General features: G+C 35.2%; 1 protein-coding gene and 1 pseudogene across 1 annotated transcript; one reads left to right on the forward strand and one right to left on the reverse strand.

Annotated features, from left to right (window-relative positions):
• LOC129085240 (asparagine synthetase [glutamine-hydrolyzing]-like) overlaps nt 1-112 on the reverse strand; it is a 1189-nt pseudogene extending 1077 nt beyond the window's left edge.
• Nucleotides 113-52215: 52103 nt separating this feature from the next.
• TACR3 (tachykinin receptor 3) lies at nt 52216-118873 on the forward strand. The gene is made up of 5 exons (XM_054591829.1): nt 52216-52763; nt 72843-73031; nt 75278-75428; nt 116842-117038; nt 118561-118873. Exons 1-5 carry the CDS (start codon nt 52216-52218, stop codon nt 118871-118873), a joined length of 1398 nt encoding a protein of 465 aa, XP_054447804.1.
• The last annotated feature ends 25306 nt before the right edge of the window (nt 118874-144179 follow it).

A 144179-nucleotide genomic window follows, 5' to 3' on the forward strand; every position in this document is an offset into this window, starting at 1 on the left:
GCACATTCTCAAAGCGAAATGCATCTGAACCCCTGTGTGCAATTTTCATATCACTCAGACACTGAACTGAAAGGCAGTCATCGCTTCCAAAGAGGGCCCAAATGCCACACATGGTGCGATGGAACTCTGGGCGCTCAGGCGCGAGCAGGGAGGGTGCGCTGGATGGCGGCAGAGCGGTGAGGCGGGCTGCGGGCTGCGGGCGGGCAGAGTGAATTTTTAGTTTATCGAAACTCATTTTATGGCTCCAAACATAGTCCAACTTAAAAAGGGTCTGTAGCACTGGCCAGTGTGGATCAGTTGGTTGGAGCATCTTCCCGTGTAAACCAAAGGGTCACAGATTTAATTCCAGTCAGGACACATGCCTAAATGGCCAGTTCAGTCCTCTGTCAGATGCTCGCCCGAGAAAAATCCCAGGTCCCAGCGGATACGAGACACAACCCCTCAGTGTTTCTCTTGCTCACTTTCTCCCTCTCTTCCCCTCTCTCTAAAATCAATAAGCATGTCCTCTGGTGAGGATAAAAAAAAAAAAGACAAGACTGCTTTCCTTCATTGTATGTACAAATAAATCTGTGCATTATAAAAAAAAGGTTCTGTACACATTGGAAAAGAAATGTAAGAATGTGTATTCTGATGTTATTGATGAAATGTTCTATCAATGTGATTGTCAATTTTATTGACAGTGTTATTTAAGTCTTCCATACTCTTACCGATTTTCTGTCTACATGCTATATCAATTATTGAAAGAAAGATGTTGAAGTATTTAACTAGAATTGTCTATCAGTATATTTCACCCTGGAAGTCTGTAAGTTTCTGCTTCATTTAACTTCAAGTTCTATTATTATGTCATAAGTGTTTAGGATTATTATCTCTTCACTATTATTTTGAAATGATCTAGTTTTATCTCTGGTCACAGTCTTTGTTCTAAAATCTACTTTTTCTGATATTAATATAGAAAGTTGTGCCAACTTTCTGTCGATTATTTTAGTACAGCATAACTTTTTCCCATCATTTTACTTTTAACTTGTGTCTCCTATTTAAAATAAAATTTGTAGAAAAGGAAAAAGAAGTCATGGATATGGACAGCAGTGTGGTGATTGCCGGGGGCAGGGGGTGGGATAAGAGGACTAAATGGTAATGGAAAAACTACAATAAAGATTAAATTTTTTAAAAGAAAGAATAATAAAATAAGATTTGTAAGTAGCATATACTTGGGTCTTGATTTTTCATCCTGACAGTTTATCCCTTTGAATTGTGTTGCTTATTTATATTTAACATAATTATTGATATTGTTGTGTTAAAATTTGCAATGTTGTTTTATTTTTATCCCATGTTTACTTTGTTTACACTTTTTCCTGCCCACTTTTGAAATTAAGCATTTTATTCATTTTTATCTCTCCTGTTAGCTAATTAGTTATAACTGTTTATTGTTATTTTGATGGTTGAAATACAGATTATACTATGCGCCTTTAAATAATCTAAATACTGTTTTATGTGGTATCATTTAAGGACCTGAAAATAATGTGTTTTTTTCTTTCTTCCAGCCTTTATGCTACTATTAACATTTATTTTATTTTTTTCATGTTTTATTTTTCTGGAGGGTAGATGTAGACAATTGTGAAAATCCTTTTCTATACAGCAAAATCCTGGAAAAAGAGAAATAACCTTACTACACAATTATCTTTAACAGAAATTACTGAATTGCTAAATAGTGTTGAGCTTAACCAATTTGTAATATCCTTTTCTCTTATTAGTTACCTTTATGATGGAAAGGATATATATTTCTTATAGTAAGAAAGTGCTTATTTGACTTTCCTGGCTCTTTTCCTACCATGAAAATTTTGTCTCTCTGCTGGAGGCTCCCAATTAAATGTCAGTTTTTGCAGCATTGGCTTTTCCTTGGAATATAGACAGAGAAGTTCTTGAACTCTATACCATTTATTCTTTTTTCACTTCCTGATGAAGTCTTCCTTTCACAAGTAGAGAAGTGCTACATCTGAATTGTCCATATCAACATAAAAGAAAAATACATTTTGATTCAGTCAGTTCATTCAAATGCCTATTTTAATGGAGAAACAAATGCAATATGCTATTCATTAGATATGCGTTTTATATAAGAATATTGGCAAAAGCATAAATTTCTGCCTTGACAAAACAAACTTTTGATTACCATTTTGATATGGTTCTTTTCCTTAAATTTTCCTGCAAAATATTTAATATATATTACAAACTTGAATTACAAGATATCACAAAACAGTATAATTTCCTGTGAAATTATTAATTCATTGAACAGAAATTCTTTAATGAAACTTATTAAACTCATCCCATGAGAAAAGATGCTTTCTCCCTCAAAGATTTATTATGCTAATATAAACATAATCCATTGATAATAACTTTTTATTAAACTCCCTATTTTCTATAGGAAGGAAAAAACTTTCTTGATAGTCTATCAAGATAGATAATAAAACAAAGGTTATCTCATTCATTAAGGCTATTTTTCCTTCAAAGTTGAGTTATTATTCCTAAGATTTAGAAAGCATAAATGCATTTTTCAAGTTCACAAATGCAAATAGCAGAACTTAAGTTCACATAAAGTGTTAAAATCCAAAGCTTCAAGCACTTGCCCTTACTACATGTTTCCATATTTTATAGCATGTTTTATATGCATATAATTATTAAAATAATAAAAACTGGTTTCTATCAAAATGTGTATTTCTTAATTTAAATTCACCCATACCGCACTAATAAGGCATTACAGAGGAAATGTAACTAAATGAAATGAGTCAAGTGCCATAACCATATATAGTCTGTTATCTTTTGTTTTTGAAAGAATATATTACTGTAAAAAAAGTAAATAAATTCTTACATATCTCATTTAATAAGAATCATTATGGGGGTTTTTTCCTACACACTCATTTGGTAGATCTGAGACCTTACATATGCTTGGTCTTGAACAACAGAGCATAGCTTGATGGCAAGACAAGAATGATGACTGCTCTCATTTTGAAGTCATGATCTTAAATCTCCAAAGGACTTTTAATATTGCCTAGTAAAGATTACTCCCCTACTCTTCTGAAATAATGTTTCATTTCCTCTTTCCCCAGGACTAAAACATCTACTCCAGTCTTCTCTCTAATCCAATTATTGTAATTTTAATAAGAAAATTGAAACAATCAAAAGAGAACTTCTATCAATTCCCATCCCTGCATCTACCCACCTGCCAGGATTTGTTAACTATACTGTAATTGACTTCTCTCCTGTTATTTTATTTCTATCAAAGGCCAACCTCTCACTTATGTACTAGATTTTATTCTCATTTTCCAAATCAAAGGCATTTCGTCAGCATTTCTACATTCTGTCTCTTGTCTGTCTAAAAGTTCTCTATTTATTGGATCATACACATTAACATATAATCATGCTCATATTTTACCCATAGTAAAAAGTTTCTTGCCCCATTTCCTCTCTCACCATCACTTCACTTCTTTGCTCCCCTTAGTAGAGTAACATTCTTTGTAAGAATTGCTTATGTTCCACCACCAATTCTGCTTTTCCACATAAATTTAAGTTTATGTTTTGCTCATATCATTACATTGAGTCTCTTATCAAGTATAGTGTGTTTATATTGTGTCAAATTAGTTAGGGTGAAACTACCTACCTGCATGGTTATGAGTTACAGGGCACGAGAGACAGCTTATTCAAGATTTGGAAAATGCAAATAGAATAGCAGACATATTTGTTTTATACAGTAGAAAGGCTAGAGCAAGGCATGAGGCACTTTGATAATTAAAATGCATGCTGTCAACTACCTGCTTGTTCACTATGGTAGATTTCTTGAAGCAATTCCAGTTCCCTCTGAATCTTCCTTCAGTCTCTCGGATTCCATGGTCAAGTATCTGTTTAATGCTGTGAGGTGTCAGCTTCTCTCATAGTACACCTATAGCATTAACATTGGAGGCTAGAACCAAGAGAGGCAGCATAAGGTTCAGTTAACCTTAATGAGTTCTACTTAGATTTGTAGGTTCTCATTTGAACTTTTTTTCTCAGTTTCACATTCATCCTCTCACAACTGCCTGCCCATTCAGCTACCATAAGGATAAATTCCTATATAAAGCTATTTATTTATGTGCAGTCTATCTATCTATATAGCTAGCTAGCTATCTTTTATCTATCTATATTAATATATGATATATTTATAGATCTGCATATAAGTATCATCTATCTGTTTTTTCTTGTGTTTTATTCTTTTGTTTATTTTTCTCTCTTTTTTATTGTTAGCTTTATTTATTTCTGTTGAAATTATTCAGGTAACATTGGTTATAAAATGACATTCGCTTCAGGTGTATAATTCTATAATACATCATCGTCTGTATATGGTGTTTTCACCATCCCATCTTTTGTATCAACAGCATATGACTTAGTTTATTAATTCTTCTTCCTTTATGCACATTGTATGGCATCTAGAAAACTGCAATATTTATGACTTTGTACTGGTTACTCTCAGTTACATTTAATAATTTCCCTTTTCTCCTTGTAATCTTAATGTTAGAATGCCTCCAAATGCAATTCTTGCATAGTTTCTCTATTTATAGTCACTCCCTTTGGCATACTCATTCCCAAAATCTTAAATATAATCTATACATGCTTAACACCCTCAAATTTATAGGTCTAAACTTTTTTTCCCTCCCTTACTTAGACTCTAATATTCAAAGGATTATTTGTGATCTACACTTAGATGTCTAAAATGCACCTCAAAAGCAATTCTCCTAAAACTAAACTACTGATCTAAGTTCTTCAAGCCCACTCCCCAGAATGTTCCCCCATCACTAAATGATGATTTGGTAACTTTGATTGTACTGATCCAAAACTTGACATCATCTTTCACTTCTCTCTTAATATAACACTGCACATATATTCAAATAGGAATTCCTGTTGCTCTACATGTTATGTCCAGAGTTTGACCACTTATCACCAACCTGTTCCTCTGCTACCACTCTGGCTGAAGCCACTACCATGATGCACCTGGCCTGCTGGGGAACACTCTGACTACTCATCCTGATCCCATCCTTGTCATCCTGTAGCCCGTTGTCAACAGAGCAGCTGGAGTTGTTGAGAAATATGACAGATCATGTAATTTCCCTGATGCAATCCCTTATCCATCCAAACTCCAGAAAATGGAAAATGAGTTAATTTTATTCCTAATACTCCATAAGAGATACAGATTATGCTTATAGAAATCACAAAATTTCCATCTAGTTTTATATAAAATAAAATCTTTGCTTTTTGTAAAATAGAGAAAATAAATAGAAAGGTATAAGGAAGCAGTTTTAGCATATTACATACTTATATACTTCTTAGTTCATTTGTTACACCTGTATTTTTTCCCAAAAATGTATACGGTTTTAAAGATGAAATACTCCAAAATGACATCTATTAAGGTTTAAATATTTAAAAGAGTGAGCAAATGAAGAGGCATAAGTATCTCCCAAATGAGATATAAAACTGTATAACATAAAAATTTAGGTAAATCTTTTAAATAAGTGGCTCACAGATTTGTCTCTTAATCTTTTTCAAGTTAAAAGAAATGAGAAAGTTTATCATAAGTCACAGAGTCCAAAACATAGACTCTGAATAAAAGAAGAGGAAGAGTAAAAGGAGGAGGAAGAAAAAGAGCAAGAATAGGAACAGGAGAAGCATTAAGTGACAATGAACAGTGATCTCTGAGAGATGGAAAACAAAAGAGAGGAGCTTTAACACTGACCCTTTGCTCTGCCTGGAGAAAGTTTCCAGGCCATGGTGGAAGAAGGGAGAGCACAGGCAATGTTTAGCAATCTCCCTAACCTGAGGAGACAGAACTAAAGCCTGGGAAGCCAAAGTGGGTAGAGTTTCCAGGTACAAGAGAGAAATACACGGAGATAAAACTCTAGCAATCTGCACAGTGTCACCATAAATTAATCACCTAAGAACAGATACATGCATATGAAAAAGTAGAAAAATTACCCCTAGAATAAACATACCTTTAGTTCTACCTAACAAAATTTATAGTGAAGAGTCAAAAGAATCAAACTCTTTTTGAGTAACCTTGCTATATCCCAAGACAAAGCTCTAACAATACTTATAAAAATTAAAAATATTCAGCACCCAACAAAGTAAAGTTCAGAATGTGTAGCATCCAATAAAAATAACCAGGGATGTAATGAAGAAGGAAAATACAACCCATAGGAAAATTTAATATAACAATTACTCAAGTGACAGTAACAATAATAAAGCAGTAATGAATGGATTCCATATATTAAAGACCTAAAGGAAAATTTTAATATATTACATGGAGGCCTGAAAGATATAAAACAAGACCTGAATCAAACTTCTAGAAATGAAAATTATAGTGAGTGGGTCAGATAAGGGGACATCAACTTTAGCAAGGAGTAAGCCTGGTTTAGGATTCCCAACTGAAATAACCAAAAAGAAAAGAAAAAAAATAAGTGAAATAATTGTTTTCAAGACACTGGACATCAGGAAAAATATAGGGATAAAATAAGGTGAGTACTACAATTGTCCCAACCTCCTGCCTTGGGAGAGTTTGCAGGCAGAGGGGAAGGAGAGAATAAAGTGGAGCTAAGTGGTCTCCCTGACTGGAGTAGATAGAGCTGAGGGCTTGGAATGACCAAGGGAAGAGAGTTTCACTGAAGCAATACCCTGCTGGATATGCACAGTACCTCCTAGAAAAATCCACATTCAAAATCACTATTGGGGAGTGCACCCAGCATTTATAAAGGGACAGGAATAGTGAATGTCTGCTTCCATAAACCAGACTTGAAAACCTCATTATTGAGCAGAGTCCTCAGAAGGGTGAGTTTTGCTTTAGGAGTGGGAAGAAAGCTATCCCAGATTAAAAATTCCTTTGGTTCAATAGATAAGGTAATTGAAGCATTATTGAAAAGAATAAATTATTTTCTATTTCTTCCCCCCAAAAGCTCAAAAACTGTAGAAATGCAAAATTATCCACAACCAGAAAGGCTAAAATCCACAATGTTAATATCCAATCAAAAATTATCAGATATTCAATATTAGCAGGAACATAGAACCCCAAGTGAGAAAAATCAGGCCAATAAACTTAGTACCAACACTAAGATAAGAATTAGCAGATAAGGACATTTAAAAGATATTATTACTGCATTCTATAGGTATAAAAAGCCAGAGAAGAAATTAAACATTTAAAATATATTCTTGGAAAATTGTTTTTAAAGTTCTAGATCAAAGTACTGAAGATAAAACTAAATGTCTGAGACTTAAAAATATACTATATAGGATTAAGGACAGATTAAATATTGCTGAAAAATAGTTAACTTGAAGACAGAACATAGAAAATATATAAAATGATGCACACAGAGAAACAAAATTTCTAATAAACGAACAACTTCTAGAGGCCTGACATATGTGTAATTGGAATTCCTAAAAGGGAGAAAAGAGGAAATAGAAACAAATTTGAAGAAATAATGACCAAAAACTTACCAAATTTAATGAAACTATAATCCTACAGATCCAAGGAGCTTCGTGAACCCCAATCACTCTCTCTCTCTCTCTCTCTCTCTCTCTCTCTCACACACACACACACACACACAATAAAAAATTCCAAGGCATACAGTAATCATTTCTCAAAATAGGGGTAAAGAAAAAATATTTAAAACAGCCAGGGAAAAAATAAACATTAGGTAAAGAGGAACAAAGATAAAGCAAGAGTAGAATTCCCATAAAACATGTGTTAAGCAAGAATATTTTGGCAACATCTTTAAAGCACTGGAAAAAAAAATCTGTCTTCCAAAAGAAAAAGAAAATAAAGAACTTTTCAGCTATACAAAGGCTGAAAGAATTCATCACAGCAGACTCAGACTGCCATAAATGTTAAAGGGAGTCCTACAGGCAGAAATAAAATGTGGATCCACGCAATGGAATGAAGAGTATTGGGAAGAGTAACAACATGAATACAGTAAAGATATTGACTGTTTAAACCAAAACAATTGCAAAGGTGTTCTGGTGTTTATAGAAATATGTAGAAGATGGCGAAACAGTGCAAAAATCTGAAGACAGGAAATAGAAAGTTTTAACTTTTTCTTAATAAATCTGAAGTAGTATAATATCACTTGATGATTAATATGATAAATTAAGATGTATATTATAAACTCTAAAGCACTAAGCTAAACTATAAAAATGTATACTGCACCATACAACCACTTAAATAACAAAACATATACATCCAGCACTCTAAAAACATATGGGAAAAAATAGCAAAATGATAGATTTATAACCATATCAATAATCACTTTAAAAGGTAATTAGTTTAAGCACTCCAATTAAAAATCTGTTGTCAAAATAAATAAAATGGCATAATCCAATGATATGCTATTTTAAATATAGTCTTTTATTGAAAGAGGGAATAGAAAAACAGTAAGAAAAATCAATAAACCTAAAATATAGTTATCAAAAGAGCAACAAAATGGAAAATCCTTTAGATAGACTATGAAGAAAAAGACTCAAATTTTCAAAGTCAAAATGTAAGAGAAGACATTGTTACCACTTTTCATAAACAGAAAATATTATAAGGGAAGACTATGAACAACTGTATACGTTCAATAAAATTAGATAACTGAGGTGAAATGGGCAACTTTCTAAAAAGAAATAACCTCAGAAGTACTAAACCATCTAAATAGAACAATACAAATAAAGAGAATGAATTACCAATTTAAAAAACTGATTCATAAGGTTGAGTCCAAATCTAAATTATTTTACTGGTGAATTCTACTAAATACTTAATTAAGAATTAGTGGCAATTATTGAAAAACTCTTCCAGAAAACATAATAATAGGATGCATTTAACAATTCATTTGATGAGGCCAATATTACCCTGAAGCCAAAACTAAATAAACAAAAATAAAACCATAAAATGACAGAACAATTCCATGAATATAGACACAAAAGTTCTCTACAAAATTCCAACAAAAACAAATTCAGCAACATATAAAATGGATAATAAAACATAGCTAGTGAGATTTTTCCCAGAAATGTGAGGTTGATTTTACTTTTTTTTTTAATTAATTATTTTTTCAAATACATTTGTTTCTGCCTACCCCCCCGCCACTTTCCCTTGCCCTCTCCCTCCCTCCCTCCCTCTCTCCCTCCCTCCCTCCCTCCCTCCCTCCCTCAACTTGATTTTACTTTTGACCGCTAGAACTATACTGTGATTAAATTTGTGTTGCCTTTAAGCTACTCTGTAGGAAAATAACACAGGTTCTCAATGTTATTTTGGATGAAGTTATTGGGGTACATAAACATAGCCATGATCATTATAGTTGAATCAATAGTGCTTTTTAATTTAATAATAGATTTGAGAATTATTTTGTTACTAAGTTTATATTTCACTGGCTGTGTGGCTCAGTGGCTTGGATTGTCATTTTGTGCACGAAAAGGTTGCTGGTTCTATTACAAGTCAGGGTGCTGCCTGGGTTGCAGGTTTAGTCCTGTGGGAGGACGTGCAGGAGGCAACCAATTGAAGGTTTCTCTCTTCCATCAATGTTTCTCCCTCTCTCTCTAAAAATCAATGGAAACATGTGCTCAAGTGAGGATTAAAGAAAGAAAGATAATTTATCTTAATGGCTGCATATTCATTTTTTGTATGGAAGAAAGATGTTTAATAGTCTAGTTCAGAGTATTACTGTTATAAATATTGTAATGAATATTATCACATGCTCATGTTTTTTATGGAATTTCTGATAATTTCCTTGTAGTAAACTCTTAAAACTATAATTATTGGATTAATAAAAGTACCATTTCAGGCTTTTTTTTTTCATGCCTGCCTGAAATGCAGATAAATTGCCCATTATGGAACCATCGTCTCTCAATTCTTGGATGTATTCAGAAAATTCACACAGATTTGTCAGGCCTGACCTTCTTTTCATGAACTATGCTATGACTGGCCATTTCTAAATTAAATACTGCTGAGGAGCCTCTCCCCAACTGGGGCTTTGGATATCTTCCCCCACCCTGCCTTAAACAACAACTCTTCCATTGCTAAGGAAGCTGCCAGCATGCAAGGACTTTGACCAGCTTTGACTCACTGTCCTCCACTCTGCAAGTGACCCTGCCTGTCAGGCCAGCCCCAAGCCTTGAGGTCAGCCTAGGGCTCAGACTTTTTATATGATGCCCATGTTAACACTACCAAGAGTCATAGGGAGAGGGCCAATATTCCCTTTTTTATGATAAGAGCATCTTTCTTTTTCCCCCAATTGTGTAAGTAGTAAATAATTGTCATCACTGTTATACTTTACATTTACCAGATTATTAGTGATAAAATTTTAATATAGAAGAAAAGTTGTCATTTGTTTAAATTTTAAAATGTTTGCTTACTCTTTCTATAAATCAAATAGTCAATCTCTCATAGAGCCCTTGTTACATCAATTATATCTGTGTTCATGTTGAAGAGAACTAATGACAAGTCCCTAACTTTATAAGGTTTCTGATCTCACTGTGAATCACAAACCAGTTATCATTTAATAAACAACCATTTCTAGGTCCTATAATGAAATAATTTTATATGTATTTTTTCTTGAAACCTTATAGCAATATCATGAAATTATTATCTGTTTTATAAATGACAAAATCAAGATTCACAGAGTTTAAAAGTAAGATTTATACCATTTACCTGATATTTACAGTACTGTATTAGGGACAGAAATCACTTTAACAGGGTAAATATAAATAATATTTATAAATATAAATAAACTTTGGTGTAATATAAACATCACTGATTGATAGTGTAGGGAATGTAATAAACTTGTATTCGAGCTTATTTGACTAATATTTGATCTTTTCCTAACTCTGTCATTGTATAAGTCATCTTTTTTCCTAAGTCTCATTTTTTTCTTTTTTAAAAAAGGGGGAATTAATAAGACATTACAATTTGGCCTTGATTATATATTATGCACATTAAGTTCTAAAACAGAGCTACTCCTTTATTCATATTCTGAACAATAAACTATAAAAGAGCAGGCATTTTTGTTTATATTGCTGAAGATTTTATCCGCTCTGCCTAGGATACTGCCTGTCAAATAGTAGACATCCTCGATATTTATTACAATTTCCCTTCTTTTGGTTATTACTCAGTATTAGAATAGTTTCATAAATATCCATTAAAATCTATTTATTTATATGCTTTTTATTTTATCCTTCATATGATTCATAGTATTCTTAATAGATAGAAATATTTCCCAGCTTCAATGATGAATCATAACTGAGAGAGGAACAAATTGTGGAAATTGTGTACTAATATGTGATTCATGATGGTCCATGTTGCTTCTACATTTAAAAAATGTTTTTATGTATCTGTGATCCTTTGAAAATGTCATAAAGCTTTCCATGTGTAGTTACTTGACCTAGTAAGAATACAGGTACATTTAAAATAATGAAAATAAATATCATTTGTGATAATAAACCATAAATCAATGAACATTTATTTTAGCTCATTTCCTTTCAGATTTATTTGGCTGGAATTGTAGAGTGGTTGAACCAAAAAATACGGGGAGGGGAAAAGTAAGTTTACAGTTGTGAATGTGCAAAACACAGAGTTTATATTTGTATTATTATTTATTAATTATTCTATTATTTTCCATACAAACAACTGTAAAACTTCTTTGGCCTTACCCTGTGTGGTAAAACTCCTTAAACGTCTTTATCCTTCCCTGGCTCTGTTATAAGGTTAACAGAGCTTAAACTCATTTCTCAGTCTTTTTTAAACCTAAGATTATCTTTACACAAGGAAAGATCCAAAGAGAAGGCTATTACTTTCATGATAAAAATATACAGACACTATGGGAAGTACCCTGATTTTTTTTTCTTTTCTTCTCCTTTCTTTCTTCTTTTCTTTCTTTCTTTCTTTCTTTTTTTTTGTGGCACTAGCACTTTTTTTGTTTTCAATGATAGTAAGAAGTCTATAAGCTGTAGCAATCACTTTGGTACTGAATAGAGATCATCAATAGTGGCAGAGACTAACAAAAGAGATAATCTAGGTCTCCCCTGGAATTAGCAAACAGAGGGAATCCATTAGCAAGTATCCACCTCTAAACATCTCTCATGTAAAAATATAACAAGAACTATTGTTTGGGGCTTTCTGTGAGGTGAAGCCATATTCTTAACTGATAAACTGGAATTTCCTGACAAGCAAAGAGTATAATACTTACTATTTATTCTTAGAATTACCATATTTAAATTTTTTAGATGAATAGCACTTTTAATAGGGGAAATGAAGTCAGAAAGAGTTAATAGTCAGAGAGAAACTGTCAAATGCAGAGAAGTTTGGACAAAGTCGGCTTAGTCTTTGTTCTTTAAACTCTCATAGTAATATAACCTTATATTGGTCTAATTCTTCAGGTAGGTAAAGTGTCTCATACATCAATATATCATTTCATATAATCATTAAAAAACCCTGTTAGAGTAAGTATTTTTATTTCACTTTTTTAATAGATGAGAAAATACTAGGCTTTTAAATTCAAGCTGGTCAAATAAAGAAGAAAATTTTCCTTTTGCTTTTCTGATTCCACAAACCTAAAATTATAGAAATGCAAGGAACAGACTCACCCAAAATGTTAAGATCAAATAGCATTCTAAAAAACAATACTATAATGTTTCATTTAAAGACATAATAAGAGTCACATATTTGTAGAGATTTCTTATGTTTTTCTATGGACAAATTTGATATTTTAAATATATTATTTCCTTCAGAAACAGTCTATGAATTCAAAATAATCCCAAACAAGTTCTGAAAGGATTCCTCATGAAACTTGAAAATTAATTCTAAAGTTTAGGAAAAGTTTTTCAAGAACAGCAAATTTAAAAATTAAGAATAACAGAGCAGCGAAGGAACGAAGAGGCTATGACAAACATATATATGTGAGTTTTTTTAAATATTTTATTTATTTAGTTTTACAGAGGGGTCAGGGAAGGAGAAAGAGAGAGAAAGAAACATCAGTGTGTGGGTCCCTCTCATGCGCCCCCTACTTGGGGACCTGGCCCACAGCTCCGGCATTTGCCCTAACTGAGGATTGAACCAGCAACCCTTTCGTTCACAGGCTCACACTCCATCCATCGAGCTACACCAGCCAGGGCACATGTGGTTTTTATATAGAACTACAAACAGAATTAATGGATCAGAATGATGAACACAGATACAAATTTTTGTTAATGAAAGAACTTAATATAAGAGAAATGGGGTATTTATTTTAATGTGGATAAAAATTGACACTGTTTCACAAATGATTATGGGGCAAATAGCTGTTCACCTAGGAAAACAATATTAGATCTTAAACTATCATATTTTAGACAGGTTACAAATGCACATTAAACACAGACACACACACACACACACACACACACACACACACACACATAAAAGCATTCAAGAAAAAAAAAGCCTCAAAGCAGAAATGTTTTTCCAAGGATAAAATTCAACATTAATCTTCATTAAAAAGAAGATTGTCAAATTTGGCTAATATTTGGCTAATAATAAAACTGTCTTTATAACAAATATAGCACAAAGTTAATGGACAAATGAGCACTTGGGAAAATATTTGCAACATAAATATTTATATTTTAGAAATTGTGATATGTATAAATTAAATTATAAATGCCTAAATACCTAAATTTATAAACATCTATAGATAAATACATAAAAGTTATGAGTCAGGCAATTAATAGTATAAGAAATATAAATGGCTAATAGAAGATAAAAATTTCAACTTTACTATTTATCAAGAAAATACAAATTTAAAATCACTACAAAGACACTACAAAGAAAAAATATTATAGGACAATATCCCTGATGAACATAGATGCAAAAATTCTCAACAAATATTAACAGACTGGCTTCAGCAATATATTAATAAGATCATACATCATGATTAGCTATGATTTATTCCTGGGATGCAAAGTTGGTACAATATCCACAAGTAAGTTAGCATGATAAAACATAAAAAAAAAAAAGGATAAAAACCACATGATCATATCAATAGATGAAGAAAACACATTTAATAAAATCCAGTACTCATTTATGATTTTAAAAACTCTCAGCAAAGTGGGAACAGAAGAAATATACCTCAACGTAAAAAAGGCCATGTATGACAAACCTAGAGGTGACATTTTGCTCAATGGGGAAAAGCAAGAAGCATTCCCCTTAAGATCAGGAACAAGACAAAGATGTGCACCCCCACCACTCTCATTCAACATTGTACTGAAAGTCCTAGTGACAGCTCTCAGAACAATAGAAAGAAATAAAAGGCACTCAAATTGGAAAGAAAAAAATAAAGCTTTCATTATTTGTAAGTGACAATACTGTATATAGATAACCCTAAGGATTTTGCCAAAAAACTACTAGAACTGATAAATAAAATTAGTAAAGTAGCAGGACACAAACTTAACATTCAGAAATTGGTGGCATTTTTATATATCAATAATGAGCTATCAGAAAGAGAAACCAAGAAAATAATCTCCATTCTCATTTACAGTAGCATCTAAATAAATAAATAAATAAAATTCCTAGGAATAAATTCAACCAAAAAGGTAAAAGACCTGAAGTCAGAAAACTATATGGCACTAATTAGAGGAATCAAGGAAGATGTAAATAAATGGTAGCTTGTACTGTGTTCATGGATAGGAAGAATAAACATCACTAAAAATACCCACACTCCCTAAAGCAATCTACATATTCAATGCAATCCCTGTCAAAATACCAATGGAATATGTTGCTGAAGTAGAACAAATAGTCCAGAAATTTATATGGAACCACAATAAAAGCCCAGATAGCATCAGAAATATCGAGAAAGAAAAACAAAGTTGGAGTTCAAATGCCTTCTGATCTCAAACTATTCTAACAAAGCCATAGTAATCAAACGGCATAGTACTGGCATAAAAACAGATGTATAGATCAATGGAACAGAATAGCGAGCCCAGAAATACATCCATGACTATTTGGTCAGTTAATGTTTGACAAATGAGGCAAGAACATACAATGGGATAAAGACAGCCTATTCAATAAGTAATGTTGAGAGTACTGGACAGATATATTCAAAATAATAAAACAAGGCCTCCTTATATAAGAATAAATTCAAAATGGATTAAAGACTTAAATATAAAACTCAAAATCATAAAAATCCTAGAAGAAAACACAGGCAGTAAAATCTCTGACATTTCTCTTAGCAATATTTTTTCTGATATATTACCTCAGGAAAGGAAACAAAAGAAAAAATAAACAAAGGGGATCACATAAAAAAAAAACTTTGCACAAAAAAGGAAGCCACCCAAAAAACAAAGGGACAACCTACTAAATGGGATAACATATTCACTAATGATACATTAGATAGGGATTAATATCTAACATTTTGAAAGAACTAGGACTTCTGGCCAAGATGGAGGCATAGGTAGATACATTTTGCCTCCTTACAAAACCAAAAGAAGGATAACAACAAATTTAAAACAAAAAATAACCAGAACTGCCAGAGAATTGAACTGTATGGAAGTCCAACAACCAAAGAACTAAAGAAGGAACATTCATCCAGATGGTAGGAGGGGCAGAGACAGGCAACTGGGCAGAGGACTCAGGGCAAGGTGGCGGCTGGCAGACCAGGTAGTTTCACATTTGCTTTGGGATAAACCAGAGGAAAAGCTGGGGAGCAAGACAGACTGCACAACCCAACATGGAAAAGAAAGGAAAAGAAAGCCTCCAAACCTCTGGCTGTAAACACATGTGGGGGTTGCAGCGGCAGGAGAAACTCCCAGCCTCACAGGAGAGTTCTTTGGACAGACCCACAGGGTCCTAGACTGTACACAAACCCACCCACCTGGGAATCAGCACTAGAAGGGCCCAATTTGCCTTTAGGTAGTGGGGGAGGTAACTGAAAGCCAGCTGAGAGCCAAACAAGTGGCTTTGTTCCTTGTCAGACCCCTCCCCTGCAGAGAGAGTCACAATACAGTGACCTGGGTTTCCCCGCCCTGGCAAATACCTAAGGCTCCTCCTCTTCCAACATAACAGGCATACTAAGACAAAGAAATATAGCCCAAATGAAAGAAAAGACCAAAGCTCCAAAAATAGAACTAAGTAATGAACAGATAACCAACCTCTCAGATGCACAGTTCAAAACACTCGTAATCTGGCTGCTCACTGAATTGGTTGAGTATGGTTGCAAAATGGAGGAAAAAGTGAGGGCTATACAAAGTGAAATTAAAAAAATATGCAGGGAACCAATAGTAAAGGGAAGAAAGCTGGGACTCAAATCAATGATTGGGAGCAGAAGGAAGGGATAAACATTCAACCAGAACAGAAAGAAGAAACAAGAATTCAAAAAAATGAGAAGAGGGTTAGGATCCTCTGGGAAAACTTTACACATTCCAACATCCAAATCTTAGGGTGCCAGAAGGAGAAGAGGAAGACCAAGAAATTGAAAACCTATTTGAAAAAATAATGAAGAACTTCTTCAATCTGACCAAGGAAATAGACTTCCAGGAGATCCAGGAAGCTCACAGAGTCCCAAAGAAGTTGGACCCAAGGAAGCACATACCAAGCCACATCATAATTAAGTTACCCAAGATTAAAGGTAAGGAGGGAATCTTAAAAGCAGCAAGAGAAAAGGAGGAAAGGAGACAAACGAGCTCCCATGACTATCAGCTGATTTCTCAAAAGAAACCTTGCAGGTAAGAAGGGGCTGGCAAGAAGCATTCAAAGTCATGAAAAACAAGGACCTACAACCTAGATTACTCTATCCAGCAAAGCTATCATTTAGAATGGAAGAGCCGATAAAGTGCTTCCCAGGTAAGGTAAAGTTAAAGGAGTTCATCATCACCAAGCCCTTATTATATGAAATGTTAAAGGGACGTATCTAAGAGAAAGATCAAAAACTATGAACAGTAAAACATAGGGGAGAGGGAAGAATGAGGGGAAAGATACAGGAAATAAACAGCATAAATAGTAGGTACAAAATAGGCAGTGGGAGGTTAAGAATAGTACAGGAATGGAGAGGCCAAAGAACTTACATGGACATGAACTAAAGGGACGGGGCAGCGGGGAATCCTGGGGGCTGGGGCGGTGCAGGGTGGAGGGGAATAAAGGGGAAAAATGTGATAAATGTAAGAGCATAACCAATAAAATATATATTAAAAAATAATAAATAAAAAAAATTTTTTTGACCCATGGACCGGGACAACAGAGTGGGAATTGACTGTGAGAGCGGTGGGGCAGGGTGGGACACCACTGTATCCCAAGTATATAGACTAGTGCCTTACACATAGTTAGAGTTGTGTTACTTAAATCAATAGATGAGTTTTACCCCTACTAGAGTATGCTTATAAAGATATCATACAGACTTTACAAGTAAGGATACTGAACCTAGAGAAGACTATACTTGGTAAAATGGAGAAGCCCTGTAACAGAACCCAGAACTATGTCACTTCAAAGGGTATGTGGTGTGGCACAACATTTGGTGAACTTACTCATCTTTAGAGACGTGAATCACCTGTGGGCTTTTGTAAAAATATACAAGGTGTGTCCATAAAGTATCCAGTCATGTAATATGAAAAACAGAGACATTTATTGAAGAAGATTTAAGAAATATTGTACATAGGACAATAATGCCTCAGTCCCCTTCAAAGTAGGCACCTCGGGACCTCACACAGTTCTCCCAATTGCCATCAGCTGACCTGTTGTATTTTCCTAAATCTCATTGATGGTCTGAAATCTCTTCCCTTCAAAAGGTGATTTTAGTTTTGGGAAAAGCAAGAAGTCTGGGGCACCAAATCTTGGTTGTAGGGGGGCTGAGTCATCTGGGTGATTTGATGTTTCACAAAAAAACTGCATGAGACAGGCTGCATGAGTGGGCACATTGTTGTGATAAGCTGCCAATCACCAGTTCCCCACAGTTGTGGCCTGCTGAATCATCTGAATAGATTCCACAGAGTAATGTTCAAGCTTAATGCAAAATTGAGGCAGATTAATTGCTCTACTGGCTCAGCCGTTTCGAATGTGCTGGCCACACAGTACACATGCTCACTCAATGGCATCTACTGTCCCCACTGACTAGTACAGTGAAGTCATCATTGTTCATGCGTGTGCATTCTAGTCCACCTTCCTTGGCTGCCAGGTTATATCAACATCCTGCAAACCATTCCTCTTATATTAATAATGGCTGGATTTTTCTGGACAGACCTTGTACATACCTGAGCTTCATCCAGAAAATGTTGATATATAAAACCTTAGGTCTTTACTCCTATCTTTACAATGAAGAAAACATTGGGAAAACTGAAAATCAATGACTTAGTTTAGTCTAATCAGATAATTGAGGTCATAGGAAAATTGCCACTCCAAAAGCTGGAGAGAGAGGTGCATCTAGAGAGATGCAGCAACTAAGATTTGTTTACCTGGAGTAGACGTGTATAGAACCATAAAGCTGAAGAAACAGATGGTAATTTTGATGAATTTCTGGAAACTGAAGATGGAGTATATAGGGTACTTGGAGGTGGTCTGGCTCCCTCACCTAGATGCATGGGTAACTGGAGGGAGCAGCTCCTCACAACCTTGAAGGAGTCTGATAAAGCAGTTTTCCCACAGCCTTGAGCCCGGGTCTTACAGCCTTGAGCACCAGGTAAGACAAACTGCCCTGTAGCCTTGAGTAGGATCGCATGTGCAGCTCTTGACAGTTACTTTACCCTCTGGCCTGTAGCCTGCTTTGTTTGGGGCTAGTATTTATGGGATAGGAGCTTTGGATGAGGTAGGGAGTCGGGGTGCTGACTCGGACACGGGTTTGTGGCCTGTGTGACTCCCTCCACATGGGCTTGTGGTCTGTGCAGTGCAGACACAGGCTTTGTGGCCTGTGTGATTTCTCCGGACCCAGCCTTGTGCCTGTGTGATTCTCATGAATAAAGGCATGTCAAGCATCCCCAAGGCTCCATGCATCTTCTTCCATCTACCCAAGCCCAGAGCAGACCTATGCGGCCTAGAGAGGCTGCAACACAGAGTATCATGAGAGTAGGGATATAGCCTTAGAGGAACTCACACTTTCATGGGCTTTCCCGCCAAAGAACCATACCAGGTGTTTACTGTGAAGACCAGGGAAGATCCCCCTGTGGCTCTGCCAGGGTGAGAGGAAGAGTGTCCATTGGAAATCATTCCTAAAGCCTTTTTCAAACAAAGACTGACTCTCTAGAGGAAAGAAGCTTGCCTGACCACAATTCTGAAAGCCTGTCTCACTCAGCTTGGTGAAAGGGATTCCTGCCCCTACAGACCTTCCTATCTTCCTGGCTCACTTACAGGGGAAAACTGAAGCACACAGGGCTTTAAGGATATAAATCACAAATGCTGCAGACAGAGAAGAGGATAAGGGACAAGGTAAAAGTAAAGGAGTTATAAACTGAAGAAAGATCGTGAACTTTTGTGAAAGCCACAGTCTGAGGCAAAGTCCCACTAAAAAACTGAGATTTAATCAAAAGATCATAGAAAGTTTTCCCTGTCCCACAGTGTACCATCACAGCAAATGGGCTCTAGTATCATCATAGTGATTATAACCAAAAGAGTTGCAAAGCACAAGCACTCTCTGAAAGAATACATAGAGACACCTCTAGGACAAGGAGAAAGACATAAGCAAGGACAATAAAGAAATTTGAAGCCTGTAGTACTTAGAGCTACGAAAAACACTAAACACAGTCCAACTTCAATATGGGTGAACATAAACCCTCACACTAAAATTTTCCTTTGCCCAATACAACATGTACAGCTCTCAACAAACAATCACAAAATATGCAAAAAGGCAAAAATAAACAGGTGGAAAAGACAACACAACTATCTGAACCAGATTCGGTATGAAACACATGTTGGAGCTATGAAAAAAAGAAATACGAAAGAATTTTGATTAATATGTTAGGGGCATGTGATAAAGTCCCCTTGACCATCTTCAGCCTCAATGATTCACTAGAAGGCCTGACAGGCAAAATTCAAGAGGAAATACAAACATGCTTTCAGGTATACTACCCCATGGAGTCACACAAACATGATATGTGAGAGCATGTGCCTGTATTGCCAGCCAGGGAATCTCACCTGAGCCTTAATATCTAGGGTATTTATTGGTGGTCCATCACACAAGCTTGCTATACCCATGTAACCTAGCTACCCAGATTCCAGATCCTCCTTTCCCAAAATGAACCACTACATGTATATTAGAACAGCTACAATACAAAAAGTTAACAATACAAATTTCTGGCAATGATGCAGAACAACAAAAATTTTCATTCATTGCTGGTAGGAATGTAAAATGGACAGCTATTTTGAGAGACAGTTTGGTAATTTCTTACAAAGCCAAACATAGCCATAATACCAAATACCATGATCCACCAATGGCCTTCTTAGCTACTTACATAACTAATTTAAAAACTCATGTTTACACAAAACCAGTACATAGAGGTCTATAGCAGCTTTATTCATAATCACCAAATACTGGAAGCAACCAACATGCCCTTTTATAAGAAAATGAATAACCATTTTGTGAGACATCCACATAATGGAATAATATTCAATAATAAAAAGGAATAAGCTATCAAGCCCCACAAAAATATGGATGAATGTAAATGCATTTTCTAAGTGAAAGAAGTCAGTCTGAAACTGTCATGGAATTCCATTTCTATGATATTCTAAGAAAAATAAACTGTAACAGTGGTAAACTGATCAGTGGTTGCCAGGGTTTTGTGAAAGTGGGTTATTTTTATCGTGTTTAAGCTATGATACACAAACTACAATACTGGACACATGACACACTGCATTTGTCTAATCCTATGGTAATTTACAACCATAGAATAAACATTAATGTATATAAGTTTAAATTTAAAAATCATTTACAAGATTGGGAGGGTCCGAAAATGGAATGCAAACTGTGACAAAAAGACATCCAACTATATTGAAAATATATTAAATAGCCTAATTTATTAGGGTAGAAGAGAAAGTTCTGAGCTAAGTAACTTTGAAAATGATTTGGATAGTATGTTTATAAGCAAAAGAAACTACATATAAACACTGCACTCTAATTGGTACAGGCATTTTCTTATGGAGGCACAAGTTAACATTTCTGAAATTACTACACATGTATAATGGAATCAAACAGTTGAGTAAATTGATGGCTGATGGTGACACCCAGTTTTATCACAGGTGGAATGGAACATTATAAACAAACAAAGAGAAGGTTAGAAAGACCTATGTGGTATTACACTAAAGACATTAATGCATGCTAAGCCTAGTAGAGAGAAAGATGGATACATAAAAAAATATTTGCAGATGTGGGTATATACACAGGATAGTATATACATATACACTTCCTTGTTCTTTCCTTTGAGAGGGCCAAGAACAAGAACACCCCAATAGCAATGAGCACATACAGAGAGCCCAGATTTTGGTTTCTAATACCATTTTCCAATCAAAGAAAACAAAGCTCCTTAGATAAATGTCTGATTCTTGAGCTGGGTCAGGAAATACACTAGATGAAACTACAGTAACTTAGAGTACTAAGATTCTTTTTTAATGCTAAAAATAAGAACACAAAAAATGACAATTTGTCAAAGGGACACAGCTGAAAGAACTCCTAAGGTCTGCAGCTAGAATAATTTGAACAGAAATAAAATAAAAATAAAGTAGTAGTAAATTATAATTCAAAGGACAAAATAAATAGACATGAGTTTATACTGGTAAAAATAAATGAGTAACTTTAAAGTAGTTAAACTTGACAAACAGTACCTCAGTGAAATGATCAAAGCCAACATCAACAGTGATATCATATTAATAGCATGTACCCTTGAGATTATATGATGAGAATAACAATTTATTTCTGTGGTCTTCTTCACCAAATACATAACTACACTCTAATTATTAGAAAAATATCCAATAAACCTATATTAAGGGGCATTCTAGAAAATAGCTCTCAAAACTGTCAAGGTCACTCAAAAAAAGAAAGTTTGAGAAATTGTTTCAGCCTAGAGAAGCCTAAAGCATATGATGATTAAATGTAGTATGGTAGCCTGGATGGAATTCTGGAACAGAAAAATAACATTAGGTAAAAACTAAGGAAACATGAATAAAATATATACTTTAGAATAATATGGCCATATTGCTTTATTTGTTTTGACAAATGTATCATTCTCATATAAGATTTTAACAGTAAGGAAAATGGTTATAAGGTATATGTGATATCTATATATTTTCTTTGCAACTTCCAGTTAATTTAAAACTATTCTAGAAAAAGTATAATTTTTAAATCATTACAATACTCTTAGGGAAAAAAGAGGTAAATTATTAAGTTTTAAACAAAGACATTTTTTCTAAAAAGTGTCCTAAGAATTATCAATGTTTACACTTCATCATAAATGTATTTATTGCCAAATACATTTAATGCCAAAATACACATTCTTTACCTCTCCCTGTATTTACATATGGGTATAGATGGGTGCTAGAATTCCATCTTTGCTTCAATAACTCAGTTCATGTCATTGATCCCAATATTAGCTCATTTTACCTTTGTTTATGATGAGTGGTAGCATATTCATACACTATTCAGGTTGTCTATGTTTAAATCTAAGACAACTGTTATAGCATATGAAATTATTTAAAAGTACATTTGGATAGAGAAATTACATGAAGTTAAAGTTACATAAACTTTTATTGGCAATACTTAATTTGGTTAGGGAACACATTTCTGATCTACAAAAAATATGTTAATAGTCTTTAAAAGTTTGGATTTCATATAAGCTGAAAGTAGCATAAGCATTAAGAGAATGAATCTTCTAGATCCTTCAAACTATCTTTTTTTTTAGATTTTATTTATTTATTTTTAGACAGAGGGGAAGGGAGGGAGAGAGAGAGGAAGAGAAACATCAATGTGTGGTTGCCTCTCACATGCTCCTTACTGGAGAATGGAACTGGGAATCGAACTGGTGACCTTTTGGTTCATAGGCCAGTGCTCAATCCACTGGACCATACCACCCCAGGCCCAAACTGTCTTTCATGTCTTGTGAGCTAATCATTACATTATAACAAGACAGTGAAAGAGAAGCCATAGAAATTCATGAGAGGAAAATAGATTAAACAGGTAACAAACAATTGTTGAAAGAGAAAATGTACCTAAATCTAAGATTCATCCCAGATAAGCTTGTTTTTTAAATTTTTTGACACTCTTTCTCATTTCTTACCCCATATCAAGTCAAGAATATACAAACATTGAGCCTTAAATATGTGTCCAACATGAGACCTACATGTTATATAGTATTGCCTCTAACCCAACAATCTGAAAAAGCAGTTAATACAAATAGCTCCCTTATACAAATTAAGAAATTGAAGCAAAAAGAGATTGAGTGATTTACCCAGTTATACAACTAATAAATAAGAATATCAAAATCCAACTAAGTAAAATTATGTTGAAGACTTTGCACCTCTAAACAATTGTGGGAAAATTGTCACTGTTTGTAAACCCTGCTTCTCGATAGTTTTTAAATCTGTTCCCTACATACTGTCTCCAACACTCTCTATCCACTGCCATTTACTGAGTTCAGGGCCCCACACATTTCATCCAGATTTATAGTAGCTTAACATCAGCCCTTCCCCTCTCATCCCAGACTCCTTCAAATAAATGGATTGAGTTGATAAATATGACAAAATATTTTCATGAATTATTTAACTTTTGATCTATTAAGTATCATGTCCCTCAAAATTTCTTTCATTGCAACAATAACTATTTAAAGAATAAACTATAGCTTTCATTTTTTTAATAACTTAATGATCAGCTTGGTTACTGGCTCACATATCAGAAAGTGCATATGGTACCAAAGGGACTCAAAGCTAATTGACTAATGACCACATCACTTATGTAAATATAATCATTTGTTCTATAAAATGTCTTAACTGTTGTTCTGCTTCATAAATTATAGTTGTGTCTGAAGCTGCTTCCTTTTGAAATAAAATAAAATGTAGTAGAAGAGAATACCATTGTCACATTTCATTAAGCAATTTGACAATAATCATTTTGTGGGGTTTTGTGGGGTTTTTTTGAGGTTGAATATAGCTATTGTCCTTGTTTACCACATCTCTCCGCAAAAACTAAATTGGCCCTGGCTGATGTAGCTCAGTGGATTGAGTGCCAACCTGTGAACCAAAGGGTCGTTAGTTCAATTCCCAGTCAGGACATATGCCTGCGTTGTGGTCCATGTCCCCAGTGGGGCCGCACAAGAAGCAACCACACACTGATGTTTCTCTCCCTCTCTTTCTCTTTCCCTTCCCTTCTTTCTAAAAATAAATAAATAAAATCCTTTTTAAAAAAGCTGAATTGTCATTAAATAACACCTCTCTTAAGTCATGTAGCTCATAAGGAATCAATTTTATGATAAAGTAAACTGAAAATGCTCTGAATATAAGAAATATTATTTTTTAAACAGTGTGGTTTTCAAAGAATACCAACAAGTGAAGAGGCATTAAACAATGTGTACATTTTGCTCTTTGTGTGCATTTGAGCATCATTTGATAATGGTTGCCTAAATTAAATATTACTTTGTGACTACAAAATACTGATTTTTCTAACTATGTTATTCCTTATGTGTTGTTGGCATTTTTCTATAAAGAAGTCTTCTCTTCCCTCACACTTTTCTTAATATTAAAATGGACTCATGATTCAATATATTATGCATTATCAGCATTATTTTTTTTATATTTTTGATGCTGATGTGGTCCAATTTGACCTCTTCAAGCTGGCCCTCTACCCTTTTGCTATGATTCTATAATCTTTGAACACCTTTCTTTTGTCATGATAAGAACAGTTTCACCTTGTACTTCACCTATCCCAGTTTTGCAAGCTGATATTTCTCTATTAACTTCTGGTCTTTTTTTTTTTTTCTTTTTAGTGGAGAACAGTGTTTAGAAACTAATATTTGACCTCTATTTTTACACATTGATAGTGGGATATCATTGTAAGCCCCTTACATGAGAAGAGAAATTAAGTTATGAGTTCATGCTGATACCACCAATTCAAATCCAACATTCTGAGTCTTCCTTAACTTTCTATCCTTTAATATTTGTACTTCCCAACTCCCATTATGAGAACCCTAGTTCTAAATATATTCAATCTTACAGTTCTGTTAAAATATAGTTTCATAATTACACAACTAATACTACTAGTAAGAACAAACCTACTATGTAAAGTTTGAAATTTCTTTGCAGTTCTTTTGGTCCTTATAGTTTATCTTACAAGGATTTACAGAGTCCAGCACATCGAATCTTTATGGATATTGATTCAAAGTTATTAAAGTAATGCAGGGGGAAAAATGATGGAGTGTATTTATTATAGCAGCAAAATCTGGGACATCTAGGGCACCTCTGATGTTCATTCCTGAGTCTTATTCTTAAGTTAGCCTATTAATGTTGTGAACCAAATAGGCTTCCAAAACAAACAAACACAGCAAAACAAAACAAAAACCTTACTTAAGTTAGCAAAAATTGGTTTAGTTGCAACCAAAGGATCTAAGTCAAGTTGATACAAACCAAGTACTTAGAGCAGGACCACTTAATTTTCCCTAGTTACATGCTCTTTTATTGTCCTACTCACACATGCTGTTATCTCCACTGTAAATTCTTTCTCCCAATATACAAAGTTAAATGTATGGTTGCTAAAGCCAGACTGCTGAGTTTCAGTTCTCTTTCATCCACTTAAATAGTTGTGAGTTAAGTCACTAAACCTCTTTTAGCCTGAATTTTCTCATCTATAAAATAATAATAACAAATGTACCTAACTCGTAAGGTTGTTATGAAGATAATAAGGTAATAAAGATAAAGCCTTGGAATAGTACTTGACACACAATAAGTACTTCATGAATGCTACAGAGTGTATTGTAAGCAACCAGAATGCATGCAATTTTCCATTTCCCTGATTCCTATTGAAACCTCTCTTGGTATATGATAGATTTGGCCTTTTAATATTATACTTCCTAACATGGCACCACATAGTGTAGATGCCTTAAAAATATATATCATAAAAATGAATTGTGTATTTGTTAGTACCGTATTTAATTTTTACTTCCCTTAAGGATTCTGTGTAATATGAATAATTATTTTCAATGATACTGTTAAATTTAATGTAATTAATAGAGACACAAAAGTGCTGTATATTGCTCTGATGTTAGCCATTAAAACTGTATTTCTTTGTAAACAGAAAAAGGTCTCATTTTGACAAAAATATAGACATAAATTGCTAACATGATTTAGTCTATTCAAGGCCTGAAAATTTTGGCTCTAATAATAGGTAGTTTTCACCCAGTTCAACATCTAAAAGATGCTTTTTATGGAGAGGATTAAAAATAACTCATAGGCACAGACAACAGTGTGGTGATGGCCAGAGGAAAGGGGGGACGGGGCTGACAGAGGTGAACAAAAGGGCAAAATGGGGACATCTGTAATTGTGTCAACAATAAAAATAAAGAAAAACAAATTAAAGATAACATAATACTTGTTGAAAATGAATCAAATTCTAGTGTTTGCATTATATGTTTCCTTATGTGTGCATAAAAATTATCAGTGAGTTTTTACATATCTTTTTTCTAGTCCCACAAATAAAGAATAACCCATTACCAATATGTCCTTATTATTTCTATATGTAATCAGTATAACATTATCAATGAGATATTTTTATTTACTCTCTCACAGTAAGTGTTTGAAGTGTAGTGTGTATTTACACTTACTGCACATCTCAGTTTGGACTGACCACATTTTAGGGGATTACTAGCCATGTGTGAGTAGTGGTTACTGGGCTAGACAATGCAGACTTAATGTCCAAATAGTTGCCTAACTTCTTGTTTTCTTGTTCTGCCTATTTATTTCTACCAAAATTTTGTTTTAGCCTAACAAATTCTCCAATTCAAAGTGGTCAACTACTTGGCAGTTAATGAAGTCACTTTTGTTTTGCTGAAGTTTTCTTCCTTTCTGTATCTGAGAATTCTGTCTTATATCTGTGCTGTTCTTCAGTGGATGTTGTATTCTCTGTAATTTGAGTTTTTTTAATCTACGTGCTTTGGGAAAAAAATGATTTCAGTAGTTTTTAGTGGAAAAAATACTGGCCCAATCTTATAATGATCCTAAGAAGCATTTCTAAATGACACTATTAAATATTCTGCTAAAAGAAGGAGTTAATTGGTATTATCTTGTAATGATTTCCTAGGAAGAATAAATTTGATTCAATTTGAGCTCATGGAACTTTGATATGAAAATTAATAATTTAGCTTCATAATCTATTCAGTCAAATTAATGCGTACTGAAAGTGGTTATCATGCCCTCTCTCCAACTGAGACTATCGGCCACTTCCGAACAATTGTTTTTAAACTTTTTAATGATGGATTTTTTCTTTAAATAAAATCTATAAATATAAAATCTAATTTTATTGAAGAGAGAAAAATAAAACCTTAATTCACTTTCTCCTACTTTTTTCCCCTGAGGTTTCAGAGAAGTTGTCTCTGGCATTGTTATGGTGGTTGAAAAACACAGTGAGAAAACAAAGTGTTTAGAGGAATTAAGAATATAATTACACTCAAAATATGAGTTAGGTTTCTCTCTTCATCAATTTTAGAAATTCATGTATGTAAAGGGAGAATATCCAACTTATCCCAAATCCTCCACTAGCAGTTATAGCTCCATAAGGTATCCAAAATTGGATCATAGCCAATTAAATATAAGTATAGTCTGTAAAAGCTATACTTATGCTTTATCATGTAATGTAGCCACAAACATTTACACTGAAAATCCTGTCTTTCGAGAAATAGAGCAAGTCCACATGGCATTACCACAAGTTTCTTTCTTCTTGCTATCTTACATTTTGTGGTATAGTTCTTGTTATATTGCTTTTCTGTGGTGTGCTTCTGAAAACTAATGAGAAAATACCTCTCCACTATAAGCAAGATATATCCAGACTCTTTGGTAAGTGCTAACTACAATAGGAGCCATCACAAACAAATAGTTTTTAAAATATTGTACAAAATGGGGATATAAAGTTGGCTATAACTAATGCCAAGGGTAGCATGCATTCTGAGATCATGGACTCCAGCTTCAAGGACATTTATTACTATTTCATTTCTCCACTATTTGACAGATGACTTCCTTTAGCAGAGCTATTCTAGTAAGTTAGCAGAAATATGATTTTGTTCAAAATATTGTTTAATTCCAATTCCATGGATCAAAAATATCTTTGTAGAAATATCAGATTTTTAAAAAATCATTCAAATTAGTAAAAGATTTTTACATGTTCAGTCCATTTTCCTAAGAAAATATTGAAGACCATTTCTTTTTATTTACATTATGACACAAATTTAAACACAAAAAAATACATTTAAAATATATTTTAATATATTTTTTGTTGTGCTTTGAAGTAAAAAAATCAGAATACAAATACTCTATATATAAGTGGTTTTTTATATGTACAAGTTTCTTTAAAATTGTTAACCTCTCATAAAAAAAAGAAAAACTAAATTAAAGGGAGATACATTTTATTAGAACAAAATTTATATGAGGTAGCAGGGGATTAATAAAAAATTTTTTAATGATAAAACAGAGAATGATGTTTTGAAATGCTGACCTTTACAATCAATTGAATATTTAGCCTTGACATTCTACACTGTGTATCTTCCACATTTCTTGCTGAAGAGATTTAATATTACACAAAGTTTATTCTCTGCCCTCTGGAATATTATAAGCATATTCTTAAATTTATATTTTACATTAAATAATAATCATATAAGTTTACAAGCAGAAATAAAAAGCTTATCTACAAAAAAATTAACTTTAAGTTAGAATTCACTATTTATAATATTGTCAGCTAAAAAACAATAGAGTAGTATCTACGCACAATTATTCAATTGTGTGGGCCATCTTTTTAGTTCTTTATCTCTTTTCAATGCAGTAAGCAGCTGTTTTAATTGCCCATTCCAAATTTTAATTTTCACTATTTTGTGGGTGATAAAATGTTTTTCAGTGCATTGTTTTACTGCACTTGCAATAAAATAAGTCCCTTGATGAAATACTATGCAAACAGAAGGTCAAAACTGAACTATTTCCTGCTTTATGCATTAAACAATTGTTAGAGGTGTTTTAATCAGTTGATGGATAAGTAAATCTAAATTTAGAATAAGCATCTAACCTGGTCAAGATTTTCAGTATCCACCCAGTGTCATGGATAATGAGCCAATGTAATCTATAAATTATGGATCTACCTGGATCTGCTCAATATTCAGCCCATGGGTTCTTCTAGCTTCTGATGTTCCTTTTGACAAACAAGCAAATATTGTAAGATTCAAGACAGTAGGATACATAATTTTTCTCTGCCAGTCAAGGCATTGCTGCTGCTCCCATGCCCACTCATCTCATGTATCCAAAAGACCACTTTAGAGAATCCACCAAGAGTATTACTGGTTGATTCCAGTCCCCTTCTGAATTTGAATGGCATTTCTGATGGGCATCAATATGCTTCACTTTGATTTTCCCCTTCTAAATCTATAGCATTTTCTATAACATAGCACCACGGAGATTCTTTTTATCTTCCAGTTAGCTAAGGATCATATATTGTCAGTTCATTGGCTATTGCTTCATAAATGCTAAAAATCTATACCATAATGTCATCAACCAGTCACAGTGCATACATTTTCCAGTTTAAGCATCAACCCTCCACTCTGGAGAAATCTGTAAGCCATTTTCCTTTCTTAGCATCCTCCTTTGACTGATTATTGGGAAAAGATTGTTTAACCAGAATGTTACATAATTCTTCAGAAAGATTTGTAGGACCTAAATAATGGCATCCACCTGTTGGTATCCACAGTGGTTTCTCATGTTGCATGTTCTTGAATATACCATTTTCACTTACTGAGGAAAGTCTCTGAGTATTTCCCTCCCTGTTCAATTGGTGGGCTGATATAACACAGACCATAATAGGTATTTAAAGTCTCAGAACTGCTGAATGCCATTGAAAAATAGAAGTTTCAATTAAAGCCCAATTACTAGTTAGCAACTGCTAAGTATGAAATTGCATTAAACACCATTGTCCAGCAATACTAATAAAGTTTCTTCACAACCCCCCAATCCCTATTACCTATGCAACCATAAATGACTTGTTTATTTCTGGTGACTTCATTTTTCCATCCCTAAGGAATTAGATTGAGGGATCTCAGACTTCCAGACAAGATGGAGGCATAGGTAGACATGCTTCGTATTCTCACACAACCAAAGGAAGGACAACAAATTTAAAAACAAAAAACAACCAGAACTGCCAAGAAAATTGAACTGTATGGAAGTCCAACACTGAGGGGTTAAAAAGAAACATTCATCCAGACTGGTAGCAGGGACAGAGATCGGCAGCTGGGATGGAGAGGACATGCAGCAAGGCAGGTGGAGGACCGGGCAGGTGAGACAATGGCTGACAGTCCCATATTTGCACGCATATAAACCTGGAGCAACAACTGGGGAACAAGAGAGACTGCACAACCCACAGTTCCAGCACCGTAGAGAAAGCCTGATAAAAACTTGTGGGGGTTGCAGCGGCAGCAGGAGAAACTCCCAGCCTCACAGGAGAGTTCACTGGAGAGACCCACAGGATTCTAGAACATACACAAAACCACCCACCAGGGAATCAGCAACAGAAGGGCCCAATTTTCTTCTGGGTAGTACGGGAAGTGACTGAAAGCAGAGCAAGAGCTGTGCAAGCAGCATTTTCCCTCTCTGACCCCTCCCCCATGAGACAGCACCACAACGCAGCAAAGTAGGTTGCCCTGCCCTGGCGAATACCTAAGGCTCTGCCCCTTACAATATAACAGGTGAATGAGGCAAAGAAATATGGACCAAATGAAAGAACAAATCAAAACTCCAGGAAAAGAACTAAGTGACAAAGAGATAGCCAACTTATCAGATGCAGAGTTCAAAACACTGGTAATCAGGATGCTTACTGAAACGGCTGAATAGAATTGCAAACTAGAGGAAGAAATGAAGGCTATGCAAAATAAAATAAAGAAAAACATACAGGGAACCAACAGTAAAGGGAAGGAAACTGGGACTTAAATTAAAGATTTGGAACAGAAGGAGGAAATAAAGATTCAACCAGAACAGAATGAAGAAACAAGAATTCAAAAAACAAGGAGAGACTTAGGAACCCTCTGAGATAACTTTAAAGAGTCCAGCATATGAATCATAGGGTGCCAGAAGAATAAGAGGAAGAACAAGAAATTGAAAATTTATTTGAAAAAATAATGAAGGAGAACTTCCCCAATCTCGCCAAGGAAATAGACTTCCAGGAAGTCCAGGAAGCTCAGAGGTCCCAAAGAAGTTGAAAGCAAAAAGCACACACCAAGGCACATCATAATTACATTACCCAAGATTAACAATAAGGAAAGAATCTTAAAAGCAGCAAGAGAAAAGGAGACAGTCACTTACAAAGAAGTTCCCATAAGACCATCAGCTGATTTCTCAAAATAAACCTTACAGGCAAGAAGGAATTGGAAAGAAGTGTTCAGAGTCATGAAAGGCAAGGACCTACACCCAAGATAACTCTATCCAGCACAGCTCTCATTTAGAATGGAAGGGCAGATAAAGTGCTGCCCAGATAAGGTGAAGTTAAAGGAGCTCATCATCACCAAGCTCTTATTATATGAAATGCTAAAGGGACTTATCTAAGAAAAAGAAGAAGATCAAAAACTATGAACAATAAAATGACAACGAACTCACAGCTATCAACAACTGAACCTAAAAACAAAAACAAAAACAACTAAGCAAATATGGGGGACTCAGCCCTCAAAGTCCCCTGATTTGCTGCAGATGGAAGAAAAAGTCATTCCAGATACGGTTTGCCTGTCAAGGAAAGGGAAAGGCAATTCCCTCTCAAGAAGAATGCCCCAAGCCCCTGTGCTCAATGGCTTTTATTGAGAGGGTAACAAGCAGAGGACAGGTAGCAGAAATGTGTAATCTAATTATATCAGTAACTTAAACTTACAGAAAATAGGTGATGTTTAAAGAAGACAATGGCGGGAACACACTGACTTGCTTGGGTCCAAGATGAGCAACATTATGGCACCAGATAGGATTTGGATCAGGGTCCAGGAATTTTATAAATTTCCTTCCCAGCCTTGAGCTAGTTCTCTTGTATAAGATTAACAGAGCTTGAGGGAGAAACAAAGAATGCTTCAAGGAGTGTAATTTACTTCTAGGCCTGATTTCCCTCGGGGGCCCTCGGAGTTATTATCGGGTCCTGCCTATCAACCACATTACCAGTGTTCCCGCCAAGGCTTATGGGGCCTCTCCCAGGCCCCAGCTTACGTGGGACTACACTCCCTGATACCACTCAAAGCAGCCCCCTACGAGCAAACAACAAGAACAGGAACAGATCACAGAAATGGGGATCACATGGAGGGTTACCAGTGGGGAGTAGGAGGGGAAGAATGGGGGAAAAGATGCAGGGAATAAGCATAAATTGTAGGTACAAAATAGAGAGGGTGTGGTTAATAATAATATAGGAAATGGAGAAGCCAGAGAGCTTATATGTACAATCCATTGGCATGAACTAAAGGGGGAGGGGGTGCAGGGCAGAGGGGAATAAAGGGGAGAAAACCATAATAGCATAATCAATAAAATATACTTTAAAAATAGATTAAGGGATCTCTACAGTCCCTTCCAAATAAGAGACTTTTGAATACCTTGAGTTAGTTTTTCTCTCCCTTAATTTTATTTCTTTAGCTATCCAGGAAATTATTTATGCAAATTAAGCAATCCTTTTTTTTTTCCTAAGACCAGGGAGAACAATCATATCTACAAATTTTGTCTGAAGACTTAGTTCTACAAATAGACTAAATTGTTTTATAAGTTTAGTCTCTAAGATTTCAGAAACACAGTCTTATTTATAGCTTAGCAGATAATATTTTATTACCAAATAATAAATTATAGCAATCAAAAAAGAGCTGTAATAATCATTGCAAATGCTAGGATCAGAATTTTTCCATTTACTCAGGCCCCCACCCTCCCTCAAAATATTACTCCTGATTTCTCCTAATATAAGTTAGAAAAATGTCAATGTCTATTAATTTAGTATTTCTAGAAAAATACATTTAAATCTCTGGATAAAAGATTAATATCTGCTGAACAGAATGCAAAACATCAGAGTTGGATTAACAGTCTGCCATGTAGAGTGGAAATTACAAACATAATCTCCTTGGGTCAGAGAAAATCCATATGTAACCCCACTTTTCACACTACAACTGGGACTCAGAAAAAAGGCAAAAACGAGAGAGTAAATGTAGTTTTCTGCTACCCCAGCATCTTTCTAATCCTGCCATTTTATGCCAATGGGTGGGAGAGGGGGCATCTGCCAGGAGCAGAAAGCAATGCACCTTCTCTGTGACTGGGCAATGTAGTGGCAGTGGGAGAAAAGAACAGGTGCTGAACTAAAAATAAAAAGGCCTTTCAACATAGAGAGAACAAACATTTATTCTGTAAGAACAGCTATTCAGAAAGCACTGGTTCAGGCCGAAGCTCAAACCGTGTTCTGATTAGAAGACAAAGGCAATGGGAATCTATGAGAAAGGGAAGGGAGAACAATTACAGCAATAGAAGGAAAGCATTTCTATTGGTGCACATAAGCTAACAAAGTGATGCTAATTTTAAACAATATTTTAATTTTCAGTCCAGTAGTTAGTCATCAGTCCAATAGACATAATATCTGTTTTCTTGTTATCTTTGCAAACAGTTCTTTGGATCACAGGTTGCTCTGTCCAAAGGCATTTTCCCCTGTTTTTAACATTCCGAAGATTTGAGCATAAGACGTGAAAAGGCAGTTCCTCTGGCATGGCATTTAAAGTGTCTCTGTTTATCATTTTTTGACACTTGGAAGGGAAGCATAGCATAGCATAAAGATCTCTGCCAGTTAAAAAAAATAGTGGCACACACATATAATTGCTCTATATCTTTATTCTAATTTAATAATACATTATGTAAATTTTAAAATAAGCACCAGTAATATAAAACATTTAAAGAATAAGATTCAAATACAATTAATAAAATTTTATTATGTCTTCTCATATCACCATGAACCATCTCTTGCACTACACGGCATATATGCACCTCACCTGGAGACCGGTGGTGTAGTGAGAGGCTCTACGGTTAAATCCTAAATAAAATGATGCCCACTTTCTATTGTTTTAAAAATGTTATTATTCCTAGAGATTTGAAATATTATTCTCCTCAGCCTTTTCAGATTTTCATACTGCTTTATTTTATATAAACTTAATACATTTTCAAAACCCTACAAGAATTTTGAACCTAAAGATTCGACTACCCTGGGCACTTTTTCTTGCCATAGAAAACACAAAAATAATGAGACTGTGAGGGCTGTCTCAAAATTAATATAATTCCCCAATGTCTAAGCATTAAATTAAAATCAATGTATTCCATAGGTTAAAAGTGGATTTTTTCTTAAAATATACCTATAAAATTAAGATTGGAGTTTCTGTTAATAAAAAAAAGAAGAAGAAATGAAGGAATAAAGAAAAAGAAGGAAAGGAAGGGGAGAGGATGGAAGGAGAGGGGAGGTGGGAGGGAAGGGGAAGGGAGGGAAAGAAATAGTTCATGCCTTGGATCATGCAATTGTGTAAATCATAGACTCTATCACCAGTGGATACTGGGCCATAGTTTACTAGAAATTCCTGATGTTTTCTCTCAAGTAATTTGATCCTATCAGCAATCTGTAAATGTTCAGATTAATAATGACACCATCAAGTAAAATACTTTCATGGGTGCTTTGTTTCCGAGGGAAATTGACAAGAACTCATTTTCATTTAAAATATCTAACTGACATGATAATATGCATTAAATATAAATGGAAATAAAAATAATTTAAAAATATGTTCCCCTTTACTTTCCCTTACATTTTGTTGACTTTTAAGGACTGCTGGAGTATTGTTTCTTTCACCCTCTTTTGTACTCTCTGTGTGATGATTTGATATAGAAAAACTACATTAGCTCTTCCAATGACTTCTCAATTAAAATGAGGCCAGGAAGTGCAGTGATGAAGACTGTGGGCTTTGCTCTCAAAGCACTTGGATGTGAATCCTAGTCCTTTGATAGTTTCCTCACCCATAAAATATAGATGTTAATTAACAATCTTAGACCAGGCATGTCTGCTATGATGTCATTATACATGTTCCTGAAAGACTTCCATTCAAGAAAAAAATTGTTACCTTTAAAAAAAGAACAGTGAATGTAGAGAAAAAGGATTAGGGACACCTGACAAAATGTATGCAATGTAGTTACAAAATGAACACTAACCAAAGTTACAATCAGTACAGGGGAGAAACTTTGAACTACTGAAGCAGGAGGCTCATCATGGCTGGAGGCAGCCTCACCAGATATTAAAAATATATCAGCTTCTCAGTCATGGAGTCATCATTGTCTGATTTGCCAATTTCATGCAGACTATCACATACAATAGCTTCCCTATAAAGTGTTATCTCTTTAGTTGTTGGGACACTGAAGAACTCCAAAAGTTCACAGAAAAAAGAATTGGACTTTATGGGGAAAAATGGAAAATATCTATATTATGATCAATTGGGAAATATATCAATACTGTAAAAACTACGAGATCCATTTCTGTACACACCTGCTGACTCCCAATTGTGCAGGCAGCCATGGAGGTAGCAGGTTGTCAACACTTTGTTTGTAGAGGTTGTGTGTGGGAAATGCCTATGCAGCATCATTAAAATTGTTTTAAAAGATTTATGGAAGGAAGAGTTTTCATATTCATTGCCAAAGCTACTTTGTATAAATGGAGACTACTAAGATCCTTCATGTATATCCTTAAAAACTATTGTCAATGGTCTCATTTCTTCTTTTAATTTTTGAATATTTTAAATGTACATAATATATTAGTACAATCATGCAATATATATAATTTGTAAATAAAGATGCATGTATTGACAGTGCATGCTTTCTTTTCAGCTCTTGATCAATAACTTTGTAATGTAATTTGGCCCTCAGAGAGTTAGCTATATTTGATTTTTTAATTTAATTCATGTTTATATTAAACCATGTCAAATGCTGATTTGGTTATAGATTATGTTCTTAGACACCTTAGAATACTTAAGAACATTGGCAAATAAACATATATCCACAAAATTTTGTGCACAGTTATGAACAAATTTTCCCTAAAAATTATATTACTCTTTAATACACTTTCATTCTTGTGGTCGTATTTCAAATAAAAAATTATGCCAACCATAAATAAAGCTTATGTAGATAAAGTTATCAGTACCTCCTGTACACACTAATTTCTAATTCCTTCTTTAAATGATAACGAATGTGTAGCAGACAAATTATATAGCAATCATGGAATCCTATAAATGTACTGATTAACTTTGATTCAATTAAGAGATAAGAGCTCTCCGAGGAGCCCTTATTCTGAAGACTAAAAAGAACTAACTATCCAACTATTGCTCCTCCCACCCTAACCCAATACAACAGTTTTTACATTTAGAGTAATCGATATTTTCATGAGTTTTGAAAGATTAATTTTTCTCTTAATTATGTCACCTATATCTCTTGAATTAACCTGAGAAATCCTGGTATTTGCAGATAATCAATTAGATTTCTGACCTAACATCCCATATTTACTTGAATTAGGATCCTTTCTCCTCTTAATGCAAAATGGTAAACAAATATTATTACTAAAATTATTTTTAATGAATTTATATAATTATGTTCTTGTTTCTTTTAAAAATAGTCTCCAAAGTACTTGAGGGTAAAAATGCAGGTGACAAAATTATCATCACTATATAATTCTCTGGAATTACATCATAGAAGCTTTTAATTTTCTAAAAATTTAATAAGTATACTTGGGAAATGAAGAAGGAAAGAAAAGGAATGACAGGTGGAGAGAAAAGGAAAAAAATAAGAAGAGAAATAATTTACGTTTTTTAGATAATACACTCCTCATCTTCCTCATTTAACATAGCCTCAGAAGAAGAGGAGATGGGAGCCATGAATCTTCAGTTCAGTCATTCCCAGCTCTCATCATGAAAAGGTTTTGCACAAATAAGTATGACCCTAGTGCTTAAATGTTCATTTTATACAATCTGGACTCCGAATACATTCTAACACTTTACCTTGTGCAAAACTGAAGAAGCAGCAATGTATTCCACTTTAAAGGCTAGCTATTTAGTGCCTTAGGAAATATATTGTGTGTGCATTATAGTTAATATTTGATATAAGAGATTCTAAAGGGCAACTTTGACAACCTATTCTCTTGAATAAGACTGTAGTAGCTGATCCACTTGCAATTTGTGACTTTGTTGGCATGTGTATGTTTAGAAACATTGGTAGTGAGGATGCCAATCACCTCTGACTCATCACTGTGGTTCATGCCCAGCTCTAGCCCATGATCCCAGTCTTCAAACCATAGTTATTCCAGCTGGCCTTCATTAGATGGGTTTGAATTCCGAAGAGATTATTTATTTATTTGTTGGGTTGTTTGCTTAGTTGTTTGCTTGTTCATTAGTTTGTTGTTTTGTATTTTCTTCTACAAAACACTCATCAGCACTATAATACCTGAGTCCTCACATGTTTAAAAATGTATTTCTATTGACTAAGTTCCACTTATAGATGAGATCATTAGTCAACAAAACAAACAAGCAAAATATAACTAGAGACATTGAAATAAAGAACAAACTGACAGTAACCAGAGGGGCGGGGGAGGGGGATAATCGAGAAAGAAGGGGAAGGGTCAGTCAAGGAACATGTATAAAGGACCCATGGAAAAAGCCAAAGTGGGTTAAGATTGAGGGTGGGAGATGGGGGTGCGTGGGGCAGAGGGAAGTGGTGGTGGGAAAATGGAGACAACTGTACTTGAACAATAATAAATAAATAAATAAATAAATAAATAAATAAAGTATTTCTTTTATCTTTATGCTTGAAAAAGGGTTTACTCAATGGGATAAATTTACTGAAACTTATTTTTTCTTCCCTAAAAACTTTTAAGAATTCCTCAACTCTCTACCAGAATGTAATATTGTATAAAATTCCAAGACTGATTTATTAATCTTAAAATGACTTGATGTTTATTGCCTATTGCAGATAGTATTATTTCCATATCTAAAGGTCCAGTAGCCTAGTAACTTCACTTGACTTGAATACATCTTGACTTGATTATTTTTTAAATTTAATCTTTATTGTATTTTTTCCATTACCATTTAGTCCCCTTATACCCCCTCCCTCTAGCAATCACCGCATGTCCATGTCCATGAGTCCTTTTTCATTTTTGTTCAATCCTTCCACCTCCTCACCTCCCCCCGCCCACTAGCTGTCATCCTGCTCTCCATTTATGAGTCTGTCCCCATTTTCTTTGTTAGTTCATTTTGTTCATTACATTCCTCATATGAGAGAAATCATGTGATATTTGTCCTTCTCTGCCTGACTTATTTCATTTAGCATAACGTTCCCCAGGTCCATCCATGCTGTCACAAAGGGTAAAGTTTTCTTCTTTTTTATGGCCAAGAAGTATTCCATTGTGTGAATGTCTCATAATTGCTTTATCCACTCATCTACAGATGGACACTTGGGCAGCTTCCATATCTTGACAATTGTAAATAATGCTGCAATGAACACAGGTGTGCTTATGTTCTTTCGAATTAGTATTTTGGGTTCCTTTGGATGTATTCCCAAGAAGTAGGACCACTGGGTCAAAAGGGAGATCTATTTTTAATTTTCTGAGGTATCTCCATACTGCTTTCCACAGTGGCTGCACCAGTCTGCATTCCTACCAACAGTGCAAAGGGGTTCCCCTTTCTCCACATCCTAGCCAGCACTTGTTTGTTGATTTATTGTTGATAGCCATTCTGACAGGTGTGAGGTGATATTTTATTGGAGTTTTAACTTGCATTTCTCTAATGATTAGTGACATTGAGAATCCTTTCATATTGTCTATTGGCCATCTGTATGTCCTCTTTGCAGAAGTGTCAATTCAGGTCATTTGCCCATTTTTTAATTGGGTTGTTTGATTTTTTTTTGGTGTTAGTTTTGTAAGATCCTTATCAAATATATCAACAAATATGTTCTTCCATTCTGTGGGTTGTCTTTATTGCACTGATGAAGGATAAAAACCACATGATCATATCAACAGATGCAGAAAAAAACATTTGATAAAACCCAGTACTCAAAGATGATAAAACCTCTCAGCAAAGTGAGGTTAGAGGGAACATACTTAAACATAATAAAGACCATAAATGACGAACCCACTGCCAGTATCATACTCAATCAGCAAAAAACTACAAGAGTTCCCCCTAAGATCAGGAAAAAGACAAGAATGTCCACTTCCACCTCTCTTATTCAGCATAGTTTTGGAAGTCCTAGGCACAGAAATCAGACAAGAAGAAATAAAAAGCTTCCAACCAAACTGAAAAAGAAGAAGTAAAACTGTCATTATTTGCAGATGACATGATACTGCACGTAGAAAACCCCACAGATTTCACTAAGAAACTACTATAAATGATAAAGAAACTACTAAAACTGATAATTCAGCAAAGTGGCAGTATACAAAATTAATATCCACAAATCAGGTTCATTTTTATATGCCAATAATGAACTAACAGAAAAGGAAATTAATAAAACAATCCCATTCACAATTACTACAAAAAGAATAAAATACCTAAGAATAAATCTAACCAAGGATGTAAAAGACCTGTACTCAGAAAATTATAAGACACTGAAGAAAGAAATAGAAGATACAAATAAATGAAAGCATATACCATGTTCATGAAGAGAAAGAATTAACATCATTAAAATGTCAATACTACCCAAAGCAATCTATAGATTCAATGCAATTCCTATCAAGATTCCAATGACATATTTCACAGAACTAGAATAATATTTCAAAAATTTATATGGAACCACAAAGGCCCTGTATAGCAAAGTCCATTCTGAGAAAGAATAAAGGTGGAGGAATCATGTTACCTTATATGAAACTATGCTATACGGCCATAGTACTCAAAACAGCAGGGTACTGGCATAAAAATGGATACACAGATATATGGGAAAAATAGAGCCCAGAAATAAACCCCCACCTTTATAGTCAATTAATAGTCAACAGAAGAAGCAAGCACATACAATGGGCTAAAGATCGTTTATTCAATAAATGGTGTTGGGAAAATTGGACTGATATATGCAGAAAATTGAAACTAGATCACTTTCTTTTACTACACACAAGAATAAATTCAAAATGGATCAAAGACTTAAATATTAGACCTGAAACCATAAAAATCTTAGAAGAAAACATAGGCAGCAAAATCTTGGACACTGCTGATAACAATATTTTATCTGTTATATCTTCCCAGGCAAAGGAAACAAAAAAATAAACAAACAAATGCGATAACATCAAACTAAAAAGTTTTTGACTTGATTCTTTTGAATAAATTTTGATTGTGACATGATGAATGTTTCTAAACATTTTTAGGAAGAGTTTCCTGTTTTAGGTAAAATTCACATAACAAAATTTCATGTTTTAAAATTTTATGTAAAATTCAAATAACACAAAATCCACTATTTAAATTGTTTAAAGTGTACAATTTTGTGACTTTTCCTATACTATCAATGTTGTGCAACCATCACTTCTATCTAGTTTGAGAACATTTAAAATATGTTCTTCAAAGGATAAGATAAAAGCCTATTTTGAAGATAGTTGGATTCATTTTTTGACCTCCCCAAATCATTTAATTTTATGCTTTTTACATTTCATTGACCTCTTAAATATAGCTGCAATATACATCCTTGTACAGAAATTTTTGTCTGAATTTCTGATTACTTCCTTAAATCACTAGGAATAAAATTGTTGGATTCATAAAGTGAGATCATTATTAAAATTCTGGGTATGTAATGTCTTGTACCATAGCTATTTCTACTTCCTTAATGATTTACACAGCAACATTGAGGGCTATTATTTTAAGCATGTTTACTATTTTGAAGTGGGGAGGGACCCATGGTATCTTTACTAATAGTCTCTTTACTCATTGCTTCCCACCCAGTGCTTGACTTGTAATATCTATATACAACAGATTAGCTGTCATTTTCTAATTTAAAACCCTCCTTTAATATTATTTACCTTAAACACTGATATTATCCAAACATAGCAAGTGATTTAATTTCTTGACACTGTGAAGTTTCTTTCTTTACTTACTATCTCTGTGGTCTTAACAACTTAACCTCTTAAAGGCTCTGTTTTCTCATCTCTAAGATGGATACCTCAGGTACTTAAATTTTCTTTAAGGATGAATAAATATCTATGTAAGCATACTGCCTAGCAGAATATAATTTTTCATAAATAGTAGTTAGTTTTAATTAAAATAAATGTAAAACCAATCTTTAAAAGGTAGTCAATGAAATATTTTCTTAGTATTTATCCCCAAGGAAAAGGTACAATATATTTAGGAAAAAAAGTCTATATCAGGCTGCATCAACATAAGTTCTTTATATCCTAGAACAGCACCTAGAACATAACAGGTGTTCAATGAATATTTTATGACACAGTCAATGTTGAGTAGCTTTTCTTCACACCACTGGATGTCTCCCATCTTTAAAAGACCCCTTCAGATTAACAACTGAAGGAGACAGACACAGAGAGTACATTCCTGGAAGTCCCGAACAGACTGCCTACGGTCAGACAGGGTCAACATCTGACATCATCAGAGGCAGGTCCAGAAAGAAAAAACAGCAGTCTTCTACCATAGAAGTTCACACCTCAAAGTCAGGAAATCAAGACAGATCAATTTCAGAAGCAGAAGCAAAAAAAGAAGAATCTCACAAGTAATGAGAAGACAAAAAAACACCCCCTAATGAAAGGGAGAGAGGAATCCCCAGAAAGAGAACTAAATGAAATAGAGGCAAGTAAATTATCATATACTGAGTTCAAAACAATGGTCCGAAGGAAGCCCAATGAGCTCAGTGAGCTCAGAGAGAATTATAAAAAACTACAGGGGAAACTATGAGGAACTTACTGCAAACTATATCAGCATGAAAAAGGACATAGAAACTATAAATAAGAGACAAGAGGAGATAGAGAATAAAATTTCTGAATTGAAGAACACAGTAGAAGGAATCAAAAGCAGGCTAGATGAAGCAGAGGATCAAAGCAGTAAGCTGGAGGATAAAGTAGAAGAAAGCTCCTAGAAAGAGCAAGAAAATGACAAAAGACTCATAGAATGAAGAGGTATTTAGGGAAATGCAGGACAACCTGAAACATAATAATATCTGTATAATAGGGATACCAGAAGGAGAAGAGGAGGAGAAAGGGATAGAGAACCTGTTTGAAAAAGTCATGATGGAAAACTTCCCTAATTGGAGGAGAGAAAAAGTCTCACAAGTCCAGGAAGCACAGAGGGTCCCATTCAAGAGGAATCCAATGAGGCCCACTCCAAGACACATTGTCATTAAAATGGCAAGTATCAAAGACAAGCAGAGAATCATAAAGCAAGCAAGGGAGAAATAGGTAGTAACATATAAGGGAGCCCTGATACAGCTAGCAGCTGACTTCTCAACAGAAACACTACAAGCCAGAAGGGAATGGCAAGAGATATTCCAATTCATGGAAAACAAAGGCCTGCAACTAAGACTACCCAGCAAGGCTCTCAATTAAAATGGAAGGCAAAATAAGGAGTTTCCCAGACAAAAGAAGGCTAAAAGAATACATCTCCACCAAACCAGCATTGCAAAATAAGCTAAAGGAACTGCTTTAAGATAAACGAAAAAAAACCTATAAATACCCAGTTCTTTTCAGTGTCACCAATACTGATATTACCAATATTTTTAATATTTGTAATCTGATTGTGATAATGATGTGTTATTTTAATTGTTAGTTTATTATTTGTTGAAACTAAACTTGTTTTTGTATATTTCTTGCCTATTTCCATTATTTTTAAAAAGTTTTAAATGAGTTTTTGGTATTCTTTGTCTATTTTTTGATTAAATGTTTGTAGAATTTTTTCTTTAAGGTGGAAAAAAACTATTAACCTTTTTTTAGGTGTGCTGCAAATTCTTTCTTCTTCTATTACTTGTCCTTTTTACTTTTTTATATGTATATTACTGTATAGTCTTAAATATTTAATATAGTTATATTGTCAATATTTTACTTTATAGCTTCTGTGTTTGAATATGTTACTTCAGGGTAAGAAAAATATTATTTTGTATGTTCTCCTAAAACTCCTTAGGTTTTACATATTGATTTTTCACTCATCACTTTTTTTGTATTTTTTTAATTTTTTTTTGTATAATGTGTGAAATAGGGCTCTATATTTGTGTTATTTCAAGTAATATTGGTCCATGCACCTTATTTGGTGAAGAAGCTTTATTTTCCCCATTGATTAGAAATATCAATTTAAACATATATTACATTGTTAGACAGATATATATGTTTGTTTATAGAATGCTCATTTTATTTCATTGATCTCCTTGATTATTTCTGTGCTGGTGTTATGTTGTTTTCATTGCTGAGACTTTATAATGGATTTAAATTTTTTAATATTTTATAATGGATTTTTACATTTAAAAAAAGAAATAAATAAAATCATCTGCATTTTAAAAAAACCCTCCAAAATACCTCACTTTTTCAACAAAGCCTATAGAAAAGATCTGTTCATAAATATCCAAACTTTTGAGCATATGTTATGTTTTGCTTTTTTATAAAAGAAAAAAATACACCAAAGAAATTAGTTATGTATTCAAAATACTTTTCCACTTTTTAAAGACCTCACTATTCTTTCTACCTAAGCTATAGGTCATTGTGTCCCATATAGAAGTAGTGGAAAAAACAATGACTAGATGATGACAACTCAATCCACATGATATGAAGATCAGAACTGAATCACAAGACAAAATGACAACAATGAACCAAACAATAAAGATTAATTTTAGGTTCTTTTTTTATTAAATTAGTGCATTTTTAGGGAAAGTTAATTGTAATATGAAATTAGTCTCTTTCTATGTATCATGTATCAGAAACTTGTAAAGAACATTTTACAGTTTCCCTTCCACAAGAGAATCATTTGAAGTAGAGAAACCAACTATACTTTCAAATGATTTAATTTCTCAGATTCCTAGTCAGTATAGTAGAATTTTATACCTTTTCTTTAGTGAAATTTTATACAAATTTCACTAAAATTTTTTTGACCCTCTAAGTCAACTGAATATGGGAAGCTTTTATTGCATTTATTTGCCTGATATTTGTTAGAGAAAATATCCATGAAAATAGGATGTTACTAGCAAAACTGGTAAATAAACCAATGATTTTGGACACATATTATTTTTCTAATAATATGTAATTAGAGGGTGTGAGAGAAGCATTTCTATTAAAGTTACCCAGTAATAGAAATCACCATTCTCAATTATATACTTTATATAAAAGAGGAAATAAATTAAAGTGTTGTGGATATTTAATATGGTATTTTGTTATAAGAAATGAATGTGGTATTCAAATATTCTGCGTGTGTGTGTGTATGTGCGTGCAAATCTAATGAATACATAAAATCCTGCCATTCTATTGAGTACATAAGAATATTTAAGCATCGTTAGGCAACTACAAACCCACTCTCAAAATCTAATATGGCCTTCTGTATATCTAGTAATAATAATGGAGAGTATGAACTTCAAGGTCTCTGGGGTAAGACAAAAAGACCAGTGTATTATTTCTTACATAAAACATGCCAATGTATTTTCCTACATAAAAAAATAAAAGTATCTCTTCCTAACATGATTTGAAATACAAATTAACTTCAAAATCACCATTTGTAATACAACATAAGTTACAAATAACAAGTCCAATAAAATAAATTTATTTCTTAAAGGTCATACTTTATCAATTAAATGTACTCTTAAATAATTCAATGTCCAACTTAGGGTTGTTAATTTAATATTATATATAAAAAAAATAGCTGGCCTGCTAATCATCTAGTAATTACATTAACATTCAGTTGTTATAGGTTCTCTGCTAGTCAGCTGAATAAACCTCATAACCTGCTCTTAAATGTCTTATAGTTTAATTGGGGAGATAGAGAAGTAAATCAATAATTACTGGATGATACGAAATGAGCTAAGCTAATGGCATAAACAGGGTACTGTAATGGACTGCCTCATCCTAGAAACTTCTCCAAAAAGGGAAGTAATAAAATAAAAGATTTCAAAAGCAGGTGATAAATATAAAGAACTAAGAAGGGAAAGGGTATTCCAGGAAAGGAGACGAGAATTGTGAAGACATGATGTATAATTGGAAGAACTGCCAGTAATTTCAGATAGTTAAAGAGACAGGCCATTCCAGAGAGAAGTAAAAGATACAGAGGTCCAATATTGATGAACCTTGTTACTTTCCACTGAGGGATTTATGTTTAGAAAGATCTCTCTAAAATATTGTAAAGAATTTAAGTACAGTGCTGACTGAAATCAGTCATGATCCATTCATCAATGTGATTCATTATGAGTTTGTCACAGAACCCACAGTAGAAGAAATAGGGATGTGATCCAAGGAAGTTATTGGTGGGAATAAAAATAAGAAAATTGATATAAGAACTTCTAGTTTCTGATTTGGGTAGCTAAATTCAACCAGATTTATTTTCTTATCAATATGAACATAAGAGAAAGAATGTGTTTAAGACATTGAAGATTAGTTCAATTTGGGTCTTGTCAAGTCTGAGGTGACTGTAGAACATCTGAAGGGAAATGTCTAGTCTGTAGTTGAGTATACAAGCTGGGAGACGTAAGTTTGGTAGATATCAAGACTACTGGTAGCAAAGACAAATTTGCATGACATGGACATCTCAGGGAGAGTGCATAGAGTAATGAAAGCAAAGGATCAAGAAAGAGATCTCTGGAAAACAACAGATATAAGTGGCATTCAGAAGAAGGGAAGTGTTAAAACCCATTGTTTGTATATAAGGAGAAAGGAAGAAGCAGCTAAGAGTTGCTCTACAGCTTCACAGAGAGACAGAAAGTTAATAATGAAGAAATAAATAATAATGTTGTGGGTTAAATTGTGGGGTAATGGGGTGTTGCTGTAACAAATACTTAAAATGTGGAGTTGGCTTTGGAATTGGGTAATGAATAGAGGCTGGAAGAATTTTGAGGGACATAATAGAAAACCCTAGATTGCCTTGAAGAAACTCTTAGAAATTTGGTTGTTAAAAGAGATTCTGGTAAGATCTCAAAAGAAATAGGTTATTGGAAACTGTAAGAAAGGTTATTTTTCTTATAAACTTGGCTAAGTAGTATTTTGCTTTTGGATGGGAAGTACAATTTCTAACTGATGAACTTGGATTTTTTTTTATTGTTTGAATACATTTCTCTCCATTTTCCCACCACCATTTTCCCCTGCCCCACCCACCATCACCTTCCACCCTCAATCCTTCCCCACTTTGGCATATTTAGTTGAGGATATTTCTAAGCTAAGTGGAAGGTGAGGCCTAGTTTCTCCTTGCTGTTTATAGTAAAATGCAAGAGGAAAAAAGATAAGTTGAGGAAGGAACCATTAACCACATAGAAACCCAAAAGTTTCAAAAGGTTTGTAAAATTCTCAGACAGCTCAAATTTCAAAAGATGTTTTGGAGAGAATGCCAAGAATACGGCTAACAAACTACTGTTGGAGAGGCTAAGCATGTGGTGTCTTCATCCAATCATCCATTTCAGCAGAAACACTGCCATCCTGTATTGAGAGCAAGAGAGACAGAATAAAATGAAGACAGGCAGTTGGACTTCTGTAATCCTATAGGCAGGAAAAAGGAAATGAGATACTGGGACGTAAATGTGAGTTCTTTCAAGAAAAGGAAGAACAACACTGAGAATAGCTGAGAGGTCAGCTGGATGCCATCTCTTAGTTCTGGAGGATGGGACTGCCACGTCCTTAGGCCAACAGGGTAAAACCACCTGGGACTAAGATGGAGAGGCCACCACAAAGGGCCCAGAGGCAGGGACCAGGAGGCTCTTCCTGGACTCAGAGTACAGACCATCAAGCCACAGAGGATAATTCTCAGGCACATACATCTAAAGAATTTTGTCCTGCTTGGTTGTGAGCTTGCTTTAACCAGTGACCCCTTTGTTCCTTTCATTATTTCCATTTTTGAGTGGGAATTTCTACTCTGTGTCTGTTCCACCATTTTATTTTGGAAACAGATAACTTATTTTCTAGTTTCAAAGTCCATGGATGGAAAGGAATTTTGTGGTGATGTTGGATATATCCAAAGTTACATATATAGCTGATTTAGATATTGAGATCTGGGGTTTTCTGAGCTGACATTTAAATAAGATTTTGGCTTTAGAGTTGTGGCTGGAATGGTTAAAACTTTTGGGCACATTGTGATCAAGTGACTATATTTTGCATGTAGAAAGGACATGAATTTTGGGATGCCAGAGGTCAGGCAGACTGTTGTGAGTGAAATTGTTCCCCCTCTCAAAATATGTTCAAGCCTAAATCCCCAGGATCTGTGAATGTGACCTTATTTAGAAATAAGATCATTGCAGATGTAGCAAGTCAAGACAAGGTATACCTTTTGGAGTTGGCCCTAATTCGATGAAAGGAACACTGAAGACTGCCAGCAACCAAAGGAAACTATAAGAGAGACATGAAAGGAATGCTTCTTCAGAGCCTCCAGAAAGACTTAACCTTGCCTGCACTTTGATTTCAGACTTCTAACCTCACAAACTATGAGAAAATAAATCTTCTGTTGTTTTAAGCCACTTAGTGTATGATCGTTTTTTTATGATAGCCCTAGGAAACTAACACAAATGACAGAAGCTAACGCTGCAGAGAGGTCCAGAAAGTTAAGTATAGAAAGGGACTATTTGGCTTAACATGCAGGTTATTGATAGGACAGTCCATTGATAGAAGAGTATTAAGTAATTAATACTTAATGATAGCATTGTGAGTGAAGAAGTATACATGTTGAATTTATATGTTTTATTGAAGAAGCTCATCTAGAAATAGAAGAAGAGAGATAAAAATGGTAACTAAAGAGAATGTGGTCAGGAAACTCCACTTTAATTTAGATTCTTAGATATGTCTCAACCCTAAAGAAAAAGAATGAGATATTGAAGAGAGATAAAAGACAACTGGTTGAAAAACAAGTAGCACAGATAAAATAATGGCTTTTAGGAAAAGATAAATTCATGGCTGATGCTCTTTTGTTCAGATAATTGAGAAGGAAGATAGAAAAGGAAGAATATTGAGGAATAGTTGTAATTCTTGGAAATGGTAACTGATCACAAACCCACATGAATAAGGTGTCTGGTAGAGAGCAAGAATTTTTAAGGAGCACTTATTTACACAATTAAGTGGAGATGTATTGATTGTGGAATGACTGATTGATTTATGGTCAGTAATACTCAGTAGCTGGATTGTAGACCACCCAAAACTTCAAGGGTGGAACAAATACAATAGAATTGCAAAGCAAGTATGATGAAATAACAAAAAGAAAAAAACGCATAAATGAAGAGTCACAGTATAGACTATCAGGATATGAAATTAATAAGAAAAAAATCTCAACATAGTGGGAAATAACAAACATACTAAAATTTAAAAGTGTGGGAGAATTGTGAAATTAAAGGTAGTTTACAGAGAAAGAAATCTGGAATTTTGATTCCAGAACTCTGGATTCCAAAGCTCTTCTTTCCAAAAGTAACTCCTCCACTAGCCAGTAACACTACCTGAAATTCTGCCTTATTATGCTTATTTTAAGGAGGCCTATTACAGTAAAATAGTATAAAATATGTCATACTGTTTCTTTGAGTTGTCAGAGAAGAAAATAATAATTAAGACATGACCAGTATCCCCTTTATTAAGTTGTTAGCACATTACTGAGGCACATTACTAGCAGGTATTCTAAAAAATATGAAGAACAAATAAAATTTTGAAGAAATGTAATCTATTATGCATAATAAAATAAGTAAACATTTTTTGGTCATTAGGAATAAAGAGCAAGCATTTACATAAATCGTCATAATTTGAATTACACCTATGCAGTCAAACCAAGATTTAGTCACTGTTATCTAAAACCTATTACTGTCTCCTAGGGTCCCATGCTTGGATTACTTCCCAGTATCCTTAGACACACATAAGTATATGCTCTCACATTCACAGGTTTTAAATGCAAGAGTACAGGATCCTTCACTAAAAGGCATCTGATCTGTTTCCATTTCCTCTGTCCCTCTCTTCTTCCCTCAGTAATCCATAGTTAAGTCTTTGGAGTTTTAATGAGAGGAAAAAAAGGATGAAGAAGAATAATTAAACCAGTAGAGTAGGCTTAGGTAAGAGCAGGCCCCAGATTCCAGAGCCAGAAAGGGGAGATTATTTCCCCAATTCTCTTAGTCAGGAACCCTTCTCCTTAGCTTTCCCTTATCTCCTAAAGCTTCCCATTTTTTTTAAGGTGTAAGCTTATAGTAAGTCTGCTTGTCTTTTTGGCACTTGACTTCATTCTCACAAAGACATTTGTAAAAGAAGTTGACAGAATCCAGAATCCAGCAAGCACAGCATCCTTCCACTCAGTCACACAGTCCATTTTTCCCTATACATTTCTATTCTACTATTGCTTCAATATCAAAAATACTGCTAGACTGCAGGCTTCAGGAGGACAGGGTTCATATCTGATTGTTTTATCACCACATCCCTAGTACTTGACACAGCCCTTGGAAAGAAGTGTACTCAATTCATACCTGAGGAAGGAGTGAAGCAATGAATGAACAATGGCTAACCCTCACTACTATCCTGGGATACAGGGGGAGCCTCTCTTTGTAAGGCAGATCTAGGAGGAGAGGCATGACTTGGATTTTTCTCTTCCTCTGGAAGGAAATTCCCCTTAAAGCCCCTTGCATTGTAACTACTTCTAATTTCATCATCATCATCCCTTATTTTTTGTCACATCCTCTCCACTCACGTGTAAGTCCAAGGAAAACTGAATCACAGAGTTAGATACTCTGTATGGATAAGTAAAGCAACAGTGCAAACTGAATCAATTTCTACACAAGTAATTCTACAACTTAAATTATTTGATCAAAATATGCGTAATTACCAAGCCACCACAATGACCCATTTCATAATCTTGATAAATGGTGTGTACCATACACAGGAATTTTCAAAAATTCTCCCATGATTTCACTAAGAGACTTTTTTGTAACTCAAATAATTTCTAGACATTGAGTTGGCAGAAAGAAGTAATTTGGCTTTAAAAGAAAATGGTTTATTTAGAATTACTGAGAAGAAAATATGAAATCTCTATTAACTTTACTTATGATTTATCATATATTTTCACAGGCTTCTCTGGGAAATAATAACCCTTGATAAATCATCACTGTCAGTATGCATTTACTTTGAAGCAGGGTTGTGCTAATGTAATTATCATATTGCCTCAAACTTATTTCTATACAATACTGTTTTCATCATAAAAATTATAAAAAGGAAAACACTAGTCATTACCAGCCATCCTACATCCATTTGTGCAATAATCACTGCAGGATTTTTAAAGAATGCAGTTTGAACTGGGAAACTAAATAATACTGAATATTCACAAATTGGACGGTAACGTCTTTTGAAGTAAAGAAAACTTGCTGTGATTCATTGTATCTGAAAACATTTAGGTGAAATGCACGATGATGACAGAGAGGGAAGCAGCTAATATTTGTTGAGGTCTCCACCTTGTCTGGTGCTGTTGAAGGAATTCTGTTGAAATCACTCATCCTCATAATTACCCTGTAAATTAGATAGTTTTTAAATTTTTCACTTTCAAATGAGGAAACTGAGGTTCCAAGATTTCGAATGTTTTCAGGGGATTGCTAAATTATCTGTAACACTAAATCCCTCCACACGTAACCCCAGGAAACTAATAATAGGAAAGTATCACCTCTGGAACATACTGGTGAATTGCCGATAAGATCTATCTAAGCACAGACTACTTTCTGCAGCTTGCATTTTGCACTCCAGCTCGTTTGTTCTAGCCAGAGCTCGGAAGTTAGGCCTGCCCAGCTGCCCAGAAAACTAAGAATATTGTTGTTCATCTTCATGCGTGTGTCCTCATAGTCAGACCCTGAAAACCAATGAGCCAAATGTGCAAAACTATATAACCAAGTGCATTATTTAGACTGCTTATAGGATATGTTTATCCCAGAGGAATAAATAAATCCAAGTCTTGTTGTTTTTCAAGAAAATGCATCTCGGATTTTCTGATTTACCCTCTGTCCTAGCAGCATTCTAACCAGAGCAGAATCCTCAGGGTGATAAAGATCAGAAGAGGGGGAATGGACTTTGGAAGTGGGAGCAAGGGGAAAAGAGATCTGAGAAATGATAACAGAAACACAAATGCATAAAGTTGAGTGAGATTCCCAAAGCCAGTAACACCTAACACGGAGCGCAAGGTTAGCTGTGCTCACAGCCCACAGCAGGCTACGCTCACACAGAAAAATGCCCTGGGATGTTTTCCATTTACCGGTGAATGCTTTAATTGGTTCAGAAAAGAAGAGCCCGCAGTAAATGTCTGAGAGCAAGGCCCTCAACAAAATATCTTGAAGTTAAAAGAAGAAAAACGATCCTGGAGAGATTTTAATTACCTCTTAGACAGTGCAGCCCTTCCTTGAGCACGTCCACCCGCCAAGCTCCAGCGGCTTTGACGCCTGTAGTGAATGAATGAACTCGGACAGAGGGGAGGGGTGGAGGAGGGGAGGAGCGCAATCGTAGCCTGCAAAGGGATTGGCCGGCTCCGCGGCCCCCAAAACGTCGCTACAGCCGAAGGCTATAAAGCGCGCCGAAGCGCGGGAGCCTGAACGCTCTAGCAGATATGGGCAGCTCCGGCCGGACGAACCCCGGGGTCCCCGCTGGCTACAGCTCTTAGTATCTCTCTTTCCAACGTTCTCATCCTGCCAGCCTGCCAAAGTCGCTAACTCCTCGGAGGAAGTGGTGCCCGTGCCCCGCCGCCCCCCATCTGCTGGTTCAAAGCTTCGCTGCACTAGCAAGGAAAGTAATACTTGCCCTGCGGCGCTTCCCCGAGGTGCGCAGGGCCGCCCAGCAGCAAAAAGACCAGGAGGCTAAGACCTCCGGGGGACTCGGCTCGCGCCTACAGCAGGTGAGCGGGCAAATCTGGGGCTGCAGACCCGTGGCGATGGCTTCTCTCCCTGCAGCCGCAAACTGGACCGCCGGCGCGGGAGGAGCGGGCGCCGACGCCGGGCTCCTGAGTGAGGGGCTCTCGGCGGGGTCAACAGTGGGGGCGGCCGAGGCTGGGTGGCTGCAACTGCTAGCACACGCCGGCAATCTCTCCGCCTCGTCCTCCGCGCTGGGACTGCCCGCGACCTCCCCCGCGCCTTCGCAGCCCCGGGCCAACCTCACCAACCAGTTTGTGCAGCCGTCCTGGCGCATCGCGCTCTGGTCCCTCGCCTACGGCGTGGTGGTGGCTGTGGCGGTCTTCGGGAATCTCATCGTCATCTGGATCATCCTGGCCCACAAGCGCATGAGGACCGTCACCAACTACTTCCTCGTGAACCTGGCTTTCTCCGACGCCTCCATGGCCGCTTTCAACACCTTGGTCAACTTCATCTACGCTCTTCACAGCGAGTGGTACTTCGGCGCCAACTACTGTCGCTTCCAGAATTTCTTTCCTATCACAGCGGTGTTCGCCAGCATCTACTCTATGACGGCCATTGCGGTGGACAGGTGAGGACAAAACTCGGAAGGAGGAGGGAGACGGGAGAGAGAAGAGCCGGGCAAGGGGAAAGGCTCTGGAGAAAGGAAGTCAGGAACCCAGGAGCTTCCTTCCTGCAGTCTTACAGGGCCTGAACCGGTGTCTGTTTCTACGGCCTCCTCCACCCCCATTCAAACTCCCTGATCCCCATTAAGGGCATTCGAGGGACTGAATGATGAATACGGGAAAACCTGTAATTCCAAGTAGAACAAAGTCAGCTAACAATACTGAATACTACCAAATTTCTCAAATGGCTTCAAACCACCGAGGCAAAATGCATGTCTCTGTAAAATGTGCTTTTTTGCCTACCATCTCTCTGTCAGAACCTATTTACTCAGAGAAATGGATGAAGAGTCACTCTCCACCCTTCCTTCCGCTCTCTGGTTTGCTGGTCCTCATCCCCACCCAACGCATTCCCTGTCCTTATCCCAGGGTCAGTACTGGTTTCTCCTCCCAGTCAGGGAGGGTCCGTCCACCGGGGCAACAAACTCCCTCCCGAAGGTTAGCCAGCGGCTTCCTCAGTCCCAGGTTAGATTTCACTCCCAGTAATCTGTAGGGGCTCTGAACGGGGTGAATCCTGTGCCGCTAAGATTGCATCCAAATCTTTCCGATAATGAGCAACAAAAAGCCCACGGAATACATGGTTAGAGAACAGACTGGCAGCTGTCAAAGGGGAGGGGGGTTGCGGGGTTGGGTGGAAAATGTGATGGGATTAAGAAAAGAAAAATTAAATCCTCATAGACGCAGATAACGTGGTGATAACCAGAGGGAAAGAGGGAGGAAGGGAGGTAGAAGAAGGTGAAGAGGGGATAAATGGTGGTGTCAGGAGATGGACAGGGCGATAAGGGGACTTGAGGTGGTGAACACACGATACAATACATAGACGATGCTGTAGAATTGTACACCTGAAACCTATATAATTTTATTAACCAATATCACCCCGCCAAATTCAATACATTCTTTAAAAAAAAAGAAATTAGACATACTGATTTGTAGCTGTTCAAGACAATCTAGTTTCCTAATCTACAGCAGAGATTCTGAAATGCTCAAACAATGTTAAAAAGCTGGATAGACCTCCAATGTTTGTTCCCATATTTAAGTTTTAAAATGTTCGATGTGCATTTGCTTTCTTATATTGAACAGTATGAAATATACATGCTTGTGTTAAGACAATGGTAAATCCCCGCCTATTATTAAATCTGGTTACTCTTTAATTCAACATTATGCTAAAAAATGAACCACACCGGTTGATTCCAGTCTCAGTTTTGTGATTAGCATGGGAGATTCAGGGGCTGATTTTACTATAACTGCACATTCCAATATTCTCATCTGTGGAAAGAAAAGTCCACGTTTTTGACATTAGCAAGCCTATTTCAAAATAAAATGAGGCTTAATATTAATTCTTACTACATAAAGCCACTATTATAAGGAAAAAAATAAGGAAAAAAGTTCTTTCCCTAAGTCTATCCTTTGTGTTTACTATTTGGAAATAGTGAGCACAGAGGGATTGATCACATCTTTAGAAACTGTTTTGAATGCCAGACTCAGGGTGTCAGACTGAAGAAACAGTGGTTAGTTGCCACTGAGTAGAAGAAATAAGCACAAAATCACACTTTTCTTTTACAGTCTCTTGAAACTTTAAATCATCATTTCCCCCTTTATAACTGACTTTCTACATGTCTCAACCTTTCATTTTTGTAGGGGCAGAAATAAAAAGAAGCAATAAAATCAGTCCCAAATTGGGCAACAGGTAAAATTGCTTCTAACTTTGCTCTAACAAGACAAATATAAATGAATGTTGCTTTGGTTTGAGCGCCTTCCTTTTTTGTTTTGTCTTTCTCTTTTATTTTTGTCTCTCTTTTATTTATTGTAAGCATATGGTTTTTAATATTGTGATGAGGAGGAGAGGCATTAGCATATCATGTGAAATTTTCACAATATTCTTTAAATTTTAGTGATGCATTATGAAATTTGATGAAAATTTAGTGTGTGTGAAATTGATGGTAGTAAGAAATACCTTCTGCCAGTATTTATACAAAATCTGAAATAGGTTTGGAGTTATTTTAATAGCTAATGTAATGCTATTTCATTGCTCTCACTGGTTTGAAATGAATAAATACTACTTATTCTTTATTAGAAAACATTCAATCACTAAAACTATACAAAATTTATGGAGCATACAGTTTGCCACAAAATCTGAAGCATATTCAGTTCGAATACTGAAAATCTTTTTAAAGACTGTTATTTAATGGAGTATTCTTTGGGCAATTAATAAAAAGAAATGCAGAAGTAAAGAAAAGCCTATTTAAGATAATTTTTAAAATGAAGTATTATACAAATATCACAGTTCTTAGAACTCCCAAATTTTACCACTGCAAGAAATCTCTACACCGATGTCTTTTCAAGCATGAACTGAAAAAAAGAAAACTTGTATTTGCAGCATTTTACAGATTTAAGTTTGCAAGGTTGACCCTTCTGAGGAAATTCAGGTGAGTCATGGTGACTTTGTTTATGGTTGCCTAGACTCTTGCCACTTATAGTACATGGTTAACAGTGTAGGCTCACAGAAATTATATTTTCTTATGAAGTTAATGGTTTATTGAAATAATCTTTAAAGGCTGTTTAATCCCTATTAGTTTTTATTGCCAAAGGAATACATCATTCCTCAAAAAACTAAAGATGGAACTGCCTTTTGACCCAGTGATCCCACTGCTGGGACTATACCCTAAGAATCCTGACACACCGATTCAAAAGAACCTGTGCACACCGATGTTCATAGCAGTGTGATTTACAATAGCCAAGGGCTGGAAGCAACCTAAGTCCCCATTGGTAAATGAGTGGATCAAAAAACTGGAGTACATTTACACAATGAAATACTATGAAGCAGAAAGAAAGAAGGAACTCTTACCCTTCATGTGACAGCATGTATGGAACTGGAGAGCATTATGCTAAGCGAGATAAGCCAGGCAGCAAAAGACAAATACCATATGATCTCACCTATAATAGGAACCTAATGAACAAAACAAACAAATGAGCAAAATAGAACCAGAGACTTGGAAATAAGGAACAAACTGACAGTGACCAGAGGGCAGGGGAGAGAGGGATAACGGGGAAGAAGGGGACAGGTCTAGGCAAAGAACATGTAAAAGGGACCCATAGACATGGACAACAGAGTGGGGACTAAGGGAGCAGGGTTGGAGGGAGCGGGGCAGGGAGAACAACGGGGGAAAATATTGAGACAACTGTAATTAAACAACAAGAAAAGAAAAGAAAAAGATTGTAATTAAAAAAATGGGTAGCAAGATAAATTGATTAGCAGAGATGGACAAGAATTTCACAGGAATATTCACACTCTTATTAAATTGTGATCTCTGCTAGGGTACTGCCCACTGATACAAGTCTGAAATTTTCCTGTTAATTAAAAGAGAAATTTATGGCAAAAAAATGGAATACATCATTTAGACTGCAATGTTAACACTTGACTTATTCGTGAATGTTTTCTGTCCCATTTAATATAAACTGAAGTGTATCCTACTAGCCCAAAGAGAAAACAGTCGATTCACTCTGTCCCTCAGCATAAAGTTAAAATGCCCTCTGAGTTTGAAAACTGCTTTCACTATGATTAAGGCACATCTGGCTTCTCTTTAGATGCAGCAAAATTCTTGCAAGTGCCTATGACCTTAGAAATTTTGGACCTGAGAAGGATAATTCTTTCATGAACACCAGTATTTTACAAATGGAGAACCTCAAGCCAGTGGTTACACATTTTGTTCAGAAAAAGGCATTGAGTCTTTCTTGAAGTGCTTGAATACTTCATGCTGCACTGGGAGAATTGCTCACTTACTATCTCTACTTTTTAAAATAAATACAATATTGGTAACTATACTAAAGATTTCAATGTGAGGTCACAGGTCCTGGTCTTATCCTGAAATGTGTTACCTTCTTCTTTTTTGGAAATTCCTGAAAAACTTTTTTTATTGGCCAAGAAACCATCTTTCAGTTCTGCACTTTCCTTCTTGCCTGGAAGGCTATTTAACCATCCCTACACACACACACACACACACACACACACACACACACAGAGCAGAATTATTTGCCAATAAAAAGTGACTTTTTCTTTCCAGCATCTTACCCAAATTTGCCATTTTGAAATGTAAATTTAAATATAACATCTAAAAGATGCTAAGCTTCCCCAGGATCAGGGAATAGAGCCAAGATTCAAATTACTGCAGTCTACTCACAGGCCCACGCTCTCCTTAACTTCTATACTATTGCAGCTCCTAAGAAGTTGTGATGACAGCAAGGTTTAATTAGACAAAGTTCTTCCTTCAATTAAATTAGAATTTAGGGCTTATTTATGCTATACATCATATATATATATGTATATATATATATATACACACACACACACATATATATCACATCTTTTATATTATCTATTTCTTAATTGAGAACGTAGATGTTAGACAATTATTAATAGAACAGATAATATAATAAAAATATCATTATTTTTATTCATTTATGATGTACCACTTGATATATGGAGATATTAGAAAACAAAAAATATTTTATATTTTCTAAGCTTATTTTTGAGATTATTATAAACTCTAAGAAGGTTTATTAACATAGAATAAAGGGAAATTTTAGAGCACATGGCCCAGTATTGATTGGAATATTTCATTAAAGAATTTTTAAGATGATATTCACTATTTCTTACCTGAGAACCTTAAGTAATTTAACATTAATGTTTTATTTAATAGTTCAAAAATATTACAAAGATAGAAAAAATACTTTACATTCTTTAAACACAGTAACACAGCTGACATGAATAATTATTAAAAGAAATATGTCATCTAACTGAACTAATTATATTTTTTAGCCATATAGATAAAAATTGATCTTATATACTACTATTTGTTTTTAAATTTCTTTAGGAAGTTTCTTTTTCATAAAGCTAACTGTTATGCAAAGTATTCATAGAACCTCTATTTCTTTTGAAATTAATTATGGGCAAATAAAAATTACAGTCATAAATAAAATTGTGAAGCCTGACTTTCTCCAAGTAATCTTATCCAAATTCATGGCTACATTTTCCATTTTTGAATAAAGAGCTCCAATTTTTTCTCTTATCTAACTGGTTTTCTTCTGGACTATAAAGACACATAATTTATACAATACAGTAGATAAAGATAAATTAATGAAATTACTTAAAAGTATTGTGGTAAATGTTACAACATTACTATATTATTGGATATAAACACCAGTCAATTTTTTAAACTACTTTATCAGTTTTTAATTCTAGCTCCCTGAGCTTATTTCCTTATTTCTTTCTACCTTAGAGAAAGCCATTGCACATGCAGTTAATAGTCTACATGTTACAGTGAGACTTAGCTCATTATTTTTTTAGCCCAGATGATGAACCTGATGAGTTTAGTCTAAGATCAATTACTTTGCCTTTGGATTCTTTGCAAAATAGTAACTAAAACTATATTTTAGAAAAGATTACTTTTAGGAAATGTATTTAGAATCATTGGCACTTTTTACAATTTGTAGTTCTTCAAGGATCAAAAAAAAGCACATATTTGAATATAATATCAGGTCTCCCAAGTGTCTGGGCACATACATATAAATGTGGTAACATTAATATGAATATCCATTATTTTTAGTTTGTAACCATTATTTATAAACCATTTCTTGCTATTTTCCCAATTATTTCAAAGAGTTTCTAAGGAAGTCTAATAAAAGTTTGTCAGTAGTCATCTTTAGTGCTTCCATTCTCTCCACAACACCCTGGCCAGAGAGACAGAGAGGAGGAAAAGGAGGGGGGGGAAGGAAGAGGAGAGGGAGGGAAAGAAAAAGAGAAAGGGACTGACAGAGGGAGGGCAGGGTGGGGGAGTGTTGTGGGGAGGGAGGGAGGGAGGCAGTGTCAACGCTTTGGTGCAGAGCTTGACAGTTTCTCAGGAGGAAGAAGCCATGTTCTCCTCCAGATTGTTGTTTTGAGCACAGTGCATCCAAATCTGCAAAATTTGTAAGCTACCAAATTTGCCCTCTGCCTGAAATATTTGCGATGTCTATTTTTGTTTCAAATAGAATTTGAAAAAATGATCTTGTCCCCCCAGCCTTTTTTTTTTTTTTTTGCTCCATTAACAATTTCTTAATGGCCAGTGTCCTTTCATCTTCTACTTGCAACCCTCGCTCCCTGGGGCTCAGCTCTAAATGGTCTGTCCAGGGTGATGAACTGTCCATACCTCTTTTCCCCTGTGCCTCATCCCTCTGAGCATAAATCATTTTTATTAATGCAAGCTCAATGGTACATTAAATAAATGCCGCAAAACAAGCAGCTGGGCTGTGCAGCCCCACCACTTCATTAGTCGCAGTCAGAGACTGAATGCCATTTGAGACTCAGAAGGATCTGAAACACATGAATCTGAATCTTTAGTCCATGGATTTAACAGTCTGATATAATTCTATATGTGCAATAAGACTCATGTAGGTTCGATTTGCTCAATGATGAGACTTTGGGTAATTTTATTTTCTTTTATATATTTTTATGATTATCAACAAAATGCACATTTTTAAGTGAAATAAAATAAAATTTTAATTAAAGTTCTGCAAATGGATGGTGGTGATGATTGCACAATGTGAATGTACTTTATAGCACTAAACTGTACACTTAAAATTAGTTAGAATGGGACATCTTATGTTATATCTGTTTGACCACAATAAAAATTGTTAATTAATTAATTAGTTCATTAATTAAATACCTTTTAAAAACTCAGTAATAGCTCTGACCAGTGTGGCTCAGTTGGTTGGGTGTTGATCCACAAAGGGAAAGGCCACTGGTTTGATTCCCAGTCAGGGCACCTGCCTGGGTTTCAGGTTTGGTCCCTCGTCAGGAGGAGTATCAGAGGCGACCAATCAATGTTTCTCTCTCATATCAATGTTATCTCTCCCTCTCATTCTCCCTTCCTGCCCTTCTCTCTATAAATAAATAAATAAAAATTTTTTAAAAAAGAGTCAATAATGAATGAAATACATGCCAAACAGTTTGGATTCCAGAAGAGAACAACTTTATTAAAATTTATATAGATATTTTGGTATAGATGTTTTGTAGCAACATCTTAAACACAATTGATAGGCTGAATTAGAAATCATGAAGACAACTTTGACAACAGAGTACTGTTAATGTTATCATAAATTATTTTATAAGCTGTGAAATCTTTTTCCCCAGAAATTGTGTAAAGATATTTCACCTATGTGGAGTAATTTAGAAGTGTGCCTAATAGCACAGGAATAAATAGCTCAGGGTTTCTCTTATTTAGTTTGGTATGTGACATGGGTTTTTAAGTATCCACTCAAGCCTCCTATTTTGATCTTGTATTATCCTCTACAAGATTTTTTTAAATTTCACATTGGCTTACATATCAATCAAGGTTATTTAAAAATCCTCTTTCATGCACACCTGTAAGTAAGGAAAATATGTATATGATTATATTACTAAACAATAGTGAACTCAATTGTGCTTTGAAGCTGATTTTACTGTCTAGAAGAAGTCAACTGTGCACCCAATGATATTACCATTACTTTGGTAGCTTGAAATCACAGTAGAAGTATTTATACCACAGAAATTTGCAAACACTAAAAATCAGGAGTTTTTTTTTCTGGGTTTTTTTTTCCCCTCAGAATGTTTGTGTTTAAAACATTTACCAGCACATGACTCACTATATTTGTTGTCACTTACTCAACAGATATTTATTGAATACCTTTTAAGTACTAAACACTGTATAACTACGGAGCACACTGGGATAAACAAAATAAATATGGCCCATGCCCTAGTGATACTGTAATAAATACCTCTAGCTTGAACTCCTCAGCTGTATTCCAGGTACACCTAACCCAAACTGAGTTCCTGACATTCCTCCAAAACGTATTTCTCCTGCAATCTTCTGAGGTCAAAATCTGAGCCTCAGGTCAAAATTCTTGGAAGTATTCTTGACTCATCTTTCATACTCCATACCCAATCCATCAGCAAATCCCCTCTACTTTCAAAATATATGTAGTATCTATTCATTTTTTTAAATGCCTACTGCTGCTTTCCCAGTCCAAGTCAACATCATTTCTCACTTAACTGGTTACCCTGCTCCTACTCTCGTTCCTCTTTAGTATGTTCTCAATCAACAACCAGAGTGATCCTTGTAATGTATCACAATCCTATATCCCCTCTACAAATCTTCAAATGGCTCCTCTGTTCTATCAGGACGGAAATCAAAGTCCTTACAATAGTCCATAAAAATGTATTGTAACTGGTCATTTGTTATTCTCTGACCTTATCTCCTACTCACCACTCCATCACTCTGCTCCACCATCACTGGTCTGCTCTATTTCATCAATACACTAGGCATATTTCCATCTCAGGATCATACACTCTGTGTGAAACTCTCTTCCTCCACACGGCCATGTTACTCATTCCTTGAGCTCTTTCTAGACCCTTACTCTTCTATTTTAAATTGGGGTTTTTTTCTTTATGACACGTATCACTTTCTAAAATACTCAATTAGTCCAACTGTAATGTTTATTTGGGTTTTTTTTTTTTTGGTCTATATGTCCTACTGAGTTATAAGGTCCATGAGAACAAAAATGAAAGACTATAAAAATAAAACTATTTTTCATTTGTAGGTTGTGAGATAACATTTTTTAGAAAAGCTATTTTTACAAAGAAATGAATAGTTAACTTTTCATTCCTTAGTGTGTCTCATTTATCAACTGATTACTGTCTGAAATAGTAGCCTCATTTCATTCCCTATATACCTATTCTGTTTTATTTTTCTTTGTTCTATTTATAAATATCTATTTTGTTTGCTACTATATTCATGGCATATAGGGTAATGACTGCAAATATTTGGCACTCAATACAAATTGTTTTACTTTTATTTTCTATCATTGAATAATTTGTGCTCAAATTACCTTATTAAGATATCATAAAATATAATTAAAAATTAGATATGAAAATAGCCTTTATTTTCCACGTTTGGAGGTTATCTATTAACCACTTTCTCCCATTAGCACAGTTAAATAAGCATTTACACCATCACTACTTAAATATTCAAAGACTCAGCCCTGGCCATTGTGGCTCAGTTGGTTAGAGCATCATCCCATATATCAAGAGGCTGGGGGTTCAATTCCTGGTCAGAGCATATGCCTAGGTTTTGGGTTTGATCCCCAGTTGGGGTGGGGTCAAGGTGCATATGAACGACAACCAATTGAAGTTTCTCATGTTGATGTTTATTTCTCTTTCTCTCTTCCTTCCTCTTTCTCTAAAACCAATAAACATATTTTTTAAATAATTCAAATACCAAAAGATTTGGATATCCTCTGTTTGATGGGCACCCTCATCTGTATGAGTCTAAGGGTAATGTAGTGGAACTGCTATATGCCATTATGTACGTCAGAAAGGAGTTGGATATTGTCAGATCCACATTATACAAAATTGAAAGGAATTACTATCTACTGCACCCAAAAAACTTACAAAGTTTCCAAGTGTAATGTTAAATATTTTTATTTAATCACTAAATCACAAGTTGTCCTGGTTGAAGTTGCATTGATATCATTACTCGTTACTTTCATACAGGAAATTTTTTAAAATGAAAAATTTATAAAAGAAAGAACCCATACCTTAGTACCCTGATGGATTAAATTTCTGTTGAATAGCTAGAGACAATATTAAAATAAGATTTTTAAATCCTTAGATCAGATTTTGCGTATAAGCTTATTTCTCTTTCCCTGCCAATCACAAATACTTAAGAACCACTTTAAATAAGTTATTCTTTGCTTATTTTTGTTGCGAGCTTACCACTATAGCTGTGTTTTCTCCCAAGTGATAATTTTATGTTATTCAACATACTTTACAATAATTTAAGTTCTCTGCTGGGCCTGACATTATCTGTCTCTGTATACATTGTGTTATTTAATGTCATTTTAACCTCATAATTATATTCTATGGCTTTTCTTATTTTTCCATTTAGCAAAGTTAAGAAAACTATTCTTTTAAAAAATTGTGTATGTGCTGAAGTTCTCATTTGTAAACAATTATTCACTCACCATCTATATAAACATCCAACAACCATTTGCAGTCGCTATTCAACAATTATGTTGACTACCGCAGATAATTTTTGGGTGCCATAGAACACAGAGAAGAATAAAATAAGTATCTACAATAAGTAAAAGCATAGTGCTTCTGGAGCTCCGAGGAGGTAAAAACTACAAGAAAAGAAAGAGTCTAACATGAACATTCTGTAATCTGAGTGGAGCTCAGTTGTAGAACCCAGTTGTAGAACTTTAGAATAAATAATGAACAAGAGGGAAATTATTTCAGCAAGGAAACTATCATGTGAAAAATGTGAAATTGTTAAAGGATATTTTATGGGGGTCATTTCCCTCTTTTAGTTCAGATCTACTCTCTATCTCTTCCACTCTTTTTCTGACCCCTTCCCACCTGGTCAGCTACTTCTGTGGACTAACTGCATGGATGGGGTCCCTTGCTCTCTGGCCTCTTCTTGGCTTTGTCTAATGGGAGGCACCTGGAAGTGATGGGCAAAAAAGAGGAGGAAAACTTTAGGGTATATCTACCACAATTTCCTTTCATAATTGCTGCAAGTTTTCTAAGCCCAACTGTATCCATATGTCTTCTCACAAGCTTCTCTCCTAAGGCTTCACCTCTCTTTTGATTATAGGATCCTTTCATCCTGCAGGCCTGGGATGGTGGACACCCACCCTTTGCTATTGCTAGTCTTAGGAATATTAATTTGAACCTGGCTTCCTTTAATCATTTGTAAAATAGGGCTTGTAAATGGTTTCTTTATTAAATTTTGTAAATGACCTATTTATTAAACTCTCTTCAGTTTCTGATTTGAGTGTATCTTGTGTTTCCTGGAGCACTGACTGATACAATACAGTAAGTTTGAAGAAAGAGTAAGATATTTAGCATCACTGTAGTAAAGGGTATGCAGAATCACAGTTAATCCTGTTGGAAGTGAAGAAACAGTGAAATGTTTCCGAAGGAGGACTTTGAAGACACTGTGAAGAAAGTTGGAAAAGAGATTCATCAGAGAAACCCATTATGACAATGTTTGAATAGTCAAGGCATTGATAGTTGGAAGGGAAAAAGGAACATATTTGGTGATGTCAGAAAGTGGGCTGATAAGATTGATGATTGTACAAAGGAATTGAGAAAAAGTAAGAGATTCAGAATAACTCATATGTACATATGAATAATATTTACAGTGAGCACAAAGTAGCTCTAGTTTTCCAAGAGTAAAATAATTTATGAAACATAAACATATTTTATATGTATTAGTAATATTCATGTTTCTTCCAAAGCATTCATACTGTGGGAGAGTAGATATAAAATTGTTTCCACTCAATCTCATAGAACTCTTAATGTTGCTCTCAATTAAGAAAAATATCTGCCAGAACTACTGACTTGTAATGACAATTATAACAGATAGCCTCATTTAATCACATGCATAGAAGATGTATGCAAAGGGAACCCAAATGATTATAGGGGAAGTTAATGGATGGAAGGGAATTTTGGCTCCAAGCTATTTGATACATGAGTCATACCATTTGATATATGTAACTGCAAATTATACAGAGTTACAACAGTTATTTTGAACATGTACACTTTTCAACACTCTAGCTTGTCCCCATCAGTCTGTTTCCTGTCATAATTCTGATTAAAATGATCTTTCAGACAACCTCCCTTTGATTAAATTTGGAATCTCAAAGTTTTGAAGGAGTCTATTTTCATCTATTTCAACAATTCATTTGGAAGTTTATAGTCTTTATATTTACCCCAAAATTATCACTCATTCTATTCCTGATTACCTTCAACAACAAAGCAAAACAAAAAACAAAAAACAAAACACCTTAATACCACCAAAGACAATCCACGTATCCCTGGAGAACTGTGACTCATCTTTCTCCAGAAACTGCGCCAACCATCCACAGTGATGTAAGACTGCTCTCATGCCTGTTAAACACTAGAGAGCTCCATACATTTGACTAAAGCTGGCAAGTGTCCTGAGTCAATTCTGTTTAAAATTTTCAATTCGTTTACCCAATTATTATAAAACATAATTACTCATACTACTTGAAGATTTCTTTAGTTGTTATTCTCTCTAAATCCACTTTGGACAACCTCTTGAATTCTCTCTTCATCCAAAAACTCTTCCATATATAAAATGAAATGAAACTGGATTAAATTTCCTTTCTATTGCCATGAAAGAGGACTTTGTATGCATATTACCTTATATACAAATAGAATATCATGTATAGTTATGTATACTATACACTATAATGTAATTTGGTTTATTTCTATAAAGCATTGAATACTAGAAATATTTATAGAAAATTTGAACTTTAAATATATTTTAATAAAGGCATTGTTTCTACAAACATAATCTGGTAAGAGTTCAAAACTTTCTATAGGGAATTAAGATTTAACAAAATTAAGTGTTTAATATATGATTGATAATATAAAAGTGACTTTGTGAAAGAAGTGCTTTTGAAGTGATATATGCAAGGTTATATAATGTCTTGCCATTAGTTTCTGAGACAATATAGAGATGACACAGTAAACCGAATTTCAAAAAAGTGATTTGTAATTTTATAATATCTCATGAATGAAATCTATTATGTTCTGATTTTTTTAATTATTACTATCAGAGATAGTAGAAACAGCAGAAAATAATCTTTAGCAGTAAGTTTTATATTATCGGTATAGAAAACCACTTTTAAACCTGTGTCTGAAATCTTGAGGAGAAATTGTTTCATGCATTGTTCACCAATAAAGTAGAATATTTAAATCATTTTATAGTTACTATAAATAATTAGAATTTAAAGATTTAGTGATTTCTATATAAAGCTCTTAGAATAGTGTCTGGTACATAGGAAACTTTTAATGTGTTAACAATTATTGCTTTTATTGTTAAAAAAAGAAAATCTAAATTTATATTGAATATATTATATTGACAAAGTCATGCATAATACCTACATCTCCAGCTCATTTGATACTTATCCCTCACCTCCGTGCTGTAGAGAAGACGGCCTTCTTTAGTTCTTCAAATAGCTCACACTTTCTCCAAACTTAGGACTTGCTGTTTCACTTTATCTTCTAATCTTACCTTCATGCTAATCAATTCTGGGAGGCTACACCTAATGTCTCTCCCATCACTTCAATGTATACCCGAGATTAGATCAAATTCTCTATTTTATACTTTATAATTAATAGTATATTTCTTCATAACATCACAGTGTATACAATGAGAACAATTTTATTCAGGAGAATTCCCAGTTGGGCTAGACAGACTAACCAAAAGGGGAAATAAGAGACTGGGCTAAACCTCTCAAGGGATTCTTAATGACAAGATCACTCACTGTGCATGTAGGATTTTAGGAAATGACAAAATATAAGGTGAACATAACAAAGAGAAGAGAGCCAAGTTTGGAACCATCAGGATGAAAAATGGTGGTGTATTTTTTTCCTACCTTGAATGTGCAAATTGAATAAAATTTTTAAATTTGAAATGCTTTCTATAATTGGCTTTCTTGTGGAAATCAAGTGACAGTACAAATTTGTATCAAGGTACACACTGGGTGAGATAAATGTGTTTTTATATAGATTAAAGAATGAAAACAGAGGGCACTAAATAGTTCAGGTAGAAATTTTTAGCTATCATGCGGGAGTGTGCTTAACTCACACAGACCATTACACTAAAGCTCTAAGGAACGTTTAACCTAATATCCAAGAGGCAATGTTGCCCCAGGGGACATTTAGGTAATAATTTCTTATGTATTTTCTGACTATTTTAATAAAGTATTTCTTCTGCGTTAGACTATGACTCCACAAGGTTAAGAACAACATCTATTTTCTTTATCAGTATAGACAAAGAATGTCACACAATTCTGGAAAATAGTTGACATTTAAGAAATAGTTGAAAATAAACACTTGGTATTTAATAAGTAAATAAATGAATAGATAACCTAATTACTAAATTTAAATTGAAAGCATACACAATGAAGTCAAATACTTTCACCATTTTGATACTTTATTCTTTAAATATAATTTTCCTCAAATGTCAGTGTATAAATTCTCTTCATATCAAAAAATTTGAGTAAATGAACAAGTGATCTGTTTTTTACTGGATAATACTTTGAAGTTCCTATTATATGTGTACATATTATGAATGTTTATATATAGGTTTACTTTCATAAATACTCATTAACTTCAAAATTCACTGAGAATACTTATAATTAATTAATTAATGGAGTCATTCTTAAGTCACTTAAAAGTTATGAAAAAGTGCACAATAAAATTTGTCTAAAAATTGATGTTTCAAAAAAGGTTGTATTTCTAGTGATTTGTCAAAGCAAAATATGCTCTAGCACCACAGGCCAGATGTTGAAATTTTATGGACCATGAGCAGCTGTAGCAACCAATGTTTATTTTGCACAGACAATGGCCAGACAGCATTTTATATTTGTGATTTACAGACTAAAACATTGTATACTGTGGCCAGAATCAAACCAGAAAACACTAGAACTCATATAATTTCAGACAAATATTCTTTGTATGGTTAATATAATCAAGTAAACATCAGAAGACTGCACTCTGTCTTCATTTTGAAAGAAGCATGAAAAGATCCAGAAACAGAGTTTATTAAAAATGTTATCCAAAAAAAAAAAATAATGCCAGATACCAAGAACAATTGGAAAATGTAAGTAATGTTATATCAAAAATAATGTTGTGCAAAAGGCATCAAATTAAAGAGAAAAGACCTCAATTATATCAGAAAAAAGCAAGTGGTAAAGCAAAGTGCTCTGATATTAAAGTGAAAAGGAAAGCTGGTTTTAAAATATTATTAAAAATATGGGCTTTTAATGGATGCTTCTGAGAATTTCAGCCTCTATAAAAGAAAATAAAAAGTGACTTTAAAACTTTTTCAGGTGATGTTCTAATTGGCACAGTAAGAATCAATCAAATCTTAGCTGCCACTCATGAAATAATCAGACTCAGGAGACTAAAATATTTGATAATCTGTTTAGTGAGGGAAGAATAATAGCAAAAAGCTCAGAAAAAAAAACCCTAGGAAAAGCTAATGTGACAAATCAAAGATATATATTTCTTTAAAGGAAGAATAAAGTACTGATATTTGAATGTGAGATTTGATCACTTCTTCTCAAGGTCCAAAGGATGTTTATCTGGATGAGCTTAGTCAGCCATTTTCTTCATGCCTACTGTTGAGCAAGTTGTCGTTTCTGAGGAGAGTCACAGAATAGGAAATAATAATACCACAATGAATTCCTAATCACTAATTTCAAGCTGGTCTTCAGCAGTGCCTGGCAATTGTACCTACTTCTTTTGCAACATTTCATCATTTTTTATTTTCTCAGACTATTACCATAAATCAGTCTCCTGTAGCAACACTCTATTTCAAGCACCAATCATCTCCCACCCAAACCAAAAACAATAGCCAGGTAACTTATTTCCCTACTTCCATGCTTTCTATCCTTCAGACCATTCCCCAGACTAAAATCCGAATGAATCTTCTCCATTACTTTCCATAAGACAGAAATTGTAACCTGCTTTACTACTCTGTCTCAAACCACTTTCCTGCTTCATTTTCTGTGTTTCAATTACATTGGCCTTTAATCACTCAAGTGAATAATGCTTCTTTCACCCGGACTCATCATACTGGCTTCCTAGGGCTGTTGGAACAAAGTACCCCAAACTGAATGACTTAGAAAAGAAATATTTGTCTCACTGTTCTGGAAGCTAGACATCTGAAATTAAGGTGTTAGTAAAAGTCAAGCTCCTTCTGAAAGCTGAAGGAAAATCCTTCCTTTCCTCTTCCTCGTTTCTGGGGATTTACTGACAGTCTTTGGCATTTCTTCATTTGTAATGCTTCACACAATCTTCTCTCTTCACATGGTGATCCCCATCTATTTTTCTCTGTTTCCAAAGTTCTCCTTTGTACCAAGTCACTGGATTAGGATTCACCTTTATGACCTCATTTTAACTTGAGTACCTTTATAAAGACTCTATTTCCAACTAAAGTCACATTCTTTGATACTGGGAGTTAGGACTTCAACATACCTTTTTTTAATTAAATATTTTATTGTCACTCTGTTACAGTTATCTCAACTTTCCCCCTTTGCTCTCCTCTACTCAGCCCATCCCCTGCTCCCACCATCAACCCCCACCCTGTTGTCCATGTCCATGGGTCCTTCATACATGTTCCTTGACTAGTTTATACATCTTTTTTAAGGAGACACTATTCAACCTGTAAAAATCCACCATTAACACAGGAGTTTTTCACACGCTTGTTCTCTGAAGAATCTTTGCAACCCTCCCCCGTCTGCCACTTGGCCTTTCATCCTTCCAGTTTTTCAACCCAGAATGACGTTTCTTAGGGAAGACTGATTCACAATCTAAATATGTTTTCCCAGTAAATGCATTCCCATGACCATATATATCATGCCTTTTTAACACTTACCATATCTGAAGTTGTACATTTATTGGTGAGATTACTTGATTAATATCTATCTACTTCACTAGGCTGTGGGCTCTGGGAAGGCCGTCTTTCCTCACTGCTGTTCCACTGCAATGACTGGAACACCACAGCAGGCCCTCAATAAATGTTTGGCTGAATGAATAAATGATAGATCAGACCAGAAGTCACGAAACTGTCAGCTTGAAGTTTCAAAATTTCTAGTTTTATGAAAGTGTTAGTGAGAATATACCAGTAAATTGTTTCCATATAATATTCTACCTGTCAGTGAAAAATTTCTCTATCATAAGACTAATTGGCTAAAAAAATTATAAGAAGTTTGCAGTTTATTTTGAATTATCCATGCTAGAGTGGCTGTACAGGACTCTAATCTTGCTCATGTCACTCAATTTCTCTTTTTAGTCTCCAGAAAATCAACTGTCTAAATATCTAAATTGTGTTCATAAATGCCAGAGCTAGCAAAAAAGCAAAAGATTATACTAGAGTTTGAGAAATAGTTCAGTAAAAGAAAATTTATTGGCAAGTACTATGGTTGACTGGAAATACCCAAAAAAACAACAGTTCAATACAATGAGAAATACTGTGGTGACTTACAATCAGCTGCAGTGGAAACAGGCCCAGCTACAATTTCTATCTTTATATGTTTGACTTTTATTTTTTTAAGTTGCACATAAATGCCTTTGGATTCATAAGGCAAAATGCAACTTCTGATTCTTGGAAAGGCATTTATCTACCTTATATATTTTTCCTCTCTTTCACAATTCCTTACATAAATGGTTATATTAAAAGCCGTAATCTGTGTGTGTGTGTGTGTGTGTATGTGTGTGTGTGTGTGTGTGTGTACACACACACACTTGGAAGGCTGACAGAATTGGTTTAGAATTCTGGCTCTTACCATCTGAATCATTTTTGAACAATTTATTTAATTTCTTTCCTTTTTTTTATCGTCGCCTGAGGAGTTTTTTTTATTGCTTTTAGAGACAGAGGAAGGGGAGAGAGAAAGAGGGAGAGAGAGTCAATGCAACAGAGAAATATCAATCTGTTGCCTTTTCATAGATGTGCCCAACAAGCGATAGAACCTGAAACCTGGTTATGTGCCCTGACCAGGATTGAACCCACAACCTTTCAATTTATGGGACAATGTGCCAACCAGCTGAGCCACACTGGCCAGGACTTACTTCATTTCTTTAAATCTGTCTTCTTTCATCAAATGAACATAATGTATGTAATAAATTGCTTGTAATATCAGTAAACAATAAATGTTGCTATTATTTTTATCAACATAGCCATGAGAAGTGAATTATAAACAGTTTTCATTTTATATTCTTTCTATGATTCACTTTATTTTCTTAAACCAATGTACTACCAAAAGCCTTCAAAGTCTTTCATTTTTTTACCAAGGTACAATTTTTATAATTGTTTTTATATCCAACATTCACTTTTACCTGTTAACTGTCATACATTGTAAGTTAAGAATATTCTCTTTAAATAAATTACAACTAAAGTTATTATGAGTAGTATATAGATAAGTTCCTATACACCTACTGAAGATCTAATTCTGCTTAATAATTACAAAAGCACAAAGCAATAAATTAATGAATTATCTATATTATGAAATATTTATTATTAAAGTTAAAATGTTTTTGGTTTAAGTAATATTCATTCTTTGATAAAAGTATTGCCTTTGGAAATTTTGCATAAATCAATATATACTTGAGAACACAAAATGGCCAATAGTAAAAATAAAATATAATGTGACTTATTATTAGAAATGCAAAAAATGTAATTAATTTTTACATTATTTTCTGCTCTATTATTCAGAAATTTAACAATTTCCCAAAATAGCCCTGGCTGGTGCGGCTCAGTGGATTGAGCGCCAGCCTGCAAACCAAAGGGTCGCCAGTTTGATTCCCAGTCAGGGCACACACCCAGGTTGCAGACCAGGTCCTCAGCAGGGGCATGCAAAATGCAATTACACATTGCTGTTTCCCTCCCTCTCTTTCTCCCTTCCTTCCCATCTCTAAAAATAAATAAATAAAATCTTTAAAAAATAAATACTTAAAAAACTCTTTAAGAAAACAGTTTCCCAAAATAACTGCACTCTGAAAATCATAGGTAAGTGTGTTTTTAGAGCCTCAAATATATCTTTATAAAAATTACATATAGTCATATAGATAGATACTATGCAGATTTTCATGATGTAGTATGTTTCTAATTTTGGAGTTAACAGGAAGGCATAGTCTCAATCATACTTGATTTATTCATCTTTCTCTGAACCCTGAACTTCATACTTTTATTTTTTTTAATTTAAATTATATTTTGTTGTTTATGCTATTATGGTTATCCCAACTGTTCCCCCTTTGCCCTCCTCCATCCAGACACCCACCTACTCCCTTAAGCAATCTCCACACCGCTGTCCAGGTCCATAGGTCATGCGTGTATCTTCTTTGGCCACTCTATGCTGCACTTTACATCCATATGACTATTGTAACAATCAATTTGTACTTAATCCCTTCACCTTTTTCATCCATCCCCCATACCCTTACCACCTGGCAACCATCAAAACATTCTCTACCTACAATTCTGGTTTTGTTCTGTTTGTTCATTTATTTTGTTTTTTAGATTCAATTATTGATAGATATGTATTTATTGTGATTTTCTTATTCATATTTTTTATTTTCTTCAAGACTCTTTTATATTTCATATAATACTGGTTGGTGGTGATGAACTCCTTTAGCTTTTTCTTGTCTGGGAAGCTCTTTATCAGTCTTTAGGTTCTAAATGAGTGTTACTCTAGCTTTGCTAGATAGAGTAATCTTGGTTGTAGGTCCTTGCTTTTCATCACTTTGAATATTACTTGCCAATCTTTTCTAACCTGCAAAGTTTCTTTTTGAGCTTTGTACTTTTAGATGGAAATGTCGATGATATCCTTTGGAGGGTTCCTCATCTTTGTCAATCATGTAGTTATCATCCACATTGTCTCTAGAATTTTCTTTCAAAAACTGAAACATATAGAGAAAAAATGGAGGTCTTGAAAGTACTAAATTCATATTTTAAACACTTATTTCTCACCTTTCCATTTACATCCTGACATTTCCATCTCCATCAACAGACATTTATGAATCCTGATAAATTCATAAATATGCAAAGCACAACATCAAATAATACCTTTTACTTACATTATTTTTATTGACCTTGGCTTCACCCATGAGAGGTGAATGTTCTTATTTCTATTATAAAATAATGAAGCTGAGATTTAAAAGGGTTTCAAAATGTGGCAGAATAGGATTTGAACCTCAATTTATCTGATTCCAAAGACTCTATCATAATTATCACTTTGGGCTGCATCTAAACAAGCAAAATTCTTATCACCTTATTCACTAGAAGAGAGAGAGCCCTGGCCACAGAAACACCTTTAAAACTACTTTTTAAACTTCGCTAACAAGAGACTGACAAAATGGTTTTGTTTTCTTTTTCATATAGGTATATGGCCATTATTGATCCCTTGAAACCCAGACTGTCTGCCACAGCAACCAAGATTGTTATCGGCAGTATTTGGATTCTAGCATTCCTACTTGCCTTCCCTCAGTGTCTGTACTCCGAAATCAAAGTCATGCCGGGGCGTACTCTTTGCTATGTGCGATGGCCAGAAGGTCCCAAACAACATTTCACGTAAGTTAATCCTCTGTTATGGTTTTCAATTTAATTTATTGAATACTTAAAGAACTATAGGTTAGGAGCAACAGTTATACAAATAAGACATAGATATTTCCCTCGAAGTCTCACACATTATTTGAAAAAAGAGACATTAAAATATTATAATACAATGTGATATAGTCAATAAGTGGTGTAAATTATGAAGATTTATAATTGGAAAAATGTAATGATTTATATATTGAGCAGCTCTGGTGATTTTCCTGGAACAGGTGATGATATGTTCATTGGAGATGAAAGCAATATCCAAAAAAGGGTAGGGTTGTCATCGATTGAGGAAGGAGTGAGGATGGAGGAACTAAAGCCCAAATGTGTGGATTGTTCTTTTATGAACAACAAAAAATAATAAAATAAAAAGTAAATAAATAAACCCCAATCTTAAAAAAATAAAAAAGGAAGGCTGGCTGCAATGAAGGGGAGTCCTGGTAGTTTCTTTATTGTGTTCTTTTGTTCTAACATTAAAGAAACTTCTACACTAGGTTGAAAATAAAATAAGAATGTTATAATATATGATAGAATCTAGCAGTTCATACCTTGGACCCACCTTAAAAAAGGTGAAATACTGCCATTTGCAACAACTAGATGGATCTTGAGAATATCATGCTAAGCAAAATAACTCATACAGGAAAAAGTCAAGACCAATATGATTTAACTCATGTGTGGATATAAAACTGAAAGCAACAAATGGAAAAACAACACAAAGAAACAAACAAAAATTCATAGACACAGACAACAGTATGGTGGTTACCAGAGGGAAAGGAGGCGGGGTAAGGTAGTAAAGGGTAAAGGGAGTCAAATATACAGTCATGGAAGGAGATTTAATTTTGGGTGGTAAACACACAATGCAGTATACAGATGAGGTATTATGGAATTGTACACTTGAAGCTAATACAATTTTATGAAATAATATAACCTCAATAAATTTCATTTAAAAATTTCTCAAAAATAAATGCAAATAGAAAAATTGCAATTTATTTGCATTTTAATTATAATCATTTATATTTCATTTCAATACAATTCTTATCTAAATGTCCCCATTTTTCTCTTAAAAATAACAAATAATACAAATATAATGATCATCTTTTAAAGCAGTCATTTTATCAAAATTTGCTCCACCAAAAGTCCAGTTTTTAAGGAACATTAGATGTTTTTTATTGAAGGAAAAGCAAACAGCAGTTACTAAACTATTTTCTATCCATTATTATTAATAAATCTTAGTTGTATAATAAAATTAATAATAAAATTTCATTATTTGTTGACTAAATCACTTCCCCATGAAATTAAATAGATACTTTATAAAATATCAGGAAATGAAGAGACAAGGAGGTTTAATTCCCTTTATTAAAAAAAAAAAAAAAACAGGCATTGAGATTAGTATACCAAATCCTTGAATTACTGTAAAGGCTTACTAAAACAGTGGTAGCCACACAGAAGTTTATGCAAACTCTAATTGTGCTGTTGTATTATTGGTTACCTTCTATTCCTTCCTAACTGCCTCCTTATAATTTTTATTGAAAGCTATGAAATCCTACAGTTTACTTTGACAATTTATAATGTCATGACTTTGTAGTGACTGACATGTCTGTATATTATTTACCTAATTAATAATGCAATCAAGTGTGCCTGACTTTGGAAAAATATACATTAATGTCTTTATCTGATTTTTAAAATCACAGTCAAATAGCCTGTGAATTCAATGTGGCTCACAGTATCTGGTAACATTTTTTTTCATTTGGGTGAAAAACAATTTATTTCTAGTATAAATAAATGTCACAGAGATATGTAAAATAGCTGTACATAGGAGAAAATATCTGTCAGTTGATTAGTTTATTCTGCCCCTTCTCTTTTCCTCTGATGATAAATTTAATTAGGTTAGCTCAACAATTACCATGCAGAGAAAAGGCATTTATCCTGAATCTCTAGGCAAGGTGGGGCAGATGTAGTTTAAATGAACACTACAGCTCAGCTGTGGTTTTTGAGTATAATGTAAAGATTGACAAAGATCAACTGGGAGCATCTGGACGGCTGTAGGTGACAAAAGCACGGTATGTCAATGGCTTAGTGTAATAAAAACTTAGGAAAAATGTGGAAATATTCTTTGGCATTTTCAATCATGATTTAAAACAGTAGGAATTTGAAGTCCCTCTATTTCATCCCAATATGCTCTTCAGCATGTGTTTTGTGTGTGTGTGTGTTTCTTTCAGTTACCATATCATTGTCATCATACTGGTGTACTGTTTCCCATTGCTCGTCATGGGCATCACATACACCATCGTTGGAATCACTCTCTGGGGAGGAGAGATCCCAGGAGATACCTGTGACAAGTATCATGAGCAACTCAAGGCTAAAAGAAAGGTACTGTTCTGTATAATTTATAAAGCGTTTGTATAAATTGTGGCACATCAGAGAAGGAGAAAACCTACTTATGGCATTTTAACTCTGTATAATATAATTTGACACTTTGCTTCTACTTTTGTTTTCTTTCTTTTAATCTAATTTTTCTTTTACTTCCTTCTTGTCTTCTATAAGCCACTGATCACGTGCAAGATCAGTCTGTAATAGAATAGTCACTTCCCTACAGAAAGGCTTTTTATTACCTTCTTCAGTGTATTCTCAGTTGCTCCACATGAAACTTCTGAAATGTCACTTTAAGTGGAGTCCCAGTTGAATGTATTTCTGCAGTTCTAGCTACCTTTGTCCTTTATGGAAAAGAATGCCTCTGATGTACTGTATAATTTCCAGAAGCTTCTTTGATCCCAACAATAACATCTATCTTAATATGTGAAATAATTTCCTAATACCCATTTATCTATCCCTCCTTCCCCCCTTTCCTGACACTTAGCCCCTCTTTCTCCCCCCATCTGGTTTCTGCACAGCCATCCTGTATGTCTGACTAAAAGATAAGAGTTGTATTAATATGCTTCTACAACTTGTTGGGTGGCATTATAAAGCCTATTTCTGAACATTCACATTAAACAAGAAACCCTTTTAAATTATTATATAGACATTTTACTATGATTTTTCATTAAGGATTTTTCAAACTACCATTATGTGACTCAGTGAGTGAAATTTTTGATAAAAGAGTTAAAAACAATTGGGGTCATCTGTTCCATCTTCCTCTCTCTAATTGATGTGTACCTCATGCAAATCTAAGAGATTTTTCCATGGATAAGGCTTTCATATAATGCCAATTATTATTTATTCTATTTATGGTTCATTTATTTATATAGAACTACCAACTACATGGACACCACCTTTATAAAACACTCAACAATTTTAAAATCTCTTACCTACAAACACTCATTTAACAATAGTCAATCAGGTTTTTAAAATATAATGTAGAAAATGGACTCTTTTAATACTAATATGTTTTTCTTCTATTATTGACAAATAATGGTAGACAAGATTTATGTTTGCTTAACAATTTATCATGATCTCTAGTATTTGAAAACAAAAATTACATGTGATCTTTTCCACATCAATTTACTCATTTCAACCTCTAATATTTTTCTTTCAAAAAACGCCTTATAATTTTATTTCTAAACAACCAAGTTATGCTTTCAGTGCCTAAGAACCCTTAAACTAGGAGAACTTCAATAACTTGGTTGTCTTAAGTGAACAGTTTCTTTTTCTCTTCTGTAATTTTAGCACTCATTTTGTAACATCTTGTTTATATTAAAAGATATTCTTTGGGGGGATATTTTCTTATAGCTATGTTTTAGGCATCATTACATTAAATAACTGATGTGATGTTCTATGTATTTCAGAATAATCTCTGCCTATTACCAACTTCGTTTCCTGTCTTTTGTTTTTTATTGGTTTACACATCTTTTTCTTAACAGTTTTCCCCTGTTCCCTCCTAGACAAATTAAAATAAGTTCAGTAATTGTAGATTATAGTTCTTTTTCTTCATATACTGTAATATTTTTCTAGGAAAAAATAAAAATTTAACAAATTTTTTTTTATTTTTGCATTGAGTCCCAAGGGGAACAAAAACAAGAGGAAATATTTCTGCTTTTGCCTCTACACAACTGATGAAAGTAAGGCATAAATATTTCCTCCTGATTTCATTACTCTACAATTTTAAAGTATAAATATCAATATAAATTGAAAGTGTGACCCTTCTAGAATATTTCAAAAAAAGTAAGACATTTAAATTTTTCATTCTTCATGTCTTTCTCTCAGATTTTGTTCTAGATTGAAATAGTACAAAATGACATTTATGCTATGGACTTCTTATAATAAATTACCTTATCCTTACAGTTCTTTCAGTCACTTATTGGTATAAACATCAATTTCTTGAAAGGAACACTCAGTTTTTACAAAAATTTAATTTTTCAAAATTAGCTCTTTTCTTAATTTCTTTTTGATCTGAAATTAAAATATTGTTTGGTGTGGTTTGGAACAGATTTATTTCTGGTAATTATGCTATATTTATATTTTGACATGCCTACATAGGTCAAAGATTCAAATTCTACCCTGAATGAGTCATTTAATTATGTCCTGTCTCCTAGAAAATACATCTTTGAAATTACAGATTTGACTTCAGAGATAAAATAAGAGAGTATTGATTTCAATAGTGCTAATTTACTCTGACTGTTGGGAAAAACAACAACTCCATGAAAAATGCTGAGTTAGCCCCCTAGTAATAAAATAGTGAATGTTGACTGAGCTCCCAAATGCATTTGAACTACAATAAATAAAAATTTAAGTCAAGTCACTGAAAAGAGCTTTGCAACTATTGAGAAATATTGCTTTCATTTCTTTCTCTCGCAGTCTTTAGACATTGCCCTTAATTTCAAACCTTGTAGATAAAATACTTCGAAGGACAGCCAGTAGAAATAAATTACATGTTTAAGATATTCAGAACATAGCATGTCTAAAAAGTAAACTAATATGAAACTTTCAGATCATTAACCATCCCCACTTGATCCTTACATATGTTCTGCCTAAGTATATACTCAGTTTGAAAATAATACTAGTCATTCTAGCTAGCACTAAATATTAAAAAGACTAAATACTAGTTTTGAGAAATAAGTTAATATTTCTAGAAATATTATTATAAATATTAGACTTTTGAGCCCAAAAATCAATATTAAAAATCTGTAGTTCCATCCTAACTGGTTGTGGCTCAGTTGGGCATCGCCCCACAAAGTGAAATGTTGCCTGCTCTGTCCCCAGTCAGGGCACATACCTAGGTTGCAGATTCAGTCCTCGGTTGCAGCACATAAGAGAGGCAATCAATTGATGTTTCTCTTTCATATAGAAGTTTCTTTCTCTCTTTCCCTTCCCCTTTCTCTAAAAATAAATAAGGTCTTTGAAAATAAAATTTAATTTTTAAAAAATTTTGTAGTTCTAAATAGCTTACTAAGCTCTAGGAGACAATCTACAGGATCGACTAACATTTGAGTCACATATATAAAACTAGACTTTTAAAAATATGTTAGCAAGCACATTGATAAACTCTCATATCATGTATTTTATAATTTTAAAGCACTTTAAATATATCATAACACAACCAAAGATATCCTCAATTTCCAGCAAATATTATAGGTTTTAAAATCCTGTAAGTTATGCACCCATTAGTTTTAAATGTATATTTAAATATGTATATTGAATTAATAATGTCTCTTTAATATAACAAAGCAGTTAACTTAAGAATCCCTGTACTTTAAATAGAATACATTATTCAGATGGTAGCAAAATATAAAATATCAATTAACATCACACAATCTCCAAGGCATTGACTAAACACCCTTCTTAAGGAAATGCATACAGACTGCAATAGGATTGATTTAAAATGCATCTGCAGTTCAAAATGAATAGTAATGGAAAAAATACAATAAAGATTAAATTTAAAAATGCATCTACAGTTCAAAAATTCTAGATGATAGACCTTATCTGAACCTAAAATTTCATGAATTCTTTTCCTTATTGCTATCCTGGATTAAAATCAATTGCAGAGCAAGGAAGAAATAAGTAAACAGTGCTAGCAAATCTCATACTTAGGATGTTTTGGTAAAATAAATCAAATATGCTCCTTAATTTTTTCAGTCTTAACAATATCATCCTGTTTCCTTAAGCATCTAGAAGTAATAAACCAAAGATGTTGACTCATAAGCCATAGAATGCTTATTTGAGTTAAAACTTATCTATAACTAAACCCATGCGATGCAATTTAAATTCATACATTATGGAAACAAAAAGGATTTGCCATATATCTCTCCTAGCATTCTCCTAAATTAAGACTACTTTCTTGGCAACTTGGGTGAAAAAAAGTAGTTACATTCTCCTACAAATATATTAAATTTCTTGGCATATCTTTGAGTCTGTTGGCATCTTGGAATAACTATCTAGAACATAAATGCTAGAAGTCCAAGGATTAACCAAATGGGAGCTGGGCAGAAAACATAGCTAACAGGTAAATGATTAAATTATTTTTCCCTTTTTTAACTTTATTTTTGTTGTTGACACTATTACAGATGTCCCCATTCCTCCCCCTTTGCCCACTCTCACCCAGCCCCTGCCTCCCTTTCCCTCTGGTCATCACCATACTGCTATCTGTGTCTATGGGTTATGAGTGCATGTCCTTTGGCTAATCCTTTTACCTTCTTTCATTCAGTCTCCTCCTCTCCTCTGACAGCTGTCAGTCTGTTTCATGTATCTGTCCTTCTATTTCTATTTGTTTATTTTACTTATTAGATTCCACATACAAGTTAGATCATATGGTATTTAATCTCATTTGGCTTACTTCACTTAGCATAATAATCTATATAAAAATAAATTGTCTGGCCATGAGTTGTGAGCAGGCTTGGGTGCTGAGTGCAGAGCAGCCAGCACAGATAGTAGATCCCTGGCTAAAGGGGACACAGAGCTGCCTAGAGACTCTTGAGGAGAGACTAGAGATAGCAGCTCTGGGAAGAGAACTGAGGAAGTAGCCGCGGTGGGTGGGGGGGTTCCCAGCGCTGACCCTTCCCCCATTCCGTGGTCTCCATCTTCCTCAAGCAGGGAAAGTCCCAGAGAGGCAGAAGTGTGAAAGGAAACAATAGCCCTGCCCTCAGGAGGCTCTGCCCCAGCCAGGAGTTGCATGCAGGCCTGGGTGCTGAGTGCAGAGCGGCAGGCACAGAAAGTCGATCCCTGGCTGAAGGGGACACAGAGCTCTCTTGAGACACTTGAGGAGAGACTGGAGATCGAAGCATTGGGGAGAGAACTGAGGGAGTAGCCAGGGCGATATCGGTGCTCACTCTGCCCCCACTCCTCAGCTTCCATCTTGCTCAGACAGACCACTCCCCTGAGTGGCAGCAGCCTGTAAGGACACAATAGCCCCACCCTCAGGTGGCACTGCCCCGCCCTGTGGTGCCTAAGCCTGACAGATGAGGGCAGAGTGACTAGATTAACAATTGCAGGAGACAGACACAGACAGTACATTCCTGGAAGTCTCAAACAGACTTACCTCGAAGGTAAGATGAGGTCAACATCTGACATCATCAGAGGCAGACCTAGAAAGTAAAGGAAAAAATAGACCCACTACTACCATAGAAATTCACACCACAAAGTCAGGAAATCAAAACAGATCAATTTAGGAAGCAGAAGCAAAAAAGAAGAGTCTCACAAATAATGAGAAGGAAAAGAAACACCCTCCAAACTAAGGAAAAGGAGGAATCCCCACAGAGAGAACTAGATGGAATAGAGGCAAGTAAACTATCAGATATTGAATTCAAAACAATGGTTCTAAGGAAGCTCAATGAGCTCAGTGAGCTCAAAGAAAATTATGATAAACTATAGGGAAACTATGAGGAACTTTCTGCAAACTATATCAGCATGAAAAAGGACATAGAAACTATCAATAAGAGACAAGAGGAAATGAAAAATACAGTTTCTGAATTGAAGAACGCAGTAGAAGGAATCAAAAGCAAGCTGGATGATGTAGAGGATTAAATCAACAAGCTGGAATACAAGGTAGAAAAAAACTCCCCAAAGAGCAAGAAATGGAAAAGACTCAAAAAGAATGAAGAGGCATTTAGAGAAATACAGGACAACCTGAAACAAAATAATATCCATATAATAGGGATACCAGAATAAGATGAAGAGGAGCAAGGGATAGAGAACCTGTTTGAAAAAGTCATGATGGAAAACTTCCCTAATTGGAGGAGAAAAAAAGTCTCACAAGTCCACGAAGCACAGAGGGCCCCATTCAAGAGGAACCCAATGAGGCACACTCCAAGACATATCATCATTAAAATGGCAAATATCAAAGACAAAGAAAGAATCCTAAAGGCAGCAAGGGAGAAACAGGTAGTAACAGACAAGAGAGCCCTGATACGGCTAGCAGCTGACCTCTCAACAGAAACACTACAGCCAGAAGGAAATGGCAAGAAATATGCCAAGTAAGGAAAGGGAACGGCCTACAACCAAGACTGCTCTACCCAGAAAAGCTTTCAATTACAATGGAAGGTGAAAAAAGGAGTTTCCCAGACAAAAGAAGGTTAAAAGGATACATCTCCATCAAACCAGCACTCCAAGATATGCTAAAGGGACTGGTTTAAGAAAATGAAGACAAAGAGTGAGAAAAAGAGGAACACTGGTACAAACAGAAAAAATGAATAAGTACCTATCAATAATAACTCTCAATGTAAATGGACTAAATGCCCCAATCAAAAGACACAGGATAGCTGAATGGATAAGAAAACATGACCCACATATATGCTACCTACAAGAGACCCACCTCAGAACAAAGGAACTACACAGATTGAAAGAAAAGAGATGAAAAAAAATATTCCAAGCAAATGGACAGGAAAAAAGAGCAAGGGTAGCAATACTTATATCAGACGAAATAGATTTCAAAACAAAGGCCATAAAAAGAGACCCAGAAGGACACTTCATAATACACAAAGGAAGAATTCATCAAGAAGATATAAACAATGTAAACCTATATGCTCCCAACATAGGAGCACCCAAATATATAAGGAAAATCTTGGAGAACTTCAAGAAAGATATTGACAGCAACACACTGATAGCAGGGGATTATAACACCCCACTGTCAAAAATGGATAGATCTTCCAAACAAAACATCAACAAGGATGTTGTGGAACTGAATGATGCATTATATCAAATGGACTTAACAGACATATATAGACCCTTTCATCCCAAAGAAGCAAAATACACATTCTTTTCAAATGCACATGGAATATTTTCAAAGATAGACCACATGATAGGACACAAAACAAGCCTCCACAAATTCAGGAAAACTGAAATAATAACAAGCATTTTCTCAGACCACAATGGCTTGAAACTGGAAACCAACCTCAAGGAAAAACCTCAAAAACATTCAAACTCATGGAGACTGAATAGCACACTATTAAATAATAAATAGGTCAAGAATGAGATAAGAGAAGAAGTCAAAAAGTTTCTGGAAACAAATTAAAATGAGCACACAACAGTCCAAAACCTATGGGACACAGCAAAGGTAGTCCTGAGAGGGAAGTTCATAGCAACACAGGCCTACCTAAAAAAGATAGAAACATCTCAAATAAATTATCTAACCCTACAACTTCATGAACTGGAGAAACAACAACAAAGATATCCCAGAGTGAGTAGAAGGAAAGAAATAATCAAGATCAGAGCAGAATTGAATGGCATAAAGACTAAAAGAACAATTCAAAGGATCAACCAATTCAATGTCACACTGCGCCATGGCTATAGGGGTGCGCCACCACACGGGAGTGCCTCAGAGAGCACAGAGCTCCCTGAAACCTGACAGAAACTGGCTAGGGCCAGCTGAGGTAGGGGCAGGGCTCTGAAACCCAGAGAGCCCGTCCTGGGGTTGTCACAGATGAGGGGGAATAAACACAAAACGTCGCAAACACTTTGTTTGCCGGGAGAGCAGTCAGGGTACTTCCCTCCTACTGGAGAAGGTCATGGCACATCCTCCTAATGGGGAAGACCCCGTCACCCTTTGTTCCAAGGCTTTTATTGAAAAACTTATCAGTGATCTAGGTAACAGGAATACATACGTACACTCGTTACATTAATATGTTAAGTTTCAAAGAGAATAGATACCTTTAAGAAAACAAGTGACAGGCATTTACTGATTTACATGGGTCCAAGAGGAGACCATTCTAAACAAAAGAGAATGAAGATGGGGCAAGTGCCTTAATGATAAAGGGTAAGGGGTGTAAATAATGTGAAGGTACTTCGCAGCATGAGCTGACCAGAGATCTGAGGGAGGAACAGAGCACACTCTAAAGAATTTACTTTTAGGCCTGATTACCCTGGCAACTGCCAGGTCTAATTTAGGGCTGTTTTTCCTGCACTGTTTCAAGCCTGAGCCAGGTGTAGGGAGGGAACCACCAAGAGATGAGACTGCTTCTGGGCTGCAATGAGGACCCTGGCCATGTCCAAGCCAAGCCGAGAGGTGTGGGGGCCTTTTTGCCCCTTCTCCGTGTTCCTCAATTTCTTATCTGCTGCCGTTATCAGCCAATGCCTGTCTTAGGTTGCCCCTCCCCCAAGGGGTCTGACCTGTCCTTGGCATGGCCCATCACAAGGCAAAGCAGAGGGACAGGGGCTACACCCCTTCTTGGGGGAACAGGTCAAGTCACCTCAGGAGCCTGTTTCTCCAAGGCCTCCTGATTATTTCAGCCTTGGGGCCATCCAGCCTGCTGGCAGGGTTACAGCTCCTGAAACCAGGCCGTGCATTTCCCAACAATCCAGGAGCTGGTTCTTTGAAAAGATAAATAAAATCAACAAGCCTTTAAGCAGACTCATCAAGAAGAAAAGGGTGAGGCCCCAAATAAATAATGTCAGAAATGAAAGAGGAAAAATAACTACAGAAATACAAAGGATTGTATGAAAGTACTATGAGCAATTATATGCCAAGAAATGTGAAAATCTCAATGAAATGGACAAACTTCTAGAAAAGTATAACCTTCCAGCACTGAATGAAGAAGAAGCAGAAAGCCTGAACAGACCGATAACAGCTGGGGAAATTGAAGCAGTAATCAAGAAACTCCCAGCACACGAAAGCCCAGGGCCAGATGGTTTCACAGGATAATTTTACAAAACATTTAAGGAAGAGCTAACCCCTGTCCTTCTCAGACTATTACAAAAAGTCCAAGATGAGGGAAGACTCCCAAACTCTTTCTATGGGCCAGCATCATCCTAATCTCAAAACCAGGTAAAGACACAACAAAGAAAGAAAACTACAGGCCAACATCGTTGATGAATATAGGTGCTAAAATCCTCAACAAAATATTGGCAAACCGCATCCAGCAATACATTAGTAAGATCATCCACCATGATCAAGTAGGATTCATCCCAGGGATGCAAGGATGGTTCAATATACGCATATCAATAAATGTAATACCTCACATAAACAAAAGGAAAGACAAAAACCACATGATCATCTCGATAGACGAATAAAAAACATTTGATAAGGTACAGCATCCATTTATGATCAAAACACTCAGCAAATGGGAATAAAGAGGGTATACCTCAACGTAATAAAGGCCATATATGAAAAACTTACAGCCAACATCATACTCAACAGGCAAAAACTGAAAGCGTTCCCACTAAGATCGGGAACAACACAAGGATGTCCGCTTTCACCACTTCTTTTCAACATAGTATGGGAAGTCTTAGCCACAGCAATCAGACAAGAAAAAGAAATAAAAGGCATCCAAATTGGAAAGGAGGAAGTAAAACTATCATTGTTGACAGATAACATGATATTGTACATAGAAAACCCTGTAGATTCCACCAAAAATCTACTCAACCTAATAAGTGAATTTGGCAAAAAAAAAAGCAGGATACAAAGTCAATATTCAGAAATCAAAGGCATTTCTGTACACCAGCAATGAAATAGAAGAAGAAGAAATCAGAAAAAAAAATACCATTTGCTATAGCAACAAGAAAAATAAAGTACCTAGGAATAAATTTAACCAAGGAGGTAAAAGACCTGTAAGCAGAAAACTATACAATGCTGAAGAAAGAAATTAAGGAAGACACAAATAAATGGAAGCATATACCGTGTTCATGGATTGGAAGAATTAAAATCATCATAATGTCCATACTACCCAAAGCAATTTATAGATTCAACGCAATCCCTATTAAGATACCAATGACATATTTCATAGACATAGACGGACATTTCAAAAATTTATATGGAACCATAAACGACCCTGAATAGCCGCAGCCACTTTGAGAAAGAAACACAAAGTAGGAGGGATCACAATACTAGACATCAAACTATATTACGAGGCCACTATAATCAAAACAGTCTGGTACAAGCACAAGAACAGACACATAGATCAGTGGAACAGGATAGAAAGCCCAGAAATAAACTCATGTCTCTATGGTCAAGTAATATTTAACAAAGGGGACAGAAGCATAAATTGGAGTAAAAATAGCCTCTTCAACAAATGGCATTGGGAGAGCTGGACAGTTACATGCAAAAAATTGAAATTTGATAACCAGCTGACACCATACACAGAAAATAAACTCAAGATGGATAAAATACTTAAATATAAGTTGTGACACCCTAAAAGTCCTAGAGGAGAACATAGGCAGGAAACTCTCAGATATCCCACACAGCCATATTTTCACAGATATGTCCCCTAGAGCAAGGGATATAAAGGAAGAATAAACAAGTGGGACCTCATCAAAATAAGAAACTTCTGCAAGGCTAAAGAAAACATCAGCAAAATGAAAAGGGAACCAACCATATGGGAAAATATATTTGCCAATGATACATCAGATAGGGGTTTGATCTCCAAAATATACAGAAGAACTCACATGACTCCACTCCAAGAAGACAAACAATCCAATTGAAAAATAGGCAAAGGACCAGAGTAGGCAATTCTCCAAGGAAGAGATACAGAGGGCCCAGAGACATATGAAAGGATGCTCAATATCACTAGCCATCAGACAAATGCAAATTAAAACCACAATGAGATATCACTTCACATTGGTTAGAATGGCCATCATAAACAAATCAACAAACAACAGGTGCTGGTGAGGCTGTGGAGAAAAGGGAACCCTAGCACACTGTTGGTGGGAATGCAGACTGGTGCAGCCACTGTGGTAAACAGTTTGGAATTTCCTCAAAAAGCTAAAAATGGAACTGCCATTTGACCCAGTGATTCCACTGCTGGGATTATACCCTACGAATCCCAAAACGCCAATACAAAAGAACTTATGCACCCCAATGTTCATAGCAGCCCAATTTAAAATAACCAAGTGTTGAAAGCAGCCTAAGTGCCTATCAGTACATGAGTGGATCAAAAAGCTATGGTACCTTTACACAATGGAATACTATGCAGCAGAAAGAAAGAAAGAGCTACTACCCTTCACAACAGCATGGATGGAACTAGAGAACATTATGCTAAGTGAAATAAGCCAAGGGGAAAAAGACAAATACCATATGATCTCACCTATAAGTGAAACCTAACCAACAAAACAAACAAGGTAGGAAAACATGACCAGCAACATTGAAAGAAAAAAGAAACCAACAGAATCAAAAGGGAAGGAGGGAGGGGGGTCGGGGAAAGGGAAGGGAATGGTCAAGTCAAGGAACATCTATAAAGGACCCATGGACAAAGCTGAAGTGAAAAGTATAGAGGGAGGGAGGTGAGGGAGGGGGACAGGGGAACGTGGTGGCAGGAAGGTGAAGACAAATGTATTTGAACAATAAAAAATTAAATTAAATTAAATTTAAAAAACAAGGTATAGTTCCTATTCTAAAGTTGAAAGTCTTTTGTAAACTATTGAAAGTGCCAAATATCTGAAATAAAACTTTTTCTAAGCATAAATAAATAAACTAATTAATTAATTAATTAATTAATTAAATTGTGGCTAGACAGAGAATGAAAGCAATGAAAAGAGTTATATCAGATCAATTTCAATTCATTCATCAGAGGTTATTTATTAAGAGTTTCTATTGTGAAAGTACCATACACAAAATTTGTCTGATATCAGGAAGAATTTTCAGTCTTGTGATATCCTTATAGATGAGGTAAAGAAAAATGGACTAGTTGTAAACTGTATTAATATTGATTGTGGATATGTCATGTGTGCTGATGAGAATGATGTCAGTCTAGATGGAGCGTTTGAGGTACATGCTACAGATATTTTACCCCAGTATTTACTTGTTCAAATTTATCAATAATAGGAGTATGAATTATGTGGTAATGATAAATAATCTATAGAAAGAGAATACCAGAAGACTGAATTAGGAACTGAGAAGGCCAAGAGCCCAGTGCCACGTGCATGATATGTTTCATGTGCTGTAGAGTCTAGATCTCGTGACTGACTAGAAAGAATGGGTCTTGGATGTCAGGAATCTGTATTCTAGTTCTTGCCCTATCTAGGTGTGATCTTAGACACATCTCTTAAACTTTCTTAGGCCCTGTTTACTGAAAATCGTGGAAGTTTGAAGAAGGATCTTTTGGAATTAAAATTCTGTGCTTCTAATGCCCAATCCAATGCCTTTTACGTAGCAGACACTCTGTATTGATATTTCCTCTTTCTCCTGCCATTTTCTACCTTTTTCAATATGGAGAACCTAAAATTAAATGCAGAACTCATGTCCAGATATTTATATGTGACTCTCATTTTATTCCTCTTAGTTAAACAAGAATTCATATTTGAGATGGTTATAGATTTTATCATTACTTATAAGTCAAGATAAATTACATTAAGGATAAAGTCAATTATAAGGGGCCTAAAGTTACCTGTTCTTTTACTATATATTAGTTTAACAAGAAATATAAATGATAAATTTTCTGTGGCTATATTTACCAAAGTAACAATAGCAGCTCAAAGAAAAAGGGAATAAAAAATTGTTTTCAATTTTTCAGATTTAGCCTATAAATATATTCACTAAAACAAGGTGAATCAAGAATTATATTGATCTGAATTTTTTGCTTCACAGTTATCTTTTTAGCCATCCAGGTATAGAAAATAGATTAATAAAATATGTATACATTTATATAAAAGAGATCTCCTTATGCAGTATCAGCAGTGGTAAATGTTCAGAGTAATTGAGAATATGCTAAAATGCTTGCTTTTCAGAGGAACTAGAATTTTCCTATCTGACATATTCCACATAACCAATTTTTTTTATCTTCATGCACTTCACTTATTTTGTTGTAATAAAAAAATCTTGATATTATCCATATGTCTTAGATTTTAAATATTAATACATTATGTCAGTATACAAGCTTGTATACAATGCAATGTGATTTACTTATCTCTGTGCCCCTCCTCATTTCCATGCCTTTATGACAATTTCCACTTATTTCCATTCATCTTTCCCCAATAATGTATCATAATATAATTATTGTTTATATAATTAATCATAAAAACGCAAATCCCTTAAGATATTTTTTAAAATAAATATTTCATGTATTCTACTTTCTTTTAAAAGAATGTATTATTATCCAGGTGTAAAACCAAACTTTTAGTAGTAGACTTTCCAGGGAAATGAAAACCAAGAACCATAAAATATGTAAGTTTCTGTCATATATCACAATCTATCTCCTCAATAAAAAAAAATATTGTAAGCACTTTAATATAGTTTATGATTGTTTACCAGTTTTATATAGAAGTTTATGATTATTTACCAACTATCTTTATGCAGATATTTTGAGAAAAGTATGTATTTTTGCAGATAAATGAGTAAGGACACATCTACTTTTATATTTCTGAAATTATATAAATATTTTAACCCATCAAAATATGACAAAAATTCACCTAGTTGGGTCTTTGAAGTCCTCCTTTTCTTAAAGGAAAAGAACTAAATCAAAACAAAGTAAAAAAAAAATACCTGAGATTTATAATAAATCTTAATAATGTTACCTTGAAATACTTCTAACTAAAACACTGAAGCTTAAAGAAAACTAACAGCCATTTGCTCCCTCTCACGAACTTCTGCCCTACTTGGGGCTATACCTGCAATCAGGAGTGTCTCCTGCACCTGTGCTTTTCATTGACTGCAAATGCCATTTGCTTTAAGCCCTTTGATTAAATCTTCTCCAAGCATAACAGATTTCTGGCAGGAAAATGAAGCTTAGAATGTGAAACCTATAACAAGTACCACAATTCTCACTACTTCAGGACACATGTACACACAAACACACACACAAATAATATCAATTATTGTAGATTTTATAAAATTTCTAAAGAGATTAATAATTTCTAAATCATATAAAATAATTTCTTAGTTATTTTTATTTGTTTAATTATCACCAGTACAATTGAATTGTATTATATTATTTATTAACATATTCTGAGTTTAAAGCTTGTTGTGTATTAAACTAATGAAAATAGACAATGTTTTAAGGAAAAATTATTTTCCAGTACCAGCAATCAACTTAAAATTCATTTCCAGTACCAACAATAAACTTAAAAATTAATTCTTAAAAACTTTTTATTGGGCCTGGCTGTGTGGCTCAGTGGATTGAGTGCGGGCCTGAGAACCAAAGGGTCTCTAGTTTGATTCCCAGTCAGAGCACATATCTGAATTGCAGGCCAGGTCCCCAATGAGGAGCACACAAGAGGTAACCACACACTGATGTTTCTCTCCCTACCATCCCCTCTCTCCAAAAATAAATAAATAAAATCTTTTGAAAAAATTTTTTCATCAGGAAACTGGGACTACCTGTAATTACCAAAGTGAGACAATATCTATTCAGATATGTAAAAATGTGCAGTGATATAAAAATCTGTTTTTGATTATTAAAATTTAAATCAGCTTAATAGCTGTTTTATTTTAGTTCAAATAAGTTTTTTAACATAATAAAGCTCCTTTTAATACATGCTAGATAAAAACATTAAAATCTATACTGGATAAAAACAATACACAAAACCTCTTAATAAATTCTCTTTTAATATGATACCCTAAATTTTTAAGCACATGGATATTAATTCTTTTGCCACAACTAAAACAATTTCTACAATAATTACATTTTCATTGCCAAATATCAGTAGATAAATATAAATATAAATATAAATATAATTGGTTTTTGTATTTAGAGAAAATCTAGACTTGTTAAGCCAAAGGAGCATAACATTTTGTGTGTGCTGAGAGAGAGCGTTATCTTATTTGAATTACCAAGTTTCTCTGGATTCAGTCTTATCTGCAAAATGAGGAGAGTGAACCAGATTACCTCTAAATTTCTTGCAGTATACATAGCCATGATAGAGATTCATTAAATATTCATTCAATATTGAATGTGTACCAGGCGTTGTGTACAAGTGATTTTATTTAAGTCTTATATAGTCCTATAAAAGAGGACATATTTCAGGTCAGAAATATTAGTGCTCCAAGCTCATAGTAAATTTTCTAATGGGTTCTGTGCAGCTGATTGTTTGGGAGCCAAAGTTTTCCCTCATACCTTTGATCCCACATAAGTAACCAGTCACCCATATTATATTGTTGTCTACAAGTAACGTCTACAAGAGGGGTAAGGATGGGAAGACGTACACTTAAGCTCAGTTCAGCATGGCACTCCCTCCACTCAACATAAAATTCCTTCTTCTAATGTATGACTTCAGTTCCTATACTTCTTTCTGTCCAGTCTCAGACACCCCTCCACCTCCTTCTCCTACCCCAGCCCTATGTAGTTGGGGTATCAGGAGGAGGACTTTGTTCCCTTATCCCTTTTGAGCTCTTAGAGCTAGACTATTAACAAATTTGACACAACACAGATTAACAAGAGAAAAAAATTAATTCCATGTGTATGGAATTGCACATTATAATAACACAGGCCATATAAATAAGACACAAAATGAAAAAGAAATAGAAGACAGGAGGTATCCATTCTCTTTTGAGAGCAACAAAAATAGCTGCATGAATTGTCAGTTAGCAACTCTGCCTTTTTTAAAGGATTTTTCATTAACCTGTTATTAGCTGGGAGCCCACACTAGGGAAGAACAATGTTATCAGTGCTTTTCTTCATTGGTTGAAAATTTTATTCAAAATTAGAAGTAATAAAAATAGAAATAATGAAAAAATAGAAATAAAAACGGGCAGTTTTGGCAAAACGATTTTCCTCTGCTCTCTGACTTGGGTTCTCGGAGGTTGGGGGTGTGGAGATTCTCAGGAATGAACACTGAGAGGTGGGACTTCCTGAAGTCCCATGTGTATGGAAGACGATAAAATTGACACTCAAGGAGTGATCAAAATGAAGACATTGTATATTTCTTAACATGAAGAATCAATAATTTGTGAAGATTTGACAGGACAAAGAAGCTTAGGTTTGGTTGATCATTAGTGAGGAATATAAGCAAAAATGGGCTTGGGTAGTAAATTAGTGAAAAACTGGCAAGGTTTGTTGATACAGCATTCTTAGAGTTCAAAACTAGCTCAGAATCTGTGGTGGAAGAGTGTCTCAATTCTATAATCTTTTATAGCACAAAGTCTATATATTATTTTATACTCATGCTCTTGATAAATATGAATATAAAAATATAAGAATATAAGAATGCTCTCGGATAAATAAGAAAGGTATTACTGTACTTTGGAGATATTTAAGCAACAAAGTTGAAGCTAGAGAAGGTAAAGGTGAAAACAAGGGATTAATGTGAAAAACTTTTAAAGTAATCATCAGTGTGTGGTGACTGATTAGATATAAATACCGAAGAGAAGAAAAGAAAAATTCTGTTTAAAGACTCAATTACTGAGAGAATTAGGACACTATTGACAGGAAATAGGGAACCTGTGAGAAAATGAAGCAATTCTTATGAAGATAAATTCACTTTTGGAGAATACAGCAGGTGGACATGGCTTGTATGCGGCGGGAGGTATGTTCCAGCAGAGGGAGCGCTTACGTACGCTGATGAAGATGACAACTGATGTTATTACTGCAGGAAACACTTCACACTCCTGTAACCTGTGAACACGGCTTTATGTCAACCACTCCGTACTCTGATTAGAAATCTTCATAAGACCATTCTGTCACACCTTCTGAATGAGATAATAGTGAATATAACTACACGATCTACTGGGTGCTGTCAGCCCTAATTCCTCTGCTCACCTCTCAGTGTTCTTTCCTGGGAATCTCCACTCCCTCAACCTCCGAGAACCCAAGTCAGAGAGCAGAGAAAAATCCTTTTGCCAAAACTGCCCGTTTTTATTTCTATTTTTTCATTATTTCTATTTTTATTACTTCTAATTTTGAATAACTAATTTTCAACCAATGAAGAAAAGCACTGATAACATTGTTCTTCCCTAGTGTGGGCTCCCAGCTAATAACAGGTTAATGAAAAATCCTTTAAAAAAGGCAGAGTTGCTAACTGACAATTCATGCAGCTATTTTTGTTGCTCTCAAAAGAGAATGGATACCTCCTGTCTTCTATTTCTTTTTCATTTTGTGTCTTATTTATATGGCCTGTGTTATAATAATGTGTAGTCTCTTAGCTTCTAACCATTTGTCAGCAGGAGACGCATTTGTAGCTGTTTATTTAGCATCATGATTGATCGGTGCTGAGTCATAATACTTTTTCCAGTTTCTATTTTGAAAGGCCCCATTTGTTCAAAAAGAGCTAACTTGGGGAAATCTGTAGTCAAGAAATAAGGCAAATATAATTAACCTAAACCCTAAGACAATGAACTTTAAAAAAAAAAACCACCAGTTTTTTTAAATGATTCAACTACAAACAGAAATTATCTCATTTAAATTCATAGTAAATAAGCTACCATGGATCTCTGTTACTTTATTCACTTAGAAACAAGTGGCGAGTTAGATTAGAAAATCTGGGTGTATTTTTCTTCAGGTGCCCAATGTTTCTTTGTTAATTAATTATCTTTAATTATAATAAGACCATATGCCTAAGCATTGTTAGTCACATGTGTTATCTTATTTAGTAGCTTTAACACTCTGTGGTATTATTGTACTTTTCTTACTAATGATGTAACCAAGGCTTAGAGAGTTTGACTTGCTTGACATTATGTTTCAAGTAAGTAGAGGAATCTCATTTGGCTCCCAAGCTAACATTGAAGTCAAAGAAATAAGCTATTGTCTTTTTATACCCTTTTATATAGCTAAAGTGCAGTACAGATAATGTCAGTAAAAAAGGTAAAAAAAAAAAGAGGGGAACTAGCTTATAATATCGGCATTCTAACACTTTTTTGCTTTTTCTACAGTGTATACTCAATACATAAATTTTAAGAAAATAAGTTAGAAACTAAATCCCTCTAATTCTAGTGTTCACATAATTCACAGTGCATCTCACCCCTTTCAATGATCTATGAATAATCCATTCATAATGGGATAATTGATTTTTACATTTTTATTTAGTGCTAAAAAGTACTAGTACAGAATCTCTTATCTAGAAACAGATCAGTCTTTGTTCTTAAATGTATTCTTTTCTTTGTTCATGAGCTTTTAGTGCAGCTTTTAGAAAAGGTTTTTGTTTAGAATATATTTCAGTGTTCCCCATTTATCTGGTAAAGTAATTTGCCACAAACATTTTGTCTCTTCCTTGTCCTAAGACTCGTGCCCAATTCTACATGTTAGCCATATTCTCCTATTTTATTTTGCTTGAGTAGTTTTTAAGGTAAACTTAAATAATTTTAACTAAGCTATGTGTGAATACAGGAAGTGTTTACTTATGTACACAATGATATATTGTCTAATAGTCACTTTCAATTCTTCAGTTTAAAGTTAAATTTTATTGAATAATAAGTTGAAGTTCTGTTAGAGTACACAAACAAAAAATAAAGTAAATTAGATTAAGTTAAATGTCTATAAGAAATGTGGGGCATTGTATCACAAGTAAATTATTGATTCTATTGTAGAATACTGAGCAAGAAATGTGCTTTACTCATCATTGTGTCCTCAGTGCCTAGCACAATGCCTTCTGGGTGAATGGATGAATAATAGATGGATGTATGGAAAAATCAGTAAATGGATGTAAGAATAAGGTTTTATGAATCAGCCACCTTCTCATTGTATGCATGGGAAATGTGCAGTTATGTGATATGACTTATTAAAAGTCAAAAGTCATTGATAGAGAGAACTGCTTCTGGAATTAAGCCTCCCGAGTTCTGACCTAGCACTCTGCCCCTCATCCCGGCACACACAGCCAGGGCTATAGTCTGAATCTTCAGGTCAAAGCGAGTGTCTTCGGGAGCATGTTAATAATCTCAGGACTAAAAACAGGGTTTGCCTATTGCTGAATTAATTAAACTGTTCTCAAAAGTTTTCTTTATTTCATTACATAAAAATATTTCTTCACCCAGCCACAAGAAAGATATATAATGTTATCCTTATTATATAGATTTTTGATATATCATTCAGTAAACAAAAAAATTCTGGTAAGAGTTCATCTTATGCTATATTATGCATACTCCTTATAAAATTCCAAATTTACTTAACATTAAATTATGCTGGAAAAAAAATGCCTTCTTTCTTTCATAGAAGAAAAAAACTACTTCAGTGTTATGCAGGACAAACTGCATTTGCATTAAATATAAACTGCCTGGCCATATATAGCAGATAACCAGATGACAGCATCTAGTATACTCCATAGTATTCACAGGATACTCTTAGACTTAAGTGTTGCAAACCTCCATGGCATATTTACTAGCCTAATATGTATTTCCACAAACCTCCTATTTTGCCCTAGGCCCTTAGCTGGTAATATCTGTTATAAATGATTTTCCTAAAAACAAAAATTCTTTTCAAAAACCCAAAGAATACCCAAAGGACAGGATTTTCTTTCTCAGGGTCCCTTTGGCTGACAGCTAGAACACAGGGATTGACACAGTCAAGGGCTCTCTCTGCTAGAAGTAACCAGTACAATGTGCCAGACTGTTAGCCATTTCAGCTACAGGAGCCACTGTGTGAATTGCAATGTGTAAGTATATGGCTTTCCATGGTTAAGTAACAGAATACAATTATCAGTGTATTTTACACCTGCCACATGTGATTTACAAGTGGATGAGGTGATGAGGTGGGGGGAAGGTGGAAAGGAGAATCTATTAGTTTGTTAGAGATGCCATAACAAAGTACCACAGACTAAGTGTCTCCAAAAGAGAAATGTATCTTCCCGCGGTTCTGGAGGACAGAAGATCAAAGTGTCAGCAGAGTTGGTTTCTTCAAGGTCTCTTTCCATAGCTTTTAGATGGCCGCCTTCTTCCAGTGTCTTCCTGTGGTCTTCTCCGTGTTTGTCTGCATCCTAATCTCATCTTCTTATTAGGACACTGATCTTATTAAATTAAGGCCCACCCATATGACCTCACTGTAACTGAATTAGCTCCTTAAAGACCTATCTGCAGATACAGTCACATTCTGAAATATTTGAGGGCTAGGACTTTAACATACGAATTTTAGGGAGACACAATTCAGCTTATAACAAAATCATTATTTAAGATTTTTAAACGGATCCTTCTGATTAAGTCATCTCATGAATTCTGGTAACTTCTGGCACTGAGGAGGATTTTTGGTCTGTTTTGAAGATACAAGTTCCCTGGCAAGTGTGAGTGCTACTAATCAAGGGACTAGGGCAGAGCTTCTCTCCACTTCATTCCAACAGCGCATCTTCTAGCTGAAAGAAAATTGAGGAAACTACTCCTCGGTTTGTTTGACTTTAATATTTTCCTTCTTTTTCTCATCCCTAGTTGGCAGTTATTATTAAGCCCTTTTCACTTTACTTTCTACTCTACCTCTTTCTTCATCCCTGTCTTAAAGGAAACAGTTTCTGTTAAAATTATTTCACCTCTCCACTTTTACATAATCTTTGCAACAATGGACAATGAATATGGTTTAAAGTGCCTGGCCTGGCACCTGCCTCCCCCAGCATAATGCTGATAAGTACCTCTTCCTTCTTTGGGTTTTTATGCTAGCTGGTTCCCAGAATCTCCTGTTTTGGTTTATCGTTATTTGTATGACCAAGATTTTATTTTATTTTAAAGGAATTTTATTTATTTATTTTTAGAGAGAAGGGAAAGGAGGGAGAAAGAAAGTGAGAGAAACATCAAAGTGAGAGAGAAATATCTATGGGTTGCCTCTCTTACACACCCCTCTGGCAACCCAACCCACAACCAAGGCATGTGCCCTGATCTGGAATTGAACCGGTGACCTTTCGCTTTGTGGGACAAAGCCAAACCAACTGTGCTACACCAGTCAGGGCTATGTGACCAAGATTTTAGTTAATTTCATGTATATCACTGTTTTTTATTTGTGTGTGTCTTGAATGAAAATGTGAATTTTACTAAGGATTTTTTACATAAGTTCAAAGGGAGAATTTGTTTCTCTGAGCACAAAACCTCTTTGGCATCTCTTATCAAGTCAGCTCCCAGGCAGTGGTACGTGCGTGCCTCTCCCACCTCATCTCCTTCTCCACCTTTCCAGCTAGCTGCCCTCTCCTTGATACATTTCTCTGCTCTGGAAAGACCATTCACCCACAATTTTTAAAGACAAATTTAGCACCGTTCCTACAATTCAAACTGTAGGACTGTTCTTACAATTCAAATAATTCCAAACTTGCAAATCCCTGTCTACATCCATTATCTTCCTCAGCAAACAAAACATCTTTCATATTCTCAGTTTCACTTTCTTTCAAGTCGAGAGAACTTATAAATAGAAAAATAGCGTTGCTGTTTTCTGTCACACTATGTTGCACAAGCCCTTTGTGTATGTGATTCTAATTACTTGCTCTAAGTTTTTTCAGATGTCTTTCTGCTACGATTTTCACAATTACTTCATTTCTGAAAAAATTTCAGAGACTATGCTCTCCTACTTCGCTTAGGGAGTAGATTCCAAAAGGACTGTGAGTCTTTGTATTTCTATACACTTTGCTCAGTATATTTACAAATGTATGGATTTTTCAAACCATTTGTCATTCTCACAAACCTGTCTTTCATCTTTTTATTTGGAAATATTCAGAACTGGGAAAATAATACATTGTGAATACTTCCTACCTTTTCATTCTCAGGTATTATCCTCAGATTATTTCTGCCTCATTATTTTGTCATTCTTCAACATGATCTGGCAGCATTTTACAAATCTCTGAAATAGAAATTTCTAAATCCTTTTGCCACAGCCCACTAAGCCCAGATGAGAATGATTGTCACTGACACCTTAAGGAAACACAGACATGCTTCTCATATTAAATCTGTAAAAGAAAAGAGCACCTGAAAGGTCTGAAAATGATGAACAGAAGAGTAGTTGCATACCAAAGGGAATAGAAACTCCAATATTAACTGGAATAAAACAGCAAATCCTTCAAATGCTACCATCCTGATTAAAAGCAGAAAATCAAGTAGGAAATCATAATTCCTTTCATGTACATCGGTTCACTGAAAATTGAAAACTGATTATTAATGGCCATCAACTTAGATGCCACAGTTAAGAGAGAGTGTTTTATTTATTTTATTTTGTTTTAAGATTTTATTCATTTATTATTAGAGAGAGGGGAAGGGAGGAGAGAGGGGGAGAAACATCAATGGGTTGTCTCTTACACATGCCCCATCTGGACACCAGCCCGCAACCCTGGCAGGTGCCCTGACTGGGAACCGAACTGCAACCTTTTTCTTTGTGGGATGATGCCCAACCAATTAAGTTGTACTAGTCAGAGCTAGAGTGATTCATTTTAAAACATAGTTTCATGGAAAACTAGAAGGCACTGTTTCATTCACTTGACTGAGAATACAAACAAGGTCTCTACCATCACAGCATCAGTCTACCTTCAGGCCACAATATTTCACAAGGCATCTCCAGGAAGACTTCATTGCCAGACTGCAGACTTTTTACTAGGAAATACTGTACAGTGAGCTCTGACTGCAGTGCTTTGAGCAAATAAGTCAGCTTTTAAAGATCATCTGTAATATATTGAATAAGAATACCCTATACCTTACACTGAGTTTCCATTGCTCTCCCATCTTCCTATAAGACATCTTAGAACTTAGGCAGCTTTGAACAAATGATTCGATCATGGACATTTTTACCCATATCTTCCTCAAGTCTCATAGCTGGGAATTGAACCTCAACCTTTCTGTTTACAGGAAGACGCTCCAACTAACTGAGCCATACCTGCCGGGGCTGTTCAGTTCACTTTTTACTAAATAAGTTTCACATTGCTAATATTCTAGTTACAAAACTGAAATGAATATCAAAAACAGAACATTGACTTTTTTTTCTTCTTATGGTAATCATCTTAATAGTCTTTTTCTATAGTAAAGCTTTTCAAGGAATACCTGTTATTTTATAGAAATAAGCTGCATTGGAGAAGTGACAAAGTCATTGAGACTATTAAGTAATTAATCCTGTTATTTTTTTTAAGCTGTAATAGAAACCACAGATTTGATACCACCACCACCCCCTCTCATCGATCTCTATCACATGCACACACTCACATTCACACAGACAGCAGGGCCTATGAGGAAAAAATAGCTGATCTTAAAACTCTTGTTTGCACACCTTCTGTCACAGAACTTGACTTATTTATGTGGCTTTCCAGTACCCAATCTTCATTTTACTCATCATCCTCAGCCTACCACCATAGTCTCCCTTTGCCTTTGCAAAGGTACATTTATAAACTTTAGATCACGGTGCCAATCATTTAAAATATTCTTATAAGTTAATCAGATTTTGGGAATGAAGTAAAAGAGAATATATCAGCATGTCCTGAGCATTAATGAGCCTGGCATTCACCTCACATGTAATCCTCCCAATCCTCTTCATGGTAAGCATTCTTGTCACTTCTTTACTAATAAAATCATTGATGCTCAGAGAGATTTAGTGATTTTCTCAAGGTTACATAGCTATTTACAGAAAGGGCCTAGATTTAAATCAAAGTCTTTGAGTCTAGTGCCCTCGACAGTGCAGTACACTATTGTGCAATGAAGACTTGAAGGTTTGTTTATAACAGTTCCATAAAGTCATATGCCCAAACATACAGTGATCAGTCATGTGATAAGTCATTTAAATTCTTTGCTTCAACACTAAACAGAACAAAGTTAATAAAACCTATATTTTAAAATATCAGGGAAAGAGTTCTTCTCAGCAACTCTCTAAATAAATTGTGTATCTTATGTCTCTCCAAATTTGGAAATCATTTTTCCATGATCACACAGTGAATTATGATACATGTGTGAAACACATACACACACACATTAACATCAAAAGAAAAACATCTACTTTCTGGAAAATATCAATACATAATAACTCAAATGGAAAGTCTAGAAAATAATAGAACTAAACACATTCATACAGAAGAATTTGATATTATATCTCACATTCACTCTTGTGGAGAACTAATTTGTGTTTCCCCAAAATTCATATGTTGAAGTTCTAACCTCTAATATGACTGTATTTGAAGACAAGGCCTATACAGATATAATTAAAGTTAAATTTGGTCATAAGAATGGGGCCCTGATCCAACAGGAAAAAAGGGACACCAGAGAGCTCATTCACTCCTCCCCACAAGCACACAAAAATAGGTCACGTGAGCACACAGCAAGGTAGTGGCTACCTACAAATCAGGAAGTGTAACCTCACCAGAAACCATCCTTACTAACACCCTGATCTAGGACTTCCAGCCTCCAGAACTGTGAGAAAATAAATATCTGTTATTTAAGCCACCACTCTATATGTTGTTAACAGCAGCCTGAGCAAGACAGTTTTTATATTTTTAGCTAATAAAACACAATTATAGTTTTGACTGTTTTCCCCAGATGTTTAAAAGTTATTTTAAATAATCTTTATCACAATGCTATAAGATTAGTCTCATTTTACATATGAGAAAGCTGAGGCTTAAACCGATTAAATAACTTGTACAAGATCACACACATAATTTGCTTGCAAAGTTGTAACTAGAACTCATAGTTCCTAGCTCTTCATCTACTCATCTACCAAACACCACACTTTACCTCTAACGAAGACTACTATGACCATCACTACCTATGACTGTTAAAAATATTACCAGTACTATAGACCATATTACATAGTAAAAATTATCCATTTATTATTAGTTTGCAATATAAAGAGAATCTGAAGAGAAACTTGATAACGCTCTCTCAATAGTAGACTGTATGAGGTTGAAGGTATATTTTATCCAAGATATCATAGCCCCATACCAATGTCAGTCGTTCCACTTCAAATTGTCCATTACTATACCATTCATGTATTTCTTTATTCACTTATTCAAAGGAAGGGCCATCATGGGCTATGTGTATTCTTCTAAACTCTAGAGATACAAGGTAAACAAAACTGAAATATCCAAGGTGCTCGGTGGGTTTGCCTTCAAGCAGAGCACAGAGACCCTCTAGATGAACAAAATAAAGCACAATCGTGCTGGGAATGCCGAAGGAAATAAAATGGTATGAAAAAGAATAAGTGCAATGAGGGTCACCTTTAAACAGGATGGTAGGAAATACCTGTTGGAGAAGATATCATTCTAGCTGGGCTTTTATCAGGGAGAACAAGTAAGGCAAAAAAGAGCTAGAAAAAGAGTATCCAGGCAGGAAAGACCACATGAGCAATGCCTGGAACAGGAAAGTGATTGTTGTGTTGAAGGATCAGAAACAAGTGTGCTACGGGAAAAGGAACCAAATGAAGTATCTAATGCGTGAGTTTGGAGAATAAGGCAGGAGAAGCAAAATACAGCAGAAGTTTTGAGCAACAATAATAAGATTTGGTTTTATTTATTCCAAAAAGTCACTCTAACTGCTGTTTAGAAGCAAAGTCCAATTAGGTGGTATTGTGATTGTCCAGGAGAAATATAATGATGTTTTTTAGAAGTTATAGCTATAAAGATGACAAGCCATGAAAAGACTTAGGACATATTTTGGTGACTTGGCCAACAGGATTTGCCTAGGTATTGAAAGTGGCAATGAAAATGAGGGAATGCAGAGAAACAGACATGATTTCTAAGAGTCTAGCTTCAGGTACTGGGTGGGTGGTGCCACTTGAGGTGTCTTTTCACAGAAAGAACAGCTTTGGCGTAGGGGAATGAACAAGGTAAGGACCTTGCTTTAAATGTGACATTTCAAGATGTCTTTGAGACATTGACAGTAATCTCCTATCTGGGGGACTACGATGACCTAAAAGGGTTTTTTTGAAGTTTTGCTTTCTCATGTGCCACTTGGCTACTTCTCTGGAGTAAAGCAGCAGCTGTAATAGGACAGTGGGTGGAGCTCAGAGGGGTGTGTGAAGGCCAGAGTGTGCTGCAATCCAGGAGAGAAAGACACTCTATTTTACTCATCTCATTATTCCTAAGACTATGAGAGTTCCTGTGCTCTGCGATCCTCCAAGGACACAGAGCTGGCCAACATGGAGACTGCTCTTCCTTTGTGATTTGCAGACTTGCAGGACTGAAAGGAACACTTACAGTTTATCTATAACTGCAAGGATGAACAGAGTCTGGAATTGGAAAAAAATGAAAACAAATCTTAGGAAAACCAGCTGCTAGAAATAAGACAAAGAAGCAGAGAACCTAGAATAAGATGTACTTTGTGCACTAAACACAAAAGACAAGATCATTTAATTATGGCATGAAGATCATGGGACTAAATAAATGATTTTTAAAATTTAAAACTTAATTTTAAATTTAAAGAAGATATCACTGTGAGAAATGAAGAAATATATCAAAATACAAATAAATGTATAAAACACCTAAGGATCATGAGGTCTAGAGAAGAGGTCTAGATTAGAGATATAAATTCATTCACTTGAATAACCAGGAATTTACTATATAGGAAAACGTTTTATTTACATTTTCTTCCAGAATCAGCCTCTTCTACATATAGGTGAAATCATATGGTATTTGTCTTTCTGTGTCTGATTGATTTCACTTAGCATAATATCCTCTAGGCCTATCCATAATGTTGTAAATAAGATTTTTTTACGGCTGAGTAATATTCCATTGCGTATATGTACTAAATCTTCTTTATCCAATCATCTATTAGACACTTATGTTGCTTCCATATCTTGGCCATTGTAAATAATACTACTATGAGCATTGAGATGCAGATATATTTTCAAATTAATGTTTTGAATTTCTTCAGATACGTATTGGGTTAGCCAAAAAGTCCGTTAAATTGTTTCCATAAAATAAAACACACATTTTCCATTTTCACCAAAATCTTCATTGATTTGAATATTTTGAGTATATTGGCTATCTCCCATGTGATATAACATTGATTTTTCTCAATTAATGTCTCAATTTGATCACTATCAACTTCAATTGATCTGTCTGACCATGGAGCAACTTCCAGAGATGAAGCATGAAACTTCACAAGCCACTCTTGATACATCAGTCACAGCATCTTCTCCATACACTGAACAAATCTTTATTTTTGCATTTCAGTTGCATTTTTACCTTTCTTGAAAGAATAAAGCATAATATATAAAAATATGTATATTTTCTTCCATCTTATATATTAAAATGGCTACACAAAAATTCACCAATTTTGATATTTTTTTAATAAATGCAGGCTGATATGACAGCTGTCATAGAACAATCTAACAAAATTGTTTCAAATGAAGTTAAAGACAACTAAGTGCTACTAGAGCTATTTTATGGAAAAAACCAAACAAAATTTTTGGCCAACCCATTCCAAGACATTGAATTGCTAAATCATATGGTAGTTCCATTTTTAGTGTTTTGAGGAATTTACACACTGTTTTCCATGGTGGCTACTAACTTACAATCCCACCAAGAGTTCAGAAGGGTTCCCTTTTCTCCACATCCTCACCAATACTTGTTTGTTGAGTTAATGATGATAGCTATTCATAAAAGTATGAGTTTATATTTTATTGTGGTTTTAATTTTTGTTTCTCTGATGACTAGTAAAATTGAACACCATTTTACATGTCTACTGACCACTTTGAAGAAATGTCTGCTTAGGTCCTCAGCCCATTTTTTAATTAAATTGTTTGGTTTTTTGGTGATAAATTGTATGAGTTCTTTATAAATATTGGATAGTAAGCCTTTATGAAATGTATCATTGACAAATACCTTCTCTCATTTGGTATGCTGTGTTTTCATTTTGTTGGTAGTTTTTGCTGTGTAAAAACTTTTTTATTTGATGCAGTCCTGTTTGTTTCCTTTGCCCAAGGAGATTTTTAAAAAATAATAATAATAATACTAATAGCAATGTCAAGAGTTTACCGCCCATGTTTTCATCTAGGAGTTTGAAGGTTTTGAGCTTTTTATTTGAGTCTTTAATCCATTTTGAGATTATTTTTGTGTAAGAAGGTAGTCTTGTTTCATTTTTTTACATGTATTTGTCCAGTTTTTTCAATATCATTTATTGAAGAAACCATCTTTAACCCATTGCATAGTCTTGCCTCCTTTGTCATAGATTCATTTACTATACAGGTGTGGGTTTATTTCTGGACTTTGTATTCTGTTCCGTTGATCTATTTGTCTGTTTTTATGCCAGTACCATACTGTTTTATCAATATAACCTTGCACTATAGTTTGATGTCAGGTAGTTTGATACTTCCAACTTTGTTTTTCTTTCTGAAGATTGCTGTAGCCATTGCAGTCTTTTGTGATTCCACATAAGTTTTTGGATTACTTGTTCTGCAAAAAGAAAAAATGCCATTGGTATTTTGATAGGGGTTTCATTGAACCTATAGATTTTTTAGGTAGTATGAATATTTTAACAATGTTAATTCTTCCTATCCATAAGCCTGGTATATGCTTCCATTTATGTTTATCTTCCTCAATTTCTTTTTTCAATGTCTTATAATTTCCCAAGTACAGGTCTCTTCCCTCCTTGGTTCAATTTATTCCTATGTATTTTTTAAATAAAATTGTAAATGGAGTTCTCTACTTAATTTCTCTTTCTGACATTTCATTATTGGTGTATAAAAATATAACTGATTTCTAATGTTAATTTTATATCCTGCCACTTTACTGAATTTACTCATCCGTTCTAATACCTTTGGGTGGACTCTTTAGTGTTATTTATATCTAGTGTCATGTCATCTGCAAATAATAATAGTTTTACTTCTTTCTTTCTAATTTGAATGCCTTATTTCTTTTTTCTTATCTGATTGCTGTGGTTAAGACTTACACTACTATGATGAATACAAATAGTAAACATCCTTGCCTTCCTAATCTTATGAAAAATGCTTTTGGCTTTTCCCCATTAAGTATGATGGTAACTGTGGTTTTGTCATATATGGCCTTCATTATATTAAGATATGTTCCCTCTATTCCCACTCTGCTGATAGTTTTTGTCATAAATGGGTGCTGGATTTTGTCAAATACTTTTCTTGCATCTAATCATATGATTAAGTGTAATCATATGATTTTTTCCTTTGATTTGTTTATGTGGCATATCACATTAATTGATTTGTGGATATCGAACCAATCTTACATCCCAAGAATAAATTCTACTTGGTTATGTTTTATGATCTTTTTAATGTATTGCTGAATTTCATTTGCTAATATTTTGTTGAGTTATGTTTCAGGGATGTTGGCATATATATATTTATATACATATAAATATGCATATATATGTATATAGTAATGTCTTTCTCTGGTTTTGCCATCAGGGTAATGACTGGTCTTGTAAAATGAGCTCAGGAGTCTTTCTTCCTCTTGAATTTTTTGGAATAGTTTGAAAAGAACAGGTGTTAATTATTTGAATATTTAGTAAAATTCGCCAGTGAAGCCACATGGTCCAAAACTTTTGTTTATTGGGAGGATTTTTGTTTTTTGTTTTATTACTGATTCTGTTCTGTTAGTAGTTATCAATCTGTTCAGATTTTCTGTTCCCTTTATACTCAGTCTGGGTGGTTTGTATGTTTGTAGAAAGTTATTCATTTTTTCCAGATTGTCCAATTTCTTGGCATATAATTGTTTTTAGTATTTTTTTATTATTACTTGTATTTCTTTGGTGTCAGTTTTTACTTCTCTTTTATTACTGATTTTATTTATTTAGGTTCTGTCTTTTTCTGGATGAGTTTGATTAAAGTTTTGTCAGTTTTGTTTATCTTTTCAAAGAACTAGCTCTTGGTTTCATTAATCACTTTTATTCTTTCTTTAAACTCTTTTATTTCCACTCTGATCTTTTTTTATTTCCTTCTTTCTTATTTGGGCTTTGTTGTTGTTGTTGTTGTTGTTGTTGTTGTTCTTCTTCTTCTTCTTCTTCTTCTTCTTCTTCTTTTTCTAGTTTCTTTTGGTTTAATGTTACATTTTTTTGTTTGAGGTTTTTTTGTTTCTTTAGGTAGACCTGCATTGCTATGAATTTCCCTCTTAAAACTGCTTTTGTTATGTTCCATAGATTTTTAGGCTGTTATGATTTCATTTTTATTTGTCTTGAGGTATCTTTTAATTTATTCTTTGGTCTTCTTGATAACCCTTTCCTTGTTTATTGGCATATTATTTAGCCTCCATGTGTTGATGTGTTTTTTCAGTTTTCCTCTGTAGCTGATTTCTAGACTCATACTATTATAATCAGATGTTTTATGTGATTTCAGTCTTCTTAAATTTATTGAGAAGTGTTTTGTGGCCTTCTGTGGTCTATCCTGGAAAATATTCCACGTGTACTTCAAAAGAACATATTTTTCTTACTTTGAGGTGAAATACTTTAAAAATATCGATTAAATATATTTGATATAATGTATCACTTAAGGCCACTATTTCCTCATTGATTTTCTGTAAAGATGATCAATCCCTTGATGTCAATGTGATGTTAAACTCCCCTACAATTGGAGTATTACTGTCAATCTCTCCCTTTCTGTCCATCAATATTTGTTTTATATATTTAGGTTCTCCTATGTTTGGTTTGTAAATGTTTACAAGGGTTACATCCTCTTGGGGATGTATCTCTTTATTATAAAATATACTTTGTCTCTTGTTATAGCAAAGTGTATTTTGTTTAATATAAGTATTGCTACGCCATCTTTTCTGTAATTTCTATTTTCATGAAAATCATTTCCCATCCTTTACTTTCAGCCTGTGTCTCAATCTAAAATGGGTCTCTTGTAGACCATACATGTATCGTTCTTCTTTTTTTATCCTTTTAGCCACCCTGTGTCTTTTGGAGTATTAATTCATTTACATTTAAAGCAATTACTAATAAGTATGTAATTATTGCCATTTTATTATTCATATTTATGATCTCTTGCCCTTCCTCTTAAAGAAGTCCCTTCAAAATTTCTTGTAATACTGGTTTAGTGGTGATGAATTGTAGCTTTTTCTGGATTGAGATGGCTGATCTTATTTAGACTAGATATTGTATAGAAAATAGTAATCTTAAGTATTTGATATTTACGTTGTTTCAAAAAGTAAAATATGAACACCAACAAGATAAAAAACCAACTGCAAAAAAAAAGCCAGACTCAACATTTCAGCCCACAATATATGAACCATGCTGTGTTTTTAAAAGAATATGTTATGTCAACATATAATAAGAGATGAAATCCATTGGTCTGGCTAATGACGACAGCCTAGCCCTTTTCATCTGGCCAGGCACATTCTCAAAATAGCAGATCTCTTCTTGTAACTACTATAACAGAGAAGGATTAGATGATGCTCTGCCAAGTTGTCAATTAGGCAGGCAGTTTAATGCATCTGTTTCCTCAGTTACTCTTTCTTCCCAAAATAGGTAATTGATGCAAAAATCCTCCTGACTCTCTCTACGCTATGACTATCAAAGGATCTTAAACCCTAACCGCAACTATTTAGTTGGAACTAAAACACAGTAATCTTTAAAGCAGACCTGCTTTGTGGCTTCTAGGTATAATGAACATTTGAGACTGTCAAGGATTTGTACTTCCTTTCCATTTGTTTTAAAATATTCTACACAAGTGAAGAATGTGACAGTACGTGACACATCAAATATTTGAAGCACCGAGCCCCTATTTTATCGTTTTAGTGCAGATTAATCTGTCCATATCCTTGCAGCATTAGAGAACCCAGGTGCTGACTGCAAGTTTCCCAGCCACTCCAACTTCCTACTTCTTCTCTCACCAACTTCTTATTTTTAGGGAAATATCTCATCTCCCATAAAGGTCAAACAGGCTATTCCTTCATGGAATAAGATTCTTTTTATTACCCTTTGCAAAAGTATCTCCTGAGCATGCTAACTGAGAAAAGAAGAAAGGGCTATTTCTAAGGATCTTGAGAAATAGAATGTATACAAAATGAACCTTGGCTAATTGAGAGTTAAAATACCCAGTAATTCCAGCTCTGAGCTTGCCTTTGAGATTTTGAAAGATCATTGTACCTGTTTAGTTTGAAGCCTCTCGCCCATAAAAAGGGAGAAATATTGTGATCAAAGGTTTTTCATGAAGATTAGCTAAGTTCATTTATATTCATAAATTTTTAATGAATATAAAAAGCAATAAACCTTTTACTCAAATCAAAAATGGACGCAACTGCACTGACTCATTCATCAGTTTGCCCTCAAATGTTTCCACTGGCTTTGCCTTTCTCCAAGGACATTGTAAGTATCAGTGTTATGTTCCTTTGATGATTCTCCACGTGAGTCCTGAGACAGCCTCGCTGAGGCAGAGTGCGGGGCAGTCAGTGGTGCTGAGCCCTGCGGTTGACTGCGCAGAGCCTACGTCCTCAGACACGAACCACAGGAAGAGAGTAAAGAAAAGATGAGGCAATAGAAGTTTGGCAGGTAGGATTAGAAAGTCTGTAAGTAGAACACGGAGTAAGAATTTTTAAAACATTGCTGTACCTTCCAGAATTTATGAAAGAAATTTGAAATGCAGAGTCCGGAATGGGCTCCCTACTATTGTTCAGTTAAAATGTTCAGTTAATACAGCCTATCTCCATAGTAAGAACAAGACATGAATCGAAAAATTTGAAACTCCATTTGCTTTACCACATTCCCTTCTTGTAGTCCATTATGAATGGGCTTTTACATATTTTATCCACATGTTGTGAATAATATACTTTCAGTACATTTTTGTGTTAATTACTAAGATGTATACCTTTAAAGTAGATTCCATTTTTAAAACCATATTTTGACATTCCTTCCTATTCTAATATAATGAAAGCCTCAAAAACATGACTTAGTCCCATTAGTTATATGTGGCAGTTTCTTTCAAAATATTTTTGTTAAAATTTGTCTTGATTATTTGAATACCTAAAATACTGGTAAATATATCTACTTTTATTGGTTTTGTAAACCACAAAATTTGTTCTCTGGTTATTTTCCAATTTAATTTTGTTTCTGTAAAAACTAACAAGCCAACTCTGTTCCTTCAAAGGTGAATACCTAAGTGTGATAACAAAGAAGACTTTTGCCTTAATCAAAGGGACCATTCTTCAGTCTAAGCTCCAGTGACAGAGTAAATCGGATTTTGAGTTGTATAACAACCATGAAGCATCTATCACCTCACTCAAGCAAGCTTTCTGTGTGTTTGTCATTATTTCTGTAACAAAGGAGTTATAATGGAAAACAGTCCTTGTGAAGAAGACCGTATGCGACCTAAGAGAGGCTCAAACGAAGAAAATAGACATCCTCATCTATTCTTTACATCCCTGACAGCAGTCCTACAGGCAATCAATACCTCTCCAGAAATCTTCATTTTCACTGGAAATTGACATAGTATTTTGTCCCCTGCCTTGCTGGAATGAAGCCATATAATATATTGTCCTCAGCATTTCAAACACTGTATTAGCCTTCTCTGGCTGTCATAACAAAATACCATAGACTGGTGGTTTTAACAACAGAGATATATTTTCTCACAATACTGGAGGCCAGAAGTCTATGTTAAAGGTGTTGTCAGGGTTGGTTTCTTCTAAGGTCTCCCTGCTAGGTTTTCAGATGTTTGCAACCTTTTGTCTTCACATGTCTGTCTGTCTCCTGATGACCTCTTCTTCTATGAACACCAGCCATGTTGGTTTTGGCTCCACCATAATGACCCAATTTTAACTTAATTACTACCTTGTTAAAGACCCTGCCTCCAAATACAGCCACATGCTGAGGTACAAGGGATTAGAACGTCAATTTATGAATTTTGGGTATGACATCAGCAAGATGATGATGTTCCTCTTCACCTCTCCACTCAACAATAACAATTTAGCATCTGTCCACAGACAAAAATGCCTTTGTGGGCGCTAAGGGATCCAGGTAGGAGATTTTGAAACCATGGTTCAAGCCAAGAATGAGGAGAGTCATTCTGAGAAGACAGGCCTACACCAGGAGGCTGACTCTCCAAGGATCATCCTGGCTAAGAAACAGTTCCATTCACCTAAAGACTTGGCCACAGCCCCCTTTAGTTTTTATTCTGTCACCAGCACCATGTCAGGGAACCTGGGAGGAATCTGCCCCACTGTGAGTCAGGTAACAAATATACAGAACTCAGTCCAGCTGTGGACCCTGGAGTGGCCTAGGAATGAGCTCCAGCCTCTCCTACGTGTGGTCCAGGAGCCCCTAGAAAACACTGATTTAGACAGTCATCCGCCTATCAGAGCCTGCGTGGAAGTTTTGGAGTCCAACATAGAAGTCCTGGCACACCTCTGGAGTGAAAACATTGAAACGATACACTGAAGACAGTAAAAGGAATAGCTTGGCTTTACCTAGGCCACCTCTCCCCAAGGGCAGCATAGCTCAGTGCCAAGATTTTTCCCAAGGGGCCAGTAAGGGCAAGAGAGCGAGTGCCTGCCTGGCTTTCCCAGATGTGTGGGGCACTGCCAGAGAGAGCTAGCGCTCTCTCTCTCCATTCAGAGCACTGAGACCTGAGCTGCACAATTAAGGGTTAGTGAGCAGCTGGGAGAACAGCAGGCAGGGCTCAGAACGATACATACCAAAGAAACTGAACTCCTACTAACCTGTCATGGACGCCTTCTGGAAGCCAGCCAACAAGCCACTGGAGACCTTATCTGCAGACCCTCCAACTGTCCAGTTACAATATGACTACATTCTGGAGATCCAATATACAACATGAGGACTATAATCAACAACATTGAGTATAAACTCAAAAGTCACTAAGGAGGTAAATCTTAAATGTAGTCACCATAAAAAAAAAAAAAAGGATTGGTTGGCCAAAATGTTCATTTGGTTTTTTCTGTAAGATGGCTCTAGCAAGACTTAGTTGTCTTTAACTTCATTCAAAACAATTTTGTTAGATTGTATTATGACAGTTGACATATCCGCATGCATTTAAAAAAATATCAAAATTGGTGAATTTTTGTGTAGCCATTTTAATATTGAAGATGGAATAAAATAGAGAACATTTTTGGCATATTATGCTTTATTATTTTAAGAAAAGTAAAAACACAACTGAAATGTAAAAAATGATTATGCAATATTTGGGGGAGATACTGTGACTGATGTAACATGTCAAAAGTGGTTTGTGAAGTTTTGTGCTAGAGATTTCTCTATGGACAATGCTCTGTGGTCAGATAGATGAGTTGAAGTTGAAGTTGATAGAGATCAAATTGAGACATTAATTGAGAACAATCAACATTATACCACAGGGAACTAGCCAACATACTCAAAATATCAAATCAATAAAGTTATTGGTGAAAATGAAAAATGTGTCTTTTATTTTACTGAAAAGCTAAATGAACTTTTTGGCCAACCTACTAATTATGTGAGGGGATTGAAGTGTTTGTTAACTAATCCTACTGTGATAATCACTTCACAATATGTACATGTAACAAATCATCATATTGTATACCTTAAGTTTACATAATGTTACATGGCAATTATATCTTAATAAAGCTAGAAAATAAATAAATAAATAGGCCTTGTAAAATTTAAAAAAAATTTTTGAGGGGACATAATTCAGTTCATAATAAGCTATAAACCTCTCTAAATTTTTATCTCTAACTATAATCCCAGTTTTTATTCCCTTTGCCTTAATATACTTCTTTTCTGTTTCATCTTATTTAGTTTTTAATGGCTGCATCCCTTTCTTTGGCTTCAGATTACTGTAAATCTAAAATTTTACAATGCTCTCAAAAGTGACGTTTGCAATGGAAAAATGAAATTACCTTAAAAATGATACATAGTTAATGTAGAGGCCAAACAGTACCGCATGCACACGTGCACACACACATACAGAAACACTCATTGTTTGGCTTGACATAATTACTTACAGGCATTGCTCTAAGCTCATGTTAATGAGATGCACGTCCTGGATTTGGCAATGAATTTCTTGGATAATAGTAACATAACATGCCTTTATGCCCACCTAATTCTGAAATTACTGGCAAAATTCAACTCATCTTCTGGAACATTGTGCACATTTTTTACAAGTGTTACTGCTTAGTTGTTATTTTTTCAAGAGGAATGAAATTTTTAAGCAATCCTCTTGCAATTTTGAAACTGAAACAGCAAAATCCCAACCTACCTAGCCGAGGAAGTAAGCGGTGCTTTAGATTTTGATGCTTTAAAGTTTTTTTTCCATATCTTACTCTTAAAAATATTTTAATTTGCTAATATGTAGTTAAAATAAGCAGGCCTACTATTTTGACTTAAAAAAATACAATAGTCCATGAGAACAATTGGGCTGACAAAGATTATAGCCAAGTGGGAGGGTTACGTGGTCGAAGGGGATGGTTCTTCCAAACCTCTGCTCTGGGAGGTTCTCATCAGCACAAGAAGTTTCTTGTCAGATGGAGTGGACTATTTCCAATTCAAACATTTAAAAAGAATAAATTCTGCCCTAAAGACTATGACTCCTAAGTTTTTTTTTCTGGTTGGCAGTATTTCATTTCATTTCCTAGACTGATTTTTCTCCTTTTAGAATCCAAACCTCAAGATCATCTATTCTGCTTTAATTCAATGTGGCAGATAAGAACAGCTGCAGGCATTCCAGGCTTACCTATACAGGATACAAAAATCAGAAGGTGTTTTTTTTTCCTTTTGATATATGAACAAAAGGTGCCTGTAGCTTCTTCTCGGTGACTGATGACATGCATTTTAATCCTGCCTATGTGATTAAAGTGGGTCCTTAACTACGAAAAATAAGCTGTATTACTGTAAGTGCTACATCACTTGTTCCACCTCCCTTATTCCTCCTTCTATAAGTTCCTGTGCCAAAGACAATGGACGGCCACAATGTCCATGTTACCAGGGAAAATAAAGTCCATTGCTTCAGAAGCTTCATGAATACCCAATCTTTAAAAAATAAAATTTAGAACACTTTCTATTTAAAAGTCAAGTGGCTACAGAGAGGAGGGAATGAGGAGTGGCTATTTAATGGGTATAGAGTTCTGGAGAGGGATGGTGGTGACGGTCACACAACTATATAAATCACTTAGTACCGCTGAACTGTACTCTTAAAAATGATTACAATGATAAATTTTATGTTTTTATCACAATAAAAAATTTGGAAGAAAGTAAGGGGCTGTTTTGTTATATATCTTTGATAAAACACTTTGTACCTAATTAGATTCAAGAGAAAAATCCCAAATATTTACTTTATTTTACTATATCTGAAACTATGAAAGACATCGAAAGTATACTGGATATGAACTATAAAAAAAGGAAATCTGAAATTACAAAACAGGATTTCCGCAGATAATTCATCAATCTGGTAGCACTGCTTTTATCATTTTCTTTGTTTTCATCTGTTTGCTCAAAATGAAAACACAGCCTTCTGAACTCCCTGATTAACCCCCAGAAAAGTAAGTTTTTATATCTATCACTTAATCTGCATCTCAATTAAACCATTAACTACTATCCCAGTGCATACAGAAATTAGTTTTGTCTTCTCTACCTCCTTTCATTCAAAGGTTTTTGTCTGAATTTTTAAAAAATTCTCCTTTTTAAGAAAAGTCCAATAAGTGAATAATAAACACCAGAAGGTTAACCTTTTTCTTAAAATATGCCTTTTTTCATTTGGCTTATAAAGATTTTTTTATTTAATTATAGTTTGTATTCAATGTTATATTAGTTATATTAGTTTCACGTGTACAACATCGTGATTCAACATTTTTATATCTTACAGTGTGATCACTCCACTCATTCTAGTGATCATCTGTCACTGTCAATCAATCTTTCTGTCAAGTTACAATAAAATGTGTCGAGACATAGTGAGGGATTTGAATCATCTCTATGACAGTCTCTTATCTTGCCTAAACATCTCAGGAGTTTCAGGAACTCTACCAACTTCCCTGCTCAGTATTTATAGCCTTGCGCTAGTACCATTGTCCAGCCATGACCCACACAGGGGACCTGCTCACAGCATTTGCACATGTATCCTTGCTCAAAATTTGTGCTTCAAAGTGCTCTTTTAATTAACGTTATGAGGGACAGGATTGCAATTTCAATTTAATGATTTCAGCATTTCACAAAGCAAGGCAGTTTCGTTCACCCAAGAGCTTGCTTTTGCCTTTACAGCAAACCTGGGGTCAAGAGTTTGATATCTGAAAACACTCCACAAGATTTCAGAAACAGAGGCCTAAGGTTTAAATATATTCTATAGAAATAAATAAAATGTATCAATTGTTTCACTGTAAAAGATCTTTTTGCTTTGGATCTTTTAGATTTTCTAAGGAAAATATTCTAATAAGTTTCTAAATGTTTTGCAACAAGGTCCTTAAGACCATATATATGTGAATAATAAGTTATCTGATACCTCTGTTCCAGATACATTGTACCTTAATGAAATTCTGCTCGTTCACTTTAATCTCCGCATGTTCTGGGCTTCCACATTGATCATTGGAAGTTACTTTAAAAGACTCCAATAGCCTTTACAGCTCTTCAGCTATCATTGGAAAACAGGTTCATGCATAGGGAGTTTGTAGTCAGTCTATATAAAAACATTCAAATAACCTTTTATGTTAGTTTGTGGATACAGTATTTAAGATTGTAGCCTGCACCATTCACATCATCATAGATACATTTTTTTCTTGCCCTTAACAAGGGCAATTTCAGAATGAAATGTAATACTTATGCTTTCATGAACCCAAAATAGTATATCAGTTATATTATTCGTGCACTCATTAACTGAATTTGTTTGTCTAAAAAAGGGAAATAGCAATAAATCTCAGGCTCATTTTATATATGCATCCCTATTTTAAATTTAGAGGACAAATGAGGCCAGTGACTAATATGATGGAGAAAATCTTGGAAATCACTTAACTAGCTATATGTCTTTTCCTATCTTTTTGTGTTCCCTTTATTTATTTAAAGAAATTTTTAGCACACGCTATGCATGAAGTCCAGTCTATAAGCCTAAAATACATCAGTAAATGAAACCAGCAGAAAATTCTGGCTCTTTTATATTCTATAATAAGGGACACAAAGCAAAGGGTAAAAATAACAAATAAACTGAAGATCAAGCTAAAAGTTTGGGAGAGTGCTAGAAGGACAGATAGCAAAATTTTAGATTAGTTGGTCATAACTGGATTCATACAGAAAGTAAGAATTGTGCAAAAGCTTGAAGGAGATGAGGCTGTTAGCCGGTGGGAACATTGGGGTAAGAGTATCCTAGAGGGAGGAGCTGGGGAGAATGGTTGTGGACAGGAGTTTGCTTACTGTTCAAGGAGTAGAATGGTGTTCACATATTCAGGAAGGAAAATGTCAATAATTTACTCAGTGTAAGATCTGCTGAGCCTACAGTTAACATGTATTGAGTCATTCTTGCTATTAATAATCTAGTAAGTTCCCATAGATATTATTTTCAATTTTATATACACCTTTACATTTAGCACATGTTTATGCATTTTTGGTTTTTTTATTGTATTTTTTTCCATTGCCATTTAGCCCCCTTTTAGCGCCCTCCCCTCTGCAATCACCACACTGTTGTCCATGTCCAGGAGTCCTTTTTGCCTGATCCCTCTACCTGCTAACCTCCCCATCCCGCCCACAGCTGTCAGCCTGCTCTCTGGAAGTCTGTCTCTCTTTTGCTTGTTTGTTCAGTGTGTTCCTTAGATTCCACATATGAGTGAAATCATATGGTATTTGTCCTTCTCTGACTGACTGACTTCACTTAGCATAATGTTCTCCAGGTCCATCCATGCTGTTGCAAAGGGTAAAATTTTCTTCTTTTTTATGACCAAGTAGTAATCCACTCTGTAACTGTCCCATAGCTGTTTTATCCAGTCATCTGTTGATGGACACTTGGGCTGCTTCCATATCTTGGCGATTGTAAATAATGCTACAACAAACATAAGGATGCTTATGTTCTTTCGAATTAGTGTTTCTTTGGATAAATTCCCAGAAGTGGGATCACTAGGTCAAAAGCAGCTTCACTTTTAACTTTTTGAAGTATTTCCATACTGCTTCCCATAGTGGCTGCACCAGTTCTCACTAACAGTGCAAAAGGGTTCCCCTTTCTCCACATTCTCGCCAGCACTTGCTGTTTGTTGATTTATTGATGGTAGCTATTCTGAGAGGTGTGAGGTGGTGTCTCATTGTGGTTTTAATTTGCATTTCTCTGATGATTAGTGACAATGAGCACCTTTTCATATGTCTATTGGCCATCGGTAAGTCTTCTTTGGAGAAGTGTCTATTCAGATCCTTTGCCCATTTTTTAATCGGATTGTTTGTTTTTGGTGTTGAGTTTTGTAATTTCTTTATAAATTTTGGATATCAACCCCTTATCAGATGTATCAGTGAGTATGTTCTCCCATTCCATGGGTTGTTTTTTTATTTTATTGATGATTTCCTTTGTTGTGCAAAAACTTTTTAGTTTGATGTAGTCTCAATTGTTTATTTTTGTTTCTCTTGCCTTAGAAGATATATGAGTAAAAATATTGCTATGAGCAATGTTCAAGGTTTTACTGCCTATGTTTTCTTCTAGGATTTTTATGGTTTGGGCATCTAATAGTTAAGTCTTTAACCCATTTTGAATTTATTCCTGTGTGTGGTGTAAGATGATGATCTAGTTTCATTTTTTATTATACTGCAAACTTATTCAAGATAAAGAATTGGCCCTATATTCGCTATTGTTCTCTGTATTGTTTTCTAGACATTTAGAGTCTGGGGTTTAAAGTCTCTAACTTTGTTTCATGAACCACAATGGCCAAGTCTTTTGATCTTTGCTCCAGTTTCCTAAAGTACAATTGAAAATTAATTAATGTTGTGAAATATGTTAAACATTGTATAAATATAAATTATAACAAAATACACCTCTTACCTGTACTTCACAAACATATGCATAGGAAATAGGAGAGATGAAATGCAGAAATATGAACACAGTTATTCAGAAAAAAATGCAATTTAAAGAGTCCTGAGAAAATCAATGGTATAGCCAATGATGACATTCTGTGAGCTTTTGTCAGGGATTTTCAGCTCTGGTGGCCAATTTCTATCAGCTCTGTACTAGTCACCTGGATGGCACAGAGATTAGGCCCTTGGGAAAGCATATTGCCCTATTTCATGCTTTTCTATTTCTAGAATCATATCTCTTACGATCCTTAACCTTGTCAACTTTCATCTGAATCTTCAGCTTGCAGTCGAATGACAAGTGCAGTCCATAAATAATGTGTTTTCATAGCTGTAAGGTGTTGCGTAGGCCCTTTACATCAAGACTGTCTAGTTTGTGTTCTAATCTGACTGTGGGTAAACCTGAAAGTTATTTGTTTGAAATTTTCTAAACATTTTACTAATTCTAAACTCCCCAAAGAAATGTGAACAAATTTAGTAGACAGACGTATTAAAATAAATCTGTCTCAGTTTGATTCAGCACCACCCATTCAGTCAGGTTAGGTGAAGATGATAAGGTGACACGAGTATATTTTCTTGAGACACCATAAGCATCTGCTGCTTTGTTACCTCCCATTTTAAAAAAGTGCTGACTATTGCTCAGGCATGCTATGTATTTAACAGTACTGTAAGGAAAATATGCTTTGCAGCCATTGCAATAATATATTTAATGACTTTTTCTTCTAGGTTGTAAAAATGATGATTATTGTTGTGGTGACATTTGCCATCTGCTGGCTGCCCTATCATATTTACTTCATCCTCACTGCGGTCTATCAACAACTAAATAGGTGGAAATACATCCAGCAGGTCTACCTGGCCAGCTTCTGGCTGGCAATGAGCTCGACCATGTACAATCCCATCATCTACTGTTGTCTGAATAAGAGGTAAAAAAACAAAATTACCAAATACAAGTTTCTTGTCACACCTGGCTTCACTGGAAGCATATAACACTGCTCCAGCTTCTTGGTGCAAATTTGAAATACAAAAGGAAGGGAAAATTAAGAAATTCACTAGGCGGAGCACGGAGCTGGATATTTTTCTAGACTTTCCCTTACTTTATAAGGTATCACACTTTAACAACTATATCCTCAAAACAATGTTCTTAGACGTTCTAGCTGAACAGTTTTTATATGGGCCAAACTCCCTCTTCAAACCTTTCATAATTTTATCTGCCAAAGAGAAAGGAATGCCCTCAGGGCTGAAGGAGGTGAGTTGACAATGTATGCAGGTCTTCAAGAAAAAAACGATACTTCACAGAAATGCACAGATGATGACATATGTGAGTGTACTCTACTGAAAAGGATGTTTTGTAAATAAACTTCTAAACAGATGTTGTTGTGAGTGTGATGGAAGTAACAGTAAAAGCAAGAGGAATTCTCATTAGCCTTCCTGCATAATAAGGTCAGTAAGACATGATGCAACCTCCATGGAAATGGGGTGTGAAGAAGTTGAGGTGGTCAGGGAAAAGCTATTTTTAAAGTGAAGTTTAAAAAAATAGGAATATTTACAGTTAAATTTAAGATTGGAAACAAAAGGTAAAATGTGGTTCCCAGGTAAAAATCACCTTAGTTGTGAGGTCAGCGCATGGATGGGTAGGGTTAATTTCACAGGGTTGCTAATTTCCTGAATAAGCCAATGTGTTTTGAGCTGCTTTGAGCACAAGTAGAAAATTCGTGTAACTGCATGATCCCTCTTTCCAACTGGGCCTCCACCACACTGTGCCTTAAATTTCTTAAGTACTTAATTCTTACATTTTTTTTATTAATTGCTTAAGCCATGTATCAATTCACGCCACTTCCACAAGCAGAACATTTGTTTTTAACCAACTTCATTTAATGGTTTACAAAGCCAAGGATTTTGCACTTTCTTATGTGATTTAATAAAAACCATCAAGATAAGAGAGGATTGTGATCTTGCTCCCTGACATATGTCATCAGTTTGGCTCAAATAAACTCTTATAAAAATTAAAAAAAAAAAAATCAAGCTTACCAATTAATTCTAACATTAAATAAAACCTTAATTTATAATGTGGAATTATGCCTAAGAAAAGATGTTTTGAAATGTGTAATTTTTAAGTGCCTTACCTGGCAAAACTAATTCAGTTATACTTATGCACATATATAGAATTATTGAAGACAGGTACACTGTTCCTTTGATACATTGATTACCTGATGCTGTGCTTTTACTCTTTGATGACTTTCTTTTCATTCATGGGATTCAAAGCAAACAAGAAAAACTTTAAACGCTAGTATAAATACTATGACATAAATTCTAAGAGTTTGACTGGAAATTCAGATTCAAAGACTAAGTTGGCTGAAATTCCTTAAGTTGGGTTGTCTGTGGCAGTTGAAAGAAATTTCCTCTTGAAAACTCAACTCTTTCTTCCTGTGGTCTACTTCTCCTCAGGTTTCGAGCTGGCTTCAAGAGAGCATTTCGCTGGTGTCCTTTTGTCAAAATTTCTAGCTATGATGAGCTGGAGCTCAAGACCACCAGATTTCACCCGACTCGGCAAAGCAGCCTCTACACTGTGACCAGAATGGAGTCCATGACAGTGGTGTTTGACCCCAGTGACTCTGACAATGCCCAATCCAGTCGGAAAAAGAGAGCGAAGCCAAGAGACCCAAGCTTCAACAGCTGCTCCCGCAGAAATTCCAAGTCTGCCTCCACCACTTCAAGTTTCATAAGCTCACCTTATACCTCCGTCGATGAGTATTCCTAAACCCATTTCCTGAGGTGAAAGTGTAGTGTGAGGCCACCATGCTGCAAGCCTGCGCCCTCATTCTCCTCACTGTGTATCAGTCCTGTCCTACATGCTCTCCCTAAAGAGAAGGGCAATTTTTAGGTTGCTATGCTGCATTCGAGAAAGGTAGCGTATAAACATAACAAAGACACTCTTAGGATATTCATCCCCTCAAAAATAAAATGGGCTTTAAATTTATTCCATGAAAATTCAAAATCATTATATGTAACAAACTGACAAATATATCTGAAAAATACTTTAAAGTGTTTTGTTTTTCTCTTTTAAAAATTGCAACATATATTTGTGAAACTAAAGTGACACTTGATTTGCCCAAAGGATTAAAAAACCTTTAAAATACAATGTTGTAAATAAAAACAAAATCTACATAAAATGAACTTCATCTACAGCTTTAAACAGAAAAAAATTTAAATCACTAATTTTCCCACTAGAGTGATGGAAAAATAACCTCAAAGAGTGTAAATTCATAAACATTTTTGCTCAAGAGAACTCATTTTGTAGAATGATTTAAATTTTTAATTTAAAAATTTAGCATTTAAAAATCATCTCCTTGAAATGTAACTGAAAAGGAAATCTGGTCAAATTATTAAGCTGCTACATGTTGTTCTCTTTATTCTTTTCCTGAGAAAGTGGCTTCAAAAGAAAAAATAATAATAATTTACTTTTTGACCATTACATAAAGTGCCAAGCTAAGAAATAGCCAAATTTGGACCTTTAAAAGACAAAGCAAATGCCTATGACATTCTTATTTTATTTTTCATAATTTTTTTTGAAATAGGTAGACTTTAAAACACTAAACATGCCTTCTATTGAAGAAGAGAAAAATCCCATTTGTCTCTGAAACTGGCTACCAATTTTTAGTCAAGAATTAAAAATACTAGTACATAGTTATAATGGCAAACAGGAGCATCTACCAGCTACAAATGAAGATATGCTTCTCCTCTATAACCCAAGGGAAAAATTTAAGGTGGACATCAACCTCAAAAATTGAGGTTGACCTTTGTTCTCTCTCTTAAATGAAGAAAAAAAAATTAGGGCTAGGGGAAAATATCGGAAAATATATTTAAAAGTTAAGTCCTTAGGGAAAAAAAGTCAGGGTACTGCCTGTATGTACTAATATACATATAAGTAAATCAGGCAAGATGTAGGAAGTTGAATCGACTACAGTCGTACCTTGGTACTCATTGTTAATTCCTTCAGAAATTCGCAATGAGTGCCAAAACTGACAGGTACGGAACGAACTTTTCAAGCGAGGAGTGATGAAACATTTTCTCTTGCAATGCGGTTGAGTGACTCATACAAGTTCTAGCAAGTGCCCTGAGTCCTGAGCAAGTGCCAAGTACTGAAACATTTTTCTCTCATCAAAATGCAATGAGTACAGGATTTGATGTGCTCTGAAGCCCAGTACCGTGGTATGACGGTATTACAATAGAAAGCCAGGGAGCATTTTGGATATATGTTAACTAATACACAACTTCCCACAGAGAGAGCTTTCTTTTTGTTTGGTTAGATATTTCAGAAGTGCCCCCTCAAATCCGCCCTCCAAAAGTAAGCTAATGGTCATAAAGAAACATCTGTTTCACTACAAGAAAAAATAAACTGACACACTTCTGAAAATCATAACAAAACAAGGTACACCATTAAGTGTAGAATTTATCTTCCAGACATTCATGCATATGAATAATCTTTCCTTGAATCAGAGCTGTCAATCCTTCTCAGAAAACCACAAACTTTCTGGGAGTGCAGATATATAGTACAGACTTCTTTAAATTATTCAGTTGGATTTTGAAAGCTACCCAGCTGAAATAATGACCTGTAACATTTTACAGGATTGTTAAGCCTCCACCAATATAGAATTGACTATTTGTTTTTTGAAGAACAAGATAAAAGCAATTATTCAAGAGCAAATCATGGTCTCTTGCTGCCAAGACATCAAATTTTCCAATCCTCTTCTTTATTTTGGACCCAAAGCTAGGATATCTAACTGTTATGAAGTGTTAAAAGTCTAAACAATCCCACCATATGTGTTTAAGCTGAATTTCCTCTGATTGCACTAATAAGCAGATACACATTCCAAGAATTAAATACAAAATTGAAAGCTGAAATAGTAAATAATCATTACAGAATTGCCACAATGGCTCAATAAACTCTATGACATTTGTGTGCATGCTTTCGATAAACAACTGTATTATTATTTAGCACCTAATTGTTGAATATAATGTTTTTAAATGTTCACTCGTAAAATGTAGATGCTTATCATACAATGTGAAAATGTCAAGAAAAAGCCCACTATTCTAAAATAAGTATCATCTTCTCAAACTTATAAATGATTATGGGTCTAGTATTAATGAATCTTCTCAATACATGGGACCATATTTAGCTGTAGAATGCAAATGTAACATTTGGCCCTCAGATTAAACGCAGTCAGCTGCCACCAGAATACACTTGAAAAGCAACTCTTGGCCTTCACACACGTTAGAGAAATTCAGTAGAATTTGCTAAGACATATAAGGAAAAATTTGCTCCAGTCAGCTGTTTGGTTTGTTTTCTTTTCTTTCTTTTTTTTCAAAGTAGATTTGTTGTTTTATTTACTAGTATCATCTTCCTAGCATGACAGAAATACCTGAGGTCCAAAGAGTACCTTTTTAATATATTTTAAGGAAAACAGGCATCATTCACTCAGTACTCATGACTCTTAAACCAAGACTTATAAAACAGAATTTTTTATAGTTCAATATTTGAAAAATATTTTCAAGTTCAATTTTTGAAGTTCAATATTTGAAAAATAATAACAATAAGATAAGTGAATATAATATGAAAGAGATAAGATTTTACCCCTTTTGTATGAATTTTGTCACTGAGAGTTGTAGAATAATACACATGAAAAATCAGCTCCAGTAGCTATCATCTTAAATAAAGTTATGCCAGAGTTTTCATATTTGTCAGGATTTGGAAAAATTTGCATTCAAAATTCGTCCTACCCTCTGATGTTAATGTTCACTGTGAATCTTTTTTATTGTTTGCAGGCAAGCAGTGGCTAGAAATGCTAGGCAGGTAGTTAAAATCTTCCAGGATTTTTTGGACTTAGATCAGCAAAAGAAAAATATACACAATTTTGAGAGAAATCTGAAAGAATCAGAAAGACTTGCATCATTTTAAATATTTTTGAAAGACAAAAATGAATAAATAATAAACATTGCATTTGTAGTATTTTGCGTCTACACAAAGTGTTTTTGAAATTACCTGCATGGGAAAAAATTAGAGCAAACATAAGTGTTATAAAATCCAATCTAACATCACCTGGTTTTTAGCTAACTCACTATGGTGCTGTATTATTCATCCCTCAATTCACCGCAATTGCGACATGTGTGACTCAGCAGCCATGTTCATGTTGTTTTCCAGATCCTGCCAATCGTTCAGAAACAGAGACTCTCCGAACTTCAGAGTGAACTTGACCCTTACAAAGCACACAGGAGAATGCTAAGCTTAGTATCATACCTCAAACACACAAAGTTAATGTGAAAAGGCAATGCTGGCCAGCTCATAATTTGAGTTTGATTTTTCTTAGTTCAGGATTTCATCAGAAAACTTCTGATTAGTGTCTGATGTTATTCCATCAACTGCAAAGGCAGGAGAGTTATAACAATTGTCCACACTTTTAACACTAACAATTTGAGTTCCCACTTGTTGATAATGTGCCAAAAGTTAGGGAAATCAAGCATGACACTAGCTATATAGAATAATAAGGTTGTAATAATTTCCCTTAGAGCCACACAGGAATGGAGAATAACATCAAGTAGTTCTGTACAATGTCAGGAATTATGTGTTGTTAAATAGCTTGGCAAAAATTCTTTGTATATAAGAAATAAATGTATATAAAGTTTGTAGCTAGTGAATAAAGCATGTTCAAGTTGTGGTAATTCTACTGAACAGGTTTAGTACATTCATATCCTTTGTTTATGTGATATATGTGACATATTTCCTTTTTTTCTTTTCATAACAACTGCCACATGGTGCGTAGGGGAGCACCACTGGTTGCTGCTCGTCCCAAGTCCGGGTGACAACTGCCATGGGAAGGACTGTGTCACAGGGAGAATGGTGCTCCGGGATCTGAGGGTTACCGTGTGAGGCCAGCTGAGATGGGAGCGGGACTCTGAATACCTCAGAGTCCATCCTGGGGTTGTCATGGATTGGGGGAATAAACGCACGTTGTCGCAAACACTTTCCTGTTTGCCAGGAGAGGGGACCGGGCACTTCTCTCTTAGTCGAGAAGCTCCCCCAGCCCCTTTGTCCAAAGGCTTTTATTGAAAGGGTTATCAGTGGGGCTAGATAACAGGAATGCACAGGTTATCTCATTACATCAGTATGTTACTGTTCACAGAGAATTGGTGATGTTTTGAAGAAACCAAACGGCAGGAACGCACTGATTTATGTGGGTCGGAGAGGAGACTGGTAAACAGGAGAGACGAGTAAATATGAGAGCATAGGAAGCATAAGAGCGCCTAAGGATGTAGTGCTAGGGTCTGTGAATAATGTAAATGTCTTTCCCAGCATGAGCTGGCTAGAGCTTCTGAGGGAAGAACAAAGCACACTTTAAAGAATTTACTTTTAAGCCTGATTTCCCCTAGGAACTACCAGATCTAGTTTATAACTGTCTCCGGTATTGTTCCAAGCCTGAGCCAGGCCAGGGGAGGAAGCCGCCAAAAGACAAGGAGACTGCTTTCAGATAGAATGAGGGAGGACTCCAGCCATATCCAAGCCAAGCCTAGCCGAGCCGAGGGGTGCGGGCCATTTTGCCCTTTCTCTGTGTCCCCCACGCCCATGTCTGCTTCCCGTACCAGCCGATGTCTCTTAGGTTATTTTTCTCCTCAAGAGAAAAAACTTCCCTGCCATGGATCACCGACCATCACAGGGTCAGATAGGGTGATGCAAGGAGGGGCAGGGGCTGCACCCCTATCGGGGGCACAGGTTTCATCTCCTCAGGGGCCTGTTTCTCCAAGGCCTCCCTGATTATTTCCAGCCTTGGGGCCCTCCACCCTGGCAGCAGGGTTACAGTTCCTGAAACCAGACAGGGTGTTTCCTAACAAAAAACATTAAAAATAATATCAAAAGTAAAAGAATTTCTAGTATTTCCCTACTGGCTAGCAAAACACACGTTATGAAGAGTCTATCTTATTTAGACACACTCAACGAACCCTCAAGATGATTGTGCTGTCTTCCTTACTTTTTCTCATAAAAATGTCTAATTTTCTTAAATTACTTTGATTTGAAAAAAGCATCTATGTAGAGCAAAGGTATCAAAATGTAGAAAAACCTTTTGTGCAGAGAGCAGGAGTGGGTGAATGGGAATGCAGAGCCAAACATGCCCGGAGTTGAGCACAGGGCAGAGCACTTCAGAGCTGTGGCATCGGAGCTATAGGCACCTGCAGATGAGTTCACATCTGAGCCCCACCACCTGCCACCTGGGAGACCTGGGGCAAGTGATTCTCTGCTCTGAGCCTCTTTTAACTTACCAGTGGAAAAAAAAAAAGAAAAGAATAATTTCTTCAAAGTACTGATGTTAGGAATGAATGCTCTAATGCATAAATGGAGCACAGCCAAACATTACGTAACTGTCCAAAAACATCTTTAGTATCACAGTGTGCAGGGGGAGAACATCAGAGAAACCCTTACCATTCTGCCCCTATCCAAAGCTCTTTGCGGGGCACATGTAGCATTGCGGCATGTTATCATTGAGCCTGGGCTGTTTTCAGAGCCTCCACAAGATCTCGTGGATTGTGTATGAGTATTCTGGGAATTTGCTATCTGACGCTGGGTCCTGAGTAAAGAAAGCTGTACAGGTAAAGCGTTAGAAATAGTCAGTTCATAGGAGGAGTGGCTTTGGACATGTGAAACTAAGTGCACAGTCAATTTAGATTAAAAATAAGAAAATAATACATGAGAGCAGGAAAGTGGATTTTTTTTTTTCTTTTCAGGTTCCCTCAGCAGCATCACTAACTGCTCTCTCAGTGCCTCACCCCTGAGCGCTGAGGAGAAGTGCACAGGGACAATTCCATGCCAGGTGGCAGCAATGATCCACACTGCCTATCCCTTTCCAGCAAGGACATCTTTCTTTTAAAAAAAAAATTTGTTAAATTGATTTCAGAAAGAGACAGACAGAAAGACAGACAGACAGACATTAATTTATTGTTCCACCTATCCATGCATTCATTAGTTGATTCTTGCATGTGCCCTGACCGGGGATGAAACCTACAACTTTGATGCATCCAGACAACACTCCAACCAACTGAGCTAGCCGGCCAAGGCCATGGACATCCATCTTGATCCAGACCCTCAACCCCACTCAGAGGCAAGTCAGACAGGCCCTACCCTGTCACACCAACTCATCATAAAGTGGGGGAAAGAGAAAGAAATAAGATAGCTTTACCAGCCCACTAAACATCCAAAACATCAGGAATTCCATGAGGCTCTTAAAAGATATCCAATATTCTACTGATTCACACTATATCCACTGCTGCAAACGTGGTCCAAGTTACCTTCATCTCCTGCCTGGATTGTTGCAATAACCTTCACCCCATGCCCTCCCTAAAGTCAATTCTCAATGTAGCAACCAGAGTGATTCTTTTAACAGCATCGCATCATCTCACTCATCTGCTCAAAATCCTCCTTTGTCTTCATGATGTGGCCCCTCTTACTGTTTCTGCTGTTCTCTCCCATGCTCACTGGCATTCAGGGAGCCATCAACATTGCCTGTTTTCTTGGCACACTGCAGCCTCAGGGCTCTGGTACTTCCTGCTCCTTCTGTTGTCCACCAAGATAGTTGCATGATAAACTCCATTCTCTTTGAATCTTTGCCACATGAGCCGAAACCTGATTACCTTATTTAATATCACCAATCCTCACCCTGACCCCAAACTATTCCTCCTAATCCTTCATTCTGCTCTTTATTTTTTCATAACATTTCTCATTTTCTAGAATACCATATAATTTGGTCATTCATTATATTAATTGCTTATTGCCCTGAATTGATATAAGCTCTATTAAGAAATGAGGTTATTAAATAATTATTAAATGAGTGAACAAATGAGTTTTTATGTAAGGTACAGTAGAGATTGAAGTTCTTCATATATTCATTATTTCTCAAAGTCAGAGTATGTCAGACATTTTCTAGCTATATCACCACCAAGCCCCCTGGTATGCTACTCTTCTCCATTACACCAGAACTAGGACTTTATGAAATACACTCTCCAAAATTTCCTGTTGCCTGACTTTCTGTTAGGTTCTGTCATAAGGGTCACTAGAGGGAACTCAGATATAGATGGATGGAAATTCTGATAGGTGGCATCCAACGGTAGCAAACCATTGACACCTATCGCTGGCCTCTTTCAACACCCCCAGCACTAGCTTCCTATGCACCCTCCAAGAAAACAGTAATAAATGTTCTGTGCCCCTTTAGCAATCATATTACCAACCACACCACATTTCCATACTTGAAGGCCTATGACACTTTCACAGAGATGTAAGCACTGGCCCAGTGGGATACCTCCTCTGAATTCTCAGTCTAACAAAAATTCCTCTTCCTTTTTTATATTCCCAGAACTCCATATAATAACTGCTTTCTGTAAGTATGAATCTTTGGGTTACCTCAACATGCTTTTTTTTGTTGTTTTTTTTGTTTTTTTTTTGCTCTTTCACACTTCTAACACTAATAGAGCCAAAATCTCTGCTTGAAATACCTAACATGATTTACCTGCCTCTAAATAAATTTCTGACTGATATAGTACTTAATACCAGGAGTGGTCACAGGGGATTCTGGTTTCGTTTAATTATGTCTTTGATCTTGAACACTATCTGAACTTCTAATCAATGGAAAATTAGGCATTAATAATCAATAGCATGCTGTGTCATCATGATTAGTTAAATTGTCACCTATGGTTACTCAGAATGAAAGGTCTACAAAAGCAAGACTTTGGGAAATTAAATGGCAGCTGCACGTATCCATTGTGGCATTTTAATTACTACAATGACTAGAAAAGAAGAGGTAGTAGTATTCCTATTAATGTCTACACTCAAAAACTTACAAAATGCAAATTTAAACTAAATTTAAAAAGCTGAATGTTTACCTCACATCATATACAAATATTAACTAAAAAATGCATCAATAACCTAAATATAAGCATTAAAGCACAAAACTCTTAGAAGAAAACATAAAGCTAAATCTTCATGACTTTGGAATTAAGAATAGTTTCTTAGATATGACACCAAAAACATGAGCAACATAGAAAAGAATAGATAAAATAGACCTAACAGTATTAAAAATTTTTGTACATCACAGGATATGATAAAGAGAATGAAAAGACAACCTACAGAATGGGAGAAAATATTTGCAAATCACATGTCCAATAAAGGTTTAAGGTCAAGCATCTATGAAGCAATCCTACAACTTAACAACAAAAAGACAAACAACCCAGTTTAAAAATGGGCACAGAGTTTGAAAATACATTTCTCCAAAAAGATATAAAAAAGTCCAGTAAACATATGAAATGGTGCTCAACATCATTAGTCATTAGGGAAATGTAAATCAAACTATGATGAGACACCACTTCACATCCACTAGGATGGAATATAATGAACTGAATGTGAATAAATTGGAATTGAATTGATTATAAGATGGTGCAGCTGCTGTGGAAAATAGTTTGGCAATTCTTCAAAATGCTAAACATAGAATTGTCATAGGACCCAGCCATTCTACTCCTAAGTATCTATCCAAGAGAAATGAAAACACATGCCCAGAGAAAAACTGTACACAGATATTCATAACAGCATTATTTATGAAAGCCAAAAATGGGAAACAACCCAAATATCAATTGACTGATAAATGAATAAACAAAACATGGTATTTCAATAAAATGAAATATTATTTGGCAATCTATAAAATGAAAAGAATTACTAATATGTGCTACAAATATGGATGAACATCAAAATCATTCTGCTAAGGCAGAAGGAAAGAAGGCAGTCACAAAACACGACATATTATGATACAATTATATGAAAATAAACAGAATAGGTAAGATTTTAGAAAAGGAAAATAGATTTGCTTTTGCCTGGTTGCCTAGTGCTAAAGGGGTGAGGGAGTGGAAAGAGGTAGTCACTTCTAATGCATGCAAAGTTTCTTTCCAGAATGATGAGAATGTTCTAAAATTAGATTATCGTGTTGGCTACACAACTCTGTAAATATACTAAAAACCATTGAATTGTACATTTTAAACAGTTGTACATTATACATCAATAAAACCAAAGAACAAAGATTAGGGATTTTATGGAGCAAAAGAATAACGGAAATACCAATAACCTATAGTATTAAAAAAACTTCAGGAAATAAACATTAAATCAACAAGTAAAACAATTGGGGGAAAAGAACTTAGTGAGGAGTTTAAAAATGGTGGAAGGATTTGGTTTCCCTTCTATAAATGCAACTGAATTTCTTTATAATGTTTGCCTTTATTATAAACATAACCCTATGTAATATTGTGATTATGGGCAAAGGTGGGAAATAGGGATGGAACGAGAGTTTGCTTGGGGCGATGGCTCACAATTCAGTGCGCACATGATGTTTTTTGAGTTGTACACTTGAAACCTGTATGGTTTTGTGAACCAATGTCACCCCAATAAATTTAATTAAAAATATATATGTGTGTGTGTGTATATATATATATATATGTATGTGTGTGTGTATGTGTATGTGTATATTTATTTGACATTTGTTCCCATTTCTGGCAGAGCTCCTAAAACCCTTTTGTTTTGTTAATGATGTGACTTTTGGACCCCATCTGAGGATAGGGGTTGGTTACCAACCATGTGATTAGAAGGTTAGAACTACCAGTCTCAACCCCTGACCTCAGGGGAGGGGAGAGGAGCTGGAGGTGGAATCAATTGCTAATGACCAATGGTTTAATCAATCATGACTATGTAATGATGCCTCTATAAAACCCAAAAAGACTAGGTTTGGAGGGCTTCAGGGTTGATGAAAGCATGGATGTGCTGAGAGAGTTGCACCCGGGGAGAGGGCATGGAAGCTCCATGCCGCTTCCCCATACCTTGCCTTTCGTATCTCTTCCATCCGGCTATTCCTCAGTTATGTCCTTTCATAAAAAACCAATGATCGAGCAAGTTAATCATTTCTCTGAGCATTGTGAGCAACTCTATCAAATTAATTGATCCTAAAGAGAGGGTCACAGAAACCTCTGACTTATAGCCAGTCAGTGGGAAGTATAGGTAACAACCTGGACTTGCCACTGGTATTCTGATAAAAAGGGTGACTGGTCAGAATCTCCAGTGTATAGCTGTTGGGTCAGAAGCACAGGCTACAAACTGGGCTTTCAACTGGCTTTTGAAGTGTGAGTGGGAATAGAGTGGCAGTCTTGTAAGGCCATGTCTTTTACCTATAAAATCTGATGCTATCTCTGAGTTCATGATGTCAGATTTTTTTTTTATTTTAATTTTTTTTTATTTACTTTTTAAATACATTTGTCTCTGCCTCCCCCCCACCTCTTTCCCTTGAAGGTGGGAGGGGGCAAGGGAAATGATGTCAGATTTGAGTGGAATCAGTTGTATGGAAAACTCCCTACTCACCCTCCCAGATATACAATTGTTGGAATTGGGTCCAGGAACACAAAAGACCCTGAAACTGAACATAAGAATTTCCTCTGGAAAATCCTAGCCCCTAGATAGAATTTACCACAGATTCAAAACATGTTGAAATATGATTCCAATCACATAATAAAAAATAATCCACTGATTTAGTGTTTTTAGTTGCAAGCTATAGAAACTAACTCAAATAATCTTAGTAAAAAGGACATTTATATAACATTTTAGGTAACACACAAGCTCTCTTTGAGAGCTGGTAGAACAGGCCTGGGGCCAAGTAGCCACTGGTAATATACAAAATAACATCCCAGAGCCATTAGAGTAGCCACACTGCCACCAGAACTGCAGGGCACAATCACTGTTATTTGCAAAGCATGAATCACCAGAACTAGGCACCTTGTGTTGCTGCTAGTACTGCCGCTGCTACAAGCCTCTGGAAACTGGAAAGGGTTCTCCAACATCTCTGCTGCTTTGCTTCGCTATCTTTCGATCTAAAGCACAGCTTAGGTTGGCTGCATCAAAATGGTGCGGCCTAGGCTGTCTGCTTGCCCTTAGCTCCAAGGTCAGCTGAAAATAAGTATTGAATTTTGTATTGAAATAGAAGGCAGGATCTGCCTCATAAGGTGGAAATTCCCCAAACACGTATGCTGGGTGTTCAGGAAGAAAGACAGACGTCTGTTTCAGGTGCCTTGTATAAAGAAAATATACCTAATATCATGAAGATGTCTGGCTGATAGAAGCATAGTTCACAATTTTCTTTTTTTGTGTGTGTTTGTTAACCATATTTTTCATAAGCATGTACTGCATAAGTAATACAAATTTTAAAGAGCTTTATTCTGAGAAAAAGATGGAAGCTTTCTATCTTATCTGAATTCACAAGAAAAATTCCCATTTTTTGAAGGCTATTTTTTTCATGCCTTGCAAACATGAAAAACAATAATATAGGTTTTATGGGTTAGAATATTTGGCTATTGTTAGGCAGATGATATCATAATTAGGAGAAATTAACATAATTACTGTCTAGATATAATGTCATATTTATAAAGGCACTGCATAAATTGGAAAGAAACTTCTGTGTCGGACAAGCAAACAAGCAATGATGAATGGCCTAATCTCCTCCTAAAGAATTTGAATCGCTGCCTTGTCTGAGATTTCAAGAAAAGGTAGAGACCTCTTTTAATTAACTTTATATTTTATTACTAATAAAAAAATGTTTTCAGTGTACAACAAGACGCTTGCAGTTGATTCTAAAATGGACCAAAAAGGCTATAGAAAAGGATTTTAGTTTATGAATGAAAAGGCATCAAAATATTGTTCTATGTTCTAAATCAGGATTTTCATCTGTACCAAAGGTCCCAATTGTTGGGTTCCCTGTTCCTCCAACCTCCAAGTATCCTGGGAGTGGATCTGTGTGGGCAGTCCTAAGTGGTCTAAGAGAACAAACATATTTTAACGAATTTAACCCCTGAATATGTGTTTATGCACCAGGCTAAAGAAAGCAGCAAAAAATGCAAGCCTTCAACTTCGTGTTCCTAAAAGGCAGACCCAGAAAGTTTATGGCCCTTTTTTTAGTAGAGCAACATTAAGACTGAAATATACAGGTATAGTGAGCAACGACATTTCACCGGATGCTTGGTTAAGTAAAGTGATTTCAACATATGCAGTCATGCCCTGACCAGTGTGGCTGTTGATTGAGTGCCATCCTGCAAAGCAAATGGTCATCAGTTCAATTCTTGGTCAGGATACACTCCTAGGTAGGATTGTCCCTGGTCTGTGTGTACAAGAGGCAACCAATCCATGTTTCCCTCTAACACTGATGTTTCTCTTCCTCTATTTCTCCCTCCCTTCCCCTATCTCTTAAAAATATATATAGTAGTTATAGTAACCAATTCCAAGCACCCCAAAGCCACTAAAAAACTGAACTAAAGGAGAAGCCAAGCGGAACAGACCTAGTATGGATCTAGTGGGGACCTAGAATCAGTGAAGACTAGTATGAGGGTTTTAAACAAGATACACTCACTCAGAAATGTTAGGTACTAGGGGAAGAACCCAGAAAAGGACTTGATATTAAGACGTATAAGTGTGATATCTATCTTACACGTGTCTTAAGACTGGACGGTTGCCCAAGATTTGGAGCAGACAGTTATCAGGAGTATGATTTCTTAAAAAGTCATGTGAACAGATAAAAGTATGGTAACAACCAGAGGGAAGGGAGGTGGGCAAGGTAGAAGAGGATAAAAGGGGAATAAATGGTTATGGAAGGAGGCTTGACTTGGGGTGGTGAACATAGAAGACAATATACAAATGATGTATGATAGATTTGTACACCCATAACCTATATAATTTTATTAATAATGTCACCCCAATAAATTCAATTAAAAATTAAATTAAATTAAATATTTAAAAAGTCACGTGGAAAAATAGATAATGTAACCCACCAAGTTGGCCTGGGTTCCACAGCAAAGATAAGGGGGGGAAATAAAAGCAAACTACTCCACCTAGTTTAAGCAAAAAGCAATTTAATTCCTTTCACCTTCAAAATCATAGGAGCACCTTCAGAACTAGGCCCTGGGCACGCCTCCAGGAGTGACTCAGGAAAGGAATCACAGACCCCACCTGCCAGGACGCTGCCTGCTCCGCCTCTCAAACGCCGTGGCAGCCAGATCACTCTTTTCTGTTATCCAGCCAGAGATCAAGATTAGCTGGGACACCCTTCCTCTAGGAAGACTTTGCAGAATCTGGAATACATATGATATTAGCACAATGCAACATCCATTTACATTTCATTATATTTATTTGTCTCAATGTGTACCTCTCCTTCTAAACTCAGACATTAAGACTGTATTCTCTTTATAGCTATATCCCTAAATATCTGTCATATTCCCTAAACTATAGTAGGCCCTGAATAAATTTTATTAGAACTTATTTTTTATCAGTCATAACTTCTCTGTGAGGAAGGTCCAATTGTTATCCTCATTTGGACCTTGGCAGTCTGGATCCAGAGCTCACATCCTAACCGTTATGCTACTTTTCTTCATTGTCAAGGTCCTATCTCCCAAAGGAAGCAGCCTCAGGATATTAGAGAAAATGAAAGAAAAAAAAATTTGGAATAGGAGGGATAAAAGACAGACTGAAGTTCCAAAGATTCAATCAAACTACTGAGACTTTGGACTCATTTAATGGAACTTTATGGAAAAGTTTTTTAAGGGCCATGTGTATTGAAATAAATATCTACCACAATTGATTACTTTTTACAATCGAATTTTTGAAAATCAATCCAATTAAAGGACACTTTGGCTGTTTCTATATCTTGGCTACTGTGAATATTGCTGCAATGAATATAGGGGTGCATACATCTTTGCAAATAAATGTTTTCAAATTTTTCAGGTAGATACCCCAAAAGAGAGTTGCTGGGTCATTCGGTAACTCTTAAAACCGAAACTCATAGATGCAGACAACATTATGGTCATTACCAGAGTAAAGGGAACGGTGGGGGAGGGTAGTAAAGTATAAAGTGGGTCAAACATAGGGTTACAGAAGATGATTTGACTTTGGGTGGTGGGCACACAATGCAACATACAGATCGTGTATCACAGAAATGTATATTTGAAGCCTATATAATCTTATTAATCAATGTCACCACAATAAATTTAATTAAAAAAGAGTGAAAGCTAAGAAATTTTAAAAAGCTAGAGCCTCTTCTATAGATGTTTTAAATGTGATTTCTATGAAAGAATTTAGGTATGATTGATCATGATTTAGCCAGTCATGGTTTATCCCACCTCTTGCCCATCAGTCCCTCATCCAAAACCTAGTAAGACTGAGTGCATGCAGATGGAGAGCTTTGTAAGTGGAGCTTTGGAGGAATATGACTAGAAAACACTCTCTTTCAAGAATATGGAAAGAAAGGGCTATTTTATTTTAAAAAAAAACACTAATGCTTTTTCAGTAATTGTTGGATATTAAGTGAACTGACTAAAGAAAAAAGCAACAATAGAGTAACCAGTTTTCTCTTCCTTTGAAGTATTATTTCAGGAAGAAATGTCTGAAAAAATATGCAACATGAGAAATAAGGCAAAGTGAAGATTTTATGCAACCTAGAAATTGGTTATTTGGGACTATGGAGAACTATAAAACAGAAACTACTGCTTTGCAATAATTTATATTCATTACACATTTCAATGGCTTTGTGGAATATTTCAATATCCCTGTATTCCATTCTTTAACAACTAAAGGACAAACGAGTTCGATGGCTCAAGACGACTCAGAGCAAGACCTCAGCCGCTTTGCGGCCATTTCTCCATGCTGGTTGTCAGTCCGCGGCATGTTTGGTGAGGATTCCTCCTCTCTCAGTAGCAACAAACACCACACAAAACAACCACTCGGCATTCCAAAATCCAAACGAAAGTACTGTGAAAAAGAATATCTACTTTCCAAGCATTTTTCTAAACCAATCCTTTATACTCCATTTCTTATATATATTTTTATTTTGGTGTTTCAAGATAACTGCATTGGTCTTCTGTCACTAGTAGAAAAAAGAGATAAACAGTATTAAATCTTTTTTAATTCGAAATCTCTGCTAACAAATGTATCTTTGTAAAAATGCAGTTTTACATTTTTCAAGATTATCAACATTATTTGTGTTCAATACAACACATATATATATAACCAAAATAATAATAACATAACATCAATTACTATAAATTATGGGCTAACAAGTCATTCTCATACTTGAACTTTTGTTTTCATAAGGGCATGTGCCTGTTTTGCATGTTAGGAATTGTGAAATCTATGTGGAGTCAGTAGGATATGCTCATAGTAATCACATATCATTTAGGACTACATAATGCTTTTAAATTCCATTTTGTATAAAATAGATTTAATTATGTCCAAACTGATAGACAGAAGTAAATTAGTTACCAAGGAAGGCAACCAAAATTTTGGCATTCAAATCTCATTATTGCTTAACCATTGCTATCTATCATAACAAATTCAGTAATTCTCAGGAATTTAAACTCCACAGAGTCTTGTGTGGGAAGTCCATAAGCTCCTGCAGCAGTCACAACTTAGAAATACACCCAGCTCCCAGAACATGTGTTTCAAAGATTCAAGATGACTTTATATTCTAGTTTCCCACTCAGCATAATATTTAGTAGCACCACTTTCATTTTTTGATAGGCTCTGTGTAGATTATAGATTAAGTGGTTTCCCTGCTTGTTGATGACAAGATTCTATTGCATTACCAAATTTTGGTAATAAATGTTTATCAAAGTGTTCGTGGGTATATTGGCAAAAGCAAATAGTAAAGATATACAAAGTGGCTTTGACTTTGACTATTATTTTAATAAAGACTTAGGTGCTTTTTACTTTGCTGTAAATTCACTACTAAAACAGCTAATTATCCAAGGCTTTAGTTTTGCTTTCCTATATTCCTCCTTCAATCCTAGCTTTCAGTGCCTGGTCACAGCTTAATATAACAGTTTTCAACATGTAACAGTGGGTATACAACTATTTTTATAATAAACTAAAATGTAATTTGCCATTTTTACTCCCATTCTTTCATGAGTATACGGTAAAGTTTTCCAGAGGTCACATGCTGTGTGACGATATCATCACTCTGAAAGTATGCTTGTGCACTGTGTTCAATGTTTTAGAATTTTCTAAAGAGAAGTTTAAGGTATGAAAGTGTGTGTATTCACAGATCAACTTGTTTTTTTCCTCAGCATCTCTACTGTGTACTTAGTAGTTTCGTTGGTTGTATATGCTATAATCTCTATATAGTAATTCTCCCTTATCCATGGCTTCACTTTTCTATGGCTTCAGTTACCTGTGGTCAGCTGCAGTCCAAGAATATTATAATAAGCGGAAAATTCCAGAAATAAACAATTCATAAGTTTTAAATTGCACACTGTTCTGAGGTGATGAAATCCCCTGCTATTCTGCTCCGTCCTGTGAGTTATCCTTTTGTCCAGTGTATCCATGCTGTTCATTCTCCCTGCTGATCAGTCACTTAGTAGACATCTTAGTTATCAGATTGACTATGTGGTATCACGGAGTTTGTGTTCAAGTAACCCTTATTTAGCTTAACAATTGCCCCAAAACATGTGGCTTGTGATGCTGGCAATTCCGATGTTCCAAAGAGAAACCAAAACGTGTTTCTTATAAGTGAAAAGCCGAGTACAGTAAAATAAGATAACTTTTAAAGAGACCACATACTCATAACTTCTATTATAATACATTGTTATGTTTTATTTTTAGTTCCAGTCAATCTCTTATTGTGCCTACCTTAGAAATAAAATTTTATCATATGTATATATAGGTAAAAACATAGTATATGTAAGGTTCAGTACCATCTGCAGTTGCAGGCATCTCTTGGGGGTCTTAGAACATATCCCCAACAAATAAAAGGAGATTCCTGTAACTTATTATCATACAATAAATCATTATTTTAAAAATAAAAAGTTTTTTTTATTTCTTATATGGAGATAAACAAGAAAGTTTACTGCATAATCTCGCAAAAACAGTTTTTAAATATTTTTGAAAATTTTCTAAATTTTAAATTTTTGTAGAGCTGTTATTATTTTAGGATTTAAAAATATTTAACTCTAAAATTAGGAAGACATTTTTCTTATAGATCATTAGTTTAAAAAGAAAGGAGCCCACTCCTAAGAAACTGGGTAAAACTATAAATACTACGCAAAAATATGACTAGTTACCTTTTCCTTCACTTTGTAGATTAATAATTTATCTTGGTATGAATCATGCAATAAAATATTACTGAATAATATTATATCAGCTAAGTTGCAGTGGCATTTTGAAACTATGCCCAGTTTAAAATAAAAGATATGGTGCCATGTTTAAAAGTCAATACATCAAATGATGATATGAAGCAACAAGAAGTCTTTTTCATTATTGGTGGACATGCAAACTGACAGAGCCAGTTCAGAAATCTGTTTGACAGTTTCTTATAGAGAGGTAAACAAACCTCTATTATACAGCCCGAAATTTCACTCCTAAGCATTTACTCAAGTGAATTGAATTTATGTCCACACAAAAACCTGAATCCAAATGTGTATAGCTTCTTTATTTACTATAGCCCCAAAGTAAAAATAACCAAGGTTTCCTTTAACAGGTAAACAAGTAAAAAAAAAAAAAAGTAAAAAATAAAACCATGGTATACCTATACAGTGGACTTCTCTACTGAAAATAGAAGCCAGGCCCAAAACCTACATATTACATTATCCCATTCATAAGACATTCTGGAAAAGGCAAAACTATAGGGAGAATATATCAGTGATTACCAAGGATTAGAGATATATTTCCACTACAAAAAAGCAGAATGAGGGAAATTTTAGAGTGACAGAACTGTCCTGTGTGGTACTGTGACAGTGGATACATTTCCTTAAGTGTTTGTCAAAAACCAAAGAACTATATACCATGAAGAACAAACTTTAATATGTACAAATATTTAAAAGTTATCTAGGTTGTTGTGGAATCTCAGAATGGAGTGCAGATGGTGGAAACTTAATTTAACTACATCACAAATATATGAGGGAAAAATGAAGCTGATCTAAGTAACTGAAAAACAGTGTATTGACTAGATACTGTAAGAACAAAGGCCCCCAGAAAACCGTACATAAACATTGTACTCCTGATGACCAATTTGATTCTCACAAGAATAATTCTGGAACTATTATATATATTTTAAGTATATAAAATATAATATGTATATACATAAATAATAATTAAATAAATTTTAGATAACAGGAATCACGGTTCCAAGTAGAAGCTCCTTAATGACCATCTCTAGCCTCACTGAGCACACTTTTGGTAAGTTTTCTAACATGTATTACTCCAACATTTACTTTTATAAACAAGGTAAAGGCTGTCACAGTCAAGCATTGGCTAAATGCCTGATTTGTCGTTTATGGCAAACCGTAAAGGTGAGAGTCACTTGCTGAGGACGTAATGCATCCTCAGTGGTGCCCTCTGGCAAGTATAACAGAAGTCCTGAGAGACTTGGGGGAAGGTTTAATCATCCCATTGGATGATTCATTGAAAGGTGAGAGGGCAATACTGGTAATCCAAAGGCAAATTTCTATTTCTTTTGGCTTTGTAAATATTCTGTGGCATTCGAATATGTCCAGGGGGGAAAGGATTATTTGATTACATATTTCCCTTGCTTTTCTGTGAAAATACCTTACAGAAATTTTAGCAGGCTTGGAAAGTCTTCTTTGGATGATCAAATCTCCTGATATTTCAAGTCATTTTTTTCCTTGCCCTCAGTTAGAAAATAGGCTGCTTTTGAAAAGTCAGTCTTAGAGGAAATGACAGAAAATATATAAACTATTGCGAAAGCAAAAATTGCAGCAGACAAAACGCAGCAGGTAAGGAAGACTTTATTGCAGTCCACTGCAATAGGGAAGAGAAAGCAGAAGTGGGTCTGGAAGAAAGGGTGGAGCCTTTTTCAGCATTGGGGTGAGATGGAGGACACTGACCATCTGTGTCTGTTAATTGGCAGGTCCAAAGAAAAAGCAAGCTGTCTCCTGTTTACTTGACAGGAGATAGAACCAAGTTCCCACTGAAATTAGGCTTCTACCCTCCCACAGAGGCTGGTAGATAGGGCCACTATTTTCTGTGATGATTGTATTTCAAAAAGATGGCTTCCAGGTCCTTCCTTAAAAAGGTAGTTCTGGACATTGTTAAAACTGGCAGGAGACACTTTAAAATACTTACATCTCAAAGGATGAAAGAAAGAATTTACAATTACAAGTGTTCAAAATTAAATGCTCTCACACAAGGGAGGGGAAGGACCTCTGGGTTAGGCCCTGTGTATTCTGTAAGGGTCAGGGTTGAGGGGGAGGGGCTTAGACACAAGGAGAAGCCTATCTAAGGTTTGGTCAAGCTGAGGAGAATATTAAGTCCATCTTAGTCACTACAGAGTCAGCGAGTAACACAAAAGATAAATTTATAAAATAAAAAGGTTGTATTTTTTTCTCATTTTTCCCTCAAAATTATCGTGCTTCTTCAAAGTGTATTCCACTTAAACTCTAATTGGTATCATTATCCAAGTTTTTCCTCACTCCAGTAGCCCTTAATATTATTTTGCTTGGATCTGAATTTGCAGTAGCAACAAAACAACTTGCCATCAAAGTCCCAGCTGGAACCCTGAGCCTGTAAGTTCCTTTCAAGTACATATCACCTTCCTCTGTTCTGCTTGCTTTTCTAGTGCCCTTGATCTATAATCTACATTGCAAATCTTCCATCAAATTTATATCTCCTTCCCAAAGCTAAAAGACTCATTGATTCTACTTCTACCTCTTTTTACTGGAACTATGTAGAAGAAACCCGTCCTATTTCAAAGAAATTTTTGTACAATACACAAAATCTTGACTATACCCTCTACCCCTTGGAACTAACTAAAACCTGACTCTCCTCTAATGATATCATTTTGCTCAATAAGTCCTCAAAGTAAACAGTAAATTCTCCCTGTCTTTTATATTAAGATGTGTTTATATTTTTCTCACGATTTATTCTCATTTCATTTGATACTCATGCAAAACTCACTTCTCATTGATCAGCCCTTGACAATGCAGCTGTACCCTGTGCTCCTCATCTTCATCACTGGCACCAACTGAACTCCACTTCCTTACACCACATTTATTGAGGACTAAGGTATTTGATCCATAGTCTTTGTTTTCACTGATTCCTGTCATTAGTCTGAAAAACAATGTGCATATGAACAGTCATCTAACAACTCTGTGGCAAAACACTCGTAAGGTCTATATTCTGGTCCTTGTCATCTTCCCAAATTTATTTTCTGATCTGAGATTTGAAAATATAATTCAGATACCTATCTTTACACCTCTACCACTGTCTCTTCCCACTAAACATCCATGAGACCTTATACCTCCTTTACTCAAACTGACCCGAGGAACCAGCACTTCAAGAACACTTTCACTGAACTGTTAACTTCCTGTCACACTCACACATCTGCCAGCCTGCTTTGTAAATCTCTATCCCAGAAGTGTGAGGCTTGGGGAAAACCAAAGCTCTACTGATTGACAGCAGTATGTTCTTAAGCCATTTACTCACATTTTCTGATCTTTAGTTTCTTTATCTATAAAATAAGAAAGGGATTGAAAATGCTTCACAAAAAATTACATGGAAAATGCTATGCTCACACCTAAATTAATATATTGTAGTCATTATTAACCATTATTTTCTTGAAAATGCATTTTCTCTGAAACTAAGTAATGCTGGAGAAACTCTTAGTGGTTAATCACCTCTACAGAGCTGTGGTGTTCAACAATTAAATATTCAACATTGATAGAGATTATTTTTCTTTTTCTCATTAATCTCTCTTCATCATTTTTCTTTGTAGCTACTCAAAATTGTATAAATCTTCTCAATTTTTTTCTGCAACCCCTTACCCTGTTTTTGCAGATGTTATTCATAGGGAATGGTATCACACTGTGACTATATCAGCTTATTTCCTGTTTATCTCTAAATTTACCCATATTCATTCCATCTATTTAGTCATCCATGCATGAGTTTAAGAAATATTTACTAAGCATCTGCCAAATGCTTGATACTGGGGATTTAATGAAGAATGAGACTGAAAATTCCTTTTTTCCTGAATCTTATACTCATGATAGTCATTGAGCAAGTTATTATACATTTTCTTAATGTTACAAAGGAGACAACAACTTTCCCAGACACATAAAAGTATCCTTAATCTTGAATAATTTTTAGTTAGTGAAGAGAATGATGAAAGGCATATATGAACAGAGAGAATGTCATCCAAAATCCACAGGGAAGGAAACAACAGTCAAGAAACTAAAACTTAATGTCTCTAGACCACAGAGAACAAAGGAGGAAAGAATAACAAACAGATTGAAACTGCTCGTGATTCACCAAAGCTCTTACCATTTCTTCCATAGTTATTAGATATAGGAGTGCCCAACTATATTGCATTTCCTAGCCTCCCTTGCAATAAAGTGTGGTACAATAGTCCCCCTTATCTGCAGGGGATATATTCCAAGTCCCCAGTGATGCCTAAAACTCATAAATAATGCCAAATCCTATATGTACTAGGTATTTTTTTATGCATGCATGCCTATAGTAAACTTGAATTTATAAATTTGGCACAACAACTAATGATAAAATAAACAATTTTAACAATACACTGTGACAGTTGTGTGAATGTGATCTCTCTCAAAATATCTTATTGTACTGTATTCACCCTTCTTATGATGGGAGATGATACAATGCCTAAGTGATGAGATGAAGGGAGGTGAGGTGAGCGATGCAGGTATTGAGATACAGCGTGAGGCTCCTTTAAGGGTTACTTGAACACAAGCACTGTGATACACATCAGTCGATCTGATAACCTAGATGGCTACTAAGTGGCTAATAGGAGGGCAGTGTGTACAGTGTGGATATACTAGAGAAAAGGATTATTCATATCCAGGGCATGATGGAGCAGGATGACATGAGATTTCTTTATGCTATTCAAAATGACATATAATTTAAAACTTATGAATCGTTAATTCTGAAATTTTTCATTTGATATTTCAGACTGTGATTTGATTGCTGGCAACTGAAATCATGGAAAGCAAAACCTCAGATAAGGCAGGACTACTGTATGTAGCTAAGTTCTTTCCATTGGAGTGAGAGTGAAAATATGTTCCACTTCCATGCCTCACCCATAAAATACCCATGCACCCTTCTTTATGATCTCTATTCCTCTTTCAGGATGACTGTCAGACAATATCCAGAACTACCTTCAAGTCAAGTATTAGAAATTGCTGAGTTCATCATCCTGGGTCAGAACATGTTCACCTGGAATATCAATCCTAGAGAAGGAGAGACAGCAATTAACCAGTTTACAGCTATATGCCAACTAATAAAAGAATGGTCACATTCCTTAATATATGGTGAAGCTGAATCAACTTCAGGGGGGCTTTCTAAAACAAAATAAGCAATCACAGGACACCACCACATCTCGCTAATGAATGAACTGAACTTTTGCCTACACTCAATCAAAAGTGTAAATATTTTCTCCTTGTAGACTGAGCACCCATCCTAGAACTTTCCCCAGTGTACAACTTTTTCTGCCCCTCCTTATCTATAGCCAAAGTAAATTCCCTCAAAACCACTTACATTTTTGAAAGAGCTCCAGGACAGTGGACATGCTCATCATTTCCATAAGCCCTGTTGCTGGTATTTCAGACTGTCTGTCCCAGACCTCGTCCTTTTACTGGCTAACAGATGGCTCAACAAACCCTTTCAGAAAAGCCTTTGGCTATACAGGCTTTTTGATTAACAAAGGCAAAGTTGTAAGTAATTTTCAGCTCTCCTTTTTATATGTCTTCTTGTATGGGGATCCTTCCCTTATAAATTCACAGTATTATTTACTATGAAAGAAGTCAGCAATCAGCTAAAATTCAAGTAAAGATATTGGTGTCCTTGTGCTTTATAGTTTATTTTAAAAGAGTCCCAGAAGAGAGTAACCTTTATATACATATATATATTATATATATATATATACATATATATATATATGTAAAATTTTAGGATCTGGATCGTGGAACTATTTTGGAAAGGTGTTTTGCACCTTCTAATTGCCTTCCAAATAATGTAAAGCCAGGTGTAAGCACATATCCCCAAAGACACAACAGAGAATTAAGTCTGCCATGTAATTAGAGAAACATGTAGTTTAGTTAATTCTCTTCTTCATCACTAATTACTCCTAAGTGGATGATAAATTGGGATTGCCACTTATCAACCTATTTGTTGGTTTGATAATTTATATATGTGGCACACTATATACTACTATAGGTCAAGAAATTTTCTCCTATTTTTAATCAAACTCTATATTTCTCCTTGAATTTTTTTCCTGAGTGCATTGGCAGAAATGTTTTCCTACTCTGCCGTTCATATTCTCTGCTCTGCAGTTTAGTACATATTGGAACTTAGTTTTAATAAGTATAACAAACTTTCACATCTTTTCCTAAATTACATTCTCTTCTCCAGTGTGTGTGAAAGAAGGACATTGTTCCTTGATGTTGCCCTCATTTGAAGCTGTTTTCTGTAGTGTATGCTCTTAGTTGTATAATTGTACATCTCAGAAACTGAGAGAAAATGTTCCTTGAATCATAACTTTCATGTATTGCATATTTCAAGGCCTAGGCCTAAGAATGTGCTCTCCAAGTATTCCTTTATATAAATGGATAAAATGGAATGAAATGTTCAGAGATAATAAAATTGGCCACTCTCAGGATGTTTCACAGACTATAAATTGGTAACCTATGTAACAAAATGTTCAACTGGACATTTCCCATAATGTAGAATTTTCTCTATGTTAGGTAGAATAATGGCTCCCCTAAGATGCCCACACCCTAGTCCCTAAAACCTGTAAATACATTACTTTACATGGCAAAAGATACTTTGAGATGTATTAGGTTAAGGATGTTGGAATGGAGAAATTACCTGGGATTATCTGGTTGGGCTCAATCCAATCACACGAGTCCTTAAAAACAGCAGACCTTTCTATAGTCAGAGAAAAAGCTATGGCTACAAGTTATGGACTGATTGTGCCTCCCCAAAATTCATACTTTGAAGTCCTACTTCCCAATGTGACTATTTCTGTAGAAAGGGCCATAAGAGAGTTAAATAAGATTAATGAGGGCTTAAGGGTAGGGCCCTAATCTGATAAAACAGGTGTCCTTTTAAGAAGAGAAAGGGACACCAGGAATATCTATCTCTTCTCTCTCTGTGTCCCCTTCTGTGTGTGGATAGAGAAGAAACTATGTGAAGACACACAAAGAAGATGGCTGTGTACAAGCTAGGAAAAAAGGCCCTAAACCTGAGGTCAGCTTGATCTTGAATTCCTATACCCCAAAACTGTGGAAAAATAAATTTCTAATGTTTAAGCCACCCAGATTGTGATGTTTTGTTATGCCAGACTGAACAGAGTAATGTATTGCAGAAAAAAAGGCTCAGAAAGATACAACATTGTTGGCTTTGAAAATGGAGGAAGGGGTATGAGCCAAGGAACGTTGGCACCTCTAGAAGCTGGGAAATGCGAGAAAGAATATTCTCCCCTCCAGCCTCCAGAAAAGAACAGATTCTATCCATACCTTAATCCTAGCCCAGTAAAATATGTGTCTGACTTCTGACTTAAAGAACAATAACGCAATAAATTTGTGTTGTTTGAAGCCACCAAGTTTGTGATAATTTGTTACAGTCATAGTAGAAAATGGCTATATCTTCTAAGACTGAAAGATAGATTATTAATGCTGGAATTGCTAAAGAAAAAATAAAGGCCCCTTTAGGTTTGTGATCTTCCTCATCACTCTTTCCAGCTTCTACTTATGTATGAGAACTATCATTTGGAGGCATTTTTGGAAGAGGGTTGTAGGCCTAGTAGAAATAAAGTGCTAGGGTGGTGGTTCCTCTCCCCTCCTATGTTCTAAGGAAGAAGAGGGGCAGGGATAAGAGAGCTCTAAGAGAGAGTGAGGTGTTTGCCAGACAAGAGACCCATCCACAGACTGAATGTTTGCTGAGTGCAGAAGCTAGTAGGCTTGTGATCTGCTGCTACTGGGGAAAGAGGGTT

This window comes from Pteronotus mesoamericanus, unplaced genomic scaffold (genome assembly GCF_021234165.1).
Source record: "Pteronotus mesoamericanus isolate MK-2021 breed Mesoamerican mustached bat unplaced genomic scaffold, CSHL_Meso_final scaffold_232, whole genome shotgun sequence".
Lineage (NCBI taxonomy): Eukaryota > Metazoa > Chordata > Mammalia > Chiroptera > Mormoopidae > Pteronotus > Pteronotus mesoamericanus.

Bases quoted from the DNA above. Each gene is read 5' to 3' on its own strand.
- TACR3 (XM_054591829.1), top strand. From the start codon at position 52,216: ATGGCTTCTCTCCCTGCAGCCGCAAACTGGACCGCCGGCGCGGGAGGA. The intron at 52,764-72,842 runs GTGAGGACAAAA...TTTTTCATATAG, and splicing joins ACGGCCATTGCGGTGGACAG to GTATATGGCCATTATTGATC. The intron at 75,429-116,841 runs GTACTGTTCTGT...TTTTTCTTCTAG, and splicing joins AACTCAAGGCTAAAAGAAAG to GTTGTAAAAATGATGATTAT.